This window comes from Anolis carolinensis, chromosome 1 (genome assembly GCF_035594765.1).
Source record: "Anolis carolinensis isolate JA03-04 chromosome 1, rAnoCar3.1.pri, whole genome shotgun sequence".
NCBI classification, from domain to species: Eukaryota; Metazoa; Chordata; class Lepidosauria; order Squamata; family Dactyloidae; genus Anolis; species Anolis carolinensis.
Genome location: NC_085841.1, coordinates 194,225,696 through 194,342,404, shown reverse-complemented (window position 1 = coordinate 194,342,404; position 116,709 = coordinate 194,225,696). Strand labels below are relative to the sequence as shown.

The 116,709-nt window shown below is 41.0% G+C and overlaps 2 protein-coding genes across 3 annotated transcripts; one reads left to right on the top strand and one right to left on the bottom strand.

Moving 5' to 3' along the window:
* The first annotated feature begins 1,770 nt into the window (after positions 1-1,770).
* Positions 1,771-45,426, top strand: frzb (frizzled related protein). 2 transcript variants are annotated; one of them, XM_062963343.1, is made up of 6 exons: positions 1,771-2,939; positions 28,936-28,983; positions 35,439-35,504; positions 37,372-37,576; positions 38,483-38,546; positions 43,462-45,426. In XM_062963343.1, exons 1-6 carry the CDS (start codon positions 2,501-2,503, stop codon positions 43,570-43,572), a joined length of 933 nt encoding a protein of 310 aa, XP_062819413.1. In that variant the 5' UTR covers positions 1,771-2,500; the 3' UTR covers positions 43,573-45,426. The 2 variants fall into 2 exon arrangements, with proteins under 2 accessions (XP_062819413.1, XP_062819418.1); XM_062963348.1 differs by lacking the exon at positions 28,936-28,983 and having other exon boundaries at positions 1,777-2,939.
* Positions 45,427-62,749: 17,323 nt separating this feature from the next.
* dnajc10 (DnaJ heat shock protein family (Hsp40) member C10) lies at positions 62,750-108,653 on the bottom strand. Its single transcript, XM_008115486.3, has 23 exons — positions 108,516-108,653; positions 102,778-103,124; positions 101,442-101,607; positions 100,669-100,719; positions 97,227-97,309; positions 95,629-95,760; positions 94,325-94,418; positions 94,024-94,101; positions 91,803-91,846; positions 91,313-91,450; positions 86,392-86,481; positions 86,023-86,136; positions 83,720-83,834; positions 82,720-82,847; positions 81,360-81,476; positions 80,087-80,188; positions 77,001-77,156; positions 74,048-74,181; positions 72,596-72,649; positions 70,914-71,061; positions 70,511-70,630; positions 68,296-68,409; positions 62,750-66,607 (listed from the first exon to the last, which is right to left on the bottom strand). The coding sequence occupies exons 2-23, from the start codon at positions 102,982-102,984 to the stop codon at positions 66,596-66,598; spliced, it is 2,397 nt and encodes a 798-aa protein (XP_008113693.2). The 5' UTR covers positions 102,985-103,124; positions 108,516-108,653; the 3' UTR covers positions 62,750-66,595.
* Positions 108,654-116,709: the final 8,056 nt, after the last annotated feature.

Below are 116,709 nucleotides of genomic sequence, written 5' to 3'. Positions count from 1 at the left end.
CTTTTTCCATCTTCCCGTCTCTTAGGCCTCTTCTACACTGTCATGTAATCCACACTATCTGCTTTGAACTGGATTATATGAGTCTCCCCTGCCATATATTCAGTTCAAAGCAGATAATCTAGATTTTGTAAGGCAGTGTAGAAGGGCCCTTAGTTTTAAGCACCTTTCCAAACGGGTGTCGATTTCAGTCTTCTGGGTCCAAACTGCTTTGTTGTGCTAAATGATGTTCACATTTTATTTTGCCCCTACCATAAAATTTATTTTTAATATTTTTTTATACAAGAAAAAAGTATTATAAAACAAACAAGTTTGGGGAACATGTGTTTTAGAATCTAGTAACGCTATGTAACAAATTTTGATTTTTTTTCCCTGATTTCAAAGTGTCATTTCCTGCTTAATTGTGCGGTCCTTACTTTGAAAGGAGTTGTGATTTTACCAGAAACTTCATTTTTTGTGGCTGCCACAAACAACAGGAAAGACTGGCTTTTTCCCCTAAGAAATAGAGCTACAAATTATAAATTGATATTACTTAACATCCCAAAACAAACAATGCCTTTTTCAAATAACCCGGGCACTGCCAGTGCTCAAGCTAGTATAAAAACAAAACCACCACCATGTTCTGGGGGTGTAAGTTTATCTACATTGCCCACTTTTTCTATCTAGGTCAGCATTTCTCAACATAAGGGTCAGAACCCCTGGGGGGGGGGGTCACGAGGGGGGTGTCAGAGGGGTCGCCAAAGACCCATATTTTCTGTTGGTCATAGGGATTGTGTGGGAAGTTTGGCCCAATTATGTCGGTGGGGTTCAAGGGGTTCTTTGATTGAAGGTGAACTATAAATCCCAGCAACTACAACTCTCAAATGTCAAGGTCTATTTTCCCCAAAATCCACCAGTGTTCACTTTTGGGCATATTGAGTATTTGTGCTAAGTTTGGTCCAGATCCATCATTGTTTGAGTCCACAGGGCTCTCTGGATGTAGGTGAACTACAATTCCCAAACTCAAGGTCAATGTCCACCAAACACTTCCAGTATTTTGTTGTTCTGTGTGCCAAGTTTGGTTCAATTCCATCCTTGGTGGAGTTCAGAGTGCTGTTTGATTGGAGGTGAACTATAAACCCCAGCAACTACAACTCCCAAATGATAAGGTCTCTCTCCCCCCCCCCTCCCCAAACTCTATTATTGTTCACATTTGGGCATATTGAGTATTTGTGCCAAGTTTGGTCCAGATCCATCATTGTTTGAGTCCATTGGGCTCTCTGGATGTAGGTGAACTACAACTCCCAAACTCAAGGTCAATGCCCACCAAACACTGCCAGTATTTTCTGTTCTGTGTGCCAAGTTTGGTTCAATTCCATCGTTGGCGGAGTTCAGAGTGCTCTTTGATTGGAGGTGAACTATAAACCCCAGCAACTATAACTCCCAAATGATAAGGTCTCTCTCTCTCTCCCCCCCCCCCCCCCCAAACTCCACTAGTGTTCACATTTGGGCATATTGAGTATTCATGCCAAGCTTGGTCCAGTTCCATCATTGTTTGAGTCCACAGTGCTCTCTGGATGTAGGATAACTACAATTCCCAAACTCAAGGTCAGTGCCCACCAAACTCTTCCAGTATTTCCTGTTGGTCATGGGAGTTCTGTTTGCCAAGTTTAGTTCAATTCCATTGTTGGTGGAGTTCAGAGTACTCTTTGATTGGAGGTGAACTATAAATCCCAGCAACTACAACTCTCAAATGACAAAATCATTCCTCCTCCCAGCCACTCCAATATGTAAATTTGGGTGTATGAAGCATTTGTGCCGAATTTGGTCCAGTGAATGAAAATACATCCTGCATATCAGACAACGGAAATAATGTGATGGCTGGGGGTCACCAAAACATAAGGAATTTTTTGTGTGTGTGTCAGGAGCAACCAGCGTTGCTTCTGGAGTGAGAGAGAGAATTGGCCGTCTGCAAGGACGTTGCCCAGGGGATGTTTTTGTGGGAGGCTTCTCTCATGTCCCCGCATGGAGCTGGAGCTGATAGAGGGAGCTCATCCGCGCTCCCCCCGGGTGGGATTCGAACCAGGCAGCCTTCAGGTCTGCAACCCAACCTTCAAGTCCGGAGGCTTTTATCCCCTAGGCCATCGGAGGCTCCTATAAGGAAGTGTATGTAGGGGTGAGGAAGGTAGAGGTCGAGGTGGAAGGGCTGAGTGGCGGGGCGGTGGGCGAGGGAGGAGACCCAGCGGCGCCTGGGACATAATATCCTGAGGCCGCCCCGCTCGCCTTGGCCTCCCCGCCCTTTCCCTCTTCTTCTTCTTCTTCTCATCTCAAAAGGAGGAGAAAGAGGAGGGAGGCGGGGAGGAGACGGGAAAGGAGCAACGCGGAGAAGTGAAGCCGGTCGCGGCTTGTCCAGAAGCAGAACTTTCTCCCATCCCCAAAGGACGCCAAGCCGTGGAGGATTCAACGAGGAAGGGCCCTCTTTCCCCTTTGTTGTGTTTTGCTTGGTTCTCTTCTCCCCGGGCCGATGTTGGTGCTGGCGGCGCTGCTCTTTCTGGGCTGGACTCCGGGCTCGGCGTGGGGGGCGTCGTGCGAGCCGGTGCGGCTCCCGCTCTGCCAGTCGCTGCCCTGGAACATGACCAAGATGCCCAACCACCTGCACCACAGCACCCAGGCCAACGCCATCCTGGCCATCGAGCAGTTCGAGGGCCTGCTGGGCATCCACTGCAGCGCCGACCTGCTCTTCTTCCTCTGCGCCATGTACGCGCCCATCTGCACCATCGACTTCCAGCACGAGCCCATCAAGCCCTGCAAGTCGGTCTGCGAGCGGGCGCGGGCCGGCTGCGAGCCCGTCCTCCGCAAGTACGGCCACGCCTGGCCCGACAGCCTGGCCTGCGACGAGCTGCCCGTCTACGACCGCGGCGTCTGCATCTCCCCGGAGGCCATCGTCACCGCCGAGGGGGCCGGTGAGTCCGGGAGCGAGTATTTGTATGAATTGGATATGTTGTACGCCGCTTTGGTGTCTGTCTGTCTGTCTCTGTCTCTGTCTCTGTCTCTCTCTCTCTCCCTCCCTCCCTCTCTCTCTCTCTCTCTCTCTCTCTCCCCCCCCCCCCCCGTGGCGCAGTGTGTTAAAGCGCTGAGTTGCTGAACTTGCTGACCGAACGGTCGCAGGTTCGAATCCGGGGAGTGGAGTGAGCTCCCGCTGTTAGCCCCAGCTTCTGCCAACCTAGTACAGTTGAGTCTCACTTATTCAAGCCTCGCTTATCCAAGCCTCTGGATAATCCGGGGCTGTGGCGCAGGCGGGAGCGCAAGCCAGCTGCAGTTAACTGCAATGAATCACTCTGACCAGGAGGTCATGAGTTCGAGGCCCGCTCGGAGCTTATATTTGTCTTGTCTTTGTTCTATGTTAAAAGGCATTGAATGTTTGCCTATATGTGTAATGTGATCCGCCCTGAGTCCCCTTCGGGGTGAGAAGGGCGGAATATAAATGCTGTAAATAAATAATTTTTTGTAGTCAATGTTTTCAATATATCATGATATTTTGGTGCTAAATTCATAAATACAGTAATTACAACATAACATTACTGCGTATTGAACTACTTTTTCTGTCAAATTTGTTGTCTAACATGATGTTTTGGTGCTTAATTTGTAAAATCATAACCTAATTTGATGTTTAATAGGCTTTTCCTTAATGCCTCCTTATTATCCAAGATATTCGCTTATCTAAGCTTCTGCCAGCCCGTTTAGCTTGAATAAGTGAGACTCTACTGTAGTTCAAAAACATGCAAATGTGAGTAGAGCAATAGGTACTGCTCCGGCAGGAAGGTAAGGGCACTCCATACAGTCATGCTTATGACCACATGAACTTGGAGGTGTCCAGGCCTGTAGCGAGGGGGGGGGGTTAGGGGTTCAACCCCCCCCCCCCCCCGAAATTTTTCAGGTTAAAAAAACTGGTTTACTCATGAATTTTAACTAGTTAACCAAATCCCCATGCTAAGTCTATGAGACACAAAACATTAAGAGTCCCTCCAGGCACTATCTCAAGCAGATATTGACAGGTTTGTAGCGGGGTGTGTGTGTGTGCTAGGGGTTCAACCCCCCCCCCCCGAAATTTTCAAAACCCCTCCTGATTTTTTTTTCTGGCTACAGCTCTGGAGGTGTCTACGGACAATGCCAGCTCTTCGGTTTAGAAATGGAGATGTGCACCAATCCCCCAGAGTCAGAAACTACAGTAGAATCTCACTTATCCAACATAAACGGGCCAGCTGAAGCGAATATGTTGGATAATAAGGAGAGATTAAGAAAAAGCCTATTAAACATCAAATTAGGTTATGATTTCACAAATTAAGCACCAAAACATGATGTTATACAACAAATTTGACAGAAAAAGTAGTTCAATACGCAGTAATGCTATGTAGTAATTACTGTATTTACGAATTTAGCACCAAAATATCACAAGGTATTGAAAACATTGACTACAAAAATGCGTTGGATGCCCAGATGTTTTGATGTTTTTACCATCCTTGTGGGAGGCTTCTCTCATGTCCCTGCATGGAGCTGGAGCTGAAAGAGGGAGCTCATCTGCGCTCTCCCTGGGTTGGATTCGAACCTGGCAGCCTTCAGGTCTGGGCATCCCCTGGGCAACGTCCTTGCAGACAGCCAATTCTCTCACACCAGAATCGACTTGCAGTTTCTCAAGTCGCTCCTGACACGAAAAAAGGGCAGAAAATCCCACAATATCTGCTTTGAGCTGGGTTATCTGAGCTTTAATCCACTGCGCCATTGGGAGCTCCATATTTTCTGCCTTGATATTCTGGGTTACATGGCCGTGTGGAAGGGTCTTCAACTAATTCAGTTTAGGTCCCTTCTACAACGTCATCCTTGAAGTAACTGACTGGACCTTGAAGGAGCTTGGCGTGGCACAGGCTGACAGGAAGCTCTGGCATGGGCTGGGCCATGAGGTCACAAAAAGTCGAACAACAAAACTGCCATATAAAAGCCAGGTCATCTACTTTGAACTGGATTATATGGCAGTGTAGACTCAGATAATCTAGTTCAAAGCAGATCATGTGGATTATTTGCTTTCATAATCTGAAATTCGTGGAGCCTCCGGTGGCCTAGGGGATAAAAGCCTTGTGACTTGAAGGTTGGGTTGCTGACCTGAAGGCTGCCAGGTTCGCATCCCACCCGGAGAGAGCGTGGATGAGCTCCCTCTTTCAACTCCAGCTCCATGCGGGGACATGAGAGAAGCCTCCCACAAGGATGGTAAAACATCAAAACATCTGGGCGTCCCCTGGGCAATGTCCTTGCATATGGCCAATTTTCTCACTCCAGAAGCAACTCCAGTTGCTCCTGACACGAAAAAAAAAAGCCTGTAGCTGACTGGCACAACCTGGAGATCTCAACCAGACATAGTGAAGACATCTGCCCTTGCGTTTTGCAGTGTGGGCTCGGATAATCCAGTTTAAAGCAGATATTGTGTATTATCTGCCTTGATATTCTGGGTTATATGGCTGTGTGGAAGGGCCCTGAGGCTCCTCATTCTCCCCCTCTTTCAGTCCTATAATATGTATCTACAACCTCTTTTGGGTCCCCTCCACACTGCAGCTCTTACATCTGTCAAAATCTCCTGCCCCATCCAGCTCTCCACAGAATTAGCCCCATGACATCCAAACTGCCAACTATGAGTCTGTCAGAGGGATATTGTAGCACCTCAGAGACTAATTGACCCCTCCTACTCCCCACAAATTAGCTCTGGGTCTTTCAAATTCTAACTATAAATCTGTCAAAGGGGTCTTGTAGCTAGCTCTTTGGAAACTACTTGAGAGTTTCTTCTGCCCACATTGATAACTTACACATTTTCCTCTAAGTCACCTGTCACCTTACGGTGACCCCACTAATTTTTTATAGAAGTGTAGTTGTAGTGATTTGAGCATTGGACCGTGACTTTTTAGATCAGGGTTCAAGTTCCCATGGGGTGACCTTGAGCAAGTCAAACTCTGTTAACCTCAATGGCCACCCCCATTACATTTGTCTAATCTTGCTCAGAAGAGTGTATGATGGGTTTGTCTTTGCATTGCCAAAAATCAGAAGCAACCCGAAGGCACATACAAACAACAAACCCTATGTCGTGTCATTGCCACTTCCCACATCATCCACTCTATCTTTATCCAGGCTCCAGTTCAGTCCCCATCCCATAGTGTATTTTAGGGCCCCCAAACCTGCATCTCTAAGACCCCCTCTACACTGCCATATAAAATCCAGATTATCTGCTTAGAACTGGATTATATGGCAGTATAGACTCATATAATCCAGTTCAAAGCAGATAACGTGAATTATTTGCTTTGATAATCTGGATTATATAGTGTTCTTCTCCAGGATCTTTCAGTTTCTCCTTCCCAGTCATCCTACCCAATTCATACCAATTTGCAGTGTTCCTTGCCCTCTTCTAATCAGCCATCACTTTACTAGATTTGTTATAAGGACATCATCTTCCAGTTGCTGAACCATTTGAACAGTGGATCTGTCAGTCCCAACTTCAAATCTCTGAGAGACTGTGGCCCCCAGGAATGCTTCAAATTGTTCCCCTTCATGTTTTCAGCCTAGCAAACTTATCCGAAAAAGGCAGGTCAGCCCTTTTGTGGAGGGAGGTCACTGCCTCAAGTCGCAAATATTGGTTTGGTGGTGGGTGGTGTTGGCAGACAGAGTTGGTGTGTATCACATGGTGATGGGTGTGAAGTCTAAACTGGACTCTTTTCATCAGATACTGCTTTGGAAAATACTCGCCTGTCATTTAACTGCCTATTCAGTTGTCTTTTATGAGAAGAGAAATCATCTTGACCTTCACCTTGATTAGTGAAGTGTCATAGTTTGGCCTCTCATAAGAGTTATGCAATCATTTGGCTTCTTCAGTTGTCTGCATTCTCTCCATCTCTATCGACCTGTTTCTTTTTTGAACCAAATTTCCACACCTCAGATGATTCCAAAGCACTAAGAAGCCACTTCTAGTTTTTCTTATTTTATTGATACCATCAGAGATTTTCAGAAACAAACAAATGAACAAATCATTTAAAGGCAGAATTAGTTTTTGAAATCCTGTAAAACAATGTCTTTATTTTAGAGCAGTGGTTCCCAACCTGTGGTCCATGGACTACCAGTGGTACCAAGAACTAAAAAATGGTCTGCGGCCTCACCGTTACTACACCGTTGCAACAAGAGTGACTGGTTTCACGAAACCCGAGGCAACAGGGATGTCGGGAGGGGAGAGGCTGACTACTCATGAAAGGCGCAACAACAAGCCTTCTGACTGCTGCTTCTCTCCCTCCCCCCCCCCCCCCCCCTGAGCAGAGCCGTTCGATGTGGTGCCTAGAAGCATGGGTGTCTTCATTTTTAGACTTGTTCCTGAAGTTTTTTGGGGTTCTGATTCAGAAAATTGCAGTGGATTGACCATATCAACTCTAGAATATTAAATATGGTTTTCTGTGGGCAAGCAGATGACGACTTCTGGATGGCATAAGTTCTGCATCAGAAACTAGAGCTGATGTGCAATATTCTGAATCAGCACCCCAAATAACCAAACCGAATCTAAAGTTGACCAAAAACTGATTTGTAACCCTTTTGGTAAACCACTGTTATACAGATAGAAGAACATATGACCCTCTGGATCTAGTTGCATCACATTTCTCATAATTCTTCACCATTGACTATGTTGGCTAGGTAATGGCATCTGGAACATCTAATCATCTTTTTTTGTATTAAAATGTGATCCACTTTGGATTTGACTAGTACCAATGCCCATTTCCTAGCATGTGTGATAGTGTTGGGTGTAATATGATTTTATGATATCGTATTTCATTCATTCATATTCTTTGCATTTTGAAATCCCTTTGTAAGCTCAGTGGATGTCAAGAGGCCATTGGCGATCTAAGTTCAGAGAATGATAGATAATGCTGGTGACTCAAAAGAGAAATGACTCCAAAGGTGCTTTTTTATAACCAATAATTAACCTATCATTGTGTGGGTTGAACTAGAAAGTAGTGCACATTCATGAAAAAAGTCTCCTTTCAGTTTTTATTTTGCTTGAGGAGAAAAAAATCAGTTTGAAGAAACAGCAATGTGGAGCTGAAAAACCATTGCTGCTTCTCTGCTTCACATTGTTGCTTTTGAAAGTCCTTTTTGAAGAAAAAACAAAACAAAAGAGTTTTGCAGAAGTTTCATCTAACATCTAGATTGACCCTTCACCTTAGAATTAAAAATCCTAGAGCTTTCTCCCCCTCCTTTTGTGCTTTTTTGGCCAACAGCATGAAATCTCATCCTTCTATTATACATTGGGGAAGCAGGGAGAGGAATGTATCCTTATTGCTGGGCATATTGCATTTTTAAAAGATCAGAGAAAACTTATGGAAGTTGGATTAGAGAGAGGGAACTCTGGAAAAAAAAAAGAAACTGAAAAACCAAAGAGTGGAGTTACACACACACTTACACACAATCATAAGATTACTTTTTAACCCAAGAAAATCTTCTCAAAAGTTGGGGGTCGTCTTATAGGGCAGGTGCTGAAACTTCTGAGCCGGACTGGAGAATATGCAGTTGCCGCATATGGTGGAGGGAGCTCAAAAACAGCCACAGCCGCATCCCCACCATATGCAGCAACCCTATGAAAGCAGCAAGGGCGGCGCTACTGTAGAAGAAAATCCACTCACCAGGATTCGTGGAAAGAGGTGACGAAGAAAGGTGTAAGTGAAGGGCAGAGCAAGCCGCAGGTGTCCAGGATGCCCAGGGTATGGAAAAAAGAGATAGAGCTGTGCCCAGAAAAACATGTCTCTTTCACCCGTCTGGTCTGCCCTTGTATTCTATTACCGTACCTCCTTCTCTGCCTCTCAGATATTGCTCCTGAGGACTGCAGTGAAGCGGCGCAGGCACGCATGTGCAAGATCTGAGAGGCAGAGAAGGAAGTACGGTAATAGATACAAGGGCAGGCCAGACAGGTGAAAGAGATGTGTTTACGTTACCGCTCTGATAGTCTTTTTATTTGGTGTGTGTTGGAAGAGGGGTAGTCTTATATGGCGAGCATATCCCAAACTATATTTTAACTGGAAAAGTTGGGGGTCGTCTTATATGACAGAAAATACGGTAGATTGAGTCACTTCTGTCACAGGGAGCGATAACTGGTCTTTGGGAGAAGGAGGTATCTGCTGTTATTCAGTAATGATATGAATCCCATTGACATTAAACTAGGTATTTATCAAATCAATGTAGCTTCTCTCACTGAGAACCATTGTAATGTAGAATATTGGATTAGGAGATGCAGGTTCAAACGTTCATTCATTCCTGAAATTAATATCATGACTGAGAAAACCACCTTCTCTCTATCATTCTTACTTATCTCATATAGTTGCAGAGAGGATAAAAAGAGCGGGGTCATATACACTCCTTGAAAGACTAGGATGAATATAAATGTAATCCATACGATTCACTAGGGCAGTGGTTCTCAACCTTTTTTTGACCAGCGACCACTTTGACCAGCACCCACTTGACCGGGAACTACTTTGACCAAGAACCATGTGAACAGGAACCACTTTGACCAGGAACCACTTGACCGGGGACCACTTTCACCAGGGACCACTTGACTAGACACCAGTTTGACCGGGGAGCACTCTTCAACATTAGTACCAAAAAGGTTACTAATCAGCTTTTGGTCAACTTTAGATTTATTTTGGTTATTTGAGTCAGAAAATTGCACTGGATAGACTACATCAGCTCTAGTTTCTGATACAGAACATAGGCCATCCAGTAGTTGCCATTTGCTCACCCATAGAAACCCATACTTCTAATAATCTAGAGCTGATGTGGTCTATCCAATGCAATTTTCTGAATCAACAACACAAATTACCCCAAGAACAGGCCTTAAAGAATGGAAATAAAATAAATAAATAGGAAGGAGGTTTGCGGACCAGATTTTCATTCTCGTGGCCCACTGCTGGGTTGTAGCCCACAGGTTGGGAACCACTGCACCAGGGGATCCATGGTGTTGTAGTGGTTTGGAAACACTGGAAACCAGTGTTTGAATCTTCACTTGCCATGAAACTCACTGGGTGATCTTGTGCAAGTTATGCTCTCTCAGCCTCAAGGGCGGGCAATGGTAAACCTCTTCTGAAAAGAAATCTTTCGAGAAGACCCTGTGACAGCTTTGCCCTAAAGTTTCCATGGGTCAGAAACAACGTGAAAGCTCAAAACAACAATGACTCTCTAGAACTCAGTGTCACAGCGAGTTTTCTCTTCCCAGCGCTGGTTGTGTGGGATGAGATGATGGGAGCGGGAAATGACTGTCTTGTTGACTCTTTCCAAAGAACAATAAACTAGTGGGGAAAATCACTTCTCTCCTGGTGGTGGTAATGGTAATTACACTGTCCATGTGAAGAACAGCTTCTCGCAAGATACAAGAAACGTAACTCCAAAAAATCATCATGCTCAAAAATCACACAATTTTATGAAGGTACATGGTTCTGTGGCCACTTCTACACTGACATGTAATCCAGCTTTTCAGATCAAATAACCCAAATTATCTTCTTTGAACTGGATTATATACACTGCCATATAATCCCGTTCAAAGCAGATAATCTGGTTTTTATATGACAGTGTAGAAGGGGCCTATTTTTTAAAATTGCTGTGTTCAGCTCCAACTGGTGTACAAGCACCAAAGAGTAGTACAGTAGAGTCTCACTTATCCAACATTTGCTTATCCAACATTCTGGATTATCCAACGCAGTCTGCCTCCTGCCCGGAACCACAGCTCTTTCTCTAGGCAGCAAGGACTGAATGTTTTACGGATTTAATTTTCAACAATGTTGTTACTGTAAATTCATTAATGCAATTCTATCTTTATTTGTGGTCTATTTATTAGTAGTCAATGTTTTTGTAGCCATTGCTTTCAAAACATTGTGATGTTTTGGTGTGAAATTCGTAAATACAGTAATTACTACATAATGTTACCATTTACTGAACTGCTTTTTCTGTCGATTTGTTGTAAAACATAGTGTTTAGTTTGTAAAATCATAACATAATTTGAGGTTTAATAGGATTTTCCTTAATCCCTCCTTATTATGTAACATTTTTGCTTATCTAACTTTCTGATGGCCCGTTTATGTTGAATAAGTGAGACTCTATTGTATATAATTGCTCATATATCTTTATAAAAAAAATCTTGGAGATGAAAGGGGATTGTCCAAGTCAGAGATGAGAAAAGTTACATATTTTCGTAGCTATTTTCTCACACCTTCATATGGTAGGTATTCCTCTGCCCTGTCAGTGACTACATAGAAATGGTTTCCATGCAGGTTTGTTCTTGCATAGTTCATATTGGTGCCCTGCACTGTTGACTCTTTACCCATTTAAAGTGTCAGTCATTGCTCTTCAGCTGAAACTTTTCATTGTTTCTGTGCCTTGGGCTCAGTCGACCAGCCTGGCTACAGCTCAGTCTCCCTCCTTCCCTCCCTCTGGCTAATTCCAGCTTCTGGATCCCTTCTTCTCTGTATTTTGACATCTGCTCTTCAATCCCCAGCCATTCTAAGCCTCATTCCCTGTGTTGGTCTGTAGACAGAGCACAGACTTGTTGTTGCAGCTGCATTGGGGTTGATACCTGCTGGGAAGATTTCAGCGCAAGTGGTTTTGAGTGCCCAAGCCAGGGACAGAGTTTGTGAATGTCTCATATTGAAGTGTTTGGAAATGCCTTCCCACCGTTCATACAGAGATGCTTTCCAAAGTGGCCTTAAAGAACAGATCCACACTGAAACCAGGCTTGGCAGGTCTGCAGCCATTTAAAAGAAGTTGCATTCAAAAACGCAAAGAGACGTCGTTTCTGTCAAATTGCCCCAAAGTTACCTATTACCAAGGACCACAAGAAGCACAATAGCTTCATTGAATGATTCCAGTGTGGAATCCATGAAGGCTTTCTTTCACTCAATGAGAACATGATGACATTCTAAATTTTGATTTTTTTAATAAGAAAATGAACAAACAACTCAGTCCACTATATTGAAGTCATCTCTGCTCTCTCTGTCTCTCCCTTTCCCCAACACACCACCTTCTAAAAGTAGAACAACACATTTCTATTCTTGTTACTTAACCAGTTAGAAAACTGAATATAGTTTCTGTGGTTGAGAATATTGTCCTTGTGTTGAGCTTAAAGAGACAGAAAGGTGGCCCACTAGACATGAGGGATCACAGTACACTGGCATTTTTTAATGCCAGGTCTTGAATCATATCAGGAAGAGCTCACAAGAATATATATTTTTGCTGAGAAAAATTGACCTACCAGCTACTGTTAAGATAGCAGCTGGGCCCAGAAGGAATAAAAATACAGTAGAGTCTCACTTATCCAACATAAACGGGCCGGCAGAATGTTGGATAAGCGAATATGTTGGATAATAAGGAGGGATTAAGGAAAAGCCTATTAAACATCAAGTTAGATTATGATTTTACAAATGAAGCACCAAAACATCATGTTAGACAACAAATTTGACAGAAAAAATTGTTCAATACGCAGTAATGCTATGTAGTCATTACTGTATTTACGAATTTAGGACCAAAATCTCATGATGTATTGAAAGTATTGACCACAAAAATGTGTTGGATAATCCAGAATGTTGGATAAGTGAATGTTGGATAAGTGAGACTCTACTGTAGTTGAAGGCAGTTGGTAGACATCATCTTTATATGCTGAGCATCGCTTATCTGGAATTCTGAAATCTGAAAAACTACAAAATTTGAAATTATTCATGAGAATGGTTGAGATAGTAATACCGTTGCTTTCTGATAGTTCAGTGCGCACAAACTTGGTTTCATGTGCAACATTATTTAAATATTAGTAAAGGTAAAGGTAAACGGTTTCCCCTGACATTAAGTCTAGTCGTGTCCGACTCTGGGGGTTGGTACTCATCTCCATTTCTAAGCCAAAGAGCAGGCGTTGTCCGTAGATACCTCCAAGGTCATGTGGTCGGCATGACTGCATGGAGCACCATTAACTTCCCTCTGGAGTGGTACCTATTGATCTACTCACATTTGCGTGTTTTCGAACTGCTAGGTTGGCAGAAACTGGGGCTAATAGCAGGAGCTCACCCCGCTCCCCGGATTAGAACCTCTGACCTTTCGATCAGCAAATTCAACAGCGACACTGGGGTCCCCTATTTAAATATTGCTGTATATAAAATCACCTTCAGGCTTATGCATATAAGGTATATGTGAAACATTGATAAATTTCATGTTTAGATTTGGGTTCTATCGCCAAGGTATCTCATTATGTACACATATATTCCATGTATGAAAAAATCCAAAATCCAAAACAGCTCTTGTCCCAAGGATTTAAGATAAGGGATACTCAGCCTGTAATTAAAAAAAATTATGGGACTTCAGCTTTTCTAAATTCACTACATGATTAGCCACAGCTTAAGCACATAAACATGCAAACAGTCCTTGGGATCTTCATGGTGGATTAGATACCTCATTTTCTCGAAATTACACAGAGCAGTTACTGAGGCAGAACAAGATGGGCCATTGATTTGACTTAGGGTGTACTTTCGTGGGATAGATTAATCTGGGGCGTTTGTGCCTCGGAGCTGCCTCTGTTGAATCTGGGGCCTTATGACCCAAGGGTCCAAAATATAAGTACGCTTTTAATCATATTGATATTAAATAGTTTTTTTAACTTTTGTAAAGTAATGTTTTAGCTGGCTCTTTTTTTTTTTTTTTGGTAAACTGCCTTAAATTCCATTTTGGACAAAAAATAGCATATACTTGTGTTGTTTATTAGTTCAGTCGCTTCCGACTTTTCGTGACCTCATGGACCAGTCCACGCCTGAGCTTCCTGTTGACCGTGGCCATCCCCAGCTCCTTCAAGGTCAAGCCAGTCACTTCAAGGATACCATTCTTCCATCTTGCCCTTCTTCCTTTTTCCTTCCATTTTCCCTAGCATCACTATCTTCTCCATGCTTTTCTGTCTTCTCATGATGTGGCCAAAGTACTTCACCTTTGCCTCTAATATCCTTCCCTCCAGTGAGCAACTGGGCATTATTTCCTGGAGGATGGACTGGTTGGATCTTCTTGCGGTCCAAGGCACTCTCAGAATTTTCCTCCAGCACCAGAGTTCAAAAGCGTCTATCTTCCTTCGCTCAGCCTTCCTTATGGTCCAGCTCTCGCATCCATAGGTTACTATGGGGAATACCATTGCTTTAACTATGCGGACCTTTGTTGCCAGTGTGATGTCTCTACTCTTCACTACTTTATTGAGATTGGTCATTACTCTCCTCCCAAGAAGTAAACATCTGATTTCCTTGGCTGCAGTCTACATCTGCAGTAATCATTGCGCCTAGAAATATAAAGTATGTCAATGCCTCCATGTTTTCTCCCTTTACTTGCCAGTTATCAGTCAGTCTGGTTGCCATCATCTTTGTTTTATATACTGTATAGCATATACTGTATTTCTTCGATTCTGAGGTCCCCTCTGCCCCCTCTAAAACACCTCTAAAAATTAGGTTCGTCTTAGAATCACGGGTGCTTGTTTATGTGTATAAATAAAGCTTTATTTCTAGTGCTAAAATTAGTGTGTGCCTTATAACGAATGGTGTCTTAGAATTGAAGAAATATGGTGAATTAAATCATTTGATGAATATCTGCTCATCCTTGAGTTGCTGTGAGTAGTTGTATTATGTGATCTTGTCACATGCTATTCTCATCCAACTGTTAGGCATCCTTAGGAAGAATGATGAACTGGTTAGGACGTTGCTTAGAAGACAGGAATTGCTGGAATCTTCTGGTTTCATACTTGGTCATTTAAGGGCAGATCTTGGAGTATAGCTCCCAACAATGACTGCTGGCTGGAAATTCCAGGAAGTTGTCGTTGAGAAATGTAACTTTTCCAGGCTCTGATGCATGGTCAACTGTGTTCAGAGTTAAGGTCCTTTGTGTTGAGAGTTAAGGTCCTATGAGAATTTCTTCTCTGGAGTCCCAAATTTACCCCAGTGACATTGCAGGAGAGAGAATTTGCAAGTAATTTGCTGAATCCAAAAAAGTTAGGCAGTGCATGAGCTAGGAAAAGGAGCCAGAATTCCTTTGGTGCTAAGCCATCAGACCACATTTTTTAAAGCCACAAACAGCTAACTGACATAGATTCATAAAATAGAAGGTTATATTTTTAGTCAGCCAAAATTCAGTGTAAACAAATCCCTTATTTGTTGTTAAAGCTTTTGGCTAAAGGCCAGCCCTTAGCGTTTGGTTCTTTTGCATTTTGGTGCTGGACATTTGCTCTATTATATCTATTTGTGGTGCTAGCATGATGCAGCAGCAGCATCAACTTCATCAGTGATGGTTTATTTGTATTGTGGTTTACTTTCCCATTTATCAGATTCCTGGTGCTGTGTTTGATTACCAAATACTAGAAGATCTAAACTCACTTGGTAATAGAAGATCTGATTACCAGATACAGAAAACCTACAAAAATGATATCTCATGTATACCAGGAACTAGTTTAGCCTGATGTAAGTATGCCCTGGAGCAGTTCTGCATCCAGCATATTTGTGCCAAATCTGGAACTTTGTTCACATTGTCAGGGAGCACAGATGATCTTCTGGGATGGCATATATCTTAGCTCTTCCATGTTACTGGTGTTCCTAGCTGTTCATGAAGCTCCCTATGAGCTCCTGGACTTTCTGGAGGTGTCTGCTGATATCGAAATGGGATGCTTGCATGGCCAGAATGAAGAAGGGGAACTATTCCTCATCTTTTTTACTGATCAAGTGGACACCCAGGTCTGACATTAGGAGAGAAGCCGTGTGACCAAGAAGGAGGGGAGATTGCTTGGTTGCATGGGTGCTTTTACTAGGAGTAGTAGCAGTGGCAGCTCAGCCACAATCTTGATGCTGATGCCCCATATGGACATTGGATCAGGCTAAACTGGACCTGATCTAGCTGTCCAGATTACTTTGAGGTACTGTATCCCATGACTTTGTCCAAAGCAGGTCAAAGCCAGTTTAAAACAAGTAGATAAATAAACAAACCCACATGATACTCATTAAAAATAGCTGGAGGTCATGAAGATAGTTAGCCTTCCATTCAAGGTGAATCTGGATTTTTTGACTAGTGTAAGCAAGTCTTATGTTTAACTGCCTGACAGCATTTCTGTACATTGTGGGGAAGCTGTCTAGGTAGCCATGCTTTTTCTTTTTTAAAGCACCGTATGAAGTATCATATTCAGAGAGGGAAAATAATTTTGTTGAATTGAGCATCACCATTCATATCTTGATACTAAAAGCCAGCACTCCGTGAGCTCATGGCTAAATCAGCACGTCTAAGCTTGCTGTTATTCACCAAAATAAGCGTGATGTGATCTAGATTTCTGGGCTAGTTTAATTTGGAGCAACTTCATTATTACATTATGTCTTTCTTGTTGCCTGAGCAGAAGTCAAACGTTTTTCCTGCCAGGGGCAACACATTATCTGAAGCAGGAAGACAGGGGCCTTCACTCTCCTCCTCCGCAACCATCACCACTGCCATCACTGCATCTCAGCTTTCTCCTTTTTACTGCCTTCCTTGGTCTCTATGTGCTTCTCCACTCAGGCATGGTGGCATGGGTGTTCCCCAAGACCTCTCCCATTATGCCTTACCCAGAGGAGGAAAATCCCTGAGTGTGAAGCACTTGGACCTGATGACCTCTCCAAAGAGCCCATTCACCCATCTGTAGAGTTACTCTGGTGGGTACTCTGAGCAAAGCATCAGGCCAGCTGGCTGCTCCAGAGAGCTATGTTGGCTGCTTTCCTACTGCAGCATTCACCACACAAAGAGAAAGGCTGGACATGAACAGCCAGATAGAGTGGCCAGGTGGTCCTCCGACAGCATGTCTCTGTGGGCACAATCTGTCTCTTAAGCTAGAGGTTCATCCTGCTGCATGGGTGGGCTGGCCCTGCTATCTGGAGACAGTAGCAGGACTGTTTGTTTATGTAAACAACAGCCTTTTCTTTAAGAACCATACAATTGGCATTTCCTCTACCCTCCTTCCTTACTTTTATTTTTAACATTGTCAAATACATTCAGAGCAACTGACATAAGGAAAACAATTAAATGAATGGGAAGCTGTGAAAGGAAAATGACTAGCTAAATTAATTTCCCTTTTATTCCACTAAATTGAAAGAAGAAGCCATTGTGGACAAGAGAGCATAATGAAATGGGGGTATGGAAAAGCTTTTCTGTTTCTTTGCAATTACTTGCACCCCTTATCCTCTCACAAAAGCCAGTTTTGTCCATGATGCACCCATACAGTGTTGCTTCTAGCCTGGCAAGTTCTGAGAATAAGATTACAGTACTGTTAGTTGCTTCACATACAGTAATGGTATAATTCTTCAGTAACTTCGTTCTCAAAGGAACAAAACATTCTGAATTTTTTTCCAACTACAAGAAAACCTCTGAAAATTAGCTTTAAACTGTTGGCATATTTACACTAGGACTTTCGCGTAGAAAACAACACGTTCTGCATTGAATCATGGAATCATAGAATAATAGAGTTGGAAGAGACCTCATAGGCCATCCAGTCCAACCCCTGCCAAGAAGCAGGAAATCGCATTCAAAACACTCCCGACAGATGGCCATCCAGCCTCTGCTTAAAAGCCTCCAAAGAAGGAGCCTCCATCACACTCCACGGCAGAGAGTTCCAGTGCCAAACAGCTCGCACAGTGAGGAAGTTCTTCCTGATGTTCAGGTGGAATCTCCTTTCCTGTAGTTTGAAGCCATTGTTCCACGTCGTAGTCTCCAGGGCAGCAGAAAACAAGCTTGCTCCTTCCTCCCTATGACTTCCCCTCACATATTTATACATGGCTATCATGTCTCCACTCAGCCTTCTCTTCTGCAGGCTAAACATGCCCAGCTCTTCAAGCCGCTCCTCATAGGGCTTGTTCTCCAGAACCTTGATCATTTTAGTCACCCTCCTCTGGACACATTCCAGCTTGTCAACATCTCCCTTCAATTGCGGTGCCCAGAATTGGACACAGTGTGATTCCAGGTGTGGCCTGACCAAGGCGGAATAGAGGGGTAGCATGACTTCCCTGGATCTAGACACTAGACTCCTATTTATGCAGGCCAAATTCCCATTGGCTTTTTTTTTTGCCACCACATCACATTGTTGGCTCATGTTTAACTTGTTGTCCACAAGGACTCCAAGGTCTTTTTCACACGTACTGCTGTCGAGCCAGGCATCCCCCACTTGAGAACACAATTTTCTGCTTGGAAATGCATGTTTCTGCACAGAAATATTTCCTGCACAGAAAATACTGTTTTCAGTGCCAAAAAACCTACATGTGTAAATATTGCATAGAACAGCTGCAAAATTTCTCATTAGTCCAGAATTCTGCATACTAGAGATTCCTGGCTCCTGAGATACCTGTTTTTGAGCATTTTTGGATATTTTTGAATATTTTCCATCCCTAATATGCACTATGTCAGTCCCACTTTGACCAGCGGGATATACAGTAGAGTCTCACTTATCCAACACTCACTTATCCAACGTTCTGGTTCATCCAACACATTTTTGTAGTCAACGTTTTCAATACATAGTGATATTTTGGTGCTAAATTCGTAAATACAGTAATTGCTACTTAGCGTTACTGCATATTGAACTACCTTTTCTGTCAAATTTGTTGTATAACATGATGTTTTGGTGCTTAACTTGTAAAATCATAACCTAATTTGATGTTTAACAGGTTTTTCCTTAATCCCTTCTTATTATCCAACATATTCGCTTATCCAACGTTCTGCTGGCCCGTTTATGTTGGATAAGTGAGACTCTACTGTAGTTCCAGTTAGTTGTGTGCAGTATCCCTTGAAAGCATGCCCTTGGCTTACCAAAGCCATAGGATGAACCAGGAATTGGGAAGCACACCAAAGACAGAGCTTCCCACAACAGTGACTTGGGTCATGTCTACACAGCTAAAATAATGGGTACTCACTGCTCAGCTGCGGCATGGAATACATTCAGTGCATCACTTGCTTGTCAGCACAGGTCCTGCATGCAGCCGTTACACCTTGTCAAAAGAACACTGGATTAACTCTGGAGCTTCCTGGAAGATGTGGAGTGATCCCACAGTTTCAGAAGTGTGAAGAGCTGAATCAGGCTGTGACTTGTTGGTGACATTGTATTTCTGTTGATGCCATTTTGACCGCCAAATCATGTGACCAGAAATGCTACATTGCCAGCAAACTCTGGAAGAGAACTACTTGCTGGTGGTGACGTGGCAGCAATCGCTCCAATGCACCCTTGGACAAGACAGCTGTGGGGACAGCCAAGGTTCTGAAGCCATATATACAAGATTTTTCCATTACATGTAAATGGGCCTTCACTGAGGTACAGAAAAGATCCCGAACAGAGGTTGTGTATGTGTGTGTACATGCACATCTCCCAAGTTTTAAAAAGCTCATTAATTGCATGCTAGATAGCAGGCTTTCAGGAACAATGCTCTAAAACTTAAGATGAGAGTTGAGACGTAATGCTAAATCAGTTTACTGTTACACAGATGTGCCCCAGGTTCAGACCTTCTTTCTCTCCTTGGCTGTTGTGTGCAGTGCTGTAAACTGGGACAATAGGGATTCTTCCTCTCTCCCATCCTCCTTCACCCCAATCCATGTTACTGCAAGCAACAGCTGTCATGTAAGACCTATGTCACTGTCAGAGACAGCCACGACTCAGAGGGTGGGAATGGTAGGTAGGGTACTCATTCATGGACTGGGAGACATTTATTTATTTACAGAATTTATATTCTACCTTTCTCACCCCGAAGGGGACACAGGGCGGATCACAATGCACATATACATGGGAAACATTCAGTGCCATCAGACATATGACATATGGACAGACACAGAAGCAATTTAGCATTTTCGAGCTTCCGGCTTCATGAGGGTATGCTTGATTCTGGCCACAGGGGGAGCTGCCGCTTCATCGACCACTTGTATCACCAAGTCCTTGATGGAGTATTTCCTCATTCCTTTCTGCACACTGCTGGAAGTATTTATGGTGTCGTAAATTAGTTAAAGATAAAGGTTTCCCTTGACGTTAAGTCCAGTCATGTTTGACTCTGGGGGTTGGTGCTCATCTCCATTTCTAAGCCGAAGACCCGGCGTTGTCCGTAGACACCTCCAAGGTCATGTGGCCGGCATGACTGCATGGAGCACGGTTACCTTCCCGCCGGGGCGGTACCTATTGATCTACTCACATTGGCATGTTTTCAAACTGCTAGGTTGGCAGAAGCTGGAGCAACAGTGGGCACTCTCTCCACTCCCAGGATTTGAACCAAGGACCTTTCGGTCTGCAAGTTCAGCAGCTCAGTGCTTTAACACACTTCGCTTAAATTTTCTACTCGACAGATACAACTGTCTTTCGAACTGCTTAGGTCAACAGCGAGCTAGGCTATTAAATGGTCGGGAGCTCAATCCAACCCGGGCTTCGATCTTATGACCGCTCGGTCAGTAGTGATTTATTGCAGCTGGCTACTAACCAGCTGCGTCACAGCCAGATACCAGTCTGGAGTACGCCACGTCAAATTTGCCCAGAATTGGGTTGTTGTATGTCTTTTGGGCTGTGTGGCCATGTTCCAGAAGTATTCTCTCCTGACGTTTCGCCCACATCTATGGCAGGCATCTTCAGAGGTTGTGAGGTATGGATAAACTAGGCAAGGAAAGGAAAAAATATATATCTGTGGAGAGTCCAGGGTTTGACAAGAGTCCTTTGTCAGTTGGAAGCCAGCACGAATGTTTCAGTTAATCACCCTAATTAGCATAGGAAAGGTTTGTCTCTTGCCTGGGGGGCATTCTTTGTTCAGTCATTAGCCGTCCTTGGGGCTCCTCTGCCCTCAGAGTGTTGCTTCCCATCTGACAACACATTGCCCAGAATTTTCAGATCAGTGTAGATCTACCCTTAGTCTCTACTTAGAAAACAAGCTGGTTCCATCTTCAATATGACTTCTTTTCAGATATTTAGACATAGCTATGATGCTTCTTCACACACATGTGGGTAGCATACTAGGAGTGCCCCCATCTGTGCACGAGATGCACTTTAGCTCTAGCATCTTGAGGCAGAGAACTACTATTCTGGCATCTTCCTCTTGGTGAATGGATAGGCACCTGCAGAGCAAAGAACTGAAGTGGCAGTGAGGGAGACAAGAAGAAGTGTAAGAACAGAAAAGGAAGAACTGCCACTGGCAGACGGAGGCTGTTTGGCTGCAGGCATGTGAAGGGCATTCATTCTCCACTGCATTTCTACTTTCTCTTTCCCCTCTTTCCTAGGCTCCCTTTATCTTGCATTTGCAGGGGACACCAAGCAGCAACAGTAAGAATGTGGGGAATATTTTATTTTGCTGTTCTTTTCTTTTTTTGAGGTAAACACCCTGGGAAGGGATGAAGCAGCAGTGTCACTGGCAATGAAGAGGGAAGCAAAGAATTTTGGCTTATTTATTTAGGTGGCCCAGCAGGATGAGCAGGGGAGGGCAGGACAAAGCAGTGCTGGGGCTGACAATGAGTGGAAAGATTTCTCTTGCTGTTGTTTTGTTTCGAAGCAGGATAGGCAGGAAAGATTAGAGTGAAGAAGCACAGACCATGAACAGTGAGCAGGGAAATTTATTTATTATTTATTTTCAACATTTCTACCCTGCCTTTCTCACCCGAGGGGACTCAAGGCGGCTTACAAAGACTGGCAAAATTCAGTGCCCATAACAAAATTCCATAAGATCAAACATAACATATTTAAATCAGTTAAACAGGCCTCCAACAAATATTGGAAATGTGATAAAGAGATAGGGACTTTTTCCCATCAATGGTGGAAATGCAAAAAAGTTAAAAAAATATTGGAATGAGATACATGACACACCTCAAAAAAATATTACAACTAAAATTCCCATTAAAGCCTGAAATGTACTTATTAGGCATAAAAAATAGGAAAATGAAAAAAAAAATCAGGATAGAATGTTTTTCTTAATGGGTACAGCTAGGATAGTCCTCGCCAAAGTATGGAAACAAAGTAGAATACCCTCCATAAATGAATGGATATTGAAACGGTTAGATTTGATACAAATAGACATCTTGTCACAGAAGCTAAGAGATGCAAAAATAAAGACAGACTGGTCAAGCTTTAAAGATTTTATTCGTAAGAATGGAAACACATTTATAATTGTTTTTCTGAAGTATGAAAGATAATAACTATGAAAAGGTCAACTGGAAATCGAAGTGGACGTTGGAAACTACGAAAACATAACTCCGTAGGAGGTCAAAAGGAAGTCATCCTTCCTCCCTTTTTCTCTCCCCCCCTTTTTTCCCTTTTTCTTCTTCTTTCCCCCTCTTTCCCATATTTTCTTTACCCACCACTTACCCAATCCTATTCATCACGGTATTGTTTTCCTAGCTTTATTTGTATAACAACACTTGAAAAAGCAATAAAAACTATTTTTTAAAAAAAATATTTTAAAAGGTAGAAACCACAAGAAGGCAATTTCAATAGCAAGGTGATACTACTTCGGACTTGGATGGCAGGGTTGGAATTTTTTTTTGTCTTTGAGAGGTTTGGGGAGGCATGAGGGGTCCTCATATCACCCATCGTTACACTGCCTTGTTTTTATTGTGTGCCCTCTAGTCTTTTCTTACCTAAGGCAAGATTTCTTCAGATGTGGTTTGCCATTGCCATCTTCTGAGGCTGAGAGCGTGTGATCAAAGTTACCCAGTGAGTTTCATGACTAAGCAAGGATTCGAACTCTGGTCTTCAGAGTTGTAGCGCACTTCCAGACAGCGCCAAAATCTATGACTGCAGGGACATAAAGTCATGCAATTCTATTTTTTGGGTAAAATTGGGTTATAAGTGCACCTTTTTAACACATGTTTTTTTACCTCTTAACCCAATCCCTCCTGTACTTTGGCTAAACATCATTTAGCCCCCACCACCCCCTTTAACCCGGTTACTTCTGGTTTTACCAGCATGTGTAGAAGATCCTATAATCCAGTATTCAAACTACTACACCAGGTTGGCTCACAAAATCCCTACCTCTGTTTTAAAGGGAAAGTAGATTCTCTTGATTTTCTTATGACTGAACCAGAGAGGAAGATAAAGAAGGCTTGTCTATTGAACAGCAAATTGATGGCGTAACCATGGGGGAGGAAATGAAATGAGTTCCTTTCCAAATAATAATTCTACTACTCTAATGAAATTTTCTTTTAGTTCCCAAATTTCTAGCATTGTATAAATATAGAATGAGATATTGAAAATTGTTATATTATCTAGTTTTCTGTATTTGCATTCCCTTGGTAACTTTGCTTTCCCTTGTTTTTAGATGCTTAAATGTTAAAGGGAAGTTTTATGAGATCTTTGGTTATAAAGCAGAATATAAATACTTCAATAAAATGCAAACAAATAGATAGTAATCATTATTGTTATTATTATAATAAAACTTTATTTGTAGATCATACTGTAATGCTACAAATTTGGGAACTGAATAAAAATTTCATGGGGGGAAGGGGTCATTATTGAGTGGAAAATACCCTCATCCACACACACACGTGTAGCTATACCTGTAGCTAATAAGAAATTAGCAGAATATGCATAATACAGTACAGTCTCACTTATCCAAGGTTCGCTTATCCAAGGTTCTGGATTATCCAACGCATTTTTGTAGTCAATGTTTTCAATACATTGTGATATTTTGGTGCTAAATTCGTAAATAAAATAATTACTACATAGCATTACTGTGTATTGAGCTACTTTTTCTGTCAAATTTGTTGTATAACATGATGTTTTGGTGCTTAATTTGTAAAATCATAACTTAATTTGATGTTTAATAGGCTTTTCCTTAATCCCTCCTTATTATCCAACATATTCGTTTATCCAAGCTTCTGCCGGCCCGTTTAGCTTGGATAAGTGAGACTCGACTGTAGTTTGAAAAGTTAGCCACTACCATGGCGAAGTATCTGCCACAGTGGTTGCCTGGACAGAAAAACAAAATACTTCCTTTAGTGACAGACTTTAAAAGACTAGTCCCTAAGCTGCCTGAGTTTGGGGACTCAGCCAAGGACGGCAGCCAAGGCAGCTATGGCCGGTTCCAATTAGGAACCGGTCCAGCTATGGTATCTTGACAACCCCAAACTTTGGTACAAACCACTGTCTTTGTTTTTGTAGACAGACTTCGTCACTCCCAACCATCATTTTTAGCAATAACCAGGGCAAATGTTTCACACATCTGGTGATTCCTCCTATATCTTTTGTCTCCTAATGTGAGGGTGGAGGAAGCATACCCATCACAGCTGTAACAGAGATTTATGTGTTGATTTCCCAACACAGGAAATCAGCTTTTGATTCCAGTATCTAAGGGCAAAGAACAACTTAGTAAATAATACCACTAGTCCTCAATTGACCCAGGCTGTCATCTGTATAGTGCTTATTGCTAATGGTGACCTAGACATTCTAACCACCACTACTGAAATAAATAAATGAGACGGTGAGAGTGTGACCATGATGGGATTCATTCAACATTAGTGGTGAACTGATTGAAAACTCATTTAGTGCACACTTCATGGATTCCTTGCATACTTTTTTAAAAATTTGGTTTATAGTATTGTAATCCAGGTTCTCAGTTACTAGCAGTTTATATACAAAAAGAAAAGAAAAACTCATCATCTATAGCTTCCTATAATGATTGCTGGTGATGACAGCAGAACAGAATTGGGAAGAGTGATTTTTTTGGAGGGACTACAACTCCCAAAAGCTCCTGGTGGTGCAGCGGGTTAAACGGCTGAGCTGCTGAACTTACTGACCGAAAGGTTGGTGGTTCGAATCCAGGGAACAGGGTGAGCTCCCCCTCTATTCTGCCTTGGTCAGACCACACCTGGAATACTGTGTCCAATTTTGGGCACCACAGTTGAAGGGAGATGTTGACAAGCTGGAAAGCATCCAGGGGAGGGTGACTAAAATGATTAAGGGTCTGGAGAACAAGCCCTATGAGGAGCGGCTTAAAGAGCTGGGCATGTTTAGCCTGCAGAAGAGAAGGCTGAGAGGAGACATGATAGCCATGTACAAATACGTGAAGGGAAGTCATAGGGAGGAGGGAGCAGGCTTGTTTTCTGCTGCCCTGCAGACTAGGACACGGAACAATGGCTTCAAACTACAGGAAAGGAGATTCCACCTGAACATCAGGAAGAACTTACTCACAGTGAGAGCTGTTCGGCAGTGGAACTCTCTCCCCGGGGCCGTGGTGGAGGCTCCTTCTTTGGAGGCTTTTAAGCAGAGGCTGGATGGCCATCTGTCGGGGGTGCTTTGAATGCGATTTCCTGCTTCTTAGCAGGGGGTTGGACTAGATGGCCCATGTGGTCTCTTCCAACTCTACGATTCTATGATTCTATGAGTAGGTTTGTTATTTCCTTCCTCTGAGACTGAGAAAGTATGGCATGCGTAAGGTTGGCCAGCAGGATGAGCATATATTTTAACCCTGGTCACCCAGAGTCCTAGGGCCCACGAAACCAGAGGAAAACTAGAAGTTGGGAAGGCAGCTATGAAAGAATTATGAAGGAAGCCGAAATTATTAAACCAAGACTGTCGTATTTTGACCATATTGTGAGAAGACATGTCTCACTAGAAAATACTATAATGGTTGGAAAGGATGAAGGCAGTAGAAAAAGAGGAAGATTGCATTCCTGATGAATAGACTCCATAAAGAAAGCCATAGCCGCGAGTCTGCAAGATCTGGGCAAGACTGTTGAAGATAGGGTCCCTTGTTCATAGAGTTGCCAAATGTCAACATTGACTTGAAGGCAGTTAACAACAACTGAAATACTAGTCTAAAAAGCCCTGGGTATTCCACAGGATATAGCTACACCAGCTAGGGTGGATTCATGCTGCCGTAATTGTGTTGTTTGAAAAGAATCTGAACCCAACAGTTAAACCATAATAAAATATGATCAATGCAGAAATTAATGAAAATATTAAGATTTTCTGCTTGCCCACAAAAATACTAATTGTTTTGCAGAATCTGATTGCTCTGGAGATACTTCTTTGCCTCTTTGGTAACAGGAACTTGGGCAGTGTGTGCAACAAGCTCAGTGAACATGTATGCAGTACAAATACTCATCTGTGTGCGTCTTTCCAACACATTTGCCTCTCCCTTGAATGCCACGAAAAATTTGTAGCATGGCAAGGTGACTTCTTTCTGCCTGCCCTGTGAATTTTGTTAAGGTTTATAATCATTGTCTGGATTATCTTGCCTTTACTAGGATAAGTGAGTGAATTTGACAGATTGTACGTGCCAAAACACTATAAAACAATGGCTGTATTGTGAATGTAGAATACCTTCAGCGTGTGCACTTCCTGAGCAGAACAGAAATACTGCATAAGAAATGTGAAACTTGACATTGTATTTTCTGCGTCACTTCATGTCAAAGAATAATATTTGGGGGATATTAATACTTTTTAGTTCACAAATTTAATTAGTTTGGCATCTGACAGATCAATCTTTACTTGATGGAAATTTTTATTGGGAGGTTACATTTTAATAGAGGAATCGCAAGGAATATATGTTAATTTTGGAGGCTATTTTGGTTCTGGCATGTGGACAAGCTCTGAGAGTTCAGGAGACAATTTTCAGCCCATGAAAACATTTTGAGATTGCACTAGCCTCTGAAATGAAATGGGAAGTGATTGGAAGATAACTTTCAGATTTGCAAAACTCTTTCCTAAGAGGGTTTTGAGACAAAAGGAGAGATGTCATTGCGCCTTATTTTTAAGGAGAATCAATGCTCCAAGGGGTTCTCAATTCTCATTTTTCTGCCACTTTTCTGCCAAAAGTTTTGACACTTTTTTCAAACTGTAGGAGAGCTACAGGGACTACAAAAATTGTCCTTGGAGGTCACATGATGACTACACCAATGTAATAACTAATTACAGGGAAAAAATTAAAAGATGGCTGTTCTTTTTAGCAATAATAATAATAATAATAATAATAATAATAATAATAATAATTTATTTTTCTGTCCCGCCTCCATCTACCAAGGGGACTCGGGGCGGCTAACATGGGGCCAGGCCCAAAAAACAAACACAATCATGATAAAAACATAATTAAACAATATAACAAAACAAATAAAATAAATAAAATAAAACAAATTAAAACCCAATGATACAGTATAACACAATAGAAATAAAATAAAATGATAAAATGACATAAAGCAGACATCACCACCAAGAATAAAATAGGGGGAGGGGGTCAGGTCAAGAGTGCAAATATATAGCTGTAAGACTAATTAGTAAAGTGCTTGAGCAAAGAAGAAGTGTGCTCTAGGAGAACTTGGGGTAGAGTAGGAGATTGAGTTATTTCCAATCCGGGAGCAAAATAAAGTGCAGAAGAAGCAGCATTTCCTTAGGAGGGGGTCTGTCATGGTGGTTAGTTAATTGAAAGTACACTGGAAGATCCCAGTTTTTAACTGTTTTTTAAAAAAAGCAGACAGGGTTGGAGCTTGTCTAATCTCCCTGGGGAGGGAATTCCAAAGCCGAGGGGCCACCACAGAGAAGGCCCTCTCCCTCGTTCCAACAAGCCGGGCCTGTGATAGTGATGGAAGTGAGAGGAGAGCAATCTGATGTTGTTGTTGTTTATTTGTACAGTTGCTTCCGATTCTTCATGACCTCATGGACCAGCCCATGCCAGAGCTCCCTGTCAGCCGTTGCCATCCCTATCTCATTCTGATAGCTTTTGCTTATTCACCTGTTAACATTATCTTAACTTCACTGTCCTTAGAAAAGGTCCTTATATTTGGAGTTTGGGAAAATGTATTTATGTTTAATTAATTCTTCAGTTAGGTGACAGCCCTTGTTCCTTTATACTCTTATATGAGCTTTTGCTGTTGTTATTAACTTCCAACAGTTACAGGTCATAGTCCCTGCATAAACAAGCTCCACACCTTACCAAAAATGAGGCCATGGAAATATGCTTGCTTAGATATTCAAGCCTTTGTCTGTACAGTTCTGTATCTACTATAAGAGGAGGGACTCATATGACCTCGGGTTGTGGAGTTGAACTTTCATACTCATCAGCCCTATTCACCTTAATAGCAAGGACTGTTGGGAGATGCTGTGCAGTAACATCTGGAGCGCTACATGATTCCCACCATTGACCAGAGTGTTTGTGTGGATGAGCATCATGCTTGTTCCCAGTTATATTGCTTAGGCCCTTTCTCCAGCAGCCCAATAGGTGTGAAGGAAAGGGGACAATAAAGAAGAAGATGCCAGAGATGCAAATTCAGTGTTAGCTCAGGCCCTCCTCACCATCAGATTATGGCTCCTGGCAATTTATCTACCAAGGGAGCCATTAATGCAGAGCTTGGAAAAGTGACTTTTTACGCTGTAGCTCCCATAACCCTCCAACGAGCATAAATAGTAGCCACAATGGCTAATGTATTCTAGAAACTATATTAGCCGCTTCGCATTTCAATCAAGAGATAAAGTCAAGATGGTGATGATGATGATGATGATAGCCCAATGGATTAATTTTCTGAAGTTCTAGCTTTTCTAAAGCAGTGGTTCTCAACCACTGGGGTCCCCAGATGTTTTTGGCCTACAACTCCCAGAAATCCCAGCCAGTTTACCATCTGTTAGGATTTCTGGGAGTTGAAGGCCAAAACATCTGGGGACCCCAGGTTGAGAACCACTGGTCTAAAGTAATCAGACTGGGGGGGGGGGGGGGGACAAGAATGTAGAATTGCTTCTGCATTTAACACTGTGTCCATTGTGTTCCCAAAGACGGTGTCTATTAAAAAGTCATTTCCCCACATCACTCTTTCCCATCATTAATATAGTCTTGTTTATTCTCTAATATTTAATGTATTAAAATAAAGCATTGAAATGTGGCTGTGTTACTTAATCCATTATTAAAAATACTAACGCTTCTTTACATATTTAACAATTCATGCCAGATTTCCCTATGGATTCTAATAATGGCAACTGTAGAGGCTCCAGCGCTGGTGAGTACATGTTTATCTGCTAAATCCCTTCTCCTTTTCCTCCTTCGCCTCCTCCTCCTCCTCTTCTACCTCCTGCTTTTTCTCCTCTTCTTCTGATGAGACCAGATCTTAATAAGGCAAAAATAACATGATGCTGGTGTGATGCTTTTAATGCATGAGAAGAGTAGAAATTTAATAGAGTGCACTGTGAGCAAGGCAGGCCCTACCATTAGTTATTGGGAGCTGACCGGTCTTGAGTGTCACAGTAAAGTAGACTTCTGCTGATTATGTAATTTACCGTTATTATGTTTCTGCAATGAGGGAGTATTTGTGTATTATTTTTAACCTCAGGTTCAAAAATAATATATTGGCTTTCGATACTATGCACCTTAGTTCCTATGTGGGAGAGTGGTTCATGTTTCTGCTCCATTTTTCATAACAAATTGTCTTTAAGGGAAATGGTGCATTTCCTTCATCCAGGCCTTGGCAAATCTGCTTTTGAACTGCAGTTCCCACTATCTCTTACCCAGCAAAGTCAATGCTGGTTGAAGAATTTTAGAAGTTGTCTAAAAAAGCAATTTTCCTGAACTGTCTATCAGGACTGGGGAAAGGTGTTGTCAGTGTATGGTCCCAGAACACTGTTTTGCAACCACCAAACCCAGATCTCTAAAAGCTCATTGAACATCTCATTAAAAAATGGGGGGGGGGGGGGGGTCATTTCTGGGTAGTGTTTTGCCCCAAACTATGATATCTAACATTGATGACCACAACCGCAAATATGAAAATTAAGTTCCCATGGTTTTATTTTTATGGAGAAGGCACACATCATAGAGGTATCTCTCTTCCCTCCCCATTAAAAAAAAGAGCTTCAAGGTTTTAGAATGATATGTTTAGGATTTGGGTGTTAATGTTGTTTCAAAACCAGGCTGAAGGTTTTTAAATAGTGAAACATTCTGACATTCGAGGAATAGCCAATACAGCCCTATTTTTTCCCCACACCATTACCTCTGCCCTTACCATGATTTTAAGGACTTCATCCCAAGTGATAAGCTCATTGTTTTCCCCTAAGCTTCATAATGCCCCGTTTGGAAATTAAACTAATGATTTTCCTACCCCTATCACATGTTTTCCCTCATTCTGCTTTCTTTTCAAATTATCCGTTTGCCTTTCCACATATGTTTCTCCTCCCACTGTCTTCTCCCCTGTTTTCTTTTGATAGAAAAAACTCTCTTTGTTTTTTCTCTCACTGAAGCATTTTTAATAAGAGATAACATTATAAAAAGATTACTATTCCTTTCTCCTCGGTCCCAAGAAGATAATGGTGGAAGAAAGGAATCTATATTGCCCATCTTGGCTCCTTCCTCCAGAATAACACTGGCATTGTGTTTACAAGTGGACAATGGGGAATTCCCATCACAAATGTGGTTTTTACTTGTTTCTATGTGGGGAATTTAAATGAAGTTAATTCCAATTGACCTAGGAATTGTTGGGGGGGGGGGACTTTAGAAAGGGTGAAATAGTTAAAACTCATAGTACAAGCTTGCGTTAAGTGATGGGCTCTGTTGGTAGCTGTTGCTTAAAAGTGTAAGAATGCTAATTTTATTTCGTGTGATGAAGTCTCATGTATCACACTCCACACAGCAGCAACAGTTATAGAGCTTTCTTAGGTAATGATTTATCAGAGATAGTTTTGCCAGTTCCTTCCTCTGAAATAATAGCCTGCAGAACATGGTATTCTGTGGCAGTTTCCAATCCTAGTGCTAACCAAAGCTGACCCTTCTTAGCTTCCAAGATCAGATGGCATCTTTTGCATTTCATGCATTCTGCTGCTTTTATCACTGAGGGTTAAATGTCTTCTTAATCCCCCTCTCCAAAGGATTATGTTTCAGAAAATAAACAAAACTAAAATTAACACAACCGGGGTAGAGTACAACTTTTTCAGTCAAAACATTATCTACAGTGCTTAAATAAGAGGTGTGTTGTTTTCATTCAAGTTTACAGAAGCTAGCTAATCAAACTGTCCTATCTGGAGTCCTTCATTCTGTATCCTGAAATAAAGGTGGCTGAGCAGCCTACTAATTGCTATCAAAATAAAATGAGCTTTTAATGTTCAGATTGCCTCTTCAAGAGGAAGTTTCAAGGGTTTTTAAAAATATTTTAGAAACCTTAACACCCCCCTCATGCTGTGCAATGTAATGCCATGATTCAAGAATCCCTGCTCGCACCTTACAATTTTCTGAGCTCAAAAGATTGTTTTGTGACAGTCACCAGTGTAGTAAACTGTATGGGAAGCACTTTCCATACTTTAAAACAGAAATGTGGTCCTCCAAATGCTATGTGCAATTCCCATCATCCCTCACAATTCGCTGTTGAGAGTTGGTCCAACTTTTGGGGGCCCACTTGTTTTCAATATCTGGTCCAAAACGTGTTTTATACACTTTTGGTGACGTTGTTGTCTTTAAAAAGCTTGGTAGAACTGTTCAGAAAACTGTTATTGTGATGCTGTCTTAAACAACTGAGTGATGGATAATGACTGTTTGTAATACCTTTTCAAGTCAAGTTTTATCCCTGGCCAGGACAATTGGCAAAAACTGATGTATAAATATTACTCTTCTCTCGTTGGCTGGAAATGAAACTTTTGTCTATTTCATGATTTGTTTGGCTTTTAAACTTGCTTGGAAGATCTTCCAACAACAACTTGGAACATAAACAGATTTAGCGATGCCTCCTAGGGGGTTCCTAAGCAAGATAGTCAAATATCTAGTTCTATATTTGTTGTACTTTTTAAAAAGTAAGGGCAAATCATTTGGTGCTGCTAACACTGGAAATGTCTGAAAAGACACTCTTAGAAGAAATTGTTTATGGCAGAAAAAAATAGCAAATTGTTTTTTTTTTAAAGAAAAACTGCAGGTTATAATGAATCATTGTCTAAGATTTTCAATTGGCACGTAGCTCTGCAGCATGTGGTCTTGAGACTGACCCATTGAGACTGACCAAAATAGCCAGTGATAGCAACTGCTGAGACTTATAGCTGCACAGTTCCCACACCTGTTTCAGCCCTTTGTCCCAGTATGTGAAATGCACTTCTCCATTTTGAAGTGAAGCTATCATCAGTATCAGTTAGAATGAACAACTAGCTGAAGTCTTTTCGGAGCCACTGGCAATCATTTTTTAGAGTTCTTGGAGAATGGGAGACGTCCCAGAAGATTGGAGGAGGGCGAATGTGGTGCCTATCTTCAAGAAGGGAAAAAAGAACGACCCAAACAATTACCGTCCGGTCAGCCTCACATCGATACCAGGCAAGATTCTGGAAAAGATCGTTAAGAATGTGGTCTGCAAACACTTAGAAAGGAATACGGTTATCACTAATCAACATGGATTTATCAAAAACAAGTCTTGCCAGACTAATTTGATCTCTTTTTTCGATAGAGTTACGAGTTGGGTAGATGCAGGGGATGCCGTGGATGTAGCATATCTGGATTTCAGTAAGGCCTTCAACAAGGTCCCCCATGACCTTCTGGGAAACAAACTAGTCAAATGTGAGCTAGACAAAACTATGGTTAGGTGGATCTGTAATTGGCTAAGTGAACGAACCCAGAGGGTGCTCCCCAATGCGGCTTCTTCATCTTGGAAAGAAGTCACGAGTGGAGTGTCGCAGGGCTCCGTCCTGGGCCCGGTTCTGTTCAACATCTTTATTAATGGCTTAGATGAAAGGTTAGGAGGCATGATCATCAAGTTTGCAGATGACATCAAATTGGTAGGAGTAGCCAATACTCCAGAAGACAGGAGCAGAATTCAAAACGATCTTGACAGACTAGAGAGATGGGCCGAAACTAACAAAACGAAGTTCAACAGGAACAAATGCAAGATACTCCACTTAGGCAGAAAAAATGAAATGCAAAGATACAAAATGGGGGATGCCTGGCTTGACAGCAGTACATATAAAAAAGATATTGGAATCCTTGTGGACAACAAGTTAAACATGAGCCAACAATGTGATGCGGTGGCTAAAAAAGCTAATGGGATTTTGGCCTGCAGAAATAGGAGTCTGTTGTCTAGATCCAGGAAGGTCATGCTACCCTTCTATTTGCCTTGGTCAGACCAAACTTGGAATCACACTGTGTCCAATTCTGAGCACCGCAATTGAAGAAAGATGGAATGTGTCCAGAGGAGAGTGACTAAAATAATCAAGGGTCTGGAGAACAAACCCTATGAGGAACAGCTTAAAGAGCTGGGCATGTTTAGCCCAGCTCTTTAAGAGAAGGCTGAGAGGAGACATGATGAGGGCTAAGAGGAGACAAGATATGAGGGGAAGTCATAGGGAGGGGGGAGCAAGCTTGCATTCTGCTGCCCTGGAGACTAGGATGCGGAACAACGGATTCAAACTATAGGAAAGGAGATTCCACCTGAACATGAGGAAGAACTTCCTCACTGTGAGGGCTGTTCGACAGGGGAATTCTCTGCCGCGGACTGTGGTGGAGGCTCCTTCCTTGGAGGCTTTTAAGCAGAGGCTGGATGGCCATCTGTCGGGGTGCTTTGAATGAGATTTCCCTGCTTCTTGCAGGGGGTTGGACTGGATGGCCCGTGAGGTCTCTTCCAACTCTAGGATTCTATGATTTTTCATGAGAAAGCAGAGCTATAAATCTCGGCTAGAGTTTGCTGACTAGGTAAATGGGAATCTGTTCTATCTTTTTTATTACCAGGTGGTTTGGTTCAAGCTTCCTTTCTTATCATTCATGTAGTCTACTTGTCTTAGACCTACTCCTTTAATATTTTTGACCCCTCCTTGAAATTGGTTGCTCTTTCACTTTGGCTGCCTTCAATTGCTTCTTATCTCTTTTCCCAAGTGCTGTTTTTTTTTTTTTACGCTGTCATTTACCCATATTTCTTATTGATTCAGGTTGCTATACCAACCAAATAGCCAGGATTTACCAGGATAATGTGCCCATTTTAAATAGCATTTTGTCCACATTCAAAGGGAAATAGTAGTAGTAGTAGTAGTAGTAGTAGTAGTAGTAGTAATAGTAATAATCCGTTAGCCAAGATATGGAGCCAAACTTGTTCACATTGTTCTGTAAAAAGTATCATAGGTTTTCAGAATCAAAGCTTTTTAAGGGAAAGGTTTCTGATAACATGCTGTACTTTTTAAATTGCACTGTTTTAAATTGCTTTTTATCTTTTTAGTGTTATGTTTTAATTGTTTTAAAACTGCCAAAAGTTTAATTCTATTTCAGTGATCACCTTTTAATGTTGTTAATTGTATTGTAAATATTTTAATTTTCTTGATATCCTTTTAATCAATTTTTATCGATTTGTCAAATTGAGTACTTTAGATGAATTTTATTTGATGCTTAGACCATAGGTCTTTCACATATAAAGCAAACAAATAAATACATAAAAACCAGATTATTAAATACAATATAAAACCCATCATTAAAATCCTATATAAATAATTAAAATGCGACATATATCAGTGTCGAGATATGCCCTTAAAATACTACATACTGCGTGGACTAGAACCTGCATAATTAAAAACAAGATAAAACCAAGTAAATACAGCATTATTAAAACTTAAGCAGGGAACACCTTGGATATAAACAGCCACTATTAGTTAAAACCATCCCCAGCACAGTCGACTGCAATATCAGAAATTAGTTTTGCCCGGATTTTCTGTGCTACCAGCACAAAGAGAGACATCTTGTGAGTAGCCACAGGGTTCGTGTTTGCCAAGAGATAGAAAATCTTTTCTGACACAGTATTGGTTTGAAGGAGATAAAGAATAGGCCCCAGGATTTTAGTTCTTTGCTCAGAATACAGAGGGCAGGAAAACTAATAGTGAGGCAAATCCTCAATTTCCGGGGGGCCCCAAACACATAAACGAAGAGCCAGAGGGGTGCCCGTGTATCTACCATCAGTCAAACAATCAGTCAAATTGAGTAAAACATATAGAAACAAACTACAAATTAGAAATAATTATGTACAAAATTACCAAATTACAGTTGGCCCTGCACTTTCACAAGTTTCACTTTCATGAATTTGATTATTTGTGGATTATCTGCTGCTGTTCATATTCCATTTCAATAGGAACAGTAAGCCTCATGAGACTGAAGGGGATTGTGAATTCACAATGAGGTAAATCCGTATGAAAAATGCTATAGGGCAGCAGCAGAGGCAGCAGATGGGTTGAGTGGACAGAGAAAGACATGGAAAAATTGGGTGGATAGGCAGGTGGAAAATCACGTAATTGGGAAGGTGGAAAAAAAGGGGGCATTCGGTTCCTCCTTTCCTTTGCCCAGGTGAAACAAATAAACATGGCACACAGCAAAAGTAAGAAGAGACAGCCACCACCATCTCAGGTGTCTCACGGATCTCTGTATCGTCTTCTTCTTCTTGCATGCTGCATGTACCCTGATGTACAAATATACTCATGACTTCATTGTTTCTTTGCTCTAATGCCAGCGATTTCTCTTTTTTAGAGCGCTGCAAATGCAAGCCTATAAAAGCTACCCAGAAGACTTATCTCCGGAATAATTACAACTATGGTAAGCCTGACTTAGTGGTAGCTATCAGTTCCCAACCTGTGGCCCCCAAGCACTAAAATATGGACCGCGGCCTCACTGTTACTACACCGTTGCAACGAAAGCAACTGGTCTTGCAAAACCCTCTTATAGTGCTGAGGCAATGGGGATGTCGGGAGGAAAGAGCCTGAAAAGTGCGACAACAAGCCTCCAGACTGCTGCTTCTCCTCCTCCCTCCCCGAGCGGAGCCGTTCCACGTGGCACCTGGAAGCGGGGATGGCATATGTTCTGTATCAGAAACTAGAGCTGATGTGGTCTATCCAATGGAGTTTTCTGAATCAGCACCCCAAATAACCAAATCAAATCTAAAGTTGACAAAAAACCAATTCGTAACCCTTTTGGCACTAATGTTGGAGAGTGGTCAAAGTGGTCACTGGTCAAGTGGTCACTGGTAAAAAAAAAAAAGGTTGGAAACCCCTGCCTTAAAGGAAAGAAGATGCATGAATGGAGCTGAGGGGACCAATATGTGGCAGAAATAGATTTTTGTAGTTAACCATCAACATCTTCCAAGACAAGTAAAAGTAAATTCAAGCATTTACAAAGGCATGAGTTTACACTACCCAGCACTCCCTCTGTTTGTTATTTCAGAATAATAATAATAATAATAGTAAATAATAATAATAATAGTTGTTATTTCTTGCTCACCTCTCCTCACAGCTCGAGGCGGGTTACAACATTATAAAACACACATTCATCTAAAAACATTATTTAAAATAAACACAGTAAGACATATTTCCAGAAGATACTTATTAAAATACACAAAACAGAGATTGAACATAAGATGCAGTTTAACACTTAAAACTGGCTTTTTTTGCAGCCCAAACAGCACTACATGGAATGGAATGGCGTGCATAGTCCTGGGTGAACCTCACAATTTACTATTTTATAAAAACCAAAATACAGCCTTTTGTCAATAGCATCACAATAGTGACTAAGGAGCAACCGATCATACAGAACAGCTACCTAAATTTACTTATCCATGACTTTTTGAAATTATGATTTTAAAAATTACTACCACAATCATACTCTCCCCTGCATGGGGAGAAAGAGGACCATTCTGCATGTGATCAGAACATGGGGAATGACATTTCCATCAGTATATCTAAGTACGATTAACTACATCGCTGATGTGGAATACTGGTCCGCATAAGACAGAAAAGGTCTTCTAACACCCAGAATAAGGAGCATCATTCAATGGTAGAAATGCTTGTTATTGCACAAACTCATGCTTTGGCCGAGAAAATATGTTGTATTTCAGTAAAGCATCTAGTAACACAAAACAAAACACATGAACAATATTGTTATTTTTAAAATCTTGTACTTATTTCAAGAAGTTCAGGTTCATGATGGCCTCTGTAGAGAGTGCGACTATTTGAAGGTCACCGATCAAGTTTCACAGCTCAGCCAAGTCTTAATCCCACACACTGGTTATCTGGCAATAATGAAGACTAAACAGATCTGAGAAATTTGAGGTACAAATTGGATAGATATGAATACAATGGTTATACACAAATGATCTTTACTGGCACATTTTTACACAAGTAAACATGATAATAACAGCAACAATTCTATGCAAATCAAGGTCTTGTTAAGTAATTATTAGTCATAATAGCGATAATCGTGATAGTGAGAATGGTAGTGATAACAGTGATAGTGAGAATAATAGTTGCAGTGATAATAATGATAGCAAGAGTAATAGTAGCAGTGATAAGAATGATAATGGAAATTAACAAGTCATTTTCTTAAACCTCTTGAGAGGCCAAAGAGGATCTTGAATAAAAAAACATCCAGGATGATTTGTTGTAATGGTTGTTTCTGTTCTTTTCTTCAGTCATTCGGGCTAAAGTGAAGGAAGTGAAGACCAAATGTCATGATGTCACTGCAGTCGTTGAAGTAAAGGAGATTCTAAAATCTTCCTTGGTGAACATTCCCAGGGACACTGTTAACCTGTACACAAACTCTGGGTGCCTGTGCCCACCTCTCAATGCAAATGAAGAATATATCATCATGGGTTATGAAGATGAAGAACGCTCCAGGTAACCCCTTCTCTTTCTTCTTTTTCTCCTATTAGTTCTGATTAGAAACCATGAATAGAAGAGAAACCCCACAGAATTTATTGTGGACCAGATATTTTGGTTTTCAAGTCTTTTTATTATACAAAGCAAATGTATGAATAACAAAAGAGATAGAAAATGAACAGCAGCTGTAAGGAATCATAAAAGGATGAGAATCTCTTCAATACTTTATAACGTAAAGTGAATATAAGTATCTTCCCAGGACATAACAAGGGCTATTGCATTTTCTAAGGCAGTAGTAGGAATTCTTCTGCAGCCCCCGGTGGCGCAGCGTGTTAAAGCGCTGAGCTGCTGAACTTGCTGACCGAAAAGTTGCAGGTTCGAATTCGAGGGGCAGAGTGAACGCCCGCTGTTAGCCCCAGCTTCTGCCAACCTAGCAGTTCAAAAACATGCAAATGTGAGTAGATCAATTGATTCTGTTCCAGCGGGAAGGTAACAGCGCTCCATGCAGTCATGCCGGCCACATGACCTTGGAGGTGTCTACAGGCAACGCTGGCTCTTTGGCTTAGAAATGGAGATGAGCACCAACCCCCAGAGTCAGACACGACTAGACTTAATGTCAGGGGAAAACCTTTACCTTTATCTAGTAGGAATTCTACAGCATGTAAGCTCCATCTGGCAATTTGAGATCCCCTGTGGCTCTTACTACAAGCACCTGCCAGCTTATCTCATCTCATGATTTCTGTTCCCATTTGTGAAATTAAAATCAATCTCTACATAAACAATCACTCTTGAGTCAATGAGCCTTTGACACTTCAGGCAGGCCACAACCTACATATTCCCTATCCCTGGAAGACAATCAGACAGATGAAAAGACAGACATATTCGCATGCTATAATACATGCTGTTCTTTCTTTTAACATGTAGATTACTCTTGGTGGAAGGCTCCATAGCTGAGAAATGGAAAGATCGTCTTGGTAAAAAAGTGAAGGTAAAAAAAAGTTTCATTAATTTGTTCAACTATGTTTGATCTTGGCTACAAGCTATTTATTGACTATTCTAAAGCCTTTGACTGTGTGGATCATAATAAATCATGGCAGGTTCTTGGTGGTATGGGGATACGAAGCCACCTTGACTGTTTCATGAGGAATCTGTATAAAGGATAAGTAGCAACGGTAAGAACAGACCACGGAACAACAGGCAGGTTCAAGATTGGGAAAGGAGTACAGCAAGGCAGCATCCTTTCCCCCGACCTATTCAAATTTTATGCAGCATACATCATGCGACGTGCAGGGCTTGATGAATCCAAGGCTGGAGTTAAAATTGATGGAAAAAACATTAACAACCTTAGATATGCAGATGATACCATTTTGATGGCTGAAAATGAGGAGCTGAGGAGACTTATAACCAAGGTGAAAGAAAAAAGTGCAAAAGCTGGGTTGCAGTTAAACATTAAAAAATCAAAAGAATGGCAACCAGACTGACTGATAACTGGCAAATAGAGAGAGAAAATGTGGAGGCAGTGACTGTCTGTAATTCTAGGTGCGAAGATTACTGCAGACGCAGACTGCAGCCAGGAAATGAAAAGACATTTACTTCTTGGGAGGAGAACAATGACCAAGTTAGATAAAATAGTGAAGAGTAGAGACATCACACTGGCAATGAAGGTCCACATAGTTAAAGCAACGGTATTCCCCATAGTAATCTATGGATGCGAGAGCTGGACCATACGGAAGGCTGAGCGAAGGAGGATCGATGCTTTTGAACTCTGGTGCTGGAGGAAAATTCTGTGAGTGCCTTGGACCGCAAGAAGATCCAACCAGTCCATCCTCCAGGAAATAATGACCGACTGCTCACTGGAGGGAAGGATATTAGAGGCAAAGATGAAGTACTTTGACCACATCATGAGAAGACAGGAAAGCTTGGAGAAGATAGTGATGCTGGGGAAATTGGAAGGAAAAAGGAAGAGAGGCCGACCAAAGGCAAGATGGATGGATGGTATCCTTGAAGTGACTGGATTGGCCTTGACTGAGCTGAGAGTGGCCACACCAGACAGGGAGCTCTGGCTTGGACTGGTCCATGAGGTCACAGAGTCAAATGAATAAACACACACACAAGCTATTTCATTAGTCCGGTCACTAAATCTATCCCATCAATAAATGTGTTTTGTTTTTGTTTTTTACTCAGAAGAAGGCCATACTGAATGCCATAACATTTCACCCCATGTAATCTCAGATATTGTTCAAGAGCACATTGAAATAATTCACTGAGAAAATTTGGTTCTCCTACTTTTGTACTGCATTAAATGGTTAATGTAGATGGAGCCTTAGGCATATTGGGCTGTGGATGGCAGATTGCATGTGCTCCGTCAGCTCTTCAGCTGGAAGTCCTTCTCACTTGTGCTTCTGTAAGGTTTGCTGCTACTCTAATATAGGCTGGATCTACACTGCCCTATATCCCAGGATCTGATTCCAGATTATTTGCTTTGAACTGGATTGTATGAGTCTACACTGCCAAATAACCTGGAATAACCAGATAATCTGAGAACAGATCCTGGGATATATGGCAGGTACAATGTAGCAATTCAACACCAACAAAAAGTGTACTTTCCACTTTAAAAGAAGGTGTACTCCTTGTTTTCAAACAAGGATGTGGGACAACAGGTCCATGGGCCACGTTTCTGCTTTGGTAATCCACAGAGGTTGTACGAACTGCCAACAATGCCCCAATACCCAATATCCAGCAATGGACAAAAGTCCACTTTAGGGTTTTAAAAACACATATATACGTCTGGGTTTTTCAGGATGCTTATCTGAACGGAATTAATAAGAACAACAATAATAATGCGTCTATATGTGTCTTCAAGTTGCCTGTTGACTTAAGATGACCCCATGAATTTTTTGGGTTTGTCTTGGGCAAGGAATCCTCAGAGATGTGTTGTCGAAGGCTTTCATGGCCGGAATCACAGGATTGTTGTGTGTTTTCCGGGCTGTATGGCCATGTTCTCTCCTGACGTTTCGCCCACATCTATGGCAGGTATCCTCAGAGGTTGTGAGGTATAAACCTAGAAAAAAAACTTGCTGCTTTCTAGGGAATCCCAAGCTGGCAATTCTGCCTGCTTCTTTTTTATGGCACTCATCTGCTGATTCTATATGTACCAGTTTCCCCCTTCCTCCATTAGTCATAACATATCCCAATCCCAAAAAAATGTTTTCTTGGTGTCTTGGTTTTTAGTTCTGTTCCTGGGATTATTCGGGGCTCTGATTCAGAAAATTGCATTGGATAGACAGCATCAGCTCTAGTTTGTTATATATTGCTATTATGGTTTTGTGTGGGCAAGCAGATGGCGCCTGGTAGATAGCATATATACTGTCTTTCAAAAACTAAAGCTGATGGGGGGAAAACTGGTGCCGTTTTTGGAATCACCAGGTCAAATATACCCAGAAACAGGATTAACATTTGAGGTACCGAAATGTGTGTTGGCCAGTGTAATCACTCTTAGCTCCAGCTGCCTTAGTGTCCTCTGTACAAGTAAATACAAGCATCAGTCCAGTGGTGCAAGCTAATACAAAAATTATGCTCAGAACAAGGGTTTTCATTGTGGAGCATGGGGGAGAGGAGGATTTAGGCAACTCCCACAGTGCCTGCTCCGAAAATTTGGTGTCATTTCCTCGGAACCTGTGCTTATTTTATACCCAGTGTTTTCCCAAGGTATGGATTACATATAACAGTATGTAAAATGATGGATGCAGATTGGTGTGTGAACAGCATTGTAAACATATGGAGGCAGGGCCTGGGGCCTGCCAGCAGAAGCCACTGCCCCCTCCCCTCATTTTATATGCCTTGTTTCTCTGCAGAAACAAAGTATTGAATTGGGTACTAAATGAGAGGGTGTACCTCCAGATTGGCATACTTGCCTTGTCTTGGCCACAGAATCTTGAGCTGCAGTTTGGCTTCATTCTTGGACTGCTCTCCTACCCAGCTGTTACATTCATATCATTTGACTGCTTTTTCCAGTCTGTTTTTTCTCTCAAAAAAAGTCAGATTGACAGGTGGCTTCATTTAAGCTTTATTTTAAAAAGAAATAACTCTAAATGGGTCATTATGTTGTTATTAGCTGGTTGATTTACAGTGTTGATATGATCCCTAAAGTGCCTTGGGATGACATGGGAGAGGCACGCTGTCAAGGAAAAGAACAAGAGTTGAAAATATGTGTGGAAGTGTGTGAGTGAATGGAGCCTATTCACTCGTGTTTCTAAAAACACTTCTGGGTCTAATCGTCTAAAGGTCGGTGGGTGTGTAGAAATCAGTCTCGTGTTTTGACCAGAACTGAAACTAGCTTTAAATAGGAATATGCATATAATTAAAACTAAGTTAACACCTTTACAACATAAATTGCAGACTCCCGGAACGGAACACTGGAGTTTTAAAATAGTGGTCAAACTTATCTTCTTAAAAGCAGCACTTCCTTCATTGCAATCTAAAAAATAATGCAGAAACATTCAGCACAATTTCCCTCCATTTTGCCCTGTTAGCTTTTTAGGCTATGAAGACAGCCTTGGTCCCAACCATTGAGATAAACAATTCATTAAATTTGCTTTATAAATGTACAATATAATGATTGTGGTGGTCATTGTTGTTATTGTTATTGTTGAACAAAAAAAAATGAACATTTATTATATATTATACAGTAGTTGTCATCACAAACCAGCATAACCAGACAAACTGAATCCTATCAAGAATTTCTTGTTACTACCATTATTTCCATGTACAACTGGTATGTACATTTACCAATCCTGAATGCTCTGGTGTTCTGTTTGGCAGGAGCTGGGCATGCTTCCAAACAAAAACTCTGCTTATTTTTGGGGATGTCTTATTTTCGGGGAAACAGGGTAGCACTGCCAGAACTCTTACCAAGCTGCACAAACCAAACATACAAAATACCCCCCACATACATTATATAGTTTAAAGTAGTATGCCAGCAGTTTGCCTAGATAGTAATGGACAAATAAACCAAGTGATTTCCCTTGACTTCAATATAATTTGCTCAATCATCTGAAAGCATCTGATCTTGGTAGCTAAGCAGGGTCAGCATCAAGAAATACCAGAGGAAGGAACAGCAACACCATCACTGAGTTTTATTTGCCTAAGAAAGCCGAGATAATTAATGGGATTGTCATCAGTCAAAAAGGCAGCTTGTGGGCACCTATGCACGCAACTAAAATTTTAGGAGCCACAGTGGCACAGTAGGTTAAACCAGGCATGAGCAAACTAAGGCCTACTCATTTTTTCTGTCCTCTTGGCCCACCACGTCCTTATGCCAAAAATGATGGGCGAGGAATGCAACAGCAACTGAGAGCCCTCTGGAGCACTCTCAGCCACTGCATGTCTCTACCTCACAGGTGCGGCTGGTGGGGACGAGGAACAGAGCCTTCTTGGTGGTGGCCCCAAGCTGTAGAATTCCCTCCTGAGTGAGATCAGGTTGGCCCTCTCCATTCTGACCTTTAGAAGACAGCTAAAGAGCTGGCCGTGGAACCAGTTGTTTGGCCCATCATAGGAATGATTAAAGTGAAAGTTGAATGTGCAATGACCCAAGACTGTTTATGGACAACGGCTATGTCTTTGTGTGATATATGATATTTTATGTGAGGTGTTTAATAATGTTCAATGTTTTATTAGGGGAGGATCAACTTTGATGTTTTATTGTGTTTTCATTGAGGACATTGAAATGTTGCCAATACTGTGAACTGCCCTGAGTCCCCTTCGGAGTTGAGAAGGGAGGTATATAAATACCACATACAAACAAACAACTTCATTTTGTTTCTGTTTCTGGAAAGAAGTACTTTTGAAATTGTCCTGGTATTAAATTGATTCTTTTTTCTTTTCTTTTTTAAAAAATCACCCAGCGCTGGGATCAGAAACTCCGTCATCCCGGTAAAGGCAGAAATGAACCTGGACAAAGTGATTCAGCTCCAAAATCTGGCCGGACCACCAATCCACGACAAAGGCGCAATTAGACAAATGATGGCATGTGTCGGGAAAAGGAAAGAAACCAAGTAAAATATTCCACAGACTTGTGTAAATTAAAGACTTGCCTTGATGGAGCAGCAAAGAAGAAATTGCACTATTGCGTGTTGCGTTGTATTGTTTACTATGAGATCCGGTTGTAGCCAATATTAGTCTTATTTCCCTTGTGTTTTTCTGGCCCTTTGATATCTGCAGGAGTAGAAGCACTCAGAAAAAAACAATATGTTATGTCCACAGATGTTTGTAGATCACATCTATCTATCTGTTGGTTGGTGGGCTTGTTTATTCGCATACAAGATAGGGTCAGCTGATGCCATGGTAATGGTTTCTTGAGAGTTACTCCATTCCAAAAATCTATGCACCCTTTGAGCAAACAGATCTCTGGCCCATGCAAAATGCCCCATTAGGAGTGACATTATCTATGCATAGACAGGAAGGCAGGTATATAAATAACTTATGTGCAAGGTAAAAGATTTGCGAAATTAGTAGCTACATAGGGGCAAATTAACTTATTGCCTCCCTAAATTACAATCAGCCCAAGAATAATATAAAGCCATTTTTGCTCTTCCAACCCAAATATAATGTTTGGAAAGCCATCCTTGTTGACAGTATTTCAGTGGTCTACACATATGCGTTCCAATGTCAATCTTCCGTAGTTCGCTGGCATACAATCTGGGAATCCGATGCATGATTCAGATTTAGGAACTGCAGGGAAGACAGGCAAGGATATGCTCTTCCTTTACCCCACAATATAGTCTACATTTGGGGTTTTGGAAAACAATCTGAATTGCTTCTTTGTTGTCGCAAAGCTCAGGCTCAAGTGTGCTTTCAGAATTTTTTCCCCTATCTAAAAAATGCTATGCCTAATATATGTACAAATTAACAAATACAGTGCAGAGGATTTAACAGTGGCGGGAAATAAACATTTTGCAATCTACCAAGGCTATTTCAAAAATGAGGGAAAGGAGTCTACGGGTGTAACCGTTTCTGCATTTTGTCATTAAAATGTGCAGGATGGAGATTTTGTTGCCCTCAAAGTGCACTCTCCCCTCCCTCCCTCCTGACGGCCCTGCACCCTCCATTAAAACCCTTGTTGGCAGTATGGAAAAAGGATTATACAAAGAGATTATACCAAGAGCTCAGTGCCTATCGGAGTGGGCCTGTTAAATGTCGATTCCTCCTCAATAAACCACTTGTATTAAATTCTAGCTTTAAAACATTAACCATGGCAAATACCGCACAGAGGCCTTGCTTCTGAATGCCTTAATCCTTGTGGGAAAGGTCGTATCGAATTGTCAAGTCTCGCCAGAAGTTATGTTGTACTTGCTCTCTGATAGCATGTTCCCTTCCCTGCTTCTTTTGTTGTGATTGTGGAGTCGGAGGAGGAGGAGACAGTCTTCACCCCGGCCTCCTTCTTGGCATGGGCCTGCACTTTGTCATTTCATCGGTGTCACTCGGATTGTGTTTCAGTGCCTCCATTCAACCGCAGGGCTTGATGGTCAGTACTGGGGGACGTAGAATGAAAAAACTGCCCGCCGCCGCTTAAAAAGTTACAGCCATACTCTATGCAACGTGCCTCACAAAAAGGAACTGCAACAGTAAACAGAGACTTTATCCTGAAGAATTTTGTTTCTGCAACAAATGTACATTTTATAGTTGATGATATGTATTTCTATTCAGAATATGCCAGCAGGTCATCTCGGTACTCACGGAACAGTACCATTACTTGGAAACTGTAATTCTGCCTTCTTCCTTTTTATAAAAAAGTACAGAAATATCAGTAGAATACTGAATTAAAAATAAAGCAACTATTTTAGCAGAAAATAAAACATTTATATTATGAAGTGCTTCAGAATTCTTACTAATGAATATGATGCATTCCATGAAACAGTTACAGGTTTCAGATCGATGTTGCTATTAACTGCCATCAATTTTGATTTAAGTTGAACCTGATTTAAGTTGAACCTATGAATAAGAGACTTCCAAGTCACAGCTGTGTCTGTCCATCTGGATTGTCGCCCACTTCTTCTTTACTGCCTTTCTATCTTTCCAAGCATAATTGTCTTTTCTAGTGATTCATGTCTTCCCATGGTATGTTCAAAGTCAAACAGTCACACTTTAGCCATTTTGGCTTCTATGGAGAGTTCAGGCTAGATTTGCTTTAAGGTAAAGGTAAAGGTTTCCCCCTGACATGAAGTCTAGTCATTTCTGACTCTGGGGGTTGGTGCTCATCTCCATTTCTAAGCTGAAGAGCCGGAGTTGTCCGTAGACACCTCCAAAGTCAGGTGGCTGGCATGACTACATGGAACGCCCTTACTTTCCCACCAAAATGGTACCTATTGATCTACTAACATTTGCATGTATTCGAACTGCTAGGCTGGAAGAAGCTGGGGTTAACAGTGGGAGTTCATCCCACTCCCTGGATTTGAACCGCCAATCTTTTAGTCAGCAAGTTCAGCAGCTCAGCAGTTTAACCTGCTGCGCAATCGGGGGCTCCATAGGTAAGGATAAAGGTAAAGGTTTTCTTCTGACATGAAGTCTAGTCATGTCTGACTTTGAGGGTTGGTGCTCATCTCCATTTCTAAGATGAAGAGCCGGCATTGTCCATAGACACCTCCAAGGTCATGTGGCTGGCATGACTGGATGGCGCGCCATTACCTTCCTGCCAGAGCGATACCTATTCATCTACTCACATTTGCATGCTTTTAAACTGCTAGGTTGACAGAAGTTGGGGCTTACAATGGGAACTCACCCCTCCAAATTCGAACCACCGACCTTTTGGCCAGCAAGTTCAGCAGCTCAGCAGTTTAACCAATAGTTTTGCTTTAATACCCACTTATTTGTCTTTCAAGTAGTCCACAATATGTGTAGAACTCTTTTCTAGCACCACACTTCCAATTAATTTATTTTCTTCCTATGCACATTCTTCTCTGTCCAACTTGCACAGTCACCTACATAGAAATTGGAAATACAGTGGCATGGCAAGCCTAACTAGTATTCAGTTACAGTAGAGTCTCACTTATCCAACGTTCTGGATTATCCAACACATTTTTGTAGTTAATGTTTTCAATACATCGTGATATTTTGGTGCTAAATTCGTAAATACAGTAATTACTACATAGCATTACTGCGTATTGAACTACTTTTTCTGTCAAATTTGTTATATAACATGATTTTTTTTGCTTAATTTGTAAAATCATAACCTAATTTGATGTTTAATAGGCTTTTCCTTAATCCCTCCTTATTATCCAACATATTCGCTTATCCAACGTTCTGCCAGCCCGTCTATGTTGGATAAGTGAGACTCTACTGTATATATCTTTGCACTTCATGCTCATACAGTGCCTGCATAGCTGCTCTTCCAAGCCCCATCCTTCCTCTGATTTCTTGTCTGCAGTCTCTATTCTGAGTGATGGCTGAGCCAAGAGATGGAAAACCATTTATTTCCATGTCTCCATTCTGTACTTAAAAATTATGTACAGAAACTTGATGCTTGATTCAAAACAGTGACACAATTTGATCATCAAAAAAGTCTTCCTTAAATGTGTGCTGTCTCTCTAACCAACACACCTCTACCAGCGAGCAGTTTGCTTTTGCCTGAATCTGCTAGGAAAAAAACAAGACTGTTAGCACTTGGATTGCACCAATTGAATTAAGCCAGGATGAAGGGTGAAAGCGGGAGAAGTGACAAACAGATATGTTTTTTAAAAATTGGAGTGGCGAAGAATTAATTGGAATTGTTCCAAATCAGGAGACTGGGGAAATTGGGTGAGGGAATCACTTTGGAAAAGAACAGAGGTTGATCTTTTGGGAACACTTGTATTTCTTGTGTATGCCAGTGTTTGCCAAGCATCATTTGAGGAAAGACCACTGCTGCATCAGTAGGTCTGGCTGTGGTTCCAAGGGAAGGCAAAATTCAGCTGTTAATCCCCATTAGAACAGACCTGTTCAATTAGAACTCGAGCCCCATCTACATCAGCCATTTAATGAAGTTTCAAACCAGTATTGAAGAATGTGGTTTTAGTGGAACCAGTTTGAAGCTAGCTCTGAACTGCAATAAATGATCAGTGTAGATGGGGCTTCAATCACATGGAGGTCCTTAAGCAGGGGGACAGTGGGGGAATCTGCTGGGCAGTGGGGGAAATGGGTGTTAATAATAAACAATATAATTCAACTTTATTTATATCCCACCACCATCTCCCAGAGGGACTCGGAACGGCTCACAAAACACTCAAGGTGTGACACAAAATGCAAAATTCAACATGTGCAAAATAAAACATAGGCAATAAACAGTCAACACAACATCATAAATGCATATACGAGGGTTATCCAGAAAGTTCATTACATTTTGGAATTAAAAATAAAGTATAGGAGAAAACATTTACCATATTCAGTTGAAAGCCAGACCCAAATACTAGTTCTCACCATAGTCCCCATTGAAATCTAGGCAGTTATCATAGCGATAAAAGTGTTTGAAAAGTCCTCCCCCCCCCCAACATTCCCGCCTGGCTTGTGTCCTGAACCAGGCTGGCTTCCCTTCCCTCAGCTGTCAAGTGCTGCGCTCAGCTTTCCACTGATCGCTCTTTTGTTTTGCAAAGGCTTGCAAGGAAGGTTTTTTGGGACAGGAAAGGTGCGCTTCTTGCAAAACCTTAGACGAGCACCTTCCTTGCAAGCATCTGAAAAACAAAAGAGCGATCCAGGAAGATCCGTGTGGAAAGCTGAGCGCAGCACTTGACAGCTGAGGGAAGGGAAGCCAGCCTGGTTCAGGACACAAGCCAGGCGGAAATATTGGGGGGGGGGGGGAGGACTTTTCAAACACTTTTATCGCTATGATAACTGCCTAGATTTCAATGGGGACTATGGTGAGAACTAGTATTTGGGTCTGGCTTTCAACTGAATATGGTAAATGTTTTCTCCTATACTTTATTTTTAATTCCAAAACGTAATAAACTTTCTGGATAGCCCTCGTAAATTAAGTGCCCCACATCACCTGCATCACCGTCTTCCCCATCACACAAGGGAAAGTTTTGCCTGGCTTCCCCCAGGCTGTCCCTGGCTTACCTAATGTGAACACAGGGAGCCACACATGTTCTTAGGGCTCCATCCTATGATGCTGCCAGGACAGAGCCCTACTGAAAGTAGCTCTATGTCATATTATGGATTGATGATGATAAATGGAAGCTCTTACGTGTGCCCACAATCCAGAGTCACCTGCAGAACAATAACGTGCCACTCAGGTTTGCAGAACAAAAATACATGAACTTTACTAATTCCAAGAGGTCAAAAAACAGTAGTATTTACAATGGTCTCTGATTGCTTACAGAAGTCCACAGTCATAAACAATCCTTTCTGAGTCCACAAATCTGCTTCAGAGAAAAATACAGTCCTGGTTCTTCACCCTCTTTTCTCAGCAGCAAACAGGCCTCAAAAATAGCAAGGCCTCTCTGAGTAATAATAATAATAAAACTTTATTTATACCCCACCACCATCTCCCCGTGGGGACTCAGGGCAGCTCACAATGTTACAAAAGTAACAGCGCAAATACATTAACAATATACACAGTTTAAAACACAAGAAGATGATAAAACAGAAGTTAAAGGTTTATACAACAGTAATAATATCAAACAACCACCAATGCCATTCAGTCAACTTCAAAGGTGGGGGGGACTATAGCAGCAATATAAGATAAAATCATTAGATTAAAATACCCCGATGAAAGGAACCTAATAACATTCAGAATAGATGCTGGTGCTCTCTCCACCAGCAGTACTCGGTCAGCACTGAAAAACCTGTCCAAACTGGTTCTGCAGCAGCAGAACAGAAACAGTATCAAGTCATTCCCCATGTTTTTGCAAGCTCAGTCAATCGGCTTCATGCACTTCATTTTTAAGTTAACACACACAGCACAGTGCCTTTGCAAACCATGACATGTTATGTGACGGGCTCGATCCTGGCAGCATCGAAGAACGGGTCAAATGCTCCATGTGATGAGGTCGTAAGTCTCAACCAAGTTCCTATTGATTAAGGGCCCTTCCAGACAGGCCCTATAATAATAATAATAATAATAATAATAATAATAATAATAATAATAATAATAATAATAAAAAACAACTTTATTTATATACCGCCCTATCTCCCGGATGGGACTCAGGGCGGTTTACAGTCATAAAAGCAACACAACATTACATAATAACATAACACACATTATTAAACAAGGTAAAATAGTACAATTATAACGATAAATCACACTTACATGACCAGATCAAGGGGGCTGGAACCATAAACCCAATATATTAAAATGTATCATTTTAGGATAGGGAAATCTTGTGCAATGTATTCAGGCTCAGAAATCGGCGGTAGTCCAATATAATTACTCAAAAACCTGCCGACACCACCAGGTTTTACGGACTCATGTAATCCAATTTAAAGCAGAAAACCTGGGATCAGATCCCGGGATATGGTGCCTGTCTGGAACGTCCCGTAGTGAGTGTGTTTGACTTGGGACTGAAAGTTGGAATTAGGCATGTGGTAGCACATTTGCCCTGAGGATTTTATCGTATCTGCTATTTTATCATGTTTGTGCTATTGTTCCATTTGCTACTCTCAGTTCAGGGTTTCTTTCAGACATGTGTATTCTATACCACAGACAGGTATAACAGTACATTTCTCATACAAGGACCGCCCTCCCAGGTCCCTCAATGCTGCTTAAAACTAGTGTGGCTTTAAAAAATAATAATAAAGAAAACATTGTTACTGAATCACAAACAAAGACAGATGGGTTTAATCAGCTGACAAGAATGCATGTGACAGCCAACTTGGACCTTGCATATATAAATTGTGGGGAAAAGTTCTGTTATTGTGTCCGTACAGCAAACACACAGGGACATGTGTGATTGGGTGCAGTGGGATGTACAGGAAGGCTGATTGAAACCATACCTTTCCACATCTGGTTACGATTATTTCAGGGAGCAAATGTACAACTGCAATCCCAGTGGATAATTAGCAGGATGTTGCTTTCACATAAAATAGGTGGAATTTCCTATTATTGTGTATCCCCGCGGATAAAATGACATGAGGGCTAAACACTTTACAGTTATTGTCCTAAAGTGTGCCCTTATCAGAGAAAGAGAGGAACAAGATGGTCCTTTAGCTTCAGGTTTCCAAGTGTTAAGACATGCACTCCCTCCGCAAATTCTACTTAGACCATTTGTGCTGGACGTTTTGGGGTAGGAAACAGAGAGAAAACTGGATAGGAGAGTTCAGATTTTATGTGCAGTAAAATTGTAGCAAAGGTGTTTTCAGAGCTAACTTTAGGCTATATTTATTTATCAAGTCAGAAGTAAATCGAAGGTACCGTTGTAATGTATTTGAAAAGACAAACAAAGTTAAAAACTTGGCATTATACTAAATGTCCTTTGACCAGTAGCTGACCATTTGGAGTGCCTCTGGTGCTGCAATAAGAAGGTCCTCCATTGTGCATGCAGCAGGGCTCAGACTGCATTGTAATAGGTGGTCTGTGGTGTGCTCTTCTCCACACTCGCATGTCGTGGACTCCACTTTGTGGCCCCATTTCTTAAGGTTGGCTCTGCATCTCGTGGTGCCCAAGCGCAGTCTGTTCAGCACCTTCTAAGTTGCCCAGTCTTAAGTGTGCTCAGGAGGGAGTCTATTTGGTATTAACCACGGATTCGAGTTCCGGGTTTAAGCCTGCCACTTTTGGACTCTTGCTTGCTGAGGTGTTCCTGTGAGTATCTCTGTAGATCTTAGAAAACTATTCCTTGATTTAAGGTGTTGGCATGCTGGCTGATATCCGAACAGGGGATGGGCCGAAGATGTCAGTGCCTTGGTCCTTTTATTGCTGGCTGCTACTTCCCAGCGGATGTCAGGTGGTACAATGCCAGCTAAGAAGTATAATTTCTCCAGTGGTGTTAGACGTAGAATCCTGTGATAATGTGGCATGTCTCATTAAGAACTACAGCCAATGTTTTAATATGGTGAGATGTGTTCCACACTGGGCATGTGTATTCAGCTAGAGAGTAGCAAAACGCAAGGGCAGATGTCTTCACTATGTCTGGTTGTGATCTCCAGGTTGTGCCAGTCAGCTATAGGCTTTTTTTTTCGTATCAGGAGCAACTGGAGTTGCTTCTGGAGTGAGAGAATTGGCCGTCTGCAAAGGCATTGCCCAGGGGACGCCCGGATGTTTTGATGTTTTACCATCCTTGTGGGAGACTTCTCTCATGTCCCCGCATGGAGCTGGAGCTGATAGATGGAGCTCATCCGCGCTCTCCCCGGGTGGGATTCGAACCTGGCAGCCTTCAGGTCAGCAACCCAACCTTCAAGTCACAAGGCTTTTATGCCCTAGGCCATCAGAGGCTCCTAGCTATAGGCTAAAGTAAGGTAATCACCTTTAAATGAAGGAAGGCAACTACAAAATACAGAAACATTGTGCTGAGAATCTGGTTCTCTGCCCCTTAAACTAATTGCTAATTTCAGATATTGCAGATAATAACTACTCAATGTCAGTCTTAAAGAAAGAAACCCATATCACTCCACTCAGCTTTTGTACATGGTATGGACCATCATCTCAGTCTTTTCTAGAATCAACAACATTCTTTAGAGTGGCTATATTTTCAATATGATTTGGACTACAATTCTCATAATCCCTTATCATTGACCAGGCTGGCTGGGGTTTGAGGGAGTTGAAGTTCTAAAACCTTGACTGCCGGCAGTAGTATAATCTAGAGCAGGGGTTCTCAAACCTTTTCAGTCAATCTCGTGCCTCTGCAAGATTTCTCAGTGTTTATTCCTGTTAAGCCCTCATTTAGTTGGAGTTTAGCGTTTTATGTATACAGTAGAGTCTCACTTATCCAAGCTTCTGGATTATCCAAGCCATTTTTGTAGTCAATGTTTTCAATATATCATGATATTTTGGTGCTAAATTCGTAAATACAGTAATTACAGCATAACATGACTGCGTATTGAACTACTTTTTCTGTCAAATTTATTGTATAACATGATGTTTTGGTGCTTAATTTGTAAAATCATAACCTAATTTGATGTTTAATAGGCTATGTTAAAAGGCATTGAATGTTTGCCAATATGTGTAATGTGATCCGCCCTGAGTCCCCTTCGGGGTGAGAAGGGCGGAATATAAATGCTGTAAATAAAATAATAAAATAAATAAAGGTTTCCCCTGACGTTAAGTCCAGTCATGTCTGACTCTCGGGGTTGCTGCTCATCTCCATTTCTAAGCCGAAGAGCCGGCATTGTCCATAGACACCTCCAAGGTCATGTGGCCGGCATGACTGCATGGAGTGCCGTTACCTTCCCGCCAGAGCGGTACCTATTGATTTACACACATTGGCATGTTTTCGAACTGCTAGGTTGGCAGGAGCTGGAACTAACAGCGGGCACTCAAGCCGTTCCCGGGATTTGAACCTGGGACCTTTTGGTCTGCAAGTTCAGCAGCTCAGCGTTTTAACGCACTTCACCACCGGGGAACTGCCAACTTAGCAGTTCGAAAATATGCAAATGTAAGTAGATAAACAGGTACCATTTTGGCGGGAAGGTAATGGGTCTCCATGTAGTTATGCCGGCCACATGACCTTGGAGGTGTCTACGGACAACGCCAGCTCTTTGGCTTAAAAATCAAGATGAGCACCAACCCCCAGAGTTGGACACAACTAGACGTAGCATCAGGTGAAAACCTTTACCTTTTACCTTACAATCAAAGAGCGTTCTGAACTCCACTGACAGAATTGAACCAAAATTGGCACACAGAACTCCCATGACCAACAGAAAATACTGGAAGGATTTGGTAGGCATTGACCTTGAGTTTTGGAGCTGTAGTTCACCTACGTCCAGAGAGCACTGTGGACTCAAACAATGATGGACCTGGATCAAACTTGCCACAAATACACAATATGCCCAAATATGATCACTGGTGGAAAACAGACCTCGACATTTGGGAATTGTAGTTGCTGGGATTTATAGTTCACCTACAGTCAAAGAGCCCCTTGAACCCCACCAGTGATAGAATTTGGCCAAACTTCCCACACCAAACACCCATGATCAACAGCAAACACTGGAAGGATTTGGGAGGAATTGACAGTGATTTAGGGAGATGTAGTTCACCTACCTCCGGAGAGCACTGTGAACCCAAACGACTATGGGTCTGGACCAAATTTGGCACAAATATCCGATCTTACCAAAGTTAATATGTTTCGGATTGAGGGGAATGGTTTTGTCATTTGTCAAAGGGGTCTTTGAGGACCCCTCTGATCCCCTCTTGACCCCCCCCTCCCCCCGGAGTCTCCTAGTTTGAGAAATGCTGAACTAGTCAAAGTGGCAGCCTCTCGGGCTGCCTGAAATCTTGCAGGCTGCATAAAGCCCATGGGCCGTATGTTGTGCAGGTCTGATCAATTGTTGAATTGATTGAACTGTTTACTTGGTGACACACTGCTGAGAGCTGTTCGGCAGTGGAACTCTCTCCCCTGGGCTGTGGTGGAGGCTCCTTCTTTGGAGGCTTTTAGGCAGAGGCTGGATGCCACTTTGACTGTTGGGGGTGTTTTGAATGCCATTTCCTGCTTCTTAGCGGGGGGGTTGGACTGGATGGCCCATGAGGTCTCTTCCAACTTTACTATTCTATGATTCTATGATTCTATGAAATCTACACTGTCAGTCTGTATTTTTCGTTCCCTCTGTCACCATCCTTCCTATGGTGATGTTGCTAAAAAAACAAAAACCCTCTGGCTGAATAGAGCTGGAGGAAGAAAGGGGAAGCTGGGTGGCCATAAATCAGTGGTTCTCAACCTGTGTTTTGGTCTTCAACTCCCAGAAATCCTAACAGCTGATAAACTGGCTAGGATTTCTGGGAGTTGTAGGCCAAAACACCTAGAGACACACAGGTTGAGAACCACTGCCATAAAGAGACTTTATAAAACAGTGGTTTTCAACCTGGGGTCCCCAGATGTTTTTGGCCTACAACTCCCAGAAATCCCAGCCAGTTTATCAGCTGTTAGAATTTCTAAGAGGTGAAGGTCAAAAACATCTGGGGATCCCAGGTTGAGAACCACTACTATAAAAGGAAGATTCTTTGGTCCCTTCCACACAGCTATATAAAATTCACATTGAACCGGATTATATGGCAGTGTGGACTCAGATAGCCCAGTTCAAAGCAGATATTGTGGATTATCTGCCTTGATATTCTGGGTTGTATGGCTCTATGGAAGGGCCCTTTGTCAGAGGCTTTTTAAACTGGGGTATACCTGTACTGTAAAACAGGTGGGATGGTATTATTCTTATTTTTCTCCCTTAAGCACTACTGGTTGACTTTTTATTACATAAAATTACGCACATCATTACATGCAAAGGCACCTTTATATAAAACAGATATCTTCCTGTTCAGCTGAGCAAAAAGCAACATTAGCCACAGTAATAATGAAAATTTTCCTGCAGCTTTCCAGTTTTTTTAAATTTGAGGATAATATCCTTGGCAATGCCTGGCACAATCAGTTTCTGTCTGCTGTAATGTAGCTAATTGGTCCCAAATGCCTTCAGAATACTTTCAAAACCCAATGCTTAGGAGAGGAAAATGAGTGCTAATAATGAGGATTACTCTAAGCTTGGAAGTCATTATACATACCAGTCTCTTAAAGCCACAGCATCTGGATCTGAAATATGCTTGGGGCATATCTTAAGTCATTTCGAGGGCAGGCTTAAAGACAAACAATAGAAACAGTGTTTCTCTCGTGGGTTTGAGCAGGTGTAAGGTAGATGTGGGGCTGACAAACCACAGGCTTGTGGGATCTATTTTGTTTTTCCTTTCATTACAGTCCCAAGATCTACCACGCAGAGACTGGTGCAAAAAAATATATACATTTGGAATTCAATAATTCCAGATTTTTAAGTTGTGTATCAACATTTAATAGGTTCACAATTGTCTTGCAACTGTCCCAGAAGCTCTCTGATGCTACTCCTTTAAAACAGGTGAGACTTGAAAAACCTTCTCAGTTTAAGACAAACCACAAAGGCCACATCTACACTGACCATTTAATGCAATTTGAAGTTTGCCAGGCCACAAACTCCTACAAAGGGGAATGTAAGAAAGCCATTAATGTGCATTATTAGTGCTCTGTGGTAATCACGATATGAGCCTCCAGGATTTCCATGTTATCATCTGCACAAGGAACCACTTTTGTGAGTAGTGATTTGAAACTGCATCAAATGCTCAGTGTAGATGGGGCCAAAGAGATCTCCAAGTAGGAAATCAGAACAGAAAATAAGTATCAAAACTACTTGTAACTGCACGATACCAAAATATAGAACATATGCATGAAGGATACATTCCTGGACTTTACATGGAACGTAAAGTCTTTTGGCCCAAGAATACCATAGAATGAGGCTGCACATCCTGTGGCCCTCCAGTTGTTTTGGACTTCAGCTCCCAGAGTTCCTGACCATTGGACAAGCTGGCTAGGACTTCTGGGAATTGGGGTCCCAAACATCTTGAAGGCCACAGGTTCTGCAGGCCTGACATAAGAGTCACGTTGGAGGACCTAGAAAATACCTAGCGAGGATATATTATTTTGTTGGACATGGATAAGTGTAACCAGAGATACCAGTCCTGCAGCTACTGGGGTCAAATTTTGTATGTTGAAAAAAAAAGTCCATAGACACCTAAGACATGTTTTAAAATCCCAAATATGTCCACAAAGGTTGAAAACGATACACGCTGCAAGGCTGGAAGGTCACAAGTTGTGCAGGCCTAACATAAAGCTACGTTGGATGACTTTTGGACCAAGAATACTATAGAACAAGCCTGCACATCCTGTGGCTCTCAAGTTGTTTTGGACTTCAGCTCCCAAAGTTCCTGACTACTGAACAAGATGGCAAGGGCTTCTTGGAGTTGGTGTCCTAAACATCTGGAAGGTTACAGGTTGTGCAGGCCTGATACAGAGTCACGTTGAAGGACTATTGGCCCAAGAATACCGTAGAACAAGCCTGCACATCCTGTGGCCCTCCAGTTGTTTTGGACTTCAGCTCCCAGAGTTCCTGACCATTGGACAAGTTGGTGAGGGCTTCTTAGAGATGGTGTCCTAAATATATGGAAGGTCACAGGTTTTGCAGGCTCAATACAGAGTCATGTTGAAGGACGTTTGGCCCAAGAATACCATAGAATGAGGCTGCACATCCTGTGGCCCTCCAGTTATTTTTGACTTCAGCTCCAGAGTTCCTGACCATTGGACAAGCTGGTGAGGGCTTCTGGGAGTTGGTGTCCCAAACATCTGGAAGGTCACAGGTTGTGCAGGCCCAATATAGAGACACATTGAATGACTTTTGGCCCAATAATACTGTAGAACAAGCCTGCACATCCTATGGCCCTCTAGTTGTTTTGGACTTCAGAGTTACTGACCATTGAACAAGCTGGCGAGGGCTTCTGGGAGTTGGGGGGCCCTAAACATCTGGAAGGCCACAGGTTGTGCAGGCCTGACACAGAGTCACATTTGAGGACCTAGAAAATACCTAGCGAGGATATATTGTTTTGTTGGACATGGATAAGTGTAACCAGAGATACCAGTCCTGCAGCTACAGGGGTCATATTTTGTGTGTTTTTTAAAAAAAGTCCATAGACACCTAAGTCATGTTTTAAAATCCCAAATATGTCCACAAAGGTTGAAAACGATACACGCTGCAAGGCTGGAAGGTCACAGGTTGTGTAGGCCTAACACAAAGCTACGTTGAATGACTTTTGGACCAAGAATACTATAGAACAAGCCTGCACATCCTGTGGCCCTCAAGTTGTTTTGGACTTCAGCTCCCAAAGTTCCTGACTACTGGACAAGATGGCGAAGGCTTCTTGGAGTTGGTGTCCTAAACATGTGGAAGGTCACAGGTTGTGCAGGCCCAATATAGAGTCACATTGAAGGACTTTTGACCCAATAATACCGTAGAACAAGCCTGCACATCTATGGCCCACTAGTTGTTTTGGACTTCAGCTCCAGAGTTCCTGACCATTGGACAAGCTGGTGAGGGCTTCTGGGAGTTGGGGGGTCCTAAACATCTGGAAGGCCACAGGTTGTGCAGGCCTGACACAGAGTCACGTTGGAGGACCTAGAAAATACCTAGCGAGGATATATTATTTTGTTGGACGTGGATAAATGTAACCCGAGATACCAGTCCTGCGGCTACAGGGGTCATATTTGGTATGTTAAAAAAAAGTCCATAGACACGTAAGACATGTTTTAAAATCCCAAATATGTTCCCAAAGGTTGAAAACGAAACACGCTGCAACGCTGGGGACACTAAAGGCCACTTTGAGGCAGTTTTCAAACATTAGGAAATGTGCCTTAGTACAAGACTAGAGGGAACATGGTTGTGTAGTGCTTCTCTAAAAACAGCCTTGTTATGAATAAGGTTTGCAAGGGGAACTGAATGAAGCCGGAGAAAGAGCAGCCCTTATAGAAAACAGAAATAGAGACAGAGAGGAGGGGGAAGGAAGGAGGTGCAAGCGAACCCTCCCCTCTCTTGGCAGATTAAGATCTTGTCCAGAGGCTGAGCCAGCAAAGCAGCTGCTGAGGCTTAGGATAACATGAAGTGCTACCAGCTGAGTCTCATTACCCGGCCTCCCAAAGGTAACTTAAAACCATGCAGAAATCACATTAATTTTGGTAAAATTTATCTAACATGGCACGAGTAGGATTTAGTGACTGCAACAGCGTTTAGGAGCTCAGTTTACATTACAACGAAGCCAACTGATTAAGTTCAGTGTGCATCCGATGGTTTGTGTTATGCTTGATACACAAGAAATGCAACTGAAGCAAAAAAAGAACTTTTTCTCCTGGACTTTAAACATGCTCTTGTTGTTTTTTGCATAAGACTTCAGGAATTGGTTAACAACAACAACAACAACAACAACTTTATGTCACAAGTACCATCTGTCAGTAGTAAAAAACTGGTGGGATAACAAACCTGCAAAAGTAGTGGAAAACAAATACGCAAAAATGCTGTGGGACTTTCGAATCCAGACTGACAGTTTTGGAACTTAATATACCAGACCTCACAGTTGTGGAAAAGAAAAAAGTCTGGATTATTGATGTTGCCATACTGACAGTCAAATTGACAAAAAACAACAAGAAAAATTCAACCGTTATCAGGATCCCAAAATCAAACTGCAAAGGCTCTGGCATAAACCAGTACAGGTGGTCCCAGTGGTAATCGGCACACTGGGTGCTGTGCCAAAAGATCTCAGCTGGCATTTGAAAACAACATTCACAAAATTGCGATCTGTCAACTGCAAAAGGCCACCTTACTGGGATCTGTGCGTATCATCTGAAAATACATCACACAGTCCTAAACGCTTGGGAAGTGTTTGACTTGTGATTCTGTGATACGAAATCCATCATATATATCTCATCTGCTGTGTCATACTCTGTCTTTGTGTCAATAATAATAATAATAATAATAATAATAATAATAATAACTTTATTCTTGTATCCCGCCCCATCTCCCTGAAGGGACTTGGGGAGGCTCACATGGGGATCAAGTCCAATAATACACAATAATATACATCAACAGAGGTACATTTAACATAATATCCAATAAAATCAATTAAAAAGCAGCTCAACAAGGCACAGTGAGCATATTCAGAAATTGGAGGCAGGCGGTTAAAATTACGTATGTGCAATAACTGACAGAACACTGATGAGATGGACCATAATAAAGTGCAGTTGCTTGGTATAGGTGGAGGCATGGACAATGTCAGATTATACCGAATTAGTCAAAAGCACATTGACATAGCTATGTTTTCAGATTTTTCCGGAATGTGGCCAGGGTAGGAGCTAATCTAATATCTCTCGGGAGGGAATTCCAGAATTCCAACTATTGTGTAATTCGTGTTAGTTCTATATTGAGGGCCCCTGCTCCACGCTGTCTTTATAGGTGAAAAAGCCTTCTCCAGTTTTAAATTGGCAATCCCATGTGGAATGAAGTATTGTGACGTAGTTAATCTATAGTCATTTCTTGAAGGTCAGGTTTGTAGATGACACATCCATTTAATATACTTGTGAAAAATACTACCCCCACCAGGACAGGGATTTATTGACAAACCCTTTTCACAATAACAATAGCAAAGCTAGCAAAAATGATAAAAAACATTGGGGACTACTAAAATCCCACTAGCGAACCACTGGTGGCACACAATAGGAATTGTGACGTGCACTTCCGTCTTCCAAGAAGCTCAAGTGAGGTATACTATCCTCTTTTCTTATCCTCACAGCAACTTAGGCTGAATAATAACATTATACATTGAACTTCAAGGCCAAGTATGGATTTGAAATCCTAGCTCGACATTTCACCTTACAGCCCCAGTGGCGAAGTGCATTAAAGTGCTGAGTTGCTGAACTTGCAGACCGAAAGGTCCCAGGTTCAAATCCCAGGAGCGGCTTGAGCGCATGCTGTTAGCTCCAGCTCCTGCCAACCTAGCAGTTCGAAAACATGCCAATGTGAGATCAATAGGTACCGCTCCAGCGGGAAGGTAACGGTGCTCCATGCAGTCATGCCGGCCACATGACCTTGGAGGTGTCTACAGACAACGCCGGCTCTTCGGCTTAGAAATGGAGATGAGCACCAACCCCCAGAGTCAGACATGACTGGACTTAACGTCAGGGGAAACCTTTACCTTTACCTTTTACCATTTGGAAACATTATTGAAACTCAGTTTCACTTTCTCATTTAACTCTCAAAGGTCTTTGCATGCTCCAATTTTTTTTTTTGAAGAAAATGCCACATGGGAACCTTATTATGATTGCCACATAAGAGAATGAAGAGTTAATATGTTCCTGCCCCTTCGTGCCATTTTCCCAACAAAAATACACCTTCTTGAAAGTGCCACTTGCCTTGGGAGAGGAATTAAGAATGACCCTCATTCTGCTATTTTACAAGTTGCTGTGCTTTGGGATACTGCCAAGTAGCTGTCCAGCTGTGTCTATATTTTCTTAAACACACACACACACACATGGGAGGAAAATCCAAAACAAAAAGCCAAATAGACGTTCCACATCTGATCAAAACACCAGATGTTAAGATATGACTTAACGTGCTCTTAACGTGCGTGCTCTCTATTGGGTGTCAAAAGCCTTTTGGCACAGATGCCACCAGTTGTCTGTCCAGAACTCCAGTAGTGATGGTGAGTGCTAAAGAATGACATAATGTTACAAAATCAGGGCTGTCCCACCTTGTTCTGTTGCCTGAAGCAAAGCAGCACATGGTGGCCTCTTGCCAAATCATGGCATATAGTACCTAAGGTCAACCATATTATTTTGGTACCCAAGGCTAAAAGGTCTCATAAATACTTTTGCACTGAAGTAAAATACATGAAAAATCAATAATTAACCATTTCTTAAGTGATCTCTTCACTTTGCCGAATGATGGGGCTGCTTGTGTTGCTGATATGTGGCTAAGGCAGAAAATCAAAGGCAGCCAAATGTATTGGGGGGGGGGGCAAAACTGCAATGGCAAAGGGTGGAAGGATCTACCTCTTGTAGTGAAATTGCCTATAGTTACATATCAATTTGGTAATGTTTCCTGCCATGCAGAAAGTAGATATAGGGTCCTAAGAAGGAAGAAGACAAGACAGAATGACATTACTTACTTACTTAGGCGATCCCTCGTAGCTCGAGGATAATAGTCCTCCAAGTGTAGTGCGTAGGTGGCTGTGGAGACCTGTTCTAGACCCGTATGTTCTTCCGCAGTGAAGAGATTGATTTCCAGACAGAAGGTGGTCCTGGTCAGGGTTGACTTGACGCACCTTCCTCTTGGCATTTTTCTCCCTTAAACCCTCCATCGTGCCTCTTTGAATTTTGCACCACAGTTGGTCACAGCTGACCTCCATTTAGAGTGCTCAAAGGCCAGGGCTTCCCAGTTCTCGGTGTCTATGCCACAGTTTTTAAGGTTGGCTTTGATCCCATCCTTAAATCTCTTTTCCTGTCCACGAACATTACGTTTCCTGTTCTTGAGTTGGGAGTATAGTAATTGCTTTGGGAGACAGTGATCGGGCATTCGGACAACGTGGCCAGTCCAGCGGAGTTGATGGCGTAGGAGCATAGCTTCAGTGTTGGTGGTCTTCACTTCTTCCAGCACGCTGACATTTGTCCGCCTGTCTTCCCAAGAGATTTGCAGGATTTTTCAGAGGCAATGCTGATAGAATCTTTCCAGGAGTTGAGTGTGATGTCTGTAGGCAGTCCATGTTTCGCAGGTGTATAGCAGGGTTGGAAGGACAATAGCTTTATAAACAAGCACCTTGGTCTCTCTATGGATGTCCCGATCCTCCAACACTCTCTGCTTCATTCAGAAAAATGCTGCACTCGTCAGGTGTTGTATTTTAGCGTCAATGTTGACTTTTGTGGAGAGGTGGCTGCCAAGGTAGCGGAAAAGGTCAACATTTTCTAATGTTACACCATTACACTGTATTCATGGTATTGCAGAGGGATTGGCTGAAGACTGCTGGAAGAGCACTTTGGTTTTCTTGATATTCAATGCAAGGCCGAGCTTCTCGTATGCTTCTGCAAAGGCGTTTAGAGTGGCTTGTAGATCTTCTGAATGCGCACAGACTATGTTATCATCAGCATACTGGAGTTCTATAACAGATGTTGTTGTGACCTTGGTTTTGGCTTTCAGTCTGCTGAGGTTAAATAGCTTGCCATCAGTCTGATAGATGATTTCCACTCCGGTGGAAAGCTTCCCATCAACAAGATGAAGTGTCATAGCGATGAAGATGGAAAATACGGTTTGGGCAAAACACATCAGTTTGACACCTGATTCCACTTTAAATGGGTCGCTTTGGGAGCCATTGCTGTCCAAGACTGTTGCCATCATGTCATTGTAGAGGAGCTGCTGGATGTTCACAAATTTGTCAGGGCACCCAATTTTTTGCAGGATGGTCTAGAGAGCACTGCAATTCACTGTGTCGAATGCCTTTGCAAGGTCAATGAATGCCATGTACAGAGATTAATTTTGTTCCCTGCATTTTTCTTGGAGCTGTCGTACAGTGAAGATCATGTCCACTGTTCCTCTGGAGAGGCAGAAGCCGTTCTGGGATTCTGGGATTGTGTCTTCCAGCGCAGGTTAGAAGGGAGATACCTCGATAGAATGACATACTACTAATGGCGAAGATAATATTTAATAATTATTTTTGTTTATTCAATTTTGCTATTCATAGTCTACTTTTCTCCCAGCATGGGATTCAAAGCAAATTAAACAAGGGCCTGTCTTCACCCCTTTACTTGCCCTGTATTTTTGCAAACTACATAAACCATGTGTTTGTCTCATTCACTTAAATTCATTTAGAGTATCCAGGTATTCCTATACTACCTCTTTACCTATTCTGTGCTTCATTTCCCTTACTGCATCATCTGCTCCATTTCCCCCATGTTGAACACTGCTTTTCTTTTTTTGGAGAAGAATGAGGAAAGTAAATATTAAGTGGTCCTGCTCGTATTAGCATTTTACCGTCTTTACACAGAGGCCCAAACATTTCTTTGTTCTTCCTTTTTGCTATGTATAGACATAACGAAATCCTCCCTCCCTTTGATTGTTTTTAACCTCACTAAGAAGCCTAAGCTTGGACTGAGCTTTAGCTTTTCTGATTTTCTCCCTACATCTGCTGGCTATTTATTTGAACAATTAATAACTTTTATTTGACTGGCAAATTATTATACACAACTTTAAATGGGTAGAGGTGGTTATGGGCGATTGAAAGCAGTGTCATAAGGGTGACTGGCATACAGAAAGATACAAACTGTAGTTGGGTGGTAACAGACATTCTTGCATTGATTGCCACCTCCATGAAAAATTCTTGTTAAAGCTGTTCTGCACTGGAATCTATTTCCATTGTATATAACTTAAGGGAAATCAAGATTGATAAAGCCTTGAGATGGAAAGAATACTGAAAGTATCTGAAAAATTGCTGAAAAACAAGTTTTTCAAATGTTTAGCAATCTTGTCAAAAAAATTCTAGACTTATACAAATCTTTACAGTTGGTGACTTATTCTGTACTGAATTTTAATGTGGAAACGGCATATAATCTCTAGAAAGATTTTTTCTGAGCAGAAAATACTATTTTCTGTACAGAATTACATGCACATTTTGTGCAGAATGTCTCTAATTGTAAACAGGCTTTGGAAACTGCGTGGTTTTGAAATATTTTCATGTAGTTTACTAAAATGACTTGTTTCCTTTGAGAAGAAACTTTGTTAAGAATGATATCCCTAATGAAGCCACCAGCTTTGTATTGCAGTCTGTTGGGTGCTTTTGCAAGTCCAAGATTTTGCCAATATCATAGAAGTAAAGTCTCCGATATATGCATAAACAACACTAGGCAGGTAACTGGACAAAGTAAATTCATTTCTGAATATCAGTCATCCAGAGTACTGGCCCATATGCTTAAAACATGATGGAGTTCGATTACATTTCCTGTGATGTAACAGAGGCTGATAGTGGCAAACAGCAGAATGACGTTGTAAACCTATATGTTGACTAGATACTTCACACAACACAAGGAGATTCTGATAATATGATCTGTGATTCCACATTTGCCTTCCTGGGAAGAAATCTCATTGAACTGTGATACCAAAAAGTATATGAGTACATTAGGATTTAGAAATGCAAGAGAACATCAGCCCAAGTGTAAATGTAAAAAAGCAGATAAAATATTACATTGTATGCAAATTTCCTCTACATACTTCTTCCTGTTATTTTATATGAAGAATGGGGAAGTGTGGCCCTCAGCATACTTTAATTCCCATCTGCCTATGGTGAGGGATGATGGGAGCTTAGACCAGCAACATTTGAGGAGATGCATCGTCCTCATCGCTGGCCTAGACAAGGAAGGCTTTAAAAATCTTACATTATTAGATGTACATCTACATGATGAATGTTGATCTCAGTGAAAGTTTGGCTGCTTAACATGACCTCATAAATACATTGCGAAAAATACTGAATCAGAAAAATTTAGACATTATCCAATACTGTTTTTGAGGTTACTAACAGCTCCTTTTAAAGTGGAGGTTACAAAAACTAATTGTAGGAAACCCTGTAGCAAGGCACAGCAGTATGAAAGCTGAAAAAAATATAACACACTGGACAAAAACATCTATTTTTGCATATTATGAAAAGTTCAAGAGATTAAGTAGGAAATATCAGCAACGGATGAAACATAACCAAAATATCTCCTCACCACTAAACCTAAAATACTGTGGTGTATAATTCAACCAATTTTACATTTTTATATCTAGTACCATAATGTACTAAGGAAAGAGTTCCCGATACCTTGAAAATTGAGTAATCAGAAGGTGATCTAATTACCCATTATCATTTAGCCTGATTATAATGGGATAATCAAGATTATGACGCAAAACAGAATTTGTAATCTCACTCTTGAAGATCTAGCAATTTAATAACAGAAACATCTTCAAAGTTGAGGTGCCACACGTGTGAGTATTAAAAAATAATTGTGGATGATGGAATCGTCTCACTTTAACTAAGAGAGTTTGCTCTTTGCATATGCTGAGTTATTTAAATGCACAAAACGCCTGCCTTTACTAACACATGCAAAGGATGGGCAGAATCCACTGTTTGAAAAGGTGGCATATTACCCAACAGGTACCCAACCGTTCCTTTTCAGTGAGAATAAAATTATCCTTCCAAATTTCCAATACAAGAGATCATGATTAATGTAAGGAGAGCAAGTACAGTACAGATACGATTACAAATGTTTGAAAACATTGGCAAGCATCTATTCAACACTGGCATAAACATACAGTGCATTTCTGTATCTCGAGGACACTACACATCCCATGCCAATGCTAGATTGACTGTCTAACAAAAAAAACCCTTCAGTGACCACTACATTCAAAAGGCACTTGCAATGCCGCACAAAAGCACAGCATTTACATGTTGCAATCCCTGTTCTGTACACAGGAGATTAGGCTGGTATGAAAATGGATTAAAACATTTAGCTCAGTATCCTGCTTTGAAACCTGCACAAGTTTGGTGCAGAACAAGTTCAAATTGTTCTGTTCTGCAATCAACACATAGGTTTTTGGATAATTATTATTTTTTTGCTACGAACATCAGCTCTGCTGTGGGAAAGCTATGTCTGCATTTGTAACCAAGTTTACCTGAACGCAAGTCCAACAGAGAGGAAATGGGCTTAAGGAGCCATGGAAATAGCCTTCAGTCAAATAGCTACTTCAGTCAAAGCTGTTTTGCTGCCTCCTAGCGGACTAGGTGCTGCATATCATAAAAGGACTCCAGTAAAATTGCTCTTTAGGCACATGCAGGCATGTTCCCAAAGCCCAAATCTATACAAGGAAGCTACTCCATAGAACAGACTGAAAATCAGGGAGTCAAGCTTCTTTTCCACCATTCTGACCAGTTTATACTGAAACCAACACAAAGATTTGAGTGCTCTTCCAAGTCATCAGAAGAATATTCATGAGACTGAATGCCGCAGAAACTGAACTCCCTACTTTTCAGCAACTTAGTGAATCCTATACAAAAAGCTCACTGGTTATGATTCAGAGGTAAAACAGTTGTTGAGATAATTCGCTTACTTCCCATGGGAAGCAGAAATTGTTCTCTTCTAGCTTTCTAGCCTACAGAGTAGCCTGTTTGTCCACTGTTTCACAAGTGGGGTTAGGTTTCCATTTCAGCGCAAAGTAAGACTCTTCTGTAAGGAGAAAGAGAGATTGAGAGGACTGAAGGAAAAATCCGACAGATGCCCTACTGACCAAGTTTTAAGTCTGTAATCAGAGCATTAAAATCCTCCACAGGACAGAGGTAGCATATTGTCAGGACTGCCAGTCTCATTTGGATGATTCAGACTCAGTTGTGAAGCATCTATGGGAAAAGCTTGGGTGTCCTTGAATCCCACGGCATTACTATTTCCTTCCAGAAGAACAAAGTCCAATATTTCAACATGGTGGCAGCCTTGGTATCTTTGGAATTCATTCCATGACTCAAAGTTCATCCTGAGGGTCAGAAAGAGCCAAGGAGAGTGAGGGAGAAAACAAAAGAAAAAACAGTTAAATGAAATACGTTGTAAAATATTTCATTCATATATCATGAAGCTTGGGAACTCTAGATTCACTTGGTTGGAATCAGTGGTTCTCAACCTTTTTTTGACCAGGAACCACTTTGAATGGGGACCTCTCTCCAACATTAGTACCAAAAGGGTTACGAATCAGTTTTTGGTCAACTTTAGATTCAGTTTGGTTATTTGGGGTACTGATTCCGAAAATTGCATTGGATAGACCACATCAGCTCTAGTTTCTGATACAGAACATATGCCATCCAGTAGTCACCATCTGCTCACCCACAGAAAACCATATTTAATAATCTAGAACTGATGTGGTCTATCTAATGCAATTTTCTGAATCAGCACCCCAAGTAACTCCAGGAACAGGCCTAAAAACAAAGACACAAGGTGCCACATGGAATGGCTCCGCTTGGGGAGGGAGGAAGAGAAGCAGCAGTCAGGAGGCTTGGTGTTGTACCTTTCATGGGTAGTCAGCCTCCCGTCATCCCAGTTACCTCAGCAGCGGTGCAGTAACAGTGAGGCCGCAGACCATATCTTAGTTCTTGGGAACCACTGGTGGTCCACATATCACAGGTTGGGAACTATATTTAACACATGCATTTTTGTTTTCATATGGCTTCGTGATGACTTTGACTTATGGTGACACTCTCTTAGGGTCTTCTTGCGGGAGTTCCTAAGAGGCTGAGAGAGTATGATCTGTCTAGGGTCATCCAGTCAGTTTCCTCAGCTGAGTGGGGATTTGATCTCTGGTCTCATGAGTCTTAAACCACGCTGACTTAGATACTTATATAACAATTACTTTTTCTAATATATTTTTATCAAAGTTGCTCTTCACACTGTACAACAAGTTAAAGAAATATGCCTCTTTGCTAGTTATTAAATATGTTTTAAATGCAAACATTCCCTTCCTCCTTTGAAATGCAACACAAATAGCACTATGTAACAAAATTTGAAAAAAATTCTGTTCCTGGCTTGAAAGTGTGATTTCCTCTTTAATTGTGTGGTATTTACTCTGAAAGTAGCTGTTATACTCCCGAAACTTCGTTTTTGTGGTTCCCATAAATTATGTTGAATTGGTTGAGACTCTGAGATATTCAAGGAAAACTATAGCAAAATGTGCTGCAGGATGTCCCGCAAAAACAATGTTTTTGCAGTTTAATCAACTTTTTCCATGTTATTTATCTTATTTTTTACCCGGCCTTTCTCTATCCCGAAGGGGACTCAAGGCAGCTTACATATGGCAACCATTAGATGCCTTAAAATACATACAGAGTCTTAAAATCAATTAAATTTAAAATTAATGCATAGTAAACATTTAAAACATTACATTCAATATTAGAATCACATCATCCGAAAATCATAGTCCAAGGCCGTTCTGTTGTCAATTATACATAATTCCAAGCCTATTATGCTAGAACCAATTAGGAAATGACATTTATCACCCAGGAACAAAAATCATGTTACATAGTGTAATAATCCTGGTTTGACTTAGCAACAAGGTCTCTAGAAGAGGAATATTTAAATTTGCTTGGATATGAGTTGTGTATTCAATCAGTTGTATCAACACAGCAATTAATTCGAACCACTGGTATTCATGGATCTCAAAACAACATGACCCACCTTGTTCCTGGATGATTTTTTCCTCTTATTTTTTATTTCTTCTACTTTCGCTGTCAGTTTTTCAGCTATAGTTTTCACATCAAGGCTGTCTATGTGTTCTCCAACTGCATTTTTCTTTAAACAAAAAACAGAGCAAGAGAGAGCGAAGGTTACCACATTTATGTGTTGAATCAAACAAATTGCCACTACAACTATGAAAAAAATATTGCCATTAAAACCTGGCAATCAAAGGATTATCTCGACAAAAATATTCTTGCCGTTTTATTTTAAGGAGAGGGGAAGTAGTAAGTCAGCTCCATACCTGTTCTACTGTTAAGACTGTACACCTACGTTTGCTGTGACATATGTATAATCTATGTACTCAAGGACTTTCTTAGCTGCCACAGTGAATCAGCTGCTTCACTGACAAAATCATTAGAATAAATTCATAGTTTGGGTTTCTACAGATGAGTCTGGGAGCAGTTGTAGAAGATAAAGAACTGTTGAAAGGGAACTGGGAGTGTTCCAATGCAAGAAGTTCCCTTTGATGTTTTTGGTTCATTTGGGGCATATTCTCCTTCTCATTTAATTTTCTGGAGCATGTAGGGCAGCCTGCCAGCTGTTAAGAATTATGGGAGTTGGTCCAAAGCACCTGGAGGGTCAAAGTTTGCTTAAGCCTGATAATAGGGTCTTGTGGGATGAGTTTGGTGCTTTCGTTCTTTGCCCCTAAGTCCTTTCCAACTTATGATGATCAAAAGCTAATCTATCTGGGGTTCTTGGTATGATTTGTTCGGAGGGAATTTGCTCTTGCCTTCCTCTGAGACTGAGTGAGCGTGACTCACCTAAGGTCACCTAATGGGTTTCCATGACTACCCATGGGTTTGAACCTTCATCTCCAAAGTCCTACCCTGTTGTCTCCAAAATAAGACCTACCCTGAAAATAAGACCTATCATGATTTTTCAGCATTTCTGAGGATGCTTGAAATATAAGCCCTATTTCAAAAATAATCCTTAGATATACAGTAGAGTCTCACTTATCCAAGCTTCACTTATCCAATGTTCTGTATTATCCAACGCAGTCTGCCTTTTAGTAGTCAATGTTTTTGTAGTAAATGTTGCAATGTTTTGGTGCTAAATTCGTAAATACAGTAATTACTACATAACATTACTGTGTACTGAACTGTTTTTTCTGTCAGTTTGTTGTAAAACATGATGTTTTGTAAAATCATAATGTAATTTTATGGTTAATAGGTTTTCTTAATCCTTCCTTATTATCCAACATTTTCGCTTATCCAAGGTTCTGCCAGTCCGTTTATGTTGGATAAATGAGACTCTACTGTAGTTCAATTATAAAGTCAATTTGGAAAAATAAGACTGCCCCTGAAAACAAGACCTAACACATCTTTTGGAGCAAAAATTAATATAAGACCCTGTCCTATTTTGGGGGAAACAAGGTAGGGCTGGGCTGTGGAGCAGCTGGTTAGTAGCCAGCTGCAATAAATCACTACTGACTAAGAGGTCATGAGATCAAAGCCCAGGTCGGATTAAGCCCCCGACCATTAATAGTCTAGCTTGCTGTTTACCTAAGCAGCCCGAAAGACAGTTGCATCTGTCAAGTAGGAAATTTAGGTATGCTTTATGCGAGAGGATAATTTAACTAATTTACAACACCATAAAATTGCCAGCAGCGCGTGGTAGGAATTAAGAAATAATACCATCAAGGACTCGGTGCCACAAGTGGACGGTGAAGCGGCAGCTCCCCGTGACCAGAATCGAGCATACCCTCATGAAAGCTAGAAGCTGGAAAATGTTAAATTGCCTCTGTGTGTGTCTATATGTCGTATGTCTAATGGCATTGAATGTTTGCCATGTATATGTGCATTGTAATCCACCCTGAATACCCTTTGGGGTGAGAAGGGAGGAATATAAATACTGCAAATAAATAAATAAATAAATAAATAATAGTCCAATGCTCAAACCCTACATCACTCTGATTTGGGGAGGAAATTTTCAGGAAGCACCAAAACACCCTGGAGAAGCCATAGGAAGCCCACACTTTCCTTGCTACTTCTATGAAGTCAGTATTGTCACTCCTCTGCAATATGATTTTGAGAGGGTCCTTTTAAGCCCTTCCTGAAGATATCCAGGATTGCAACCAGGATTGACACATGCAAAGCAAGTACTCTACCAATGAGCTACGGCTCCCCTCATAGCTAAAAGCAAACATTGTTATTACCTTTGTTCCCAGATAGGGATAAAACTTAACCGTTGGATATGCCCTGATTTCAGCAGACCGACAGATATGAGCATGAGCTTGACAGTCAACTTTCCCAGCTTTCAATTTTCCTTTAACAGTCTTTAAAAGAAAAAGAAAGGAGAAGAAGCGAAGTGTTAAAAGTCCACTGCTCACTCCACCTTTCCAGTAAAAAGAAAACAGCATTCAAGTTAGGTAATAGTGAACTGAAAACAAAACAAACAACAAAATCATTAAAAGCACCATTGCAAAACAAGGCAGAATCTGAACTAAAAAAGCACACATAGGGGATGATCCTACATATTTTTATTCTGGCTTAATGTTTAGGTTCATTTATAGAGCTGATATTTTAGTCCATTAGTGCTGCAAAAATAATAACCTTTACCTTAGCTAAGATCTCAAATTCTGGTGCAAAATTTTGGCAAGGGCCACACCAAGGCGCATAGAAGTCAATGACCCAGTGATCTTTCCCATTAAGGACTTTGTCAGTGAAGCTCTGAGGTGTCAGATCCAGAGATACTTGAGGTAAATACCTTTAGAAAAAGAAATAGGATCTTAAGTTTGTTACATAAGCCACTTTGAAAAATTATTCAGTAACAAAATTAGCACTTTCATGTATTAGCAACAAAATTAGCACTTTCAACAGCATATAGTCTTTACCCTCTGTTCATTTCTTTATCAGGGATTAGGGCCATATGAATTGATTTTAAATCTTATTAGGCATTTCTAGGATCATGGACAACAAAATCCATTTTAAAAACAGGTTGGTTATCCTTTATCCGCAATATTAAATCTGAAATTACCCACATGGGTAGCTGACATTGTAATCTCTTTGCTTTTTGATAATCCAATACATAAAAACTTTGTTTCATACATAACATGACTTGAATTGTGTATAAAAGTACCTTTAGGTTATGTGTACAAGATGTGTATGAAACATAAATGAATTTCATGCTTAAGACTTGGGTCTGATCTTCAAGATATCTCATGCAAATATAGTTACTGCAGAGTCTCGCTTATCCAACATAAACGGGCCAGCAGAACGTTGGATAAGCAAAAATGTTGGATAATAAGGAGGGATTAAAGAAAAGCCTTTTAAACGTCAAATTATGTTATGATTAAAAATTAAGCACCAAAACATCATGTTTTACAACAAATCGACAGAAAAAGCTGTTCAATACACAGTAAGGTTATGTAGTAATTACTGTATTTACGAATTTAGCACCAAAACATTGCAATGTATTGAAAACATTGACTACAAAAACACTGACTACTAAAAGGCAGACTGAGTTGGATAATCCAGAATGTTGGATAAGCGAAGGTTGGATAAGTGAGACTCTACTGTATTCCAAAATCTGAAAAAAAAAAAATCTGAAACTCAAAACACTTTTTGAGTCCAAGCATTTCAGATGCTGAACTGGTACTGTAACTCATTACTGTAGTTATTAGTCATTACTAAAGATGGGAAGGCCTGGAAAAAACCCACAAAAATTGGGGAAAATGCCATCCCCTCTGCCCCCCAATTTTTCTGTTTTGTTCCATCCCCCTTGCCAATCTTTCCTGTTTTTTTTTCCAGGCCTTCCCATCTCAAGTCATTACTACTTCTACTACTGTTTTTGTTATTACATTCTTAATACCCTGCCTCTCCAACAGAACTGGGACTCAAGACAGGTTACAAATTAAAACAAACAGAATGTTGCTAAATAAATTGTATCTCATCCCTGAAATGTAATTAAACTGTCAATAACATGTCCAACAAATAAAAATGTATCATATAGTAGGAATCAGTTTTAAAATAAGTGCCACTTGTACAGCTTAAGTCATTTGAAAATGCAACAAAAGAGACATAAAATGCATTGTTTTAAAAAAAAAATGAGTACACAGATATAAGCTTTCCATTCACAAGAAATTGATTGACCAGAATTTCTGCTCTGCTTAGATTCGCTACATACTTGTGAGTGTAATGCATGAATAGCCTCTCAGTAAATCCCTGCTTCACCAAAATGTCTCAGCCACTCTTTAGCACCAAAAAGTCTGCTTGTGTTGTATCCCTCTGTAATAACTCACCCGAGTGCCCATCTTCTCAGTGAATGAGCATCTCTGTGCCAGCCATTGTAGCTACTGTTGGGAGATACAAATATAAAGATTAATCTATATTCAAAGAGACAACCTCTGAGATCTGAAGCACAAATGAGGTCTACTTTCCCTGAACTAGACTCACAACATGCTAAATTTTCCCCATGAAAAATCATGACATTTGGGTGGACGCTTGATTCCTCCCTTTGTTCCATTTGCCATGAGATTTTCTAGCTGTTTCTTACATAGGAGGAATTCTGAGACATGTTTTTGTTTATCTGTTTTTCATGTAGAAGTAAATGTGAGACATACTGTGTGCAAAGAAGAAACACATTGGTAGGTAAAGGTTTCCACATGACATTAAGTCTAGTTGAGTTCGACTCTGGGGTTTGATGCTCATCTCAATTTCTAAGCCGAATAGCCGGCATTGTCCGTAGACACCTCCAAGGTCATGTGGCCGATATAACTGTATGGAATGCTGTTACCTTCCCGCCAGAGTGGTATCTATTGATCTACTGACATTTGCATGTTTTCGAAATGCTAGGTTGGCAGAAGCTGGGGCTAATAATGAGAGCTCACCCCGCCCACAGATTCAAACCGTCGACTTTCCGGTCAACAAGTTCAGCTCAGCAGTTTAAACTGCTGTGCCACTGCGGCCCCAATAACATATGGTAACCAAAGTAAAATTACAGAGAGTGATCCATGTGGTATGGAATATCTTATGGATCATTTCTATCTCGCCTCAAGGTTATTATCCAGGTTCAAATATTTCTTTATCCTCAAGAATCTGGGTGGATTTTATTTGTACAAATCAGGCTGAAATTAGATAACACTTTGTAACAAAATTCAACACAAATTATGGTCCTGGTATGAAAATGTCATTCCTGTTTAATTGTGAAGGACTTACATTGAAAGTAATTGTTATACTCCAGAAACTTGTGTTTTGTGGCTGCCAATTGGTTGAGACTCTATGAGATATTAATTGAAAAACTACAGCAAAATGTGCCGCAAGATGTCCTGCAAAAACAAACAATCTGAGGTTTAATAAACCTTTCCCATGTTTTTATGATAGAACCAATTAGGAAATGACATTTATAACCCCGGGAACAAAAATTGTGTTACCTAGTGTAATTGTCCAATTCATATGTCTGGAAGGTGAAGTGTTTTACATTAAAATTGCCTTTAAGTTTTGAATATTTTATCTATGTCCCACCTTAGCCCCAATAATTACTTTAAATAGTGTGATTCAGTTACCACAAGTCCAAAGTAGCAAACAGGATGTAGTCTTCATCACCAAAACAATATAAGGACACAGCTAGTTCCTGACTGGGCAATTCAACACTTCTTTCGCCAACTCTTTAACAAAAAGCAGGGTGGTTTTTGTTTTGTTTTGTTTTTTTTGTGAGCCTTGAATTTAAAATCCGAGTAAATTGCATTACTCACTAGGACTGATAAGATGAAACTGATTTCTGTGGGAAGAGTCTTATTTCAGGATAACCTTGAACATTTTCTTGATGACAAAGAGAGAAATGCTTCTGGCAGTCCACGCTGCCAACAGAGATCAGTCCATTCACCAACTGAAACAGAGGAATATTATCCAACGTGAATTGCAAAAATATCTCCAATCCAAAGCCAAAGACGTATTAAAACACCCCCCTAAACAGTAACCAACGGATCTGCCTTCTTCGGAAGCTTGTCATCCTAATACAAAAGGTCAATGTTTGTTTAGTCTTTCATATTTGGAGGGCATACACTTTAATTCTGGTGAAAGAAGCAGGGTGTTGCAGACAGAATCATATACTTCTAAGCTTCCTTTGCAAAGATATAAAGGAAGAATCCTTTGCTATCAACGTGTGTGGACACCTACGACTGGAAAGTGAGATTCCTTTGTAGCCTTATTGCTATCAGGGCTATATTTCAGCCCCAGCATCCTGTACAGATAATGAATCTTTCTCTGTGTATGTCCTTCTCTCTCTTAACCTCTCTCTCTCATTTTGTGTCATGGCTATCTGTGCAAGATGTATATATAAATTGAGGTTTTAAAATTTCATCATGAAACCCTCCCAAAGCTCTTAAGCAGTGTTTAAAATCAAACAAGTTTGAAAGTTTAATCCTTGGCATATTCAAAGTGTGGTCTACAGGCTACAAGCAGTCCCAGGACCCCACTTCTATAGCAATTGAAACCCCACATCAATCATCCCAACCTCATGAATTTGATGGTCTGATTTCTATGCATTTATTTGCCCCCTAAGCACACAGTAAGCCTCAAATGCACGAGAACACACAAAAAATACCCCCACCACACCCTCACATAGACTCCAGGGCTCCATACTACCCACAGATATTTCTGTTTTTCTCTCCAGTCAACTCTTAAAATGGAAAGTACCTAGAATCATAGAATCATAGAATAGTAGAGTTGGAAGAGACCACATGGGCCATCTAGTCCAACCCCCTGCTAAGAAGCAGGAAATCGCATTCAAAGCACCCCCGACAGATGGCCATCCAGCCTCTGCTTAAAAGCCTCCAAGGAAGGAGCGTCCACCACGGACCCGGGGAGAGAGTTCCACTGTCGAACAGCTCTCACAGTGAGGAAGTTCTTCCTGATGTTCAAGTGGAATCTCCTTTCCTGTAGTTTGAAGCCATTGTTCCGTGTCCTAGTCTGCAGGGCAGCAGAAAACAAGCTTGCTCCCTCTTCCCTATGACTTCCCTTCACGTATTTGTACATGGCTATCATGTCTCCTCTCAGCCTTCTCTTCTGCAGGCTAAACATGCCCAGCTCTTTAAGCCGCTCCTCATAGGGCTTGTTCTCCAGACCCTTAATCATTTTAGTCGCCCTCCTCTGGACGCTTTCCAGCTTGTCAACATCTCCCTTCAACTGTGGTGCCCAAAATTGGACACAGTATTCCAGGTGTGGTCTGACCAAGGCAGAATAGAGGGGGAGCATAACTTCCCTGGATCTAGACGCTATTCCCCTATTGATGCAGGCCAGAATCCCATTGGCTTTTTTAGCTGCTGCATCACATTGTTGGCTCATGTTTAACTTGTTGTCCACGAGGACTCCAAGGTCTTTTTCGCACACACTGCTGTCAAGCCAGGCGTCCCCCATTCTGTATCTTTGATTTCCATTTTTTCTGCCGAAGTGAAGTATCTTGCATTTGTCCCTGTTGAACTTCATTTTGTTAGTTTTGGCCCATCTCTCTAGTCTGTCAAGATCGTTTTGAATTCTGCTCCTGTCTTCTGGAGTGTTAGCTATCCCTCCCAGTTTTGTATCGTCTGCAAACTTGATGATCGTACCTTCTAACCCTTCGTCTAAGTCGTTAATAAAGATGTTGAACAGAACCGGGCCCAGGACGGAGCCCTGCGGCACTCCACTTGTCACTTCTTTCCATGATGAAGACGACGCATTGGTGAGCACCCTTTGGGTTCGTTCGCTTAGCCAATTACAGATCCACCTAACCGTAGTTTTGTCTAGCCCACATTTTACTAGTTTGTTTGCCAGAAGGTCATGGGGGACTTTGTCGAAGGCCTTACTGAAATCCAGGTTATCCGTACAAAGTGTATGCAATTTATTGTGTCATTAATTATTAATATCATGCATTGCTTTTGTATGTATTGTGGCATTGAATTTTGCCATGTTGTACACCACTCTGAGTCCCCCTCGAGGTAAGAAAGAGAGAGCAGTATAGAAATGCAATACATAAATAAATAAATTTATTGTGCAGTTTTATGAACTGGAACCCAGCCTGTTTAGCAAATCTTGCAGGTGCTGATTTGTTATCAGTAAATGTTTGATTTTTATATACCTATATACCTAGGGTCATGTAAAAATTCATTGGGACAAAAGGGGGTCCCAAGTGGAAAATTTCAAGAAGCCACCTTTTTTCCATTCCTGAAAGCAAAGTGACAATGCCTTTAGAATATATACAAAGATTATTTTCTATATGGCCAAGGTAGTCTATTTCCATTCTCAAATTTGGCATAAATAATAATATTTTTTTACAGTTAATCTTCCTTTGTGAGGCAAATGTGTTCTTACGGACAAGTAGAACATCTATGTAAATAAAATGGAAACATGAATTTACCAGCTTCTCTATAAAAGCCCCTTAAGCACTGCTCCTTATAGCCTGTCCAGGGGATTAAATAAGGTAAGAGTAGTTTTGTAGGACTGGTGAATGGATGTACAAATGTAATTAGTAGAAGACAGAGATATTCCCTTCCTGAATTTTCAGCGTAGAATTGTAGAAATCTACAAAAATCTGCAAAGAAACCTCACTGGATAACCATAGCATTGAAATACTACCACTAAAACTGCTCTGGAAATGAAGGTGTATGTTCCCTAAATCTGCACATTCAGTGTATGTAATACTAATAAGGTATGCTAGTAGCATCGTTTTACCCTGGCCATCCGCTTCCATTCTGGCATTAAGGCTTGGCAAGGACCACACCATGGTGCATAGAAATCAACCACCCAGATTTCATTCGCCTTCCTTTTCTTCACCAGCTCATTGAAGGTCTCAGGTGTCAAAGACACCACAGAAGGGTTCATCAGATCCTAAAGAACAGAACGGAGAACATTTAAAGCACTTGGCTTTCATATTTACAAAACTCTGTGACAATGTTTAAATACGGTGGTTCAGGTTGTGAGAAGGGTTGAATCCAAAACAAAGGATGTGTTGGTAGGATAAATCTAGGGGTTGCCTAGACGGCCAAAATACCAGCAAAACAAAGTACATGAGAGTTTCACTTATTCAACGTTCTAGATTATCTAACGCAGTCTGCTTCCCGCGCAGATCCACAACTGTTTCTCTAGGTAGAAAGGACTGAACTTTTTACGGATTTAAGTTCCGACAATGTTGTCACTGTAAGTTCATTTTATGCAATTCTATATTTATTTGTAGTCAATTTTTTAGTAGTCAATGTTTTCAATATATTGCGATGTTTTAATGCTAAATTCGTAAATACAGTAATTACTACATAACTTTACCATGTATTGAACTGCTTTTTCTGTCAGTTTGTTTTAAAACATGTTTTGGTGCTTAATTTGTAAAAACATAATGTAATTTGACGTTTAATAGGCTTTTCTTTAATCTCTCCTTATTATCCAACATTTTCTCTTATCCAACATTCTGCCGGCCCATTTATGTTGGATAAGTGAGACTCTACTGTATTCCTGTTAGGCTTTGGGACCCCTTGGGCCATTTTAGGCCCCAAAAAGGTGAACAGGAAATGATGTCACAAACATTTCTGCAACTTATAATTGCAAGGAATTGGAAGATAGTAACCAATCTCACGCAGGAAGCATGGTATAGGGAGATATGGAACATAGCCTTAAATGATACTATTAATGGAATTGAGGGTGTAAAGGGGGAAAACTAAGAGATCAGATTTTGAAACATATTGGTCAGTTTTTATTAAATATGTTTTAGAGAGTGAAAAGGGAAAACAATAAAACCTTGTTGGTCAGGAATTTTGGACATGACATTTGTTTACTGGTTGACATAAATTTATGGTAAAGGAAATGATACCTGTTCAGGCCTTGGTGATGTGATGTGTATGTAAAATGTTCATTGTTTTGTGTTAATATAAGCTGTTAATATATGTAAATTAAAAAGTATATTACAAAAAACAAACATTTCTGTTTGCAAGACAAAAAGTTGCCTTGAGTTTCAAACAGGGAATGCAATTTACATTTTATACATACATACAGTCAGGCCCGTAGACAGGATTTTGATTCGGGAGGGGCTGGGATTTTGGTTTGGGGGGGGGGGGGCTGAGTCTGAGTGAGAGTGCGTCTGCCCTAGCAAACCTTTTGTATCATTATCCCAATACCCCCATGCATATGGGATATACTGAGCATGGTGATCAGATCATGATAGGAATAAACATATCAGTTTAAATAATAAATGTAAGGCCTTTTTACAGACCACCCTGGGAATTTCCGGTTTACCTGGATAACTCGAATTACCAGACCCAGGTGCCCGTCAAAGGGAAAAGTTTGCTCCCCCTTTGGCGGGTGCTTGGACCCAGGAAAGCAGGAAGCGGCAGTCTTCGCGCTTCCCTGTGTCCAAGCACCCGCCGAAGGGAGAGGAAAATTCTCCCTTCGGCGGGCGTTTGGGCCCGCTCACTGGCTGGCTTAAGTGCCCCTGCGTGTTGGTAGGTAGTTTGCAATCTACCTAGCAACATGCACGAGGCACCTAGCCACCCAGTGAGCGAGTGAGCGAGGAGGAGCTTCGGGGCCCTCCTCCTTCACCCGCCCGCCCATGCCTCGGCTCCCTCGCCATGCTGGGCCTGGCAGCACCGGCGCCCAGCATGGCCGAGGAGCCAGCCAGCAAGCGGGTGAGCGAGGAGGACTTTTGGGGTCCTCCTCCTTCACCCGCCCGCCCGTGCCTCAGCTCCCTCGCCATGCTGGGGCTAGCAGCACTGGCGCCCAGCATGGCGAGGGAGCCAGCCAGCGAGTGGGTGAGCGAGGAGGACTTTTGGGGCCCTCCTCCTTCACCCGCCTGCCCGTGCCTCGGCTCCTTCGCCATGCTGGGGCCGGCAGCACCGGTGCCAGGCTGGTGGAGGAGTGAGAGAGCGAGCCCACCCTCCGTCCCTCGCTCACTCACCCACCCACCCGGCTGGGTTCTGGCAGCACCGGGATCTGGCGGGGTGAGTGAGGGGAGGGGGGGGAGGAATTTGGCTCGGTCTACACGGACGCTCGGACGAGCGGGGCTCGATTTAGCAGGGTTTTACTTTATATATATATCTATATATATAAAAGAGTGATGGCATCAGGGCAGCGGACAAAACAACAAAACTACAGGCCCCCCAACCTCGAAATTTGACAACACAATCCATCATCCACGCCTCTAGGTTGATACAACAAAAAGAAAAGAAAAATAAAGTCCTAATTAGAGGGAGAGCAATAACTGTTTTTATCCAATTGCTGCCAGTAAGAAGGCTAAGCTCCGCCCACTTGGTCTCCTAGCAACCGACTCAGCCAAGGGGACAGGCAGAGTTAGGCTTCACTTAGGCCTCTTCCACAGATGATCTAATTTGCACTGGATTATATGGCAGTGTAGACTCAGCTATATAACCCATTTAGAATCTTATATTATCTGCTTTGAACTGGATTATCTTGACTCCACACTGCCATATAATCCACTTCAGTGTGCATTTTATCCAGCTGTGAAGAAGGGGCCTCATATAATCCAGTTCTAAGCAGGTAATATAAGATTATAAATATACAGTAGAGTCTCACTTATCCAACATAAACAGGCTGGCACCTTTACCCTTGACCTTAACTACCACCAATTCCTCAATACTTTATTTCCCATACCACCAGACTTCGCCACAGCAACGCGTGGCCGGGCACAGCTAATATATACACACACACACACACACACACACACACACACACACATACAGCTATTCTAAGTTACCTTGAGTTTTAAATAGGGAATGCAGTGGGAAACAACAACAATGACAACAATATGCAGTTACCTCAATAAACTCCAAGATCTGCTCAGCAGAGTGGTGTCCCTCATATTCATGAGTGTTAGACTGATTAAAAACCACAGTTGTTGGATAAGCTCTAATGTTGTGCTATGGAATAACAAAATGACAAACATCTTCAGAAATATCAAAGACTCCTTTCAAGTTTCAACAGATCTTTTGGCATTTAATTCAGTAACTTGATAGTTCTGGCACTTGTAAAGAAGAAACCTCCAAACTAATACAACTGAAAGAAATGTGCATTATCTCAATACATGGGGAAAACAAGAGAACTACAAAAAAGAGAAGATTTCATACACATTTGAGTGCAATGTTGTGAAAGCTGTATGTCCCCAAGAGAAGTGTAGTCCTAGACACATCAAAGCCCCACCAAGTCCAACAAGACCGACTCCTCCAGAAAAGGGTCACAGAAATTTGCTCTTCCTGTAACAAAGGTGCATACTTTTAATTTTTGTGAAATGCCTCTGGATGGAAATCCATGGCAAGTCTAAATCAGATGAATCATATTCTACTATTATAAATAGAACTCTGAAGAAGTGAGTAGATTCTATCACTTGAAATCAGAGAAGTGACCAAACTGATAAATGGCAACATAGTGCAAGTCAGTCTGCAGATGGTTTAAAGGAGTGGTTCTCAACCTGGGGTCCCCAGATGTTTTTGGCCTACAACTCTCAGAAATCCCAGCCAGTCTACCCACTATTTCTGGGAGTTGAAGGCCAAAATATATGATGATCCCAGGTTGAGCGCCAATAGTTTAAAATAAGGAATTGCTTATTACTGATAACCTTATAATTACTTATAACCTCAGGAATAACCTAATAGACTTCAAGATATATATTTGATTGCTTTGTTTGCCTAGCATCCTTTGAGAATCCAACTGCTTGATAGATGTGAAGCTGGAATTAACCTCAGCAGAGATTAGTATGACTTATCCATATGTTTAAAAATACACCTGTTGTGGCCCTTAACAGCTTAAATTTTCCAGGATTTTAGAGGTGAACATGCAAAACAGTTTAAAAACCATTTAGGTTTTTTAAAAAATGCATTAATTTCAGCTTAAATGTTGAACTCAATGTTTTCTAGTTTTTTCTTTAAAAATAACCATAACTTTTCAAAAGCCCAGTTGCTTTAATACAATATGTCATTTTTGAGATGGCTCCTATGCATATGACCTCAGATTACAAGACATCATATTCACAAGAAGGTTAAAACAAAACAGAGATATCCATACGATAAAAGCATAGCTATACTTGCAGCTTACCATATTGCAAATCCCTTCATGAAGTGTACAATCTAAGGTACCAAATTTCAGTTGACCGTACAATTGCTTTGATGCTTTTCTCAGCTCTGGCAATAATGCTCGGCAAGGAGGGCACCACTAAGAAAGAAAAGACAGGGACATACAAACGTAAGAGAGTAACAGATCCCATCAAGTCCTGTATTCCTCATCATTAGACATCATGGCTGATGGGAGTTGTGATGGGGACCCAAACTGGGCAAAAAGCCACCTTGAGTCCCCCTTTGGGGTAGAGAAAAGTGGGGTATAAATAGGGTAAAAAAATAAATAAAAACTAAAGAGCACAAACCACTATATAAAAAAATAGTTGTTCCTCTGTATCCACAGATTCTCCATCCATGGATTCAATGGCCCTTTGAAGGATTCAATGGCCCTTTGAAGCCATAAGGTTGATGTGGCCCCCAATGAAAATGTGTTTGATATCCCGGTGTTAGACCATTTTTTCTAGTCAGGAGAAATATTACACTCCATTGGTCTCTGCTCCTAAAAAGCTGCTGGGATACATTCAGTATCTGGGCTCAAAGTTCTGTTTCTTCTCCCCATCTCATCTTTCCAGCCCCATACAGTAAGCTGGTCATAATATTCTAATCACTGGGTTTTCAGGACCTATGAATCCCCTACTCCCTCCAATAGTTGTCTTCTAACTGACCTATGAAGACTCCTGAGAAAATGTTCCCTTTAATGGAAAACATCAAATGGGCTATTGGAGTGGCTTTTCTTGTTCCTCAGCACACTTTCCTGAACAGATAATTCAATGGTCAACAGCAAATACCAGGGAAAAAGCCCAGATTCAAAAATTTACTTCCTTTGAGAACAATTCCTAAAATCTTAACAAAAGATAATTTTCTGGGGAAAGCTACTTATTACCATATCCCTACATTAAAAGTAAAGGTTTTCCCCTGACATTAACTCTAGTTGTGTCTGACTCTGGGGGTTGGTGCTCATCTCCATTTCTAAGCTGAAGAGCCGGCGTTGTCCGCAGACACCTGTAAGGTCATGTGGCCGGCATGATTGCATAGAGCGCTGTTACCTTTTCACCGGAGCGGTACCTACTGATCCACTCATATTTACATGTTTTCGAACTGCTAGGTTGGCAGAAGCTGGGGCTAACAGCAGGAGCTCATCCTGTTTCCCAGATTTGAACCTGCGATCTTTCGGTCAGCAAGTTCAGCAGCTCAGCAGTTTAACTCGCTGTGCCACTATAGGCTCCCTACATTACCAGTTTAGAATTTTTGAAAAATGGCTGTTACATTAAAGAATTATATTTTTGTTTGCATACAGTTATAAATTTACGTCTGAAAATAAATAATGTTCTAATAGTTACAGGTGCGAAGAAATCAACAAGCCATGGCTCCTTCTCCTTGCCAGGAAAATTTTGAGGCCCAAGAGTGATGACATGAGAATTCACACTCTCCTTAGCAAAGGCCACGATGTCATATAGAATCTTCTTTCCTTCCGACAGAAAACAAATGAATAAAATAAGTAAATTTTGGTGTCAATCTTAACCTACTACTTCTTCAAAAGTACTGTATTTCTTTAGTAGAACAGAAAGACAATGTACTTGTATCAAAGAAGGTTTTATTTTTTGTTCCAAATTAATAAGTAACAACAACAACAACAATAATAACAACAACAACTTTATTTTTATACCCTGCCTCCATCTCCCCAAAAGGACTCAGGGTGGCTAACATGGGGACAAACCTGGTAATCACAATAGTACAAAATAAAATACATACATAACACAGATCATTGACAAGTAAGAATTAAAACAAAATAAAAACACATTTATACACAATGGTATAATAAAATAGTAAAATAGTAAAAATTGGCATAGAACATAATTTAAAAACAGAACAAGGATTAAACGAGAGCTGTTTACAAAATTATCTATTTCCCAAATATAAACACAAAAGGTCAGAGAAACTGACAGTGAAAATAACTCAAAGTGCATTAATGCACTTTGAGACCACTTCAACTGCCATGCCTCAACAAGACATCACAAAAGTTGCCGTTTTACAAGGCCATTTGCCCTTTCTGCCAAAGATCTCTGCATCACCAAACTACAAATCTTAGGATTCCATACTACTGAGCCACTGCAGTGAAAGTGGTGTCAAACTGCATTAATTCTATCGCATAGATGCACCTTCAAACACCTTTTCCTCGATCCTTTGCTTCCAATTATAGGACTGGGGGATATTCATTTTTAAAGGTGGGCTTTATTACAGGAAGATGTTTCTAACATGCAGTTTATTATGAAGGAAAATATATTCGCAGGCATCACACGATCATAAACATTCTAAGCCTTCTATGCAAAAGCTGCTTACCATGATGGATTTCGTAGTCTTCCAATCCTCTCCCTTTAAAGACCACTACACGGGGTTCATAAACATATAGATCATTGCAGGTCTTTGGTGCAGTAAGGCAGTCAAACCTGCCAACCTGTGGAACAAACATCTATTTGAAAATCACCATCCTTAGAGAATGAGGCATTAAAAATATGAGATGGATATGGGAATCTCATCCCATGACATGGGAACAGTTTCTTTAGGGGCTAATATTGCAGTGTCTTAGGCTGGATCCACACTGTCCTATATCCCAGGACTATGTGGAGTTTCAGGGCCAGAAAAGCAGATGGAGGAGGCAAAAGAATGGTTTACTCCAAGGCAGCGTTCTTGCACCAACCTTATTTAATATCTTCACGAACCATCAGCCACAACCACCACTCACAAAGAGCTTCATATATGCTGATGACCTTGGCCTTACAACACAAGCGAAAGATTTTGAAACAGTTGAAAAGCAACTCACTAATGCCTTGAAAGATCTCTCCAGCTACTACAAAGAGAACCACCTGAAGCCAAACCCTTCCAAGACACAAGTGTGTGCTTTCCACCTACGTAACCGTGAAGCCAACAGGAAACTGAAAGTTACTTGGGAAGGCCAAGAGCTCGAACACTGTTTCCATCCTAAATACCTTGGTGTCACCTTAGATCGAACACTAACATATAGGAAACACTGCATGAACACCAAGCACAAAGTAGCTGCACGCAACAACATCCTGCGGAAACTGACTGGCAGCGCATGGGGAGCAGACCCACAAGTAATAAGAACATCAGCCCTGGCCTTGTCTTTCTCAACTGCAGAGTATGCCTGTCCTGTTTGGCACAAGTCTGCCCATGCAAAGCAGGTGGACATAGCACTGAATGAAACATGCAGAATCATCACGGGATGCCTTAAACCTACACCTGTTGATAAACTCCACAAGTTAGCTGGCATTGCCCCTCCTGATGTGCAACGGGAAGTCGCTGCTAACGGTGAGAGAGAAAAGGTCGAACATTGTGAAAGCCACCCACTGCATGACTATCAGCCTCCTCCCACTAGACTCAAATCAAGAAAGGGCTTCATGAGAACCACCACTCCTCTTGATGTTCCTCCAGCAGCAGCAAGGGTGTCTCTCTGGGCAGCTAAACCTGGCAATTCCAACTGGATGGCCCCCCATGAGGGTCTTCCTCCAGGGGCAAACCAAGAATGGGCAACTTGGAAGTCCCTGAATAGACTGAGAAGCAGAGTGGGCAGATCAAAAGACAATCTGGCAAGATGGCACTACCTGGAGGAATCCTCCACCTTGTGTGACTGTGGAGCAGAACAAACAACTCCGCATATGTATGCTTGCCCACAATGCCCTGCCTCATGTACGGAGGAGGAGTTGTTTAAAGATACGGACAATGCGGTTGCTGTTGCCCGCTTTTGGTCCAAAACTATTTAGTTGCTTGTGATTTCCTTTTTTCCCCCCTATCATTTTGAAATGTATTTGTCGTGCAATGCTTTTGACACGAAATAAATAAATAAATGTAAATTAATATAGGCTGCAGTGACTACTATGATGTTACTTTCAAGGAAAGAGATATCAAAGAACAGTGAACTATCAACATTCATGGGAGAGTAAATGTGATCTTGTAATAGTTTTATGATACAGGCAAACATTTTTCAAAGTGGTTTATCAAACAAGCTTTTAGTAAATTTAACACATTCATGCTCTTTGATCCAATCCAAACTAAAAAAAGGAAACAAATTGCTCTCCCAGGGACTATAACTAACTATAGCTTAATGCATGCACAAGCTCCAAGTTTAGAAATGAAGACGCTTTAAATCAGTAGTTCTCAACCTGAGGTCCTCAGATGATTTTGGCCTTCAACTCCCAGAAATTCCAGCCCGTTTACCAGCTGTTAGGATTTCTGGGAATTGAAGGTCAAAAATATCCGAGGAGCCCAGGTTGAGAACCACTGCCTTAGATGGAATTAGCATTGTGGCATCTAACCTGATTATCTTGACTGACAGCCACACTTCTGCATCAGAGACAGAACACTTTCCTGTTTTTATTTTTGAGTTAGCAGGGATTGAATGTGGAACCTTCTGGATAAATACTATGTGCTCTGTCAATAAATTATGTCCCTTCTCTTGTAGCTACTTGTTATCGATATGGGAGAAGATATCTAAGTCAAGACATCTCATGCATTCTCTATTCAAAGAGGCGTAGGCAAGTGTGGAGATATAGATTCAGCCGAGAAGAGGAAGGAAGTTACACCCAATCCCTAGAGTCATCCATTTCGAGAAGTTCTCTTATTCTTACCTGAATACTTTCTGCTTTAAGCAGAAAACCCAGCTTTTTAAGATCATGGGCTTCGGACTTGCTATTCTGGCCAAACTGAAAAAATATTAGCCATCGATGATGAGCCAGATGATCCTTAAGAAAGGGAAAGTGGGGAAAAAAAACACAAGACATGTTTTCCTCAATTATTGGTCCACACAAAAGAAATCACAACTACCAATGAATACCCACACCTCTAAAGAAACCATCAAGAGAACAAACTCATATGATGTTAAGCTATCATGGACATCCCCTTATACACCAAAAAAGTCAATAGAGAAAGAAAAAAGTCAAGAAAACTTTGCTCCTTCCAAATATTTCTTCACAGTTAAATCTGGAACTCATCTTTACCTTTAAAGTAGATGCTGAGATCATTTTGGAATCTGGAAGATGTTTCATGACTTCCAAATATATCTCTCTGGTATCTAAAGAGGTCAGAAACTGGAGAAGAAGAAATGAATTGGATTCGATTGTATAAGATATTCAAAACATAGAACATTTTGTTTTGAGATTACAATTTTCAGGATCATTGAGCCTGAACGGAGATGGCTCTTTATGTATACATGTCTCTGAATAGCTACTAATGTATTTCAAGATGAAATCACTGTACTACCTGGAATGGATTTGGGGGAGGGAAGGCAACAACAAGGAGGAAGATTATTTCCTGTCTGGCCCATAGATGCTATTTCTGTCCCTCTGACAGAAATCCCGCAAAGTATTACAGGTAGTGCCGGACATGACCCTGGGTAGACAGATCTCTCTTCTTCTTTGTATGTCTCTCCTTCTTACTTAATATAAAACTATAATATAAAAAAAACTTTATTTGTATTCCCCCTATCACCCCAGGAGGACTCAGAGCGGATTCCAACATACAACAGCAAACATTCAATGCCTCTATAAAAAAAACACATACCAACATAAAATCCCAGAAAAACCCATATATGAAAAACTGCACATCACATTAAATTAAACCTAACATCAATGAATTAAACTTAGCATCAATAAATTAAACCAAATGTAGTCAAACAAAAATTATATGATGGCTTAGAGAAGGGGTCCTCAAACTTTTAAAGCAGAGGGCCGGTCCACAATCCTTCAGACTGTTGAGGGCACAAATTATCATTTGAAAAAAATATGAACAAATTCCTATGCACACAACACATGTCTTATTTATAGTGCAAAAACAACAACAGCAACAAAATAATAATACAATATTTAAAAATAAAAATAATTTGAACCAACATAAACCTACCAGGCTTTCAATTGGAAGTGTGGGCCTGCATCTGACCAATGAGATAGTCAAGTTAATTAGGATTGTTGTTGTTGTTGTTGTGTGCCTTCAAGTCATTTCAGACTTTGGGCGAGTCTAAGTCTAAAACTGAGGGTGGGGGCCAGGTAAATTACCTTGGAGGGTCGCATCCGGCCCCTGGGCCTTAGTTTGGGGACCCCTGGCTTAGAGTCTGCACAAACATCCCCATTAATCTACAGAGCACTCAAGAGTTCACAAAGTTGTGTGTGTTAGTTGTGTGGCCAATGATGGTAACTGGGCTGACATGAACTAGAAGAGCCCAGATAGAAGTCTGCTCCAGCTGCTTCAAGAGTGACAATAAAGCAAGGGCAGGTTGGTCAAGAGTAAACTATTTTAGATTACCCAGGATTTATTTGAAGGTAGTATGGGATGCTAATTGTTGACATCTGAAACAACAAGTACATATTTTCCCAATTCTCTTTATGATTTTAATGTGTTTTGATCTTTGCTCTCTATCTTTTAATATATGTATTTTGATGGCCTCATGTTTTTATCTATACAATTTAACTATGTTGTATCATGCCTCAAGCCATGAGGAAAGGCTGGAAACAAATATAATGATGATGATAGCCAAAGAGCCTCTTTGCCAATTTAGAATGTCCCTGTTCAATATAGTATGGCAATGACACACTTGAAATCAAAAGGTGGAAGAAATCCCTCAATCGATTTTGAAACCAGTTTCCTCAGTTAAAACGTATCACATCATCTTTTCTCATGTTTTTGTCAATGCAACTGCTTTGTCCTTTGTGATTGTAAACCTCACTATGGCCCCTTCTACACTGCCATATAAAACCCAGATTATCTGCTTTGAACGGGATTATATGGCAGTGTAGACTCATATAATCCAGTTTAAATCAGATAATGTGGATCATCTGCATTGATAATCAGGATTATATGTCAGTGTAGAAGGGGCTAAATCTCCATAATTTTTTTTAAATACAGTAGTTATCAAAATCTCAACACTCTCCAAAAACAAAGCATTAAGTCATCTGCAAAGTAGTGCTCAGCTTAAACCTATGCCCTTTGACATCCACTCCTTTAATTCTTTTTTCTTTTCCAATAGTTCTTGTTATGAACTTCCAAAACCAATACAAAAAGTAAAGGAGATAAGCAACACCCCTGTCTAACCCCTCTTTGAATATCACAACACTTTGTTGCTTCCTCACTGATCAAAATAAGTTTTTTGGACATCTTATATTGCTTGATCAACGAAATAAAATTCTTGAGCCCCCACCCATATGACTTGTCCTGAAAATGTGAATCCTCTAGGGTTATGTTCTGTATTTGTAATGGCCAATCTCCTTGGAAACTAGGTTCATTACTGCTTGGTTGAGTTGACTCCAAGTTTCTCCCCAGTCCTTACATACTTTGTTTTCTCTGTTTATTAACCACAAAGCAACAAGCCAGAATTTTATCTCTTCATAATGACTGGCATATATAAGAATCATGTTTATAAGCACAATATATAACTCAGGAAAGGAAGAGAAGCATCAGCTACAAACAGGCAAAAGCCTAGTGTGGGTTGGGGAAAGGTTAGCCTATGGGTTATATGTAGCTCCAGGAGGTCTATTTTGTGGCTGCAGGGAATCTGGAGACTCCCAGAAATCCACTGATTTCTTTAAGAAATCTCATCTGAAATCCCAACACAGAAGGGCTTTTGGATTTTCTTACTACTGAATTTTGTTGCTATGTGTCTTTGTTTCTGAATTATGACGACTCCAAAGAGAACCTCATAATGGGATTTTCTGAGGCCAAGAGTGTGTGACTTGCCCAGGGGTTGTATCTAAAGTGCAAAGCTTATCTCCTAAGCACTAGTCTTTAAGTGAGCTTCCATGGCTGAGCAGATAATTGAACCTCCAGAGTCATAGTCCAACATTCAAACTACAGACCACCTATTACAATACCGCCTGAGCCCTGCCACATGCACTATGAAGGACCTTCTTACAGCAACACCAGAGGCATTCCAAGTGGCCAGCTACTGGTCAAAGGACATTTAGTATAATGCCAAGTTGTTGTTGTTTGTTTTTTAAAAACTTTATGTTTTCAAATACATTACAACTTGTACCCTCGGTTCGCTTCTGATATGACAAATAAATATTCAAACCACTACACCAGGGGTCCCCAAACTAAGGCCCAGGGGCCGGATGCGACCCTCCAAGGTCATTTACCTGGCCCCCACCCTCAGTTTTATAATATAATATTTTATATCACTTTAAATAATATAATATATTGTATATACATATAATATTGATAATAATATAATGTTATACAATATAATACTAATAATACCATATAATAATATTAATTATATGATATATATTACATATAATATTACAGTATAGTGGTATAGTTCAATATAGTAATATATAATGCTAATATTGTGCTATGCTAATAATATAATATATTGAATGTGCCTACAGCTGTTCTGAGTCCCCTTCGGGGTGAGAAGGGCGGGATATAAATGTAATAAATAAATGTAGTAAATTAATTAATAAATAATTTTAGACTTAGGCTCGCCCAAAGTCTGAAATGACTTGAAGGCACACAACAACAACAATCCTAATTAACTTGACTATCTCATTGGCCAGAAGCAGGCCCACACTTCCCATTGAAATCCTGATAGGTTTATGTTGGTTACAACTGTTTTCATTTTTAAATATTGTATTGTACTTGTTGTTGTTGTTGTTTTGCACTACAAATAAGACATGTGCAATGTGCATAGAAATTTGTTCATTTTTTTCCAAATGATAATTCGGCCCCTCCACAGTCTGAAGGATTGTGGACCAGCCCTCTGCTTTAAAAGTTTGAGGACCCCTGCACTACACAATGGTGCCTCTCAACTATTCTAACAACAACAACAACAACAACAACTTGGGGCAGCTAACATATGGGACAAAATGCCAATAAACACAAATACAAAATAATCAATCACAGCAAAAACATAATAAAATAAAATATAGTCAAACACAACAATCCAGATAAAAGCACAATTCAACAAAATGTAAGAATATAAAACAGCAGTGCAAAACTCAATAAATACTAAATGAATCAATACTAAATAAAACGAAACCTATTCTAACCCCTGAATTAGCCCCACAAGGATAGTAATACCCTCCCATGGATAATTTTCCACCCTATTTCCAGAATCTAATGTAACATTGCACTGGGAGCAGCCCTGCATCTTGTGAAGTAACAGATATCTCCCTATCCATAGTTGCTCACTTGGGGATTAGATTTTAGGACAGAAGCTTTGTATTTTAGCTACAATTCCAGACAGAGCTAAAACTATTCCCTCTGGCTTTAATTAAATCTCAGCATTTGCTTACCTTTCATAACTAAACTATAGTTTTAAAAGGAGAAAATATGTGAGAAATACTTCCAAACATTCTTGTTCTAGTTGAAGTTACAGAGTCCTCTCACACAAGCACATCTCTTGCCCCAACTATTTCATCCATCCCTTCAATTAAATTAATTTATAAGAAAGAATTTGATCTTACATAAGAATGCCTCTTGTCAATTCCAGGGCACACATTCATTTAATTTAATTCGGAAACGAGTGATAACTGTAATAGGGTTAGCTAATGTCTTCTACACTAGACCAGCAGTAATTTTTTCTAATTCATTTATTGCATTTTTTTTTTACATGTCTGAGAAGAATTTCAGGCAGGCTGATTAAAGAAAAGAGTAAGTAATTAATTAATTAATATGCAAGTAAGTAAAGGAAACTTCTGCAAGAAGATGACCTAAATGTCATCCTGGAGGACTTATATAAAGAGATGTTCACTAATGTTAAAAAGCAGTTTTAATTCATTTTTTTCACTGTTGTGCCCATATCCCCAATGAATGAGGATTGACTATAATCAAATAATATCTATTAAAAACATTTAGAAATATTATTTCTTCCTTTGCTTCTACCGTCACCTCCACCAGCAGGCATGTATGTATATGAAAACCAGCGCATACCAAAACACCTCCTTTTTCTTTATTAGTTAAGGTGGCTCCCGGTGGAAAGTACGCTGTCGTGCTAGAGGAGATATCCAAACTTTCACAAAGCTCACCCTGGGTGGCACAGTCCATCCAGCCTACATTAACCAGGCCTTCCTGTATTAAACAACCAACAGAGAAAAGAAAGTGAAATGAGGAAATGAAACTGAGACAGCACAGCCTTCACAAAAGCTATGTATCCTTCTTTGCTGTGTCTATCTCTCTCTCACACACATGCAAACACTCCGGTTGAGATCAGCAAGTGAATACAGACATACTATACTATTCTGCATGCATCTTACGTTTCTCAGAAAGGATGCTAAAATAATAGACATATTCCAAAATGAATCCCACCCAAGTTTCAGGGGGAGAGTTGAGTATGAGTTTAATTATCTACTTCTGTAGCCAAAGAGATTTTGACCAAATAAAGTCCATTCTTAGAACATTAATCAATTTAAATAAAGCTTACCAACATGCCAGCCAATTTAAGACGTGTTGGAGAAGTCAAACAATCTAGAAAAAAGATAATATCACATTATCGAGAAACCAGATTTATCATCACATTTATGTTAATCCACAAGCGTGTACAGTATAACTTCCATATCTGTGGGAGACATGTTCCCGGACTTCGCGCGGATATGTAAAACTGAGGATAATAGTGAACTCTATTGAAATAAGGACTCTGGAGAATCTAGAAAACCTCTAAAGAGGACATGTTTTGTTGGATTGTGGATAGATGAAACTGTGGATAAACTAAGGATAGTACTGTATGCAAAAACATACAAACAAAGATATCTGATAAAAACGATCCCCACAATTAATGTATCACACAATGATTAATAGAAAAGTCTAGAAGCAGAATATTTGCACATCTTGAAATGGGGAACAGGGAATTTGCCAAAGGGGAAAAAAGACAAGGGGATTCTATTTCTGCATCATCTTTCCATTGAAATGTAAAAAAATGCATGAGTACATGTTTTAATACTCTTTGGATTCAGGGCCAATTTAAAATGGACAACATGGCACTCCCTGTTTCATTTGGAAAACCAACCTGAACTGGTGTTGGAAATAGTAATCTTCTCCAAGCCTCTACTAGTAATTTGTTAATCTATAATTCTGTTTGCTTATTGTATTGTATATGTATGTTTTGGTATGCAGCTTTCCTCTTTACTCTATGTTTCTTGAGGTTGTGGGAGGGGCTACTGACTACATGATCAGATCTGGGGCTGCTCTAAACTCAGACTCCATTTTAGAAGAACAGTGAGACGCCATGAAACTATGGACTGTTAAGAGGAAACTCATGTTGCTGTTGATTATAAGGAAGATGCCCTGTGTTATCTGCACAGAGAAACTACAGTGTTCCCTCACTACTTTGCGGTTCACTTTTCGCAGATTCGCTGTTTTGCGGTTTTTCAATAAACTCTAAAAGACTATTATAAATCATAAAAATTACAATTTACAGCCTAAGGAAGGGAGGAAGGAGAAACTGAAGGGAGAGAAAAGGAGCCCAAGCGGCAACAGGAGGAGAAGGAGGTGATTTATCAATACATGATTGGTTGATAAAGACATAAAATAGTGTATAACTACTAAATAATATATAAATATTAAAATAAATATAGCGTCCCTACTTCGTGGATTTTCACTTATTGCGGGTGGTCCTGGAACCTAACCCCAGCAATAAGTGAGGGAACACTGTACTTCAAATCTATCTGTAACTGGATTGACAAGTTATGTACCTGTCTGCTGAATACATGAAGGTTGTAAGTAAACTAGATATGTTACTTTTAACTATGTCTAGTTTATTTTTGTCTCTTGAGAACATGATATAGAAACAAGATATTTTATGAGAGTAGATGTTTTTTGAGCACTAAAAAGAACACTTTTGAAGCTGTTGTGTGCATTGGTATTATCTCTGTTCCTAGCAGATCAGAGACAACCAGGTTATCAGTCTAACAACTGGAAACCAAATTGCCTTGCATAAGTACATGTGGTTATATACTACTGAAGAGAATATTTTACTTAAACCAGTTTTTGGCTCTTCTCTGGAAGATCATACTTTTATGAAAGGTTATGCTTTTAAAATGGTTGTGAATACCATTATTCTGGTTTTCCAAAAGGTTATGGTCTCTAAAAGGTCATGCCTTTTCAAAAACTGGCAATTGAACTTTCCCTCTAGACAAAGAATAGTATGGGACCTCCCATCACATCTGAAGGCCACAGGATAGCTGTTCCAAGTCCCTTGTCAATCCTACCCATGTGCATTTGCCACCTGAGGCAGCTGCTTCACTCTTCCTAACAGCAAACCTGGCACTATTAGAAAAGGGGATGGGACAATTTCCACTGGTATCCAGAAAAATTCCTCTGTTTCTGAGAGAAACCACATCTCATCAGAAATAATATTACAAGTTTAACAATTATTTTAGACAATGTAAACAGTTCTTTTAAGAAAACACTCTAACAGAAAGAATTTCATACAATGACTAAACACAAATAGCCTCCTGGCATCAAGTAATATGTATGGCATTTGATGTATTCATTAAGAAAATTACGACAGCTCTCAGCTTTTACGCATTTCTAACAGAAATGTAACATTATTCCTGTTTGTTTTCCATTGTCAATTTATCTACTTCAATGCCTCCACAGTTATTAAAATTCCACTGTAAATGTTAATTGCTTGAAAATATGTTTACCTCCTTGTTCTGCACAGAAGGTAATTAACCAGCCAACTCCAGAAGCAAAGGCAGCCTCGACAGCACTAACAAAATTTCCTAAAATAGAAAAAACCCCAAAAGTGATTTAATTAGTAACAATGAAATGTATTTATTCAAAAACATTATATAGTATAAACTTTTTGATGTACATCTTTTGACAGCACTTCTATCTTTTCTACACTTCTATTACCATATAGACTGTTTTGATTGGAATATATATCTTCCACTAATTTCTTGTCGATTGTAATACCTGCAAACTGAAGAATGATATTAAACGTACCTGCCCAGAACTCTGTCACTGTGCTTTGGACAAACTGCATGGCAAAGCTCATTAAGCTCTCTTTTGACCTATCACCGTAATATTTCACTGGATTCTATAAGAAAAAAGATTTAAATTAAAGAAATAGCCTTGGATTACATCAGTAGTTCCCAACCTTTGGGCGTCTAGTATTTTGGACTTCAGCTCCCACACTTCCTAACAGCTTGTAAACTGGCTGGGATTTCTGGGAATTGAAGTCCAAAACACCTGGAGGCCCAAAGGTTGGGAAACACTAGATTACATGTATTAGTCAATATATGGCAAGGCAACTCTACAAGGTGAATTTAGAAATCTGGGAATAAAACCCTGAACCTTAAATACAGCCAGTCCCCTATATCCATGGATTGTGCACCCATGGATTAAATCAATCACAGCTCTAAAATATTTGAAAAATATCTCAAAAGCAAACCCTGATTTTGCCATGCAATGAGCACTAAACTGATGTGTAGGCATAGTCTGCTCTAGCCTTCTCTCACAGATCCTCAGATTCTCCCCAGCACTCATTTGAATCTTTTGTTGTTTTATATAAATGCTTTGAGAATCCATGGATTATGGTATCCACTAAGGGTCCAGTAACAAAAACCACTGTATCTCATCTCTATAACTTATTCATTTTCTAGTCCCACTAAGGATCAACCCTCCTTGTTAGTTACTATTTTTCTTGAGCAGGTACATCCATGCCACATGGGACATGGGGTTGTGTATGCCATACCCATCCCTGTTCTCTCCACAAATTCCCACAGAAGTTCCCATGTGATTAGAAAACTTGGCAACCAGGTTCCAATGGCATGAAGGTTTTTCCTCATAAATGCTGTCAGTGATCTCTGTTTATTGGAAGAAGATTGCGATGGCATTAATGCCCATAAAGAACTATGGAATCTTGCAAATCTGACAAAGTTTGGTAACAGGGTTTATGAACTAAAACTCCAAAAATGCCTGATGTGTGTGGCCATACTGATGGAGGGGGTTCTAGAAGGCATAGCCCCCCCCCAAAAAAGGATAATTTTCCAAGTGTGCATTTCTTCCTGTCATTTCAGCACCAGATTCTTGTTGCTAAGATTTCTCTCTGCGACACCAGTTTTGCCACTGTCACTATGTGCCTTTTGCCTCCTGGAGATCACGGAGGCTATCTGTAATGTCCCAAATAAATAGCAGAAGATGCCCCCCCCCTTTACAAGAGCCTGCTGAATGTATTGTCATTCCTTAGATGGCTGTCCTGGGACTCCAGGTGGCTATAGGATTAAGAAGAGCATTGGCTTACTTACCATTCCGGTTTTAAACACATACAGGCTTGGATAGCTATTAATTCCTTTCATGCGGCAGAGCATTCTGTTATCACCACAGTTGACAGCTCCAATACGTAATAATCCATCCATTTCTTTAGCAAATTCTCTCCACTGAAGATTGAAAAAGAAAAAGTTATTTTTTCTATTAAAAATGTGGCTCACTTTGGGAAACCTGCATTACAGAATTGTTAAATATTATGTCCCTTTTGAAATGCAATGCATCAGAATTCAATTTCATATCCACAGCTTGGTGGAAGGAAAATACTGGCTCACCTAGCACTCTTACCACTCCAGCGTAAACCAATTATCTATCCCCATATGGTATGAAGAGACAGCAGAAATATCTGGTCCAATTTCATTCAGAATTTGATAGTAATGACCAATAACGCTATGTAACATGATTTTTTCCCTGGGTTATAAATAACAGAATCACAGAATAATAGAGTTGGAAGAGACTATATGGGCCATCTAGTCCAACCCCCTGCCATGCAGGAAAGGCACAAAGTACCTTCAGCAATTCAGCCTCTGTTTAAAAGCTTCTATGGAAGCTGTTTAAAAGATCCCAAATGTCATTTCCTAATTGTTTCTATCTTTAAAATGTGGAAAAAAATTATTAAACCGCAAAACTTTTTACGGGACATCCTGCAGCACATTTTGCTATAGTTTTTCAATGAATATCTCATTGAGTCTCAACTAATTCAACATAGTTTGTGGCAGTCACAAAAACGAAGTTTCTGGAGTATAACAACTACTTTCAAAGTTAAGTGCCACACAATTATACAGGAAACATAACTTTCAAACTAGGAACAGAAAATTGTATAAATTTTGTTTCATAGTGCAATCAGAGGATCATGCATTGCTGAATAGGTAAAGGTAAAGGTTTTCCCCTGACATTAAGTCTAGTCGTATCCAACTCCGGGGATTAGTGCTCATCTTCATTTCTAAGCCAAAGAGCCAGTGTTGTCCGTAGACACCTCCAAGGTCATGTGTCTGGCATGACTCCATGGAGTGCTGTTATCTTCTCGCCGGAGCAGTATCTATTGATCTACTCACATTTGCATGTTTTCGAACTGATAGGTTGGCATAAGCTGGGCATAACAGTGGGAGCTCACCCTGCTCCCCGGATTTGAACCGCCAACTTATTTTATTTTGAAAAAATTAATTGGACTTTGGTGATTGCACTGGGGATTGAATTCAACCCTCTCAGACAGCATTGTGTGAAGTTGAGGTTGCCTTCATGCAACTCCTTATTTCCAGCCTTCCATCTCCAAACCTGTCAGGGCTAAATCAGCCCATGTTTAATTTTGTTCCAAAACACTTAGAGATGCACACCCACCATATGCAAAGAAAATAGGGTTGAACCCCAGAAACCCTGCTACAGCATGCCATTAGGGTAGGCAGAGTGCAGAGATGCCAATTCACTGCTCCACAACAAAAATATGATGCAGGTCTCTCATCCCATCCAACAATGGCCTTCGACTTTTCCCTTCAACGAGTCTCCATGCGCCCCTTTCACTGCCAAAGAAAACTGAGGTATAAATGATATGGTGGAAAAACAGAGACTAACTTATACTTACAGTTGGTGCCAAGTCATGGCAATGCGAGCATCGAGGGGAATAGAAATTGATAAACCACAATTCTCCAGAAGTAACAGCAGCATCTATTTTAAAGAGCAGAACAAGCATGTGGTTATTTTAACTATTCACCAATATAGACTAGAGGAGATGGGAATGGACTAGGTTGCTAGTAAGGCCCAAATTAGTTTTCTGTTTTGTAGGAGAAAAAGAGTTCTTCCATTCAGTCAACTCTTTAAGTTATCTGTGCTCTCAGAAAGAAGGTAAATGTGAAAGAGAACACATGTTCAATGAATAAACTGTCTCATTTTAAAAGGGCAGCGGCAGGTCAAAGCTGTATTATTTTATCTAATCTTTAGGGTTTTTTAAAAAAAATAATAATAATTGACTTCCAAATTTGATTCCAACTTATTTTAAAATTATGATCTATTGCACATCATTTCATGGACCAGGTAGGTACAAAAAATCAATAAAGACATTAAAGGCAGAAGGACTGACAAAGGAGACCTAGGCCCCTTCTACAATGCCATATAACATCCAGATTATCTGCTTTGAACTGGATTATATACCAGTGTAGACTCATATAGTCTAGTTAAAAGCAGATAATGTAGGTTATCTTCTGGATTATATGGCCATGTAGAAAGGGCCCTACTGTACTTCCTAAACAATGCTACTGGAATCAGTTGCTGTTGAGTTTATGTTTTTAATGATGGTTTATATGTTTTTATGTTGGTTATGCTTTGCAATGTACATGTATTTTATGGTGTTGTATTTTAATTTTGATCCACTGAGTTTGATCCCCATGTAAGCCACCCCAAGTCCCTTCAGGGAGATGGGGTGGAATATAAGGATAAACTAGTAGCAATTATTATTATTATTATTATTATTATTATTATTATTATTATTATTATTTAATGCCATACGTTGTGGTGTGGAATATGCGGCCCTCCAGATGTTTTTGGATTACTGCTTCCTTTATATCTGATAACTGGCTGCTAGGGGACTGATGGGAATTGGTGCCCCACGATGTCAAGACAAGGGCCAGGCTCTTGCTGTGGCTTTAAAAACAAGCAAGTAGTTCTGGCCATGGAGAATGGCTGACTGGTCACAGCAGTAAAAGGAACCTCCCTGTATTAAGGCAGCGAGCTTGAAATACTACTGACAAACATGATTACATTTATGTTTGACTTGTGAGTCCAGAATGGCACTTAGGCAGCCACAGCTAGAAGATTTGAGAAGGTGGATTCTGGTATGGCCTAGTAAGTTACCACGTTATTTAAACTACCAACTCAGATATGGCAAGACCAGCCTACACAACACTTTCCTTATCTCTGTTTTCATATTCCCAAATAAGGCACGTTTTCTCTATCCGAGGGCAGAGGAAAGAAATTAATCTTTCTGCAGTGAGAAAAAGGGCATTTGTGTAATGCCCGGAAATCAGCAGAAGGGAGTTTTGTGGGGGCGGACAGGTACTCTGGAGGAGGGGACCCTCAAGTAAGTACGTCACCATCGAATACAGAAAAAGAAATAAGAGGTTGGTTTAAGAATGAACTCTGAAACAGAATTGATGAGTGGAAGGAATTCTGGTTCTTTGCAGGTTTAATTCCATAGATTCAAAGACCCCCGCGATTGAAGGAATGGCTACCATTTCTGTTTCTAGTTGCCCAGCAACAGTTCTGCATCCCAACTTTCACACACTCCCTTGACAATTTAGCCATTGCTTTGAATACATATGCATACAGATGAAAACGATTTCAAATACCTACTATATTAAGGTATTTCTGTAGGAGGTAAGGGGAGAGACCAAAAGAGGGAATCAAGGAGGATTTATAGCTCAGCCGATAGTCAATGTGTTGTTAACGATAAAGTGCTGGACTTGGACTTGAGTGACTTGAGTTCAAATCTTTCAGTCATGAAGCCCTTTGGGTCTTTCAGTCGTTCTCCTTCTCTCTTTTTGTCAAGATCCAGATAAATTACCTTTTTTTCTTTAAAAAAAGAAGAAGCTAACTTGCATTCAAAGAGCTGTAGCAATGCTACCCTGCTTCCCCAAAATAAGACAGGGTCTTACATTATTTTTTGCTCCAAAGGATGCGTCAGGGCTTGTTTTCAGGGGCAGTCTTATTTTTCCAAATTGACTTTTAAAATGAACTATATCTAGGGCTGATTTTTGAAATAGAGCTTATATTTCGAGCATCCCCAGGAATGCTGAAAAATCATGACAGGTCTTATTTTCAGGGTAGGTCTTATTTTGGGGGAAACAGGGTAAGTATCAACAAGGTACACTACCTAATTAACTTTGAGATAGAATTATAACTGTAGAAACAAAAAAGCACCAAAAATCCTTTCGAAGGGAGTGACATACTTTCTCTATCCCACGACAGAGGAAGTTATATACGGTAGTTGTAAATACTTTATAAAGTTAAGATTGTTTTCAATTAGAGCATTATTATTTATGAACAGATGAGATGCTGCAATTAATGACCATAAAGTGCTGATATCATAAGAAGCAGAAAAACTAACGATGGCACCAAAGCCAGCTCTGGGAGAATTCATACTGTATGCACAGGCATGTTATCATCAGCAAGGTAAATACATTACAATCTGTAAATACCAAGGGCAAACACAAAAAGGAAATGCAAACACATGCCAGCACTTAGTTATCTTTTTCTGGGAGGAGAACTAAGAATTCAACCTGCTGGTCATGACCAACAGAGCCTATAAAGTCTAGGTCCAGGCTATCTGAAAGGCCATATCTCTTTATACCAGTGGTTCTCAACCTGTGGGTCTCCAGATGTTTTGGCCTTCAACTCCCAGAAATCCTAACAGCTGGTACAATGGCTGTGATTTCTGGGAGTTGTGGGCCAAAACACCCGGGGACCGACAGGTTGAGAACCACTGTTCTATACCAACGTGCTAGAAGGGAAGGTTTTTCCTCTCAATCCCACTACCATCACAGGTTTGCTTGGTGGGGACATGAGAGAAAATTGGGACCAAGAATACAGTTTTTTTCTTTCCAACTAAAAAAAGGCCCAATCAAAACATCTGAAGAGGCACAGAATTAGGGGGCGGATAAAGTATTTCCATGCTTTATTTAGACGCCTAATCCTTCTGTAGGAGGTGACCAGTCACAGCAACTGTTCAAGGCTGCAAAATGAAAGTTCGAAAAAGTCGGGTTTTAAAATGAACTTTCTCTCTCCTTGAGGAACCACTAAAATTCCACTGAGGCAAAAATAATGTGTGCCCTACAGTTTACAGTCAAATGATTCACTGAGTACAAATAAGATACTATCTTTGAACACTAAAATTCATTATTCCCTCTGGTTGACATTCAGCAACCTATGTTAACGTTTTATAATCTCAAGAAAAGAGTACGTGGCACCCATACTGCCCTCTGCGTAAATGATTTAAAAAATCCTGGGAAACAAGCCTGACTGCAGTGACTTACCAAATTCCCCTCTATCCAGTGTTACGATTTCAGGATCATCATCATAAATACCTGGTGAAGAAAAGACCAAGTCAGCATTAAAAAAAATCCACAGCTAATTAATATGGGGAATAATAATAAAAACGCCAGTCAGTACCTCACTATGCTTAACTAAGAGAGAACACACTATCTCTTCAGCAATATAATATACAATGATATATAATATATTATATTTACATATAATATTGATAGTATTATAATGAAATCATACTACTAATAATACAATATTATATATTATATATTACATGTAATATTGCTGATAATATTACAGTATAGTTCAATATAGTATTATATAATGCTAATATTGTGCTATGCTAATATAATAAATTGTATGTACATATAATTTGTAAGCCGCTCTGAGTCCCTTTCAGGATGAGAAGGGTGGGATATAAATGTAGTAAGTAAGTAAGTAAATAAATAAATTAATTTATACTTGCTGGTTACATGTCAAAGAGGAAAAAAAAGACTAGGACTGGTCCTGCACATTTGCAGGTTTGGAGGACTTAAGAGATTCCTAAAGAGAACATATTATTCAAATTCAAAAATAATTAAAAATAGAGAAAGTTGCAAATGTGGAGGGCTGACAGTATATTCTACCTTACAGTGACCACAAACCAGCAATAAGGCCCTTTAAACTCCATTTTTACTGTAGCCACTCTTTTCCCTGAAAGTGTATTAATACATGTATACAAAGCCATGGCAGGTCTTGTTCTATTGACAAGCGTGAATCTTACCAAAATCATAGCGATAGAAGTGCCAGCTTTCATATCGTCCTCCCTCCTGGTGATCCTCTAAACCTTTCTCCCCATATTTATCATATTTCTTTCGTAGATCTTCATCTTTTAATACTTCATAAGCCCTGTTTATTTTCAAAAAGTTGTCATGGGCTTCTGGATCATTCTGTAAGACAAAAAAAACCCCCCACAATTCGGTCTTAATATTGTAACATAATCTATTCAGTCTTGGAATCTTTGATTGTATTTATGAAATGCCAATGGACGTGTCTGCATGTACAGTATTTGGATTTTCAATTCAAAGATCACTTGAACCATATAGAACTACCTGTTCTTGGTGGCATCTCTACTGATAGGACCCTGCCTCTGCCAACCTTCTGGCAATCTCACAATTTCCCTTTAGGAATGACAGTTCGTCCACTCCATTCAGGCAAGCCTTCCAGTGTTTAGGAAGGGCATATTCGTGAGCAAATGGGAAAGCAAGGTGTAGAAATTCACCTTCAGCCCACCATGATTTCATCATCACTTCTCAGAATTCAAATTTAGTAGCAGAAATTATTACTAACACCAACATAAACTATTGTTGGGGCACCATATAATTTAGGGGTTTTGTAGCATAGAGCAGATCTGCAACCCATTAAATTAAACACAGGCTCCTTATCATTTAGAACACATATATACGGCAACAACCATTTCAATATTCTGTTTGGTTAGGACTGCAGAAACTAGGTTGTTGTTAATTATCTGTCTGGTAGATGACATTACACTCAGTAGGCAAAGGTAAAGGTTTTCCCCTGACATTAAGTCCAGTCATGTCCGACTCTGGGGGTTGGTGCTCATCTCCATTTCTAAGCCGAAGAGCCGGCATTGTCCATAGGCACCTCTAAGGTCACGTGGCCGGCATGACTGCATGGAGTGCCATTGCCTTCCTGCCAAAGCGGTACCTATTGATCTACTCACATTTGCATGTTTTTGAACTGCTAGGTTGGCAGAAGCTGGGGCTAACAGCGGGCTCTCACTCCGCTCCCCAGATTTGAACCTGCAACCTTTCGGTCCGCAAGTTCAGAAGCTCAGCACTTTAACATGCCGCGCCACCTATTATCATACAAAAACACTGATGATATTAACACTTCCCAGCTCAAAAAAACCCAAAAACAAACCACCAACAGCTGCTGAAGAAGCAAGCAACATGTTTTAAAAGTTGAAAACATTATACCAATCACCCATTACATTTCTCTAGTACTATACCATGGTACTTCCTATTTTTAGAAATCGAAAGAGTTCAGCACCTAAAACTTGCTGAAATGGAAAACATTTTAATGACAAGACGACCCACCTGATTCTTATCAGGGTGCAACTTTAATGCCAATTTTTTGAAAGCCTGCCTTATTTCTCTACTTGTTGCTTCTTTAGATATTCCAAGTAAACTGTAGTAGTCTTGATCAGGACTAACAAAGGCCAGGAGGCACATTAAAACTAAAGACACGAAGACAATTCTTTTCAGTTCTCTGATGCACTTCATTTCAGACAAGAGAGGCTCCATGATGAGTCCTTGGGTCAAATGCAACTAAAATAAGCCAATGGGCTTCACGATACTGTAGTCAAAAGGGTTGCATATATTTCTGAAGAGGCTTCACATAAGTTTTTTGCTGTCATAATCCAGAAGATGACATTCTCAAGCACCTATAAAAAGCAAACAAAAGCTTTCAGATTCTCTGTAATGTTGAGTAAAGTATTAGCCACTTAAACCACTACGTTTGCTGCCCTAGTCTCCAGTTTCTATTGATATCATACTTTCACCTACGTTGAGGGCTCCATATTTTTGGAACTGCTTCCCAGAACTCTCGCACACCATTTATCATGAAAATACAGTTTTTACCAGAAGTCTTTACTATGTCCCTCACCCCTTACCGCAGTTCCTATACTTTTTTCCATGAGAAGGGACACCCATGGCCCCCAGATGTTGGTCTCCAGTCAGTGGTCAAAGTTCAAAACTGATGGAAGTTGTAGTAAAACATCATCTTTGACAGAAATGGGCAAAATGTAGCCTGCAGGTTGTGTGCAGCTGAGATCTTTTTTTGGCAGAATTTCAAGGTTATTCAAAATTTGGGATACTTGGTTTTATCCCCACAAGACTTAGGTCTCTTCTACACTGCCATATAAAATCCAAATTATCTGATGAACTAGATTATATGGCACTATAGACTCATATAATCCAGTTCAAAGCAGATAATGTGGTTTATCTGTATTGATAATCTGCATTATATGGCAGTATAAAAGGGGCCTCATATAATCCAGTCCAAAGCAGGTGATGTGGATTATCAGATTTGATAATCTGGATTATATGGCAGTGTAGAAGGGGCCTAACAGTACCTCCAGGTCTGGGAGGAACTTTGGCTATGCTGCCATATTCTGGGACCCACATCAGCTTTTTAAAGGTTCCCAGGTTTCTGAACCATCCCGTAATTTCAACTCACATATATGGGAATTGCCACGTCCCCTTCTAGGCTAATAGAAGTGTGGGGTGGCGGGTGAGTGAGATTTAATTTGAATTGAGGCTGTGAATAGAAGAATTCCTCTTGTCTCCCTGTGCAGGATGAGCCTAACAAAAATGGCTCTAATGCAGCTGCTAGTAAGAAGAACCATAAATGTAAGGAGAGTCATGCTAGATCACACCAAAGCCGTGTTTAGTCAATAATTCTTCCTTCACTAAAGCCAACCTGGGAAACCCACTAGCAGGACACGAGTGCAACCATCCATTTCATGGATCCTACTAACTCAAAATATGCATTGCCTGCATATAGGAGGTTTACAAAATTCATTGCCTGCATAGGTAAAAGGTAAAGGTTTTCCCCTGACATTAAGTCCAGTCGTGACCGACTCTGGGGGTTGGTGCTCATCTCCATTTCTAAGCCGAAGAGCCGCCGTTGTCCATAGACACCTCCAAGGTCATGTGGCCGGCATGACTGCATGGAGCGCTGTTACCTTCCCGCCGGAGCGGTACCTATTGATCCACTCACATTTGCATGTTTTCGAACTGCTAGGTTGGCAGGAGCTGGGGCTAACGGCAGGCGCTCATTCTGCTCCCGGGATTTGAACCTGGCATCTTTTGGTTCGCAAGTTCAGCAGCTCAGCGCTTTAACGCACTGTGCCACCAGGAGCCCCTTGCCTCCATATAGGAGGTTAATAATAACCAATGATGGCCCTAAACCCAATGACTTTATCTAATCTCCTTTGAAAAGCAATGCAAGGTAGCAGCCAACACTATATTTTGTGGCTAAAAATTCCACAATGTAAAAAACGACAAACAGTCTAACCTTATCTAAGGGCATCTATAAAAGTGATTGGTGACTCCCGTGTCATTGGAATTCACTCCAGTTTTTAATACACTCTCTGCAGAAGCTCTCCAAGGTGCTATACTCTATTCCTAAAGCTTTAGTCCAGGGGTTCTCAAACTTTTTGAGCAGAAGGCCGATCCATGGTCCTTCAGAGAGTTGGAGGGGCCGGACTATAGTTTGAAAAAAAAAATACAAACAAATTCCTACGCACACTGCACATGTCTTATTTGTAGTGCAAAAAAGAAAGAAAGAAAGAAAAAAGAACAATTTTAACCAACATAACCCTATCAGGATTTCAATGGGAAGTGTGGGCCTGCTTCTGGCCAACGAGATAGTCAAGTTAAATAGGCTTGTTGTTGCTGTGTGCCTTCAACTCATTTTAGACTTAGATGAGCCTAAGTCTAAAACTGAGGGCGGGGGCCAGATAAATGACCTTGGAGGGTCGCATCTGGCCCACGGGCCTTAGTTTGGGGACCCCTGCTTCAGTCCTACAAATAGCATCTTTAAAGCTAGTAAAAACCTGGAATGGAATCCCCATCTGAAAGACATGGAACTCCAACCTTGGATTCATCAAGCCCTGCATGTCACATGATGCATTCTGCATACAAGTTGAATAGATAGGGTGAAAGTATACAAGGTGGCTTACGACATATTTGAAAGCCATAGGAATAAAACTATACAAAGCCATCAATAAAAATGTAACCATAAGAGTTATTTCAAATACAGCAATGTATAAAGAGCGCGCGCACACAATATCAGCATAATGAAATGCAACTTGTCGGAGATCTAGTTGCATAGTTCCCAGGAAATTGTACTATTGAAGGTTATCAGGTAATGTCCTGGATCACCAGGAAGCAAGTTACAAATGGCACACACAGCTATGATTTGCTTAATTACAAGAAAGTGCCAGCACAGGGGCATTGGAGGTTGCCAGCACCAGAAATGTTAATGGCCTATCAAATGATCAGAGCAATGAGGTGCCCCCATTTTAGTAATAATATCTCAAGCTCTGAAATCTATCTATTCACATACCTCTGAGTTGGACTCAGGCCCCTTCCACACAGCTGAATAAAATCCCACATTATTTGCTTTGAACTGGAATATATGGCTGTGTGGAAGGGCCCTCAGATCAAGACAGAAAACCCCACAATATCTGCTTTGAACTGGGATATCTGAGTCCACACTACCATATATTCCAGTTCAAAACAGATATTGTGGGATTTTATACAGGTGTGTGGAAGGGGCCTCAGATAATCCAGTTCAAAGCATCAATTGTCTGCGTTGATAATCTGGATTATATGGTAGTGTAGAAGGGGCCCCAGTAGCTATATAGAAACCAGTGTATAGAAACCAGATAGACACTCTATCCGCACCCCAGATATACCCCTATTCTTTATGTGTAGGGGCCCTTCCACACAGCTGAATAAAATCCCACATTTTCTGCTTTGAACTCAAATATATGGCAGTGTGGATTGAGATAACCCAGTTCCAAGAAGAAATTGTGGGATTTATTGCCTTGATGTTCTGGGTTATATGGCTGTGTGGAAGGGCCCTGGATTATATGGCAGTGTAACCACAGTCTTGAACTGGGTTACTGTGAGACTTTTGGGCTATATGGCCATGTTCCAGAAGCTTTCTCTCCTGATGTTTCGCCCACATCCATGGCAGGCATCCTCAGAGGTTGTAAGGTCTGTTGGAAACTAGGAAAGTGGGGTTTATATAGGTAAAGGTAAAGGTTTTCCCCTGACGTTAAGTCCAGCCGTGACCGACTCTGGGGGTTGGTGCTCATCTCCATTTCTAAGCCGAAGAGCCGGCGTTGTCTGTAGACACCACCAAGGTAATGTGGCCGGCATGACTGCATGGAGCGCCGTTACCTTCCCGGCATGACTGCATGGAGCGGTACCTATTGATCTACTCACATTTGCATGTTTTTGAAATGCTAGGTTGGCAGGAGCTGGGGCCAACAGTGGGCACTCATTCCGCTCCCAGGATTTGAACCTGGGACCTTTCGGTCTGCAAGTTCAGCAGCTCAGCGCTTTAACAAACTGCGCCACCACCACGGCCCTGGGGTTTATATATCTGTGGAATAATGCCCAGGGTGGGAGAAAGAACTCTTGTCTGTTGGAGGTAGATGTGGATGTTGTAAATGAACAAAATCTGGTTACAAGTACAGTAGAATCTCACTTATCCAAGCTAAACGGGCTGGCAGAACCTTGGATAAGCGAATATCTTGGATAATAAGGAGAAATTAAGGAAAAACCTATTAAACATCACATTAGGTTATAATTTTGACAAATTAAGCACCAAAACATCATGTTATACAACAAATTTGAGAGAAAAAGTAGTTCAATACGCAGTAATGTTATGTTGTAATTACTGTATTTACGAATTTAGCACCAAAATATCATGATACAGTAGAGTCTCACTTATCCAACATAAACGGGCCAGCAGAACGTTGGATAAGCGAATATGTTGGATAATAAGGAGGGATTAAGGAAAAGCCTATTAAACATCAAATTACGTTATGATTTTACAAATTAAGCACCAAAACATCATGTTATACAACAAATTTGACAGAAAAAGTAGTTCAATACGCAGCAATGCTATGTAGTAATTATTGTATTTACAAATTTAGCACCAGAATATCAGGATGTATTGAAAACACTGACTACAAAAATGCATTGGATAATCCAGTGTTGGATAAGCGAGTGTTGGATAAGTGAGACTCTACTGTATATTGAAAACATTGACTACAAAAATGCCTTGGATAATCCAGAACCTTGGATAAGCGAGTCTTGGATAAGTGAGACTCTACTGTATATTGAAAACATTGGCTACAAAAATGCCTTGGATAATCCAGAACCATGGATAAGCGAGTGTTGGATAAGCGAGACTCTACTGTATATTGAAAACATTGGCTACAAAAATGCCTTGGATAATCCAGAACCTTGGATAAGCGAGTCTTGGATAAGTGAGACCCTACTGTATATTGAAAACACTGACTACAAAAATGCCTTGGATAATCCAGAACCTTGGATAAGTGAGTCTTGGATAAGTGAGACTCTACTGTACTAAAAAAAACTCTAAAATCAGAACAGTAAATAAAGAACAACACCCTGAAAACAGAGAAATTCCAGACATGAAATAACCGGGGACAGCTAACACCTCCAAACAAAGGATTCTCCCAGACAGGAAGGAGCCAGGCCTTGAAGCCACAGGGCCATCAAATGCTAATCAAGGTGATTTATTACAACACCCACACCTGCCTCCAACAGACAAGAGTTCTTTTTCCCGCCCTGGACCTTCCACAGATATATAAACCCGCCTTGCCTGGTTTCCAACAGACCTCACAATCTGTGAGGATGCCTGCCACAGATGTGGGCGAAACGTCAGGAGGGAAAGCTCAAGACTCCCAGCAACCTAGTGATTCCGGCGCCAAAAGCCTTCGACAACATAAAGTCTTGAACCTTCCCTGCCCATGAGGGGAAACTACAAAGACCAGAGTTGCACAGCATGGAGCCAAACAACAGTCGAAGTGGCCACTCTTCTGCAGTGGGGGGATCTCACTCAGACGGGTGGGCTGAGTGAGAGTCATTCCTATTGGGAGAAGGCGGTTCGTCCCGCATTTGCAGGGGAGATGAAGGCAGGGAATAGTAGGCAAAGGCAAGGCTCAGGAGAGGAAGAAAGAAAAGGCTGCCCTTTTCCAAGGCCATAAGGGAGCAGAGAGGAGCCTTACCGGGAGCCTGAGCGGGTCCCTCCTGTGGGTAGCCGGCACAGAAGAGGAGGAGGAGCCAGGGCCGGGCCAAAGCGCGCAGGGCAGCCTGGGCTGCCAATGGAGGGAGGAGGAGGAGAAGAAGAGGAAGAAGGAAGGGAGAGGCCACGGATCCGGCTCCGAACCGGAGTCAGCGGAGGGCGGGAGGGGTTTGCTCTGTGTGTATATACATATTCATCTCTTTCTTTTCCCCTCTCGTTTCCCCTTCCAAGGCTGACGTGGCCTCCGCTCTTGCAGCCTAGTCGCCCAGGGAGAGGGATCGCTTCCAAGGCAGGGGGCGGAGCGCATCTGCACGCTGCAAGGAACGCAGTCTCGCCCCGCTTTAACTGCCCTGGCTCCACGCTCTAGAATTCCGAGGGACTGCAGTTTGGGGGAGGCCCCAGCCCTTGTCAAACTACAGCTCCCGGGATTCTTCAACACAGACAGGACCCATATCCCAGGGCCCTTCCACACAGCCCTATATCCCAGAATATCAAGGCAGAAAAAACATATGCTTTGGACTGGAACATAGGGCAGTGTGGACCCAGATAATCCAGTTCAAAGCAGATATTGTGGGTTTTTTCTGCCTTGATATTCTGGGATATAGGGCTATGTGGAAGGGCCCTGGGATATATGGCAGTATGGACTCAGATAACCCAGATCAAAGCAGATACAGTAGAGTCTCACTTATCCAAGCCTCGCTTATCCAAGCCTCTCGACTATCCAAGCCATTTTTGTAGTCAATGTTTTCAATATACAGTGGAGTCTCACTTATCCAAGCTAAACGGGCCGGCAGAAGCTTGGATAAGTGAATATCTTGGATAATAAGGAGGGATTAAAGAAAAGCTATTAAACATCAAATTAGGTTATGATTTTACAAATTAAGCACCAAAACTTCATGTTATACAACAAATTGGACAGAAAAGGTAGTTCAATACACAGTAATGTTATATTGTAATTACTGTATTTACGAATTTAGCACCAAAATATCACGATATATTGAAAACATTGACTACAAAAATGGCTTGGATTATCCAGAGGCTTGGATAAGCGAGGCTTGGATAAGTGAGACTCTACTGTATCATGATATTTTGGTGCTAAATTCGTAAATACAGTAATTACTACATAACATTACTGCACATTGAACTACTTTTTCTGTCAAATTTGTTTTATAACATGATGTTTTGGTGCTTAATTTATAAAATCATAACTTAATTTGATGTTTAATTGGCTTTTCCTTAATTCCTCCTTATTATCCAAGATATTCGCTTAACCAAGCTTCTGCCGGCCCGTTTAGCTTGGATAAGTGAGATTCTACTGTATTGTGTGATTGTGTTGTCGAAGGCTTTCATGGCCGGGATCAAAGGGTTGTTGTATTTCTGCCATTTCAGTATGTCTTTCGTGCTGTATGGCCATTTTCCAGAAATATTCCCTCCTGACGTTTCGCCCACATCTATGGCAGGCATCCTCAGAGGTTGTGAGGTCTGTTGGAAACTAGGCAAGTGAGGTTTATTTATCTGTGGAAAGTCCAGGGTGTGAGAGGAAGAAAAAAAAAACTTCACCTCCTCCAAGGTGAACTAAATGACCTAAACTGTGCTCTACAATGGATACTTCACAGACATCAGAAGAGCTGTAAGGCCAAGAACAAGCCATGAGAGTCAAGACAAAGATCCACCCAGAGGAAAGGTGTTCTTACCAAACATCAAGGGAACCACTGACCGCATAGGCAAACTGATGAAGAAGCACAACCTACAAACCATCTACAGACCCACAAAGAAAATCCAACAAATGCTACGGTCAGCAAAAGACAAGAGGGATCCTCTCTCCTCTGCAGGAGTCTACCGGATACCATGCAGCTGTGGACAAGTGTACATAGGGACCACCAAACGCAGCGCCCAAACACGAGTCAAAGAACACGAAAGGCACTGCAGAGTAACTCAACCAGAGAAATCAGCCATAGCAGAGCACTTGATGAACCAGCCTGGACACAGTATATTATTTGAGAACACAGAAATGCTTGACCACTCCAACAACTATCATGTCAGACTACACAGAGAAGCCATTAAAATTGACAAGCATGTGGACAACTTCAACAGAAAGGAGGAAACCATGAAAATGAACAAAATCGGGGTACCAGTATTAAAAAATTCAAAAATCAGAACAGTAAGTGGGGGACTACACCCTGAAAAACAGAAGAGTTCCAGGGGCATCTGATGACTCTGATCAGAGGATGCCCCCAGGCAAAAAAGACAGGAAGATGAAGCTTTTTCAGTGCTAATTAGGGTGATTAACTGCAACATTAACACTGGCCTACAATTGACAAAGAGGTTTTTTTTCCCTCTCACACCCTGGACTTTCCACAGATAAATAAACCTCACTTGCCTAGTTTCCAACAGACCTCACAACTTCTGAGGATGCCTGCCATAGATGCGGGCGAAACGTCAGGAGGGAATACTTCTGGAACATGGCCATACAGCCCGAAAGACATACAACAACCCTATTGTGTGATTATCACCTTGCCGTGGTGAGGGGGCTTGCGTGTTCCAGTGAACCTGCGGGCACAACCACAGGAGTCACACACTCCCAGGAGTGGCCACAGGGGAGGATCCAGACCAAGAACAATCCGAAGACCCAAAGACCTCAACGGCAGAGCAGGCAGAGGATAACATGATACATGTTACAATGGCTGTGAAGGCGGAAGAAGGCTGCAACAGACTGAGAAGCCACTCTCGTGTTAATCACACCACTGCTGGGACCTCAATCTGTGAAGACTGTGTGTTGACCGGCCATGCACCGACCTCCACACATTAAAAAAAATCACGTACAGGCATCTTCCAAGAAATGGAGGACCATCATCCCTGAACTACGAGGGATCGCCTAAGAAGAAGATTGTGTGATTTTCTGCCTTGATGTTCTGGGTTATATGGCTGTGAGGAAGAGTTCACAGACAGCCCCCATATCCCAGGATCTGATCCCAGGTTTTCTGCTTGAAACTTTATTATATGAGTTGTCGAAGGCTTTGATGGACTAGTGAGCAGCTGGGTATTATTTCCTGGAGGATGGACTGGTTGGATCTTCTTGTGGTCCAAGGCACTCTCAGGATTTTCCTTCAACATCAGGGTTCAAAAGCATCTCTCTTCCTTCGCTCAGCCTTCTTTAGCAATATACTATATACAGTGGACTCTCACTTATCCAACACTCGCATATCCAAAGTTCTGGATTATCCAACACATTTTTGTAGTCAATATTTTCAATACATTGTGATATTTTGGTGCTAAATTCATAAATATAGTAATTACTACATAGCATTACTGCTTATTGAACTACTTTTTCTGTCAAATTTGTTTTTAAAAATGATGTTTTGGTGCTTAATTTGTAAAATCATAACCTAATTTGATGTCTAATAGGCTTTTCCTTAATTCCTCCTTATTATCCAACATATTCGCTTATCCAACGTTCTGCCGGCCTGTTTATGTTGGATGAGTGAGACTACTGTACAGTGTGTGTGTGTGTGTGTGTGTATCTCTGTGTGTGTGTATCTCTGTGTGTATCCATGAGGTATGCTAAACAAGCTAGCCCCACTACGTTTGGCAACTTAAAATATAAGAACACTAACTGGATGAACCTATGAATTGGCAAATGCCTTAAAAAGTCACAAAGTTGACCACAAAGAGTCAGGCCAGGAACACTGGTGAAGAATACAAGTTATACTTTCATGGTACGAACACAAAAAGAAATGGATTGGTTTATCACTGAAAATGCAGGAAGCAAGACTATGGTGGCACAGTCATGAGAAGAGAACCAACATCAGCACAAACATTTAGAGACTGCAGGACGGCGACCACGTGCACGGGCAAAGAAAGAGTGGATGGACACCATCAACGAAAACGTGTGCTTCCAACCCGAGACCTGAGAATGCCTAAAACAACACATATATATAAGCTTTGGGCCCCTTCTATACAGCTGTATAAAATCCTCATTATGTCCTTTGAACTGAATTATATGGCACTAGCTGTGCCTGGCCACGCGTTGCTGTGGCTTATGGAAATCCTTTGTTGGCCAGGTGGAATAGCAGTGAATAGCCTTGCAGTCTCAAAGCCTGGCCGTTTTCTGAAGTAGCTGGAGCTTTTTGTTGTATGAACGTAGAGGCATGGATGAGGGGTTGTGCTGCCAAGTTTAGTGTTTCTGGGATGTGTAGTTTTGTTGTTTTGTCCTAGGCAGAAATTTCATTACCCTTTTATATATATAGATTGTAGACTCAGATAATCCAGTTCAAATTGGATAATGTGGATTATCTGCCTTGATATTCTAGATTATATGGCAGTGTAGAAGGATAGCATGGGGAAGGGTTAACACCCCTGTGGTGTTTGCTTTGCTGTCTGCCCCTCTTCAAAAGATTTCACCTCACTTTTTGTCCCTGTGATAATTGGATGCTGAAAAATTTGGCTTGTGGAAACAAGGATTAGTGAGAAAGCTTCAATGGAGACACCTTTTCCCCATGATAATAACTTTTCCAGAAGTGAATTTCCCTTTTGAGGGGCAGATTTTTCTCACTTCCTATTGTCTCAGCCCCACTCTTAACTATTATTATTATTTCATGTCAAAAGCATTGCATAAATACGTATAAACCCAATAAAAGTAGAGGGAACACAAGTGGATAAATTTTTTGACCAAAAACAACAGCGACCGCATTATCTGTAGTTTTAAACAATTCTGTGCATGAGGCAGGGCATTGTGGACACACATACATATGGGGAATTGTTTGTTCTGCTCCACAGTGATACAAGGTGGAGGATTCTTCTAGGTCAGTAGTTCTCAACCTGTGGGTGCCCAGGTGTTTTGGCCTACAACTCCCAGAAATCCCAGCCAGTTTACCAGTTGAAGGCCAAATTATCTGGGGACCCACAGGCTGAGAGAACCATTGTTCTAGGTAGTGCCCAGAAGAGTTGTTTGTCAGTTGGATGCTTGTAACTTGTGGACAGCCTGTACTCTAGTTTCTCCGTAAGCAGTACTTCATTTTCTTTGCTCTAATATTGGATACCAAGAGCTTCAGAAAGCCCCAAACCCAAGTCTATTGGCTGCCTTTCTGCTCTGAGGCTAGCCTTGCCATTAGGCATCCTGAGATAGCTGTCATGAAAGGCCACTTGGACATAATGAATGGGAAGCTTTTTCTTTCCCTCAGGCAGTAAAATAACTTGGGCTGCTGTTGCCTTTGCCCAACCCAGTTTCAAGGATTAAGTTGTTTCCTGTTACTCCACCTTTTTGTTCCACACTCTGCCTTTCAACAAACAGTCCTGCTCAGGTCTTGTGGACTCAGGGCAGCCATGGCTTTCTCGATTGAGTCTATCCGATGGAGATGAGATCGTCCTCTTTTTAGACTGCCTTCTCCCTTACCAAACTTTCTGGATTTTTCTTCGGAATCATGCCTTCTTATCATATCGTCAAGGTATGACAATCTCAATTTTGTCATCTTGGGAAAGCATTGGTAAAGGTAAACTTTTCTCCTGATGTCAAGTCCAGTCATGTCTAACTCTGGGGGTTGGTGCTCATCTCCATTGCTAAGCCAAAGAGCCAGTGTTGTTCATAGACACCTCCAAGGTCATTTGGCCGGCATGACTGCATGGAGCGCCGTTACCTTCCCGCCGGAGCGGTACCTATTGATCTACTCACATTGGCATGTTTTCAAACTGCTAGGTTGGCAGAAGCTGGAGCTAACAGCGGGCGCTCATTGCGCTCCCCGGATTTGAACCTGGTACCTTTTGGTCTGCAAGTTCAGCAGCTCAGTGCTTTAACACACTTTGCTACCGGGGCTTCCAGTGGGAAAGCATACTTGAGCAAAATTCCCCTTGGTTTGTGATTTTAAAAAACCCAAGCCTGTCCCACTGCTTCTTAGGCCCCTTCTACTCTGCTATATAATCCAGTTCAAAGCAGCAGTTCTGGATTTTATATGGCAGTGTAGATGGGGCCTTAAACTGTGGGTCTCACCCCCAAATGGGGTCCCTTTAGCTCAGTGTTGCGGCCCTGAAAAATCTGACAGCTGCAAAGGTTTAGTGGCTGCTTTAGAGATTGGCATGAACCTGTCGTGCAAGTTGCTTCATCTGTACTGCAGAAAAAGGTAAATCAACCAGTTTAGCAAGCCTTGCAAATACTCATTTATTATCAGCAAATGTTTGATTTTTATAAGGTAAAAAGTAAAGGTTTTCACATGACATTAAGTCTAGTCATGTCCGACTCTGGGGGTTGGTGCTCATCTCCATTTCTAAGCCGAAGAGCCAGCATTGTCCGTAGACACCTCCAAGGAAGGTAATGACTGCATGGAGCACCATTACCTTCCCGCCGAAGCGGTACCTATTGATCTACTCAAATTTGCATGTTTTCAAACTGCTAGGTTGGCAGAAGCTGGGGTTAAGAGCAGGAGCTCACTCCGCTCCCCGGATTCAAACTGCCGACCTTTCAGTCAGCAAGTTCAGCAGCTCAGTGGTTCAATCTGCTGCGCCACCGGGGTTCCCATTGTTTTTGGGTTTTTTTTAATTTTTATACTTATTTTATATACAAATATACCTGGGGTCATGCAAAAACTTCTTGGGCCAAAAGCGGTCACGAATGGAAAATTTAAGCAGCTCTGGTTTAGCCTACAGTCTCCAGATCCTTGCAAAAGTTCTGCTTAGTCACACTTAGGCCCCTTCTACACGGCCATAGATGATCTCTCCCAGTGGTTTCGTTAAATGTTAAAAAGTGTTGGGGATAGTATGGCCCCTTGTGGGATGCCACATAATGCCCCCTATTTGAGGAGCAGCCATCCCCAAGAACCACTATCTAGAACTTGTCTGAGAGATACGACTGAAATCACTGAAACACATTGCCTCCAATTCCCAGGTGTTCCATGGTTATCATGGTCAATCTATATGTATAAAAGAGTGATGGCATCACGGCGACTCACAAAACAACAAAAGTACAGGCCCCGCAACCTCGAAATTTGACAACACAACCCATCATCCATGCCTCCAGGTTGATACGACAAAAAGAAAAGAAAAACAAAGTCCTAATGAGAGGGAGAGCAATAATTTTTTTTTATCCAATTGCTGCCAGTTTAGAGGGCTAATCTCTGTCCACTTCGTCTCCTAGCAACCAACTCCTAGCAAGCCAAGGGACAGCCAGGGTTCAGTTAGGGGACAGGCAGACTTAGGCTATCTAATTTGCACTGGATTATATAGCAGTGTAGACTCAAGGCCCTTCCACACAGCTATATAACCCATTTATAATCTTATATTATCTGCTTTGCACTGGATTATCTTGACTCCACATTTCCATATAATCCACTTCAGTGGGCATTTTATACAGCTGTGAAGAAGGGGCCTCATATAATCCAGTTCGAAGCAGATAATATAAGATTATCAATATACAGTAGAGTCTCACTTATCCAACATAAACAGGCCAGCAGGATAAGTGAATATGTTGGATAATAAGAAGGGATTAAGGAAAAGCCTATTAAACATCAAATTAGGTAATCATTATACAAATTAAGCACCAAAACATCATATTATACAACAAATTTGACAGAAAAAGTAGTTCCATGCGCAGTAATGCTATGTAGTAATTACAGTAGAGTCTCACTTATCCAACACTCGCTTATCCAATGTTCTGGATTATCCAATGCATTTTTGTAGTCAATGTTTTCAATATATCGTGGTATTTTGGTGCTAAATTCATAAATACAGTAATTACTACATAGCATTACTGTGTATTGAACTACTTTTTCTGCCAAATTTGTTGTCTAACATGATATTTTGGTGCTTCATTTGTAACCTAATTTGATGTTTAATAGGCTTTTCCTTAATGCCTCCTTATTATCCAACATATTCGCTTATCCAATATTCTGCCAGCCCGTTTATGTTGGATAAGTGAGACTCTACTGTACTGTGTTTACAAATTTACCACTAAAATATCACAATGAATTTAAAACACTGACTACAAAAACATTGATTATGAAAAGGCAGACTGCGTTGGATAATCCAGAACATTGTATAAGTGAATGTTGGATAAGTGAGATTCTACTTTAATATGAAATAATTACTGGGATAGAATAATGCAGAACAATATCATCTCTAAAACCAGGACGGTAAATAAACAGGGGAATTCCACACAGGAAACAATCAGGGCCAGCTAACACCTCCCAACA

Coding starts and splice junctions, on each gene's coding strand:
- dnajc10 (XM_008115486.3), bottom strand. CDS start 102,984: ATGGAGCCTCTCTTGTCTGAAATGAAGTGCATCAGAGAACTGAAAAGA. Junction 72,650..74,047: donor GTTTCATCTTATCAGTCCTA/GTGAGTAATGCA, acceptor ATCTCCCAACAG/TAGCTACAATGGCTGGCACA. Junction 71,062..72,595: donor CTGAGAAGATGGGCACTCGG/GTGAGTTATTAC, acceptor CTTTTTCTAAAG/GTATTTACCTCAAGTATCTC.
- frzb (XM_062963343.1), top strand. CDS start 2,501: ATGTTGGTGCTGGCGGCGCTGCTCTTTCTGGGCTGGACTCCGGGCTCG. Junction 37,577..38,482: donor GAAGATGAAGAACGCTCCAG/GTAACCCCTTCT, acceptor TTTAACATGTAG/ATTACTCTTGGTGGAAGGCT. Junction 38,547..43,461: donor GTCTTGGTAAAAAAGTGAAG/GTAAAAAAAAGT, acceptor AAAATCACCCAG/CGCTGGGATCAGAAACTCCG.